Source organism: Xiphophorus hellerii, chromosome 20, assembly GCF_003331165.1.
Source record: "Xiphophorus hellerii strain 12219 chromosome 20, Xiphophorus_hellerii-4.1, whole genome shotgun sequence".
In the NCBI taxonomy this organism is placed as follows: Eukaryota; Metazoa; Chordata; class Actinopteri; order Cyprinodontiformes; family Poeciliidae; genus Xiphophorus; species Xiphophorus hellerii.
The window spans coordinates 10,596,090-10,740,268 of NC_045691.1; the positions used below are offsets into that span (position 1 = coordinate 10,596,090).

General features: G+C 36.8%; 1 protein-coding gene across 1 annotated transcript; it reads right to left on the reverse strand.

The window, feature by feature from the left end:
• Nucleotides 1-3,589: 3,589 nt before the first annotated feature.
• Nucleotides 3,590-109,947, reverse strand: LOC116710900 (TOX high mobility group box family member 2-like). Its single transcript, XM_032550194.1, is given in 11 exon segments — nucleotides 3,590-5,556; nucleotides 7,054-7,202; nucleotides 7,296-7,498; nucleotides 7,501-7,702; nucleotides 10,530-10,610; nucleotides 16,540-16,770; nucleotides 18,555-18,821; nucleotides 37,278-37,565; nucleotides 53,050-53,109; nucleotides 73,421-73,513; nucleotides 109,855-109,947. Coding segments are annotated over 11 exon segments (1,710 nt in total). The 3' UTR covers nucleotides 3,590-5,513.
• Nucleotides 109,948-144,179: the final 34,232 nt, after the last annotated feature.

Here is a 144,179-nt window from a genome sequence, read left to right on the forward strand (position 1 = left end):
AGGTGTGAGAAAAAGTGTGGCTTCTTTATTTTAGCTCTTAGTCAAAAGGTTTTCAGTGGGGATGAGGACACATGTCCCATAAAGCCGCCAGGCAAATATGAGGGGTCATGTGAGGAACGAGGGTGGGGGGACTCACTTCTGATTAAGAAGTTTATCTTTGTGTCACCATTGTTTTAATGCCCAGATCCACAACCTAGCAATCAACAAGAAATTCAAAAACATTGACTTTATTTACAGCTTGGTCTTCCTAGAGAGGAAACTGACATCATGGTATATAAACATCCTATAAAATATGTCACAAAAATAGCCAAACTCGGATATGTTTGGCTAACAATATTTGTACTGAGAAATCTTTGCACATGTTGCATCAGAAATCTGACTCTAAACACACACTTTATACAATCTTTGAACTCATCTTACACTGTTGATAGTTTGATATTGAGAAATTTAAATTTGGTTTAATGGAGTCATAGAGAGAAATTCTCCATCACCCGATGTTTCACAATGATTCACAATGATTCACATGGAGAATTATAAGCAGAGAAGAAAAAGAGCTAAGTTCTGACTGTTGCATGAAGGTGCAGCAACAAGTTTGTACGTTATTTGTTAGCTCTATCATTAAAACAGGAAATTGGTTTTGTTTGGCCACCGCATGTAGCAAATAATGGTTTTTCAAAGTTTACATTGCAGGTACCTTGGATTACGTCAATATCTACAAGTGTGAAACCACAGTGCTGCTTGCCACACGGCACGGCCCTGAAGATAGATTTGTTGTGTTCTGTTTGTTTGCTACATTATTTGGTGAATGTGCACAAGGACTGTAAAACTACTCCAATAAATAATTAATTACTGTTTGTTCTTTTAAAAAGGGGGTTTCCACCAATTCATTGTCATTATTTTTTTTTATCTCATAATCCTGTAATGATTATGATCAATTTGTTAATACCATTCAAAAAAGGTATTAATTGCAATCAGAGTGAATGCGTCTGGATCATTCAACGAGAAATTGATAAATTATGTGCTGTACAGTCAGCAGAAAAAAGAAACCTTAACTGATTCCGAAGACAAAGCGAAACTCGTTTTCTTGTCAAAACCGCCCACATTTCCTGCCGTTTGTTTCTCTGTTGCGCCATCAAAGTTGCAACTGGAAGATTTTGGGTGAATGCGACAGCTTCGGTGCATTTAGAGTTCACAACATGTAGTTGAGTTAGGTTTAACAATTTAAACACTGATCACCTAAAATCAACATTTATCTGCGCTAATAATAAAGTCTTGCAGATAATAGAAATACTACTCCTACTACTAACAGAAAATAGCTGGGTATGTCTTTTTCTCTTGTATAAATATTGCCCTGATGTTCGCAGTCAGTTTGTGATCTTAGGCTCAAGCGTATGCTCTGGCAGCCTGTTTTCAAGAAACAGGCTGCTTATTCTTGAAAATCCTCAAATGTGGTGAGCTTAAAACAATTCAAGAATAATGCAATAGCTTTCCTAATGATATAAAAGTATTTTTGCTTGATGCCAGTTATTGCCAACAAGGTTATAACAATAAAATCAATATAATGGCTACTTGTGTTTTTACATAGGGGCAATATGGGTTAGATATGTAACTACTTTCTCACAATATCTGAAATCATTTGAAAAATATGTTCTATTTTTTTTTCCTCTGGTCATATAAAATATAACATTTTCTTAAGTGATCTACAATATTGAGGTGTGTCAAAAACAATACAAATCCATATGGGATTTATTTTACTGCCCAGTGGATAGATATTGCATACATTAACTACACTTGTAATAGAAATGTCCAGGTTTGACCAGTCTAAATAATGTGTTTCTCCTACTCGATCTAATGTGGTGCTTTATGCAAGTTTTCCAGTTTTCAGAAATAGAAATAAAAGCTTCCATGAATCCCAAATTGTCGTAAATGACCTTTGCACCATGTACAGATGTTACATAGTGCAGTCTGAACCACACAGTTCAGGTTTAATGGGATATTTTACAGTTTAAACTAGGGACAAACCAATAGCAGTGCAGATACCTTAAAAACGGTGATAAAGTTCTTTAGTGCCAAATTGGAAGCTGAAAGTGAGAGTCAAACTTTAGTGTCATTAGCTAGTTAAAGTGTGTGTCAGCATTTTCCTACTGACATGCACATGCGCAACACAGTATGCACCCACTACCCACTGACTAGATATGCTAAAAAGGAATAGAAACCTGTTTAGAAAAACTGGCTGATGACATTTAACTTCTTTTAAGTGCTCATGGCACCCACAAGCTATGCACCCCTGAACACTTACATTTTCCATCAATATTAATTAAGACTAGTGACACAATGTTTTTGGCTCTTAATGCTGCTCTACACATTCATAAATGTGATAATAAATCCAAACCAGTGTGTAAAAAAATGTATGGACCTTGGATAGAAATGTGTTGCATGTGCTTTAGAATTAGTATTACACCTTCAGACAGATAACATGTTTTTATTATTGTAATCCACTAAATCAATCTACATAAAGTTATGTAAACTAAAATGGTCAGTGTTTGACAGGATCACATTGAAAACCACAACCATAAATTGCCCCTTTTTCACTACCGTTGGCCTCCCGACTTCAACTTGGGGATGAGGAATAGGATAAAAAGTGCTGACAAGAGTGTCAAAGTGATGCTGTCCCCTTTGCAGTATTTATGACAGAATGACTATAGACAATAAAAGTCTAATGGTAGAGTGTGCTCGATTTATATTTTTGTAAAATAAGGGAGATCTCATTGTCACAATACTGTTTTTGTAAGCACAAAGCTCAGGAACAGAGATTACGCTACGCAAGAAAACACACACTTAGTTTCATATAGGATGATATTCATTTATGTACACAAAAGGCACAGAGCCCAAGACTGTGTGGCTGCACCCAAACTCCCTCTTATCTGACACTGCATTAAGAATGTATGACTGTGATTTTCGTATAATGTGTGTCATATCACAAAGTGGCAGGTTTCCCAATTGTCCAATAATGATCTAGTTGCCAATTCAATGCCACCGTAGAAGAAAAGGCAGGCAGGCGTTAAATGAATAAACATTGAATGTGAGGATCGTGACAGTTTCATTTCAATCTCTTCTAGACTTCTTTCATGAAGTCTCTAAGAAGATGTGTTTGCAATTGGGGTAAAATCAGCACTTGGACGGTTGCCTGAGTTTGTATGCGCATTGGATTTTTTTTTCCCGTACTCTTTATCTCACACTAGACGCCTACGATGCACTACTTTCACAAGCAAAAGCAAAACGTCTCCTTGCATCTGCTCCTCTGTTCGTTGAGATAGTTTACTGGCAATATCCCTGCTGGCTGGTGCTCACTGTAGCCAGCCATGGTTAATTAGCTAATGCCACTGGGGCTAAATATAAATACGGGAAACAAAAACATGTGACCCCTCTAAAGTGTGGATATAAAGTGCAGAAGAGAGAGTTGGGGGTGTTTCTCTGCTTTTATGATAGCTATTATAAAGTCTTCAACAAAAGGTGTGATCGTCTAATTGGAGAAGACGACAGAAGATGAAAATATGTCCATGGGGAAATGAAATGACATGTGTCAAGCTCACTTTTTGAACTTTTTTCTTTATTATGCAGGTCTGAAATAAAAGAAGCATTATGACAGAAAGTGATGCTGCTGGCAAGGAAAGAAAAAGAAGGCAGCATCCAAAATATATAAAAAAAATAACTAAATAATCATCCTTGTGATCGTCATCATCATTATTTATCAAACCAAAGCAGAGAATAATAAAATAAGAATAAAAATACACCTCCATTGTAAGAAGCAAAATTGATCTCATTTCTTTTATAAATAAGAAAACCTGTCAAACAGCTGATGGGTAACTAGCAAAAAAAGGAACAATGTAGGAATAACCATTTCAAATATTTATCATTACTTGTTTTACAAATAATATAACTACAGTTGGCAGTTTTTTTTGTTTGTTTTGTATTTTTTTACACAACTTAAAATGTTATTGTGTTGCAGCGACTAGAACTGAAATTCTGCTACACAAAAAGATAAAAACGAGATGTCTTTGTCAGCAAAATGCATTTTCCGTTAATCACACAAGAGTTAAAAACACAACCAAACACGAACCAGAAACTTATAAAAATTACTTGTGATGTGTATGTTCACGTTGCAGGTCCCCCCGCCCTCCTGGGTGGTGAGGAGACAACATGGATACATTGGTCAGACAGCTAAACAAACGAAGGGAGGGGTGATTATTTTGAGGCATTAATCCCACCCCCTACTTTCCTATCTGAAACTTTACATCTCATTTTATCTCACAGCATTTCTTTTCCATCTCTGTGCTCTCTGTCTCTCACCTTGCTCTTTCTGTTTAATGGTCTGCAGGACATATATGTATATTCGGTCTGAATTTTGTCTGAATAAAACAACAACACACGAGTGAGCACAGATTTAATGCGAGAGTGAAAGTGTGAAATACTCCTCCGAAATCCAGCTGCACGGGATGGTTAAATTCACAGGAAAGACTCAAACACAGAGAGAGTCACACTTACTAGTCCTCTGGTCGCACACACTCATACCACGCCATGAATGGGGTACATTCTAACGTCCTGACGTACTCACACACATACATTAACATACATGTACTTTTAGAGGAACAAATCTATTTGGACTTTTAATTCCCAATTTGATTCCACAAAAGTGATATTTACAATCACACTGTGACAGCTCAGTAGACCTCTACAGGTCTTTATTAATAATAAAAAAGATTGCTTTGTTTTTCTGTCTCATTCCCCACCAAGCCTTTAATCTTCTGGCCCGTAAGCACAGCTACCATAACATCAAGGCCTATGCTCAACATACTAGGAGTTAATATTCTCTATGATACAGGGCTTACTAGGAAAAATGCAAAAAAAGAGAGAGAGAAACAAAATAGCCAGCAAGAAATAAATAAGACAGAAACACCAACAAAAGCAAAGAAAACTACAAAAATAGGGTGGAAAAAAGGAGGAACACTTATTTTTTTCTACTTAAAGCTGAATGGGATCCCTAAGGGGTCTTTTGATGGTGACACACAAGAGGAGCACTCCATAGCCCAGATCAGAGAGGGCTCAGACATATAACTGAGGAGGCATGGAGGAGGAGGACGAGAAGGAGGAGGATGAGGAAGAAGAAGAGGAGGAGGAAGAGAAGGAAAAGGGGGGAGGGATTTTATAAGTGCTTGGCAAATTTAAACAGCAAGAAGACTGTTAATACAATAAGTGGTACAGACAGTAGTCATCTAGTCAAAAAACTGGTCACAAACTCTAGAAACTGCAAGAAATAATAATTACATTAACAATGAAAAATAAACAGGTTGATGATAACAGTTTCAGGAATCTGAATGTGTTTGTGTGTGGCTGTATGTAAAGTGTACACATGATGTGAGAGGAAGGAGGTCGGGGCTGGGTGAGGAGAACAGAGCGGGATGAGAATAGACTCCTCGGTGTCGTCATTTGTCAGCAGAGGATAATCTTCAGTTTCAGGTGAGGTAGAGGGGCTTGTCCCTGCCTATCATGCTTCCACTGTAACACAAGAACAAAAAAAAGAAAAGAAATTAAACAAACAAAAATTTGCTGACTTTATTAACAAAAATAAAACATCAAAAGAATGTAAAAATACTTTTTGTCTTGTTATCATGGACTTGGTTGTTCTACTTTTAGCTTAAGTTTAAGCTTTTTAGAATTAAATAAAAAATCGGATTTCATGAGCATAAAAAAGTATGGATTTTAAATCTGCTATGAAGAAGCAGAGCTTCAATCTCTGTCAATATACAAATGCTGAGGTTATAAATATCTCTTTATATTAGTTTTTAGTTTTTCTTTTGTCTTAAAATCTTCACTTGGTCTTACAACTCTCAGCCCTTATACAATAAAATCCGAGGCCAACCTCAAACATGTTTGCAAATTGTATGCTTAATGTAAATCGTAATAAGTTACAATATCATTCATTTATTTCAGTAATTCAATTCAAAAAGTGAAACACGTCACACTTATACTGCAATCTGCTGGGTTTCCTTGGAGAGAAAACTTTTTAAACTAATTGAATCATGAGCTAAACTTAATGCACTGTTTGATAGCTAGGATCAATAAACCTAGTGATAGAAAGCTCAACAGGTGCTAGTACTTTTGGCAGTTAGAGAACAGGCTAAGTGTTGTTGGAAAGTAAAATCATCTCCATAAATCTTGTTAGAAGAGGAAAGCTGGAAGTCATCTTTTTTTTCCCTGGCAGATCTCAGGTTTCAAGACGGGACACAGGGAAACAACACTTGTAGCCAACGTCTTGGATGTGTCTGTGTGGTGGCTGCTAATGCTGACTGCTGTCCAAATCCTTGAATAGGGTTTGCTTCACAATCCTCAGCTTGGGGCTAGCCCTGATTGTTTGCACCTCCTTCTACAATACTTTTTCCTTCTTTCTATTAAAAAATTCTTCATCATCTTTTGTGAAGTTCCAGGTTCTTTGAGAATTTCACCTTTTTCACCTTATTCTCCTTGTGGAGAGTGTAAAGTCAGTTCCATGCATGTGTAGTTCAACTCCAGTCATTAGTTGTTGGAGGCTGAATTAGCACATTACCTACTTCTACAATCTACAAATTGCTCAAATATTTGATTCGGGTTTTTGTGTTGGAGGTCTCTTTTATTTGCTTTTATGGAACATTCTAATTTTCTGAAAAAACTAAACATTATGTTTTCATTAAGCTGTAAGCAATAGTTATGAAATTAAGAGAAATACACAAGTGAAATAAATCACTGTGTGTTATGAGTCTATATAATATGAAAGTTTTCATTTTTTGAGTTGAATTATTGTATTACATTTTCAATAATTTTCTTTTTTGTTGCAATGTATCTGTATTTTTAACAGACTTGGTTTTACAACTTGTCATATAGTTCAATAATCTGACACAAAACATGAATCAACTTAAGTATTTCTAATAAACGATGCTAAGCCATAGCATAAAACATGTCCGTGAAGTGGACCGTTGTAAGACTATAACTTTGATCAATTATTGCGTATACACTGACCTGCAGTGGTTGCCGCACTCCCGATTGCAGTATTCTCCATCCCACTCATGGGTCTGAGCCACTCCAGGACCGGGCCCAGAGCCAGGAGCTCCTGGTGACTGGGAACCCCCAATGCTCTTCTGGTACTCTGACTGGAGGTGGGAAAAACCCTAAAGGAGATAATTCACAAAAAATTAAGCAAAACCCCTGAGCAGAGATCTCATTACACTCATCATCAGATTTGTCTCAGTTTATTTCTGTACCTGCTGCCCTGGAGGTGGGGAGTGAAGAGAGGCCTGTAGCCCCATCTGGTGAGAGATGATTGGCTGGGACTGGACCTGCTGCATTCGGATGGGCTGGTTGAGGAGCGAGCTCTGGTGCAGGGAGAGCTGCTGGTGGGGGTGAAGCGGCGGGCTGATCTGGAAGGAGGAAGGTGGGGAGGCACTAATGCTGGGCAGCATTGGGATTGGCTGAGGGTCTGTGACAGAGTGTGGCGTGGGGCGTGGCCTGCATAGCTCTGCAGGTCGGTTAGAGGGAAGGCCCCGGGTCCCAGGTATGGCGATGACGGCTGTGGGGGAGGTGGCACACTGTACAGCGAGTTGGTTGGCATCATATGTGGAGAGGCCTGGCTCGTTTGGGCAGTTTTATTCTCCCCAGGGTCGTTATACGTCTAAAAGCAAAACAGGACAAACCAAAACACAGTAATTAATCTCATTGCAAAAGAATTTCACAGATTAATCAGACTTTATTTGATTAAACATAATTTGCTGTGGATACTGCTTTACAAATGTGTAACTACAAAGTTTATCCTCCTGACTATTTTGATGCTATCATTATATTTGCAATCTGTTATCATGACTTAGCGGCAGCTAAGTTAAGATACAAAAACTATTATATATGTATATTAGTGTGTGTGTAGCTGATGCAGAAACAAATGCCAAAAAAGCTGTGATGTAAACAGAATTTGCTCAGCTTTGTGCCAAGCTTCAAACAGATTAATGACTAAAACTGGGGATTCTTGATTTCCTTTATAAAAAGCTGGATTTAATTCTATAAGGATGTTTACCACTGTGTTACATCACAACATCTTTAAACAGGAGTGTTGTAAGCCATAAAGAATTTAAACTGTTAATCGTTTATTTGAAAAGAGCAGAGAAGAACTGAGAAAAGAAAAGAGGAGTACTTTTTTTAACATAGATTTCTTAAATCTTTGTCATTAAAGTGTTTAATGAGAAAATAAAACTGGCAAAAATCTGTTTCAGAAGATCATAATTTTGCAGTTAATAAAAAAATAAAATGGGAAATTGGGCACACAATACTGATTGGAGCATCCCTTCATTCAAGGGCATTTAATTAGTCTAATTTTAGTTTATTCATAAGATGCAAAGGAGATATCAACATGTAAACAGCAGAGGATAACACTGAGTTTCCTTTGTGTTTAGTTCAGCTACCTCTGCGTTATTCACCTTCCCTCAGTCTTTGTGTTTTGCTCTCCACAGCTGTTACAAATTTCTGGATTAGCTCACCTGTATCCAATACCCTTCTCCTTGCCTCATTATGTATAAGCTCACTGGTTTTCATTACTTGTTGCTGGTTCATTCTGTTATGCCGCCCAAGCTCCGTGTCCTGCTCTGCCTTTGATCCCCCCTGTAAGTTCTTTTGTTATCTCATTATTAAAACTCTACTTATTTCAGTCACCATCAGTCCCTGCGTTTGGGTCCTTCATTAATCACATAATGACATTTTTACCTTAAATTAAAGAGCTTAGAGTATGTTAACTTGTGTCCACTCTTGTTATTTCTTCATCTTCTATTTATTCATTAACTCCACCCACCCATCCGCCCACCACTGCATTCATCTACATCTATAAACATTCACTCAGCAGGTCTCTCAGTCTCCCTTTCTTTCCCTGGGGAAGATGCAGATGCATGTATGAAGCACAGGGATTCTTTCTCATTAACTGTCAGACTTACTAGAATGATGTGTGGTGGTCTGTTATTTAGTAATGGCTCCCATCCAGCCAGCCAAATCCCTCAAATAATCAATGGAACGATATGAAGGAGCAGATAAAGCAGGGGGACAGGAACATTTGCAGGGGTCAAGTGGAAAATGAAATAAGGAAGAAATGAGGTGAAGGGAGAAGGGGAAGAGTGAGATGATGGATTTGATTTGTTAGAGCTCATTTTTAAGTGGATAGTCAAAGAGGGTGTATTACAGTAGATGGAGTGGAGATGGTTTATGCTAAAAGACATTTTATCTTTTAAACTTTTTTTTATTTTAATTTTCAGACACAAGGGAAGGGCCAATGGTATTTAGAGGTGCAATCAAACTTTTTGTTCTTTTCTTCTTACATAAACTGACAAATGTCACAAAACAAAAGGGCAACAGGTGCACACACAGGATGTAAATCCTTCAAATGATCCTCCAATTACCTCCAATTCCACCCACCCCAATTCACTCTGAAAAGACTCCTTCATCTGTAATTAAAAAAAAAAAAAAGAGAGTCATTTTGAAGGATGAGGCTCAGTCCTGCTTTCAGATTGGCTCCTCCTGAACGAGAGAGCGAAGGTTTGCAGGTTTATTTTTGTCTGTCAGATTTTTTTTTCTTTTGACTCTCAAACTACCATCATATGGCATCAATCAAGCCTCTGCATAGGATACCCTGAATGTGTAATCGCACTAGAGACAAGAGATGAGAATAGTCTTTTGAGTAGAAAGTATGGCACAGTGAAGAGGCTGATGAATTAACTATTCATGCCTTAATCAAGGTGCTTGTTTTCTGCACATGAGCGTGAGAGGAAGTGTGGCGTCCCATTCGGGGGAGGAGGGCTAGAGAGGGCGAGGAGGAGGAGCTTGGCAAATGCTAATGTAATTTAGATCTCAATATGTAGAACAATGTGGGGACAGATATGAAATGAAGTTGGAACAGTGCTACAACTGCTTTTAAGCTTCATACATGAGCTCTCTCTTTTTGCACAAACATGATCAGTCAAAAAATGGTAATGGTCTGGACTTAAACTGCTTCAAAGAGAGGGCAGTGGATGTGAGCAAACCTCAGCCAACACATTAGCAGCCCACCGGGGAGGAACCAAGCACCAGGAGGACGGCAAATGACAGGTAATGTCCACTCCTGCTCTTACACATGCACGCTGATGAGCAGGCACGCAGACGTGCACTATTACTTTTTATTTCTCCCCAGGTTACAAATTGAGGTGTGTTTCAGGCCTAATTTTCCCTGTTTTCTTTGGAGCACACGCACAGCCTTTCTCTTTTACCTCCACTCATAAATACATTTACATATTGACATGATAACATTGAAACATGCATTGTTATTCAACTCAATCATAATGCATATATATGTCTACATGAAGACGTACTAAACCATCTTTGCTGTTAGTTGACCTTTTCTTTGGAATGAGAGAGGAATTCTGTCTAATTTATCATCCCTTATATTGCAGCTGACCCATGTATATCAAACATGTGACCCCCACTGTTACCTTGGAAACCAGACTGGCTCTGTAGGCGGCCAGGGCTTTCAGGTACTCCTTCTTAGCAGCCTCTGTTTTCCTCTTGTAGCTCTGCAGGAACAAACACAACAACAACAATGTTTGATTACAAGCCGATACTAAAGGTTGCAATGACCCTCCGTTTCACACTGACTGATGCGGATGAGATTCGGGGAGTCAGGGCTGAGATGGAAAAAAAAACAAAAAAACATTTCACATGCATTTGCCGCACAATTATCAGGTCAAGGAGATTTTTGCCCATCTGCATGATGCTGATGCATTCGAACCATTTGCTTCTTGAAAATCCAATTCAGCTCAAAATGAAATGTCAAGAAAGATTCTACACAATAACATGAAAATAGAAGTTAAACGAGGAGCGAAAGCCTGTTTGTCGCTCTGCACGCTTCTTTTTCAGTGTTCTTCTCTATTAAGGCTGTTGCTCATCTCTTAATCAGAGCTGATGTCGCAGCAAATCACTCAGATGTGAGAGAGAGAGAGAGAAAAAAAATAAAAGAACTCAAAACAGCTTTAGCAAAAAGGCAATCTTGAACTGTCTGAATGAACCTCAAATGATGCGTTGAGACAGGGAATTCAAGTTAATGTCATCACATGTCACTCACGGCCTGTGTGCAGCTGCTGCTGCCTTTTTCATGCAGCAAAAGAAAGTGTCAGAAAGTCCACCCTCAAATCAATAGAAAAGACTCAGATCTCAGCATTTTAATATGAAGGAGGGCACTCTTCTTTGCGTGAGTGAATGCAGCGGGTAATTACTGATCCTCTATGAGATACTGTCAGTGGCTACATGGGCAGGGTCATCTCTTCTCAGAGAGGTGGGGTAGAATAACCATTAAGCATTCATGGGTTGCCAAGTGAGCATAGGCTGGCAGCCGCTGACGCACGCACTCAATAAACAAACAAGCAAACAAGCAAGACAGCAAACAAAGCGGGATGAAGCCGGATACAATCTCTTGCTCAAACAGCTGATGTTTATCCTCTCACTCATCCATATTTACAATATTATCATTATTACCTTGATATACAGCAGCATCCAAAAGTATTAATTCCCCTGTTTTCACATTTTGTCATGTTACACCAACACCTTCCAGAGAACAGTTCAGTTGTAAGGAAATGAAGCGTAAACTATAGGCAGTAATCGAAAAGTCAGCCAAGAATCGCAAGCTAACTCTGGAGGGGTTGCAGAGATCCACAGCTTAGGTAAGAAAATCTGTTGATGGGAAAATATTTTGTTGTGTGCTTCACAATTGTAGCCTTGGTGGTAAGAAGAAGTCATGGTTGAAAGAAAGCTGTAAGAGTTCTTTTAAAGTTGCCATACGCAAATAAGCCACGTAGAAGCCATAGCAAAGCTGTGGACAAAGATGCTAAGGGGAGATCAAAAATGAACCTTTTGGCCTGCCTGCAAAATAATCATGCAAAGTAACACTGCCAATCAGAATTAATCAAATAATGAACATGGTGGTGGCAGTATTATGTTGATGTAATGGAAAAGAGCTAGAAGATAAAAAAAGGGAAAATTTTAGAATACACTCATTCATGGGTTCCAAAGGATATGAGTCTAGTGAAAGTTCACTTAGACATGTTGCACTGGTTTTACACAGCACTGAGCCTGGAGGGGAGGGAACTTCATACCACACTTCTGTTTTCTGTAAACTTCTGTAAACCATGTATCATTTTCCTTCCGCTTCACAGTTATGCACTAATTTGCGCTGTTTTATCAAGCAAAATCCTCATGCAATACATTAAAGTGTGTTGTAATGCAGCACAATGTAAAAAAAATTTCTGCAAGGCAATAAATGTCTATACATTATGCAGCAAGCATAGGAAAATACTGTCAATTTTCCTAAAGTTTTCAAAATCATTTCTTAAGTCACTCTTTGCATCTTATAGACTAAAAGTCTTTGCTTTTATTAACTCAAACTACTCCCAGCAGCCTTAATTTCAAATTAATTTAACACAGCTAATGATCTATGCAACGACAGATACTTTCAAGCAAATTACTATGCCTAAGGATGTCTAATTATTCCAAAGTGAGTGGATTCATTAGTGGTTGAAGCCGTCAAAGGCTGCAGGTCAGTATGAATTAAAAATAACAAAGCTGCAAGGAGGGATAGCATATGCCTCCAACGTAATCCCAGCACAGAGGTGTCCCATCTGAATTAGCCCCCTAATTGTACCTTAATGAATTGTTCTTGTTTGATAACCAGTTAATTACAGGAGACAATAACCCTGCGCCCTGCTGACACCGATGGGAATGATTACCCTGCGAACGTAAAACCAAATAATCGGTGAGAAACAGAAGTAAGGGTGGGGATGGTGGCAACCGAGGATAAAATGAAAGACATACTAAGTAGTAATGGATGAGAAATGTTAGAGGTGTAAAGAGGGGAGAGGAAAGAAAAACTAACATAATAAAAGTGTACAAAATCTGAGCCTAAACAAGGAGTTTAATATCCAAACATGCAGCTTAAATTAATTGACAGTCTGTTTTTGTTTTTTTGCTTTTTTTTTTGGTCTCTGACCTTTCAAAAGCACACAAATCCAAAACATGGACTCAATTAAATAAAGCTAAGGTTTCCCCTCACTCCTACGCAAATCCATTATCATTACCCCCCTTTTCACTGTTGTAAAAACTGAAAATTGATCTTAATCTCAAATAACAAAAACAAGAAAAGTGTTCTTTTATGTTTCTGGGGCAACATTAACATGTAGGCACCTTGAGGAATAACGCAGCCCAAATAACCCATTGATCTTACACTTTAAAGCACAGGTCATTGGAACCTGCATAACTAGAAAAAAATATAAAGAAAAAGAAAAAAAAAATGAACATAAACATGTCTTTGTTATGCTGTACTTTTGGATAACACAGGGGAAGTAGAAGAAACATAATGAAGATCAACAAACAGGATCACAAGCAAAAAGCAAATGATAACAGTGAAAAAGTGTTGATCTTGTCCAATTCAAAGGTCTAAAACGTGCTTCCTTTATTGCATTTATGTGAATTTTTGCTCCATGGTATGTTTGAGAAGCGCTATAGATAATTGGAAACAGGAGCTCTGATCTAGTTAAAACAAACCTGTGTGTAGGGGAAGGGTTGTGTTTACATTCTGGTGTTCCTGCAAGGCTCCAGAGGGTCTGACTGAGACATTAAAGAATACACCTCAACAGTGATGATGTGACGACCGCATGTTGGAAGGAAAAGCATAGTGGTGTGTATGTAAACAGATCAGGAACAGTTAACTATAAAATTGAAGCTGTATGTTGAAAATGTTTTCAGGAATGAGAAATTGGCATGAACAGCTTTCCTTACAGATGCAATTTACGAGAGTTACAGCAAAGAAGATATGTTTTTGTAGTTTTGGACCTTTGAGGAGACATTTTAAGGACTTTATTAAGTGTTATTCATACCCTTTGAATTTTTGGGGGGATTTTTTGCTACCATTAACTTCTGTACATTATTTGGCGTTCATTTGGTAGATGCACACAAACTAATGTTATATTGTAAATTGGAAGGAAAATGCTAGATCCTTTTCTTTATAATTGAAAACGTTAAAGACGGCAATGAAGCACTCAACACCCATGGAGGAGCTGCAGAGTTCATCTGCTCAGGTGTGAGAATCTGTCAACAGGGCATATGTTAATTTTGCTCTCCACAAATGTTGTGTTTACGAAAGAGCCGAAAAAAATCATTGTTAAAAAAAAAAGTCTAAAAAATTCATTTTGCAGGTTGCAACAAGACATGCAGAATACACAGCAACATATGGAAGAAGTCAATCTGCTCATAGGAAACCAAACCTGAATCTTTTAGCTTACAAGCAAAAATTGCAATGCTGCAATACGCATTGAACACACCATCTCAATGTGAAATATGGTAGTGGCAGCCTCATGCACATTGTTTTCTTCAGCAAAGATAAAAGCTCTCTGAATTGATAAAAATCTAATCGGGCTGAGGTTGAGATATTTTGCAGAGCTGTAGTTGTGATGAAATGTAGTTGTTAAACCGTTTTAGCTCATGGGAGCTGACAACATGCTCAACATACTTCTTACCTTTTTATTTGAAAATAAATTTAAAGTAATAACACATTGAAAGCATAATTTTCCATCCACTTCAGAATTACATGCTGCTTTTGTGTTGAACTATTTCATGAAGTTGTCAAGATAAATGACAGTGGTAGTCTATTGTATTAATTAAAGCAATCACGGGGTTATTGCCCAGACAGAGTGCTACATTTCATTCGATAATGAATCATTAACTCAAGTTAATTATGTGTCCTGTGAGTTGACACGTCTGATTAAACACGTGATGCAGAAATAAAGAAATTAGCTGTAGAGTGGCACGCTAAATGGGGCAATTTTGCTGCTGTACTACTAGTTTGTTAGTTGTGTTCCTGTTTTCCTGGTTCCACTGTGAAGGACAAATGCATGTGAAATGTGTAAGAAGGAAACAGAAAATTTAAACAGTGAAAAAAATCGCCAGAAGACAAAGGGTTAAGAAGCACAAACAATAACATTTCTGGAGCAGATGTCCTTGAGGGAAAACCAAGGACGAGGCAATTGCTAATCTTGTATTCCCAGCATGATCAAATCACCAGGCAACAGATATAAATAAAAGGACAGGAAATGAGGAATTCACATTCAAGAGTGTCAGCGGCGAAATGAAGATTCATGGTGAAGAGCCCCGGTGAAGGTGGCAAAAATTAACTACAAATAAAAGGGACAGCCGGCCTCCAAAGTCCGGCGTATAAAGCAGGTTCGGACGGGAAAGAAAAAGACACATGCTGGAGAGGGGCGCTGCAGAGAATGGGCTGCACTTTGTCATGGAGACAGGTGCTTTTATTTGACACCCAATAGGCTGTGCCTCTGACTGGATATTCTAAAAATATGAGTCTGCGCACGATCATCAGACTGTCTCATTTTCCGTTCATTTCACACTATCATTTGTTACCACAAAACACACAGAAACCTATTCAGCTCTGTTGGTCTGGAATGTTTGAATGAAATTGAAACTGTGCTCCATTGTGGGAATCAATAAACTGCAGTAAATGTTAAGGCGGTTTCATACGCACAGGTCGGGGTGTAATAAAACCAAATTTAGCTGATTACATCTACACCGCTGATGGCTAAAAACAATGTTTCACTTCCTTCAATAATCACATTTAATTCTGTACTGATTGTGAATGTGTAATCCAAAAGTAAACATATGAAACAAGAACTAAAAGCTTTTCAAACGTGATTGTAAATAAATAAATGTGTCACGTCTCGCTGTCATCGAAGCTGTTTTAATGCAAAGCTTATAAAATCTATTTAATCTGTACAAATGCTGTTTGTTTGTACTACTTCAAAACTACATTTTCTTGCGTAAGTTTATCACACAGCAAACAAATAAGAAGCTCAAAGACATGTTAATAAGGATGCTTATGAAGAAGAAAGAAAGTGTACCGTAAGCTTTGTAGTTCTCTTTGATTCAGTGATAGCAGTGACTGGTTAACAAGTAAAAAATTTATATTTTGTGGGAACAAGCTACAATGTTTATCTAATTTTATCTGCTAGATAAACCAGTGTTTTTGTTTCACCATATCTAAAAGTTCACTTTAAAGTTTTCACATTTTCAGTTTACAACTTACAACCACAAACTGTTGTATAGTTCAGTGAGATTTTATGTAAAAGATAAAATATGGCATAATTTTGAAGTGAAAGAAAATTTATACAAGTATTAAAATTTATTGCACAAAGAAAAATCTGAAATGATTAAACAGCTTTAAAAACAATCGAAAACCACAAAATTCATTGCCCTCCTACAATCCTACCAAGACAAGATGTGTGTATGAAGAGTGATGGTGTGTGGTGGAAAACTATCACTGAACATCATGTGGCCTGAACACACCACAGTATGAAATTCCGTGTGTGTGAAATGTGAAACAAGGCATCCAAAGCATTGTACCTTTGAATCATATTTACTCAACTGAACATGCGTGTTTTTGTGTACCTGTTTCTGCTCCTCTCCCAGTCCGTCCCACATGGAGGCGACTATCTTGGAAACATCTCCAAAGGTTGCGTTTGGATTCTGTCCTTTGATGGCTGCCTGGGTGTCTCTGAAGAACAAAGCGTAGGCTGACACAGGCTTGGTCGGCTCATTAGGGTCCTTCTTCTTCTTCTTCTTTTGGGGCTTGGGCTTGGGCTTCATCATCTCTGAAGATGGCCGTTTCTCACCCGTCATCTGGAAGACAATCAGTGCACACACAACACAGAAACGGCTTATTGATACTGAAGTTGGTTTTAGAATTTACATGTACAAAGAAAAGAAAAAAAAAACTTCACCAAATGAATAATTGTAAATGTGATGAATGCCTGTAACACTGGGTCCTGGTGAAGCGTGTAAACTTAATTAACTCTATAATTTGATTGCTCAGTTCAATAACCAACATTTGGATATTGCAGCAATGTTTCACTGACAGAAACACTTTCACAAGTTGACAGAAATTGTCTTTTTTCTCTCCTAGAGCACTTTGTCAGAAATATCATGTGCTAGTTGAATTTATCAGACCTTTTCAAATCTTTATTTTGCAGTTGCTCAGCAAGTCATAAATTCAGACTTTTCATGCCTGGGCTGAAGGGAATTTTAAATCGTCTGATGTATCTGCTCTGGCTTTGATGTGGTCTCAGAATGAATTGGAGAGAGCAAATGGAATTACTTACTGATAGAAGAGATGGTAATCATTTTTATTCACATGCGCCCTGTGAAGCCCGGCAGAGATGTATAGGCCTAGAAATATATTTTTTAAACCAAAGCATCCCCCATTTACTTATACTGTATCACTACGAACTGCCGGCTAAAAAGAGATGAATCTGAAACATTGATGAGGTGGCAAAGTCAGTTATATACTCATCTGCATTCCTCCTGATGAAAACTGAGCAGTAAAAATGGATTGTGGCCACGGTGCATAAACAGGATCAGGCTAACAAAGATCTGCTGTTGTTAAAAGACATTTCAACAAAAGCAGAATTTAGAGTCAGACTTTAAACCTGAACATGACTAAAGAAGCGGCAGAGATCTGAACTGGTAAGATGTGTATGATTTTCCGACAAAAATGTTATTCAAATACCAAAAAAAATAGGAAACCTCACTGAGTATTCAGTTCTTCATAGAGAAATGTTTATGCATTGATATTTAATCAATTTTACCTCTGAAAAAAAATATATATTCACAGATGATCAACACATTGTGCATTGTATTAATCTTTACAGAAAATATTTTCTAGCTGAGCAAAAAGTTAGAACACCCTACCATTTCATGGCTGTTCTAAAGATCTCAGCTTTGACTCAGTCAGGGACTTTCCATTTGTTATTTCTCAGCTAACTTCTACATCAGCTTGAATTTTCTGACAGAATGTTTTTAAGTTTTCCTCAAGCACCCTTTGATGCAAAGTAGAATAGCATGATGGTGAGATCGCCAGATCCTGCCGTTCCCAAACCATGACATATCCACCTCTATGCCTCACAGTTTGTGTGACTGTCTTTTCCTGGCATTCTGTGTTTGGCTTATGTAAAACATGTAACTTGTTCTGGTGTCTGTATAAGTAGATTTTATACTAATTTCGCCAAAAAAGCATGATTCCAGAAGTCTTGACTTTGGATGTTTTTTTGTTTTTTTGCTTGTTTTTTTTCTGGCAAATTTTAAATTGGTCTTGTTTTCCTTAGAGGGCAAAAGTTTCCGTGTTGCAACACCTCCTATAAAAGTTAAACTTGTGCACTCCCTTTTTGACTTATAAAGAGTGTGTTTTCAACATTCAAAAAACCAACCAAACGTGGCAAGACACTGAACTTAGTACTAAACTACCAAGCAATTACACACATTAGAGTGGTGTAATAATTTTAACTCCAGCACCAGCAAAATTATCAAAAACTCAAAAATAATTCTGAATTCCTCCAAAATGCTACTATGCTGGCCATTAAACCATATCAGACAAGTCCCTGCCTCTACTAAAGAAGCCACATCAGTACCTTTGAATGAGGATCTGTCTCCTCCTCCTGATTGGAGCTTGAAGGAGAGGGTGTGGCTGATTTACTCCCAGGAGGCGAGGGGGAACCATGAGGCAGTGCACTCCGGCTGACCTGAGGGTTTAGCTGAGACAGTGCGCTCATGGGGTTGGGCAGTATCGGAGGTGAGCTGTTTATCATGGGGTGGTTACGGGCAGGATCGTAATGAGCGCCGTCAGGGTGCTGGTGATGGTGTTGCTGTTGGTGGTGGTGCAAAGCCATCTCCTGCATCTGGGATGAGAGAAGAACACCAGCTTTACTATCTTCTCTGCTCAGAGCAATAAATGTTGCCAATTAGCCAAATGTGCAAATATTTTTAGGTGGAGATGACATTTTTGATGTGATATAGTCTGCATAATGTTTGGGAAAAAAAAAAAGAAACGCTCACGGGACTAATGTAGACTTGAACCCTTTAATATGTACTTGCACGTTCTAAAATTTAAAAACTTTTCCTTAAGGTTTCCTTATTTTGGGGGGCAAAATAATCTAGCACTGTCCAAGGGTCTGAAATGTTATTTTCTATGGGTCGTTGAATGAAACGGAATGCACTAATGAGTCACATAGTATCAAAGTAACTATTATCCTCTATAAAACAATTATCTAGTTTCAAGAAACACACAGAACAAATTCTTATTGAAACAGCATCACACACACCCATTAATGCTGAAGCTTCCTGCTAGACCAAAAAAACTAACTTATTTTTGATTTCTCACTCGACTTGTTGGTTTCTGTGCCTGTTTTCTATTATTTCGGTTCCTCACATTGCTTTATCTTACTGTTTTTGTGGCATCTACATTTGATCTTCAAAAGTTTGGTGTTTTGCATCAACATATCAAAGCGGTCAACCAAGGGTCTAAATCTAATTTGATATTAGGTCCAGTTAACACAGGAATGTTGTTAATTTGAGTTGTATGACATTCAATGAAAGATGTCAGAACTCTTTTTATAAGTAGTCAGGTAGTGTCAGCTTAGAAAGTCAAGCCAAAAGCCATGAGAAAATCCATTCCAAACCGTACAATTATACAGGTTGAAACTCACTTCAGGTAGACCTGTGGTGAGGCAGAATCACTGCTGAACTAGCTCTTTGTAAAGAAAACATTGGCCATCCTGCTAGTGGTGATGGTGGTGGAAAAGAAGACTTCCTTGCACTTAATATCGCAGCAATTTGTTAATGATTTGCAGCTGAAGCCTATCACCGCCATCTTGCTTGGAATGAGCTTCTTTACGTTCCTTTAAGTTTTATTCTGATTCCTCCTCTTTTTGAATCAGTTAATGATTATGTTTTAGAACATGTCAGAAGATTGTATTGAAAGAATCTTTTTTTTTTGTAGCGTTAAAGGGATCAAGAACTGAGCAGTTAGCATCTTTAGCTTGTTGACTGACATAATAACAGCCAAATCCCATCACTGAAAATATTTCTCAACAGTAAACAGAAATATTTCAGTGCTACTATAAGTTTTTGTTTCACCAAACTTAGCTTCTCTGGCAATAGTGCTTTCTTGGCAGTAGTTCTGTTTCAACTACTATAAACACTGGCTCTGTTCTACTGGTTCTATGTCAGTATTAACTTGAAACCAGTCCAGGAAAGAAACACATTTTTAAATATCCCAGGATATACAGTATGCCACAGGATATATGCCACAATAGATGTTCAGAGAGGTGCGCGATTTACAGGGTGGGCTCATGGAGACTAATACACACTTTAAATGTGAGTTGTTTTTGCTTTTGATTTGTAAAATTTATGACAATAAAACATTTAAACATCTACCTTCAATAATCATAAAAAGCAGACCTGCAGAAATATCACAATAACAATGCATGCCATTTCCCAATCCCAATGGACTGCTTAGATGAAATATTTGGTAGGGCATATTTTAAGTGCCATGAACGCTAATTCGTCCAGCAAGTAATATTCTAACCTGCTGGGTAGACTTCACTTGCCCTCAATCCTCACACTAGATATAAATACATTGTTATCTGGCCAAGATATTAAAGCTCAAAAGGACGGCTGGGACATTGTGATGAAGAAAAAATAATAAAAGCTTCAACATTTATTTTTTCTCAGTCGTAATTGATAATCAAGATCAGGATCAGCATATGCAGTAACAATATTATTAATAATAGATAGATATTATGATTTACATATGTATATATATTAACCATCTGCATGCACTGCAATCCTCTACCAAGAGTCAAAAACATTTTCTTTGTGATGTAATGATGCTGCTCCAAGCTACGTCTCTGGATGTGGAAAGTAAAAGCCATTCTGTAATAGGATCAGTAAAGAACAGGCTTTAGTACCAGCTTTGGTTAAATAACGTAACAACTTGGGTGGAAACACCTGACATTTTAGTAAAAGTTAAATGATGCTGAAACTACAAAAATTGGAAGTAAATAGAAGCATATATTAAAATATAGGTTTTCCAGTCTTTTAATGTCTAGTTTAAGCTATTCAGTTTCTTTTCTCACCACAATGAGTCACTCAGTGAATTGTATCCTAAGCGAATTGTGAATGTTATTCTATTTGACGACATATCCCTTAAAATGAAATGTAGTTTTTGAAGCCATTCTCTTTTACTTTCATTCCTGCTTATTTCCGATGACCTCTTGAGGGAATAAATGCAGCAGTTCTCAGACTTAATTGGTTATGAAGAAGGACTTCAGTTCCTGCAGCTGAAAACGAATTCTTGAGAAGCCAGAGCTTTCAGCACCTGGTGAAGCAATCACTGAGCCAATGATATTGATCAACAACCCTATCAGCCCCCTGTAGGTACATTATGCTCACCGTGTGCAGTGAAGTAAGAAAAAATTACTTAGTGCCATGTCAAACAACACCTTTTTCGCAATAACTCGAATCACAAATAGAAGCAAAAGTGGTGCTCACAGCTGGAGAGAGAGCCCTGCATGAAGAACACCCTGCAATAATTACAGAGTCAGGTTCTCGCAAAGTTCTGGTCTTAGCTATCTTTAATCTCCAATAATAACCAGATCAAAAGCTCTTCTTCAAGATTCATGCGGACATAACATGAGCACCGTGCAAAGGATGCTTTTAATGCAGGCATAAATGGGAATGTTTGGCAATTTACAGATCAGAAAGTGATGAGCTTGCATTTGTTAGATCTTTTAAACATTTATGAGTTAAATAATACATAACACATTAGTGCAGTGCTAAAAAGATCAAATTGAAAGGGCCTGAGCATATGAGGTCTTGATAAACACGAGCTGACGTTCAGAGATGAAGGCTTGGTTCTCTAATCATAATTGGTCCCAGAAGATTGCTAGAATAAAAATGGACTACAAAGTAATGTTGTGCACTTCTCTGGCCTGCTTTGAAAACTCATAATATTCACACTACATTAGATTCTGCATTTGCCTCAGCAGCTGCTCACAAAAGCCAGCCCTGAACAAAGACATTCCTTTTGCATTTCAAATAACCAAGCTGTAACCTCCCCCATCCACGGAAATCTCAGACTTCCAATCTAATCTAAAACATCATTACTACACTACTGAAAATGTGAGAAAATAGTGGTGGCAAAATAAGTTGTTCTAAAAACCAAGGAGAACGAAAGAAATGGATGGAAAAGAAGGAACACAATCTATTAATTTTTTATTTCCATGGACTTGGAAGGATTCTCCCTACCCAAGAAGTACTGAAAAAAAACAAACAAACAAACAAAAGAAAAAACAATTAATCAAACAAGAATGGCCTATCATTGCTGTGGCAGATGCATTTCCATAGCAACAGCCTCCTAGCAAAATTGTCACCCTTCAATCTGAGTCAGACCGTGTTTAATATAAACAAGAAAGAGACATGCAAAGCAGTTCAGGAAAAGGAGAGCAATGCTTTATGTTGAAAAAATTAGTATCTGGATACAAATATAAAAAACAACAATAAAAGATATATGGCACAATAAACAAAAATCTGTTATTTTTCTCTTGTGGATGCAATATCAGAAATTATTTTAACTAAATAAGAGACTTCATCTTTTACATTAAGTATAACTTTTCATTGATTTTATGTGTGTGGCTTCAGTTGTTGTGGTAAATTTGCATGTTTTGATTCCTATTTCATGAAGTCATTGCAATCTAAAAAATAAGTAAATAAGTTATTTCAACACAACTGCATAGCTATTTAAAAATATCGTAGTGTCAAAAACCAACTTTAAGTCATATTACTGAATTCTTGCCTCTTGCTCAAAGTACTGTCACCATAATAATTTACTTCTTATAATAATTCCAGTGTTACTTTTGCAGCTGAGTGCTTTAATTGGTGCTTTCACCTGTATGAGGAAGAAAAAGCAAGAGGTTATCACACAGTGGCAACAAACCTGGGCTAAATAAAACTGGCTGCAGACGGCTGTGCAAATATTATGAAAGAATCTGATAAAGGTTGCCGGTTGCCATAGGTACTGTATGCTAATTCCTAATGGTGTCTTTCAAATTGCAAGGTAAAAGTGCACAAAGAACAACTGTATTTAATTCGTCTTTGCTCTTTTTATTAACTGCTGGTAACATTACATCGAAAACAGGAGGGTAGCTGTGACTTCTAAATTGCAGCATTTTTAGCAAACAAAAAAATGATACTTATTTGACTAGGCAACATCCAAAATGCTGGATTCTTATCACTAGAAGTGAAGACAAGCAGACAAAGTTGTTATAAGGTTTTAAGGTAACTCAAGGTTTGGAGAAACTTAATTTTATTAATATACCAGAGTTTGGTATTTTCTCCTGTTATAGAGCTGATGGTGCTAGCAGTCAGCCAGCTGTGTATGTTAGCAAATAAAGACAAGCAATGAATTTATTCCAAATAATAGGGTATATTTTATGCTATTGCAAACATGTGACATTCACAAAATCCCAGTTTACATCCATCTTAGTGTACATGAGGCAGACTGATAAGTCATAATTGATGAGACAAACATCAGGAAGCCTGAAATAACGTAACTCTAGGTAAAAGAAGAAGAGGGTGTATATAAAAGTATATAAAGGTATATAAAATATCAGTAAGAAAATATCAGTATATAAAAGGGTGATTTGGAAACAATATCAACTTTCTAGTGGTCTGGTGGGAAAGTGTACAAGTTTATTACCGGAAAATATGATCTTGGATGCTGTGGATTTAATTATTTTCAGTTTGAGCTGTTTTAAATATTTAAAACCAGATAAGACAAGCTGGTGTTTATACTTACGTTTATTTCTTTCTTTTCTTTTTGTTTACATTTTTCTGTAAAGATAGATATTACCTCTTTTAAAATTGTCTGGTGCCTCCATGGTGTTTTAACTGACACTTAAAATTTTTCTACTTAGTACATGAGACAGGAATAGATTTTGAACCCTAGATGATCTGATCATTTAGTGGCCACTGCATTTTTTTGTTTTTTTAACAATAGGATTATGATATATTTGCTCTTAGAACAATTTATTGTAACATGTGTATTTTCATTTAATATTATTTATCAGAATCAATAAGAATGTGATATTTTCTTCTGGCCAATATCAGACACAATAATAAAAATAAAACCTAAAGTAGAGAAAAGTATGCGACAGACTGGCAACCTGTCCAGGGTGTACCCCGCTTCTATTGCTCTCAATAGCAATAGCAATAGTGCTATTGATGTCATGTTTATATATATATATTTATATATATATATATATATATATACACAGTATATATATAGATATATCTCTCTCTCTATATACAGTACAGACCAAAAGTTTGGACACAACTGTGTGTCCAAACGTTTGGTCTGTACTGTATATATATATATATATATATATACTGTATATATAGATACTGTATATATCTATATATATATCTATATCTATATAGATACTGTATCTATCTATCTATCTATCTATCTATCTATCTATCTATCTATATATATATATATATATAGATATATATACTGTATATATCTATCTATATCTATAGATATCTATCTATCTATCTATCTATATATATATATATATATATATATATATATATATATATATAGATAGATATATATCTATAGATATATATATATATGCCTTTCCAAAGTCAGAAATGGGACAATTGGGTTTTACTTTTGGTGACAGGCAGCCAGGAAAAGCCAAAGTGTGATGTAAAGCCAGGAAACTCGGTGTGAGCTTGTTCCTCTGCCTTCGTTACGCCTGTCATGTCTGTATTCACATCTTGTACATCATAGTCAAATGGGAGTCAAATAACAAAGGCTTTCCAATTATGTGTAGCACAATATGTGAGAGATGGAATATCACAAAGGCATTGTTCCCCCTCTGCTCCTGCTGACCCTACCTTCGAAATAGTTTCATGGCCACTCCAATTGAATGCACCATTTGATTTAGCTAAAGGGATTTGACCACCAGCACTGAGATGTAAGAAGAAAGGAAGAAAGTCCTATACACAGCTATAAGAAAGAAGGAGAATTATGCTCCACAGTTGAGCACAGCAACTGAACTCTGGGATTTACCTACTAATGTTATTATCCATTTACCATCACTTTGACAATGCAGATAAGAGTATGCAAATTTATTTCACTGGCATAATCACAAAACTAGTCCATTGTGCTATTGATTCTGTAAATCTTAATACAATAGATATAAAAAAAAAATGATTGAGTGCTTTAAAGATATGAAGAGAATTTACCATCGAATCTTAAGTTATAAATAAAAATATAAAAATGATGAAGCATTTTGTCCTCAGATGTTCTTTGATATTTGTCTAATTTGGTTTTCAAAGAGAAATCACCTGCTGACTCTTTTAATCAGCAGTATCAGAAATTTCCTCGTCCCGTCCTGCCCTGTTTGAATAAGCTGCACAGTGATCGATGCCTCTGTGACTCCAAAGACTTCCTCTCCTACTCACTGCTTGACTGGAGCCATCTTGTTTGGAGTGATGGCTCACTCACACAGGTTCACGGCTGCTATTGTAAAATCAGCCAGCGTTTAATTGAAACAAATGACTATAATAATAGAACATTATCCCTGCAGGCACCCGGCCATGACAGCTTTAATTAGAGGCGCGTTCGAGACTGATCCTTCAAAAGCACAGCCGGTGCGCAACAAGGTGGTAAACACGCCTTTAGGTTGGGAACAGACCCGGCTCCTTGCAGCCCTCAAAGCTACTTCTCATTTACCCCGAGGGCAAAGCACTAACAACTCTGTTCCTCAAAGAGCCTTCAAGCCTCCCACCTCTCCTTCCTCCTTCTCGCTTCCTTTCTGTGTCTCTTTCTCTCTCCTATCATGCGTGTCTTTGGTTTATCAAGCTTATGGATGCCCTGGAGGGTCATTTACACAAGCTGAGGAGAATTAATAAGAGAGTGGATTCATGAATCATACGCTGCTTATGTATGAAAGCTAAGGCAAAGCGCTGTGTCGGCCTTCTTGTGACATCAGACAGATGCTAAGTAAGGAGATATGATGAACAGTGGATGTCTGATGTTTCAAACAGAAAAATATAAGTGTATAAGTGATGTTGTTTTAAGCAAAGCACTGAATTTTTTTTTATTGTACACTATTTATTTGAACAGAGCTCTCTTTGTGTTGTCAAAACAAATTACTTTGATCATTTCAGTAACAATTTTATATAATATTCCAAGCCACATTTATAAGCCACATGTTTCTCTACTTTCTCTGCTCAGCTGAGATTACAAAATTATTCTAGATGGAAAACAGCAACAACTTAAATGTAAGCTACTCTAAAAGATAATAATTTGTAGAAATCACAAATTATTTGTAATTTGTAAAAATCACAAATGTACAAATTTTACTTTTAAAGGTTAGGACTACACAAAACAAAATTATTCAGATATCAAAATCACAATAATAAGATTCCAAAGTCAGTAAGCAAAATGATCTCAGAACATGAAGATGTTCCGTTCTACTTTTGGTTTAATACGTCTTTTATAACAGAAAACAAGCTGTTTTTGTCCAGAGAAGAGTTGGATAACCCACATAAATCTAAAACCTGGAACATATACATAGTGTACTATACGTACACTAGCACTTGAGTACTGTTCAGTACAAGTATTGCTAATAAATGAGATAACTAACTGAGCTGTGGTCATATTGACAAAATAGAACACTCAAAAGCCATCAGTGTTTTTTATAACAATGTTTTATATTTCTTACAACAGTTATAGCAAATATGTGTTATTAGTGAGTATCTTTAAATATATTCAGGTATCTGTAGATCTTTTAAAATCCCTCTGTTTTATGTTTGGTGAACAACAGTAGAATTATTATCCCAACTGTGAGTCAACTTTATTAAATTTTGCCAATATTTTACTTGCACTGACTGAAGTACTTGGCCTTATTAAAAATGTCAAACATGCCGTGCTCTATATAAAATAAGGAAACTCCTATATTGCAAAACATAAACTTAAGAGCTATTTTATGAATTAGATTTATTTAATAATTTTCTTCCATATTATTTTAGCCATTCAGATTAAATGACTGTTATTGTTACTGTTCAGGATTTATTCTAAAACGGAAAAGTGATATATCTCACACAAAAATAAAATAAAATAATCTATTTCAAATAGATCAGATAGAAAATTTAACCAGTTTAAACACAGGATTGAGTCTAAAAACAAAATTACGGGCGACAGTGTTATAATAGCACAGGAGGAATAATTTGAAGAAAGAAGTTGCTGTTTTTTGTGAGAACTGTGAGCCCCTTAAACATTTTTCAGAGTGAATCTTTGGCAGTGAAAAAAGCAGAGGTTGATTTGCAGATAGTAATGTCATGATGTCCCCCTTGGCACCATCCTCCATGTTCCTCATTACCAATAATGTGAGATAGAACCTCCTTTACTTTTATCCCCCCAGCCCCCTCCAATCCCTCCCACTATCACCCCTAGTTTTCTTTCTTGTTCCTCAGTTCCACCCCCTCTCTTTTTCTCTCTTGTGGTCCCTTTTTCTCCCCCTTTCTTGCTCCCTCTCCGCCCGGGTGTGTCTCTGAGCTCACCTCACAAAGCACAGCGTCAGAGAATCAGAGCCTTGGCTGACATGACATGTAGGAGATGGTTGTGAGGAGCGGCGGGGACACACACTCATGACAGCAGAAGGCAAGGCTCCTCCACTGCCACTAATGAGACTCCTGACTGCCGTGTCAAACACACGGTGTGTGCGTGCGTGTGTGTGCTCAGGGCACCAGGAAAAATGCAGAAGTAATGAACACAAAACAACAAAGAGCACACATATTTATGAAAAAGCACACAGTATTCTATATGCCATGCAATTAAAGGTCATGTCAAAGTAATATGTGTATGTAAAAAACACACTCACTGAGAATTTCACACATCTGACAGGGGCCATCTTCACCTTATCATCAAGATTTGAACTATTGTAGCAGCAAAATGCCAAATAAATCAACCACTGACTACTGTGACCATTAAAAGTACCAACCTGTAAGACAGACTTGTTTAATAGGTTTTCCTTGATTTATTTTTTTCTCCATATCTATAACAGCAACAGGAAACACTAAGATCACTTTCTAAGGTCTCAGAATAATTGCTGGTAACACAAAAAGTAGGCATGAAGTCATAATGGAACTTTTCTCTTTAATCTTGTGAAAATTTTGGCATAGTTTCTCACGCTTAAGACATCTTTAAACTACATTCTGTGCTCTTCTGCGATAAAACAACTGTGGTCCCCAAATTCAGCTCGCACTCTAAGCAAATAAACCAAGTGTCTTTTTAATCACCCTGCCTCAAGCCACTCCTGTGCACGTTAACCAACCAGAGTGGCGGCGTTGTTTTGAAGTGGTAGCTGGTGGCACAGCAGGAGGTGAGGCGGGGAGGGAGAGGCGTCCCAGAGCGAGACGACACAGCTCTCCTCCACCACTGTGGCTGAACACTCCTGCCACCAGAGGCAGAATAACCTGATGGATGACTGAGATGGGGCACGGTGCAATATGGACACGATTTCATGCCATGATAAATCTCAGCGGGGGTGCGTGGCTAAGTGTAATATAAAATTCCTTATCTTTGTATCAGCTTCTCATAACACTGTCTATCTACTGTGACTGGAGCTGTGTTTTCTTTAGCTTCTGTTCTCTGCTTGAATACCACTGTTGATTACATCTACTGTGGATAAAGTCACAGAAAAAAAAAAAAATGATAGCTCATATTTTACTCTTCTGCTTCAGAAATATGATTACAAAGTGCCACTTGGGAGATGCTACTCTTCGTATTTTGATCACGGTGAAAAGCGAGATTATAATAAAAGATTTTATTTGCAAAAAAACTGGTTCTCTTAAAAACGCCTCCAGAGTGAATGAAATGAAATAACATCACTTTTTTTATTTTTTAATTAACAGGCAGAAATTAAGTCACCTTATCCTTTGATAATATTAATGTTAATTGACCTTATCAAGGTGGAGAAAATAGACAAGTTGTCATTCAAGCATGCAATAAAAAATCCCTTTAAAATGGTGAAATTGGAAAGTAACCTCTACTTCTTTTAAAATATTTCTTAATATACAACTACAGTTTCATATCACATTGCCAGAGAAATAAGGCACTTTCTCCCAGGAGATGAGAAAAGAATTGAATTTTTCCTTATCGGTCATCTATTTTTCTGCAGAATGCTATTACTTGCTGCCTGCCGTTGCCAAGCAACAGGAAATATTAATAGGACCTTTTATTAGCTCGGCTTTACCCGTGGAGTACTAAAATGAGAAAGTGGAAAACATGAATGTGTTACATAAATCTTTGAACCTTTCAGGATTTGCACAAGTCTCTGTTTGTCCAGTGATTTATAGCGCTGATGGTTCATTTATGGGAGAGGGAGGTGTGAAATACCAAAATGGAACATTAACCTGAGGGACAATTTGAAAATAAACAATCACATAAAAAGTGGAGGGGGAAAAAAGGAAGGAAACCAGTTTAAAGAGAAACCATCCTCTCTCCTGGCTGATGATTTCAAGAGGCCATCAAACAAGCAAAAGGGATTTTTGTTCCACTAGAAGCATTGATCATTCAAAATCATCTACGCCCGAATAAACATTGGAATAAGTAATACAAGTCCCATTCTATCACTGGGCTTGTTGAACTGTGGTGAAAAGCGACAGACGTTCCATCAAGTTTTTTTTTTTTTTCAGACCCTTTAATCCCTTTTAAAAATGCCTGAAAATGAAGGTCTTTCAGAGGAGAAATAGGTTTTCTTCATCTGAATGGGGGGTACAGTGTAAGCTCCAAAGAGCAGAAAGTCTTAAAAGACTATTTTAAAGTTCATATTGGCAAGAACTGTAAACACATTTAACGGCAGGACTTTCAAAATGTCATATTTTATACAAAGTTAGAATTACAGAGATTTTCTTCTTCCTTGAAAGCATCGTTACTAAAGCATCTCCTTTTGTTCCAGGTTTACACAGAAAACCAGCAGGTGTACAGTCGGAGATAATACGCTAGCTAGGAGCATCCGTCGGCGAGCGAACACATTAAAACACACCTCTACTCTCTTATCATTTATTCATCCCAGCTTGTCTGTGACAAGTTCAGTTGACATTGCAGCTCATATTTCATTCACACAGGCTTGGGGAGCGAGCACCTGCCAGGAGCACTTAATACCTTGTGAGGAAAAACAAAAGCATGAGACAAAAACACAGGCTTCAGTCCAAGTTAACATGACAGTCGGGGTGGGATTACTACTTGATAATTAACCTCAGTAGCTGAGGATAGGGAGCTTGTTTGGAAATTATTACTCTAAAATGTTGTAACAAAAGAAATTAGGAGAATGGATTTGAATATGAATGCAGCCAGCAGCTCTTTAGCAATACACTGACCAATATTCTGCTAAATTTACATTTTATATTCAAGAAAAACTTGAGATGATGATGAGATAATACATTTGATGGAGCTAGGGTTGTTCATGCATATAGCTCTTTCTCCTCTTACTCTGCTATTATGCATAACATTACCTTCCTGATTATACATTCATCATCTGTTACATATTCAAAACATCACACTCAAGCCAGTCTGATGATGGCTCCTTCTGAATGAAGCACAAAAAACTTCATCAAAGATAATTTATTCCAGCTGCTAGCATTTTAAAACACCATATAGGCCTTTTCAGCTTAAATATATTTTAGGCACACAGGTGTGAGGCTCACATAGAACAAAGTTTTTCAGCCAATGAATAAACAGTTTTGCTTTCTGCAAGTTCAGGTGTATTTGAAAGTGACTACAATGTGGCCACTTTGCTCGTGAGTCCAAAAAATTATTCACCGGTAGCAACAGAGATGTGTATCTGTTCTGGGGCTGCATTGATAAGATCAATGCAACCTGAGCAAGGCTATTAAATTTCTAATGTGTTTTGGAACTTGTAGAAGCTATGACAGTCAGGGCATTAATGGAGAGAAGCAGGGAAAGGCTTTGCCAAGTGCAGTGGAGCATCAGAGAAAAAGGGCTCTCTCAAAGATATCAAGTTAGTCCAGGAGCAATTTCAGTCCACAACACAATAACTAGCAGAAATGACAATGAGCATTGAAAATGTACTCCTTACACAATTAGGAAAGTGGTTAATTATGTCTTTCATGTTGTGACTAGAGAAAAAAAAAAACACTTTCAATTAACTTCCTCTATGAATGAGTGGATTAAACCAAGAAAATCTATTTTTCCTAAGAACACTACAAGCACTAGAGGAACAGTTTAGCAGACATTGTGTCGAATATTTGTATAGATCTGACTAACTAATGGTTTCGTGCACTAACTAAAAGATAACAATAGCCAACTTGTTCTTATAAAGAAGTGACCAACAAAACCAACATTTTGAAGAAACTTAATGCATTAATTTGAAGTATAAACAAATTAATAAATAAATAAGCTTAATTTTATGTTGATGCAGATATTGCTGCTGATATAAACTATTTTCAGGTTTTCCCTTTTTTAATATTTTAATAAATTGTGTCTGAGTAACTGTTGGACATCAGTGATTGACAGCAACTATTTGAAAAAACAGTACCATAAACCATCTTCTTTTTCTCTTCTTGACTCTACTGAATTGGATTTAATGTTGCATTGAACTCTGGGGTCAAGTGTCACAAGTTCTTTGCAGTTGTTGCAGTTTTACATTTTTGTACTTTTGCATGTTTTCATGCATGCATTTTCTGCAGGTACTCCAGTTTTATTACACAATTGAAAACATACATGACAGGTTAATTGGCAACTTTCAGCCCTAAGGTTATTAGCCTTGTTAGTTTCTAAGATGAAGTGTGACTGATAACTGAGTCACTCTGCAAAGCTGAGTCGGATCAAGCAAATACAGAACACAGATGGATGAAATAAAATTAATTTATAGTTATATGATAATAAGGCTTAGACAAGAATTATGATTAAAGATAATTTGGGTGACAGGACCATTTATGCACTATAATGCATTTTTAGGTTGGATCGTTAGCTCTGACCCGTCAAGGCCTCTACAGTGGTAGGCTAATCAAAACAATAAAAAAACCTGCAAATGCAGCATGCTAATTCAGTGATGTGTCTACAATATTAAGAGTGGGTCGAAAATCTATAATTAGATAAATTCTACTTTGATTTTAGCTATAAAACAAGTCTGTAATGCTTAGTTTATGCCACTTGGTAAAAAATTGCCTAGCTATAGAAGCCCATCACACTGCATTCAGTTCTTAAATTAGCAGTAACTCCTTCTTCTGAGCAAGTACAGTATGTGATGACTTTAGAAATTAATAACCAACTCTGAGGAACTGCCTGATTCAACATTACATGCAGTGAGAATTCAACATCACAAGCCTATCTTTGCTGATGGTAATATATAACATAACATTTTCTTAGGAAACCATGGCAATTAAAATTGTACTTTGTCCAACTCTACAAAATTTAACTGAGTTTGGTGCCGGCCTGATTTATTTAACATATAGTGCTCTTGTTTGATGATTGTGTTTTGCAAATTTAACTGAACTGATGCCAACACATCTGAAACAGACCAACATAAAACCATATTTCAGTTAAACATCCCCATTAGCCCTTCAGCAGACATAATCTTGTCTGGGATTCTGTCTGCTATTGTCTAATGACTTTGCTTCCGGAGGCAACAGATGATTGGTTGGTGCTTCAGTGCAGTCTGCCACTATCTAGATAGTGAATCACAAATAAGTGGACAAAAGCATCAGTGTGGGTGAATTTGAAGAATCCAACAGAGTGATCTGAAAGACAGATAACAACCTGTTGTTTTTAAGTTCTTCTTTGGGAAGCTATTTGTCTCCACACAGATTATTTACCTCTATATCAGAGAAGGCTCAAATATGGTTAGTTAATAGTACCTCACTTTCAGCTTACTAAACTTAAGAGGACTAACATATTCAATCAAACCACACAATAAAATTAAAAAGAAAGTATGGAGAAAAAGACTAAAAATGTCTTAAGAAAAAGTATTTTGCTCCCCAGTAAATGACTACTCAAGGTGTAGCTTTAGTTGTGCTAGGTTTTCTTTTAACTGTTTTCAAGGTCTTTTTTATTTAAGGAGTGGTTTTCACAGAGCTAAAAAAAAGTCCCTAAAATAATGTTATAAAATGAATCATCCATCCATCCATCAATTCATCCTTGACAAGCTTAGAAATGTTTCAGAATCATCTTGCAGCTCTAAAATTCCTGTTTTACTTCTGTCAATATGGTTTATCTTTGCCATGTTTTTGTAAATGCATCGAAACTAATGGGAACAAATTGTGTCTTTGTATCAGTCTGCCAGTAACAAAGCACCCAAAAAATAACCAATCAAGCAAAGCCACTTATCAATTCTTACCAAAAGCCCTGTGATTATGATCAACCACTGCAAAATGCTACTTTGTCTGAATCCTTGGGTTTATACAATCAGGCTATTTATTAAATGTTTATATTGTTGCACTTGTATTGGAGTACTTTCAAATATCTGCATACTACAATCCAAATGGAGCCACATTTAGAAAAAAAAACAGCAGCTTTCAGCTTTTCGTTGAGATCGAATAACCTCATTTCACTCAACTGAATTATCTCTAAAATATCTAATAATGAAATCCAGGAGGTACAGAAAATTGGAGCTATATGCTCATTTTGAATAAGAGTTACCTTTTTTATTCTTCTTTACAATTTGTACTTGCTTTTCTAGCCACAATCTCAACCACCCCCACCCAATCCCACCGTGTCACCCCCAACCTCTCCTCTCCTCATCTAACTCTATTGCACTCTTTTCATTGCCCAGCTCACGTATTGAATCTGCTTGATGAAAACAGATCTCACTGCAGCACCACAATAGAATGGCTGATGCAGGAAAGATGAACCCTAATGGATTTTTTTTTCAATGTGCTCAAGATTGAATATAAGGCCTGACCTCCAGATGTAGTGGATCCATTTCAACGGCAGAGATATTGTTTATAGTGAAGACAAAGAAATGTATAAATAAACATACTTGGACACTCGCATAAAAGTACAATGTCAACACAAGAAGCAGATATTTTGCATGGTGTACTTTTATGCAACCTAAACAGGCAAAAAAAATTTAAATTAACCAACACTATTTATCCGCCCATGTCAAGTGAGGAATTCATAATGATACCATCTCATGTTTGAACTGCAGAGTTTGCTTAATTACTCTGTTCAACAGAGTGTGACAAGGTGAGGCACCAATTTAATAGACACTCGGTTCTCAGCACAAATGAAACTCCGCTACGGTTTGGTAGTTTTTGCCAGACAGAGTATTTGATTTAGAGAGAGTTTGCTTTATATGCTCCTTTTTTCAGGGTGAAGTTGAAGCAGGGCACTAAAAGGATCGCTATGCCTCTTTTAGAGAAAGTTGAAATGAAAAGATTTTTTTTAAGTTTACTTTATGAATGCATAAAAATGTTTTCTGAAGTCAGTTTGCAAGTAGGATACGTCCCAAATTTCAGACGACAAACTGAACGGTGCTCTGTGAGATGTACTCTGAAGCTTTTTGAGGATGTTTTTTTTTCCACCAACCTTGGTTCACAAATCTCTGAGCAATTTGCAAACCAGCTCCATCTATACTGTGATTAAATTACATACAGGATCTCTGTCAAATAATTTAGGGCTGAAACGATTCCTCAGGTGATTCGAGTACCTCGATTTTTAAAATTCCTCAGGGAAAATTTATCTGCCTCAAAGCTTCATTAAATTATATTTTATTATTTAGCGCACCATGTTCCAGCCGGGTTATTACTTGCGTTGCACAGTGCTCTCACTTCCGCCTAAGTTGTTGATGAAAGCTAAGTGTTAGCAGCATAAGGTCCAATTTTCAAGTTCGGCCTGGGAGGATTTTAATGATCGGTGATGTCCAGGTCTTTGTCGTTTTTCGGGGGACCAATAAGCATCCTTAAAATGACTGGCGCGATGCCTGGAGTACGGTAGTCTTTTCTCCTCCCGAAGCTGCTGCCTGGTGGCGGTTCAGAGCGAACAGCAGGGAAGAGCGTTGAAGGTGTATTTAAACAGGTGAGCAGAAAGACTGTACACTGCGGGCGGCCGCACATTAGGTAATTAACCTAAGCGTAGTTTTACGGACGAACCGGAAATTTTATTTAATATCATCCCAGTCTCAACAAATGGGTGGCGAAGCGCATCATGGCGGCACGTAGTTAGTAGACGTTTCTGTGTGTGACAAACAAAGGTGTCAAATCCCGTCGCTAACATGAACACAAAAGCTATAAATGACACGTCAAGGTGAGAGTTCATCTATTAAATTGACTGAAGATGAATGCATAAACAAAAAGCTGGAGTGTAGACATTTTTTAGTATTTGTGAGCCTGCCTCTTTATTATTAAATTGAATATAATTTCAGATTTTTGTAAACCTTTCTTCAGGTGAACTTAGAAAGGGCCAAATATACTGTTTTCTTTCATCTTAACAATTACCGTATGTGCTGCTTTGCTTTAGTCTCGCACTTGCAAATCTAAAAATGTACACTGTTTAGAAGAGGAAGGTGGCAGTTTCAGAACCTAATTTAAACTGGGCAAAGCATTCAGTCTTGTCTCCAAAATAATCTTTATATGATCCAGGGTTATCAAAACAGTACTCACAAGAAATAACCCTTGCAATTGGAGATTATTTGTTCAAATTTCTGTTCGATATGTTGTGCTCGCTGCACATTTGGAATCTCATGCATTTTTATCGTGCAGCCGTCTGTATTCAGCGCCATGAAAACCGAAGCGTGGTTCTTTCTAGCACAAACAAACACACACTGATGGTGGAGTGAAAGACTGGCCAATCAAGCAACGTCTCCTCAGTAAAGGTCATGACCAAAATGTGAAATGAATATAAAGATAGATGACAAGTGAAGCTAATACATCAGGGGGATATTCCTGCAATATATATAATGCATAAGATGTTTGCATTTGAAATCTTTATCAAGATCTATTTCAACTGCTGTTTACCCCTCTCCCCTCTGTTTGTGATGAACATGATACATCACACTTGACCTTGATATGCATCTGTGTATGTCTACAGTATACTGTATAAAACAGATACTCTTATCTGCTTCATAAACTTACAAAACACTCTGGGAATCTCTGATAATTGTAATGATAAAAACCAATGAGAAACAGCTATTATCCAAAATGCTTAGAGGAATTTATAAAAATTACAAAAAAGGCACAGCTGGCAGAAACTATTTCTGTGCCAGTTTATGATATTTCTGTCATTATCCAGTAAATTACAAAGGCATGCATTCCTTTACCTTAAGACTCCACATAAGAGGAATATTTTTTTTTATGTTAACATGGTTTACCATGTAATTTGTTTGGGATCTCAGTGCTGCAATCAATAAAAAAACATCAATGCCTTCTGCTTCCAAATGGATGTATTCAGATATGACACTGTCAAACTTAAGAGGAACAATTTTTAGTCAAACTCTTACATATTTGCTGCACAGTGACAAACAAAAGAATAATTTGAATAACTTGAACTTCAAATTCACCTTCAAACTCAACCATAAATCACATATTTAATGCTGCATCTACAACATAGGAATAAAGACAGCAGCATGTGCCTTTACATTTCATACTTAAACCTTCTACAGATTGTTGTACTGCTCTGATAGAAACCTGCTTCTTGCAGCAGTTCCCACAAAAGCAATTACGGTTTTGAGATGCTAATTTGCAGACGAGCATTTTTTTGTGTGTGTGTTTGGAGCTGAGGGAGTAATCAGCATGTATTCATGTTTGAAGGCTTGACAGATTGACCGATGCATGCCGTCGAGGCAGATATGATGCTGATGGATTTACCCACAATCCTTTTCTCCATGCATTACAGCTGACAAGGCAGCCCCTGAACAATCATCTGTTCCCTCCACTTGGCCTACGTCTACTTGTCTTGAAAATTACATTAACGTTTTTGGAACATGATCTGTTTCACTATAGAAATCATTCATCAACATCAATATCATTCAAACATTAATCATTACAAAACTTCACATGTTTTTGTTTGCTTTTAAATGTTGAAGGTGCTGGTGTTCTGTGAACTTCAGATTACAAAGAATAAAGTAAATGTACTTTAAATTTACTTTATTCTAAAGTAAATTTGCTTTTTACAAATAAAAGTTAATGAAGTTAAAAATTAGAGGGTTTTTTAAAAATTATTAAATAGGCTCAAACATCTGTAGGTAATACTCTTATCCAGCTTTGCACTGGATCCTACCAAAGCCCACTATTGGATGCAAAATCAAGGCAGTTTTACTCACCGAGGGCATTTGACTGGAGACAAGGTGGCTGTCCTGTGCCAACATGTTCGACATCATGAGCGTTGGCAGCTCAGTGTACGAGTATGGGTTGATGAGCCCATTGTGTGGCAGCGAATGACAGAGGTAGCCCGTAGAGTCATGCTCCATCAGGTGAAGAAGAGGTGGCTCGGGGTGGTTGGGTGGAGTGATTGGTGGGATCTCATAGTCTTCGTCCCCAGTCCCGTTTCCACTTGAGCTGCCACCTCCCCCGCCTCCTCCCCCGCCGCTGCCTGTCTGGCCTGTGTAGCTCTGATAGGATGGATAAACATAGCAAGAAATAGAAGGAGAAAACAATCATGTGATCAAGTAGAGTCATATGAAACTTAAGAGAAGATTTCAAATTTTCTAAAGCAAGAGATGGTCATCTGAGATATTTGATGGCTATCCCTATAACAGAAACATATGCCACATGGTAAAAAGTGGAAAATAAGTTATTAACCAAATGTGGTGTTGTAGTTGTTTCAAAGAGAGAAAAGACAACAAATATATATCCTTAAGACATATATCGTGATACATCAAGTATCGTAATACTGAATTATTTTAATTTACAAATTTAAGTTAGTGTTTTGTTTCCTGAAAAAAAATAAATAAAATAAAACAAATCTTTTCAACCAAACATCAAACATCTAATTTTAGATGCAAACATGGAGCGCCTGACCTTGGTGATAAAGAAAACCAATGCATGTGTTAGCTGCTGCTCAAACACTATAAGTCCAATCAGATCGGAGTCCTGCACAGAGCAGGAAGAAAAGAAAAATAGCAGGGAAATTCAACAGGGAATGAAAAGCAATTTTGTCTGAGACGATCCAACTTGACTCCCATTGTAATGACTGAGTCAAATTAATCATCACAAATAATATTCTGGTGTCAGCCATTCAAGGGGTTTTTAATAGAATTTTTATGATTCATGTCTAGCGGTATACATCAAACAGTCAGTTCTGCAACATTTCTGAAATCAATTCAATATCATCTTTGTGTAGGCTGTCATCCTCGGCAGCAGAGTGGTCATTTATCTCTCAAACAGATACTTTTGGAAAATAAGGACCATGAAGAGATAGGAAAAGGAGAGAGGATACAGGGTACATTTTTTCTTGTTTCACTCAATATTGTTTCAGAATGAATGGGGGAAAAACATATTTTTTGGCAAGTAGCATAAAAAATTTTAAAACTACAAAGAGGCTTCCTGGTTAGAATAAGGAAAGGGTAAAGTATAAACACATTCATGCATACCAGAAATGCAAACGGAACTGAGTCCTAATTTATCCTGTTTTGTTCTCTGTCTTTTTTGCATTTTGCATTCTGATATTCATTCCGTGTACAGTACCAAGACAAAGTATTTTTTTTCTCAGTTGGCAGTATGTCACACTTTCAGATCATCTGAGTAAATGCAAGTTCAGTTTTCAAATGAAAATTCTATATTTTTAAATGGAAAAATCTCCCTAAACTCACCCATCCCTATTCTACAGATCTCAGTTTAGTGTTTGTGAAATTAAAGTCAGCTTCCCAGAGAGTGCTTTTAATCGCAGGCAATAAATAATTGAATTCCAGTTAAACAAATATGCAAAGAATTTTGTTTTTACCCAAATGTTTCATAACACACACAAATAAAAAACATCAAGAATTTATTGTTCTTCCCTTAATCTGATTTACTTGGTCCTAAAATAGACTGAAACCAAGCTTCTATAAATTTACTGAACTGTCCTTTAAAGACAGATGTGTCTGTAAACCTTTGGGAATGCTGTTATTGTGTGGCCTAATGGACAAGAAAACAAACATTTCCTGAGATTCAATTCCCCTCATAATTGTTGGAAGGAAACTAAATTGTCTGCTGTAAACACTGTTTACAGCAGACACACACTGTCGTGTGTGTCCCCCTTTTAGCCATCGTTTACTCATATGTTCGCTGTGTGAGAGCACCAGGTAATCTAAAGGAAAATCATGTTGAGTCATCACAAAGCATGTTCATCAAACTGTTGTTTTTCCCTCATCCTTTATCAATAAATGGCAGAGGTCTGGAACGATATTTTCGGTGGGTCTCTTGTCTGCTGCATTTCATTGTGCAAACAGGATGAGGAGTGTTGATGTGTCATGTGTTACATCGCTGTGACGGTTCATCTAGTGCCCTTGATGATAAAATGTAAATACCAAGGACATTCCCAGTTGGATTGTGGCAAGATAAATTATTCATTATGCCACTGTTCAGAATAAAATTGCAAGCACAAAACTACATGTACAGCTTGGTTTGTGTATACTTTAGTCTTCTTTAAAAGTCAAATCCACACAAAGGCAATTCAAATAGTGTGTCACATGGCATGTTTTTGGAAACAAATGTTTTTCTTTCTTTTGATATTCCTCAGAGTTTAATTATAAAGCAAACACTTTGTCTAAAAGCGTCACTACACAGATTTTAATCCAACACAGAAACATCTTTTATTAACCTCATCTGCTCCTTGCAAGACACTATAGGGAACATTGTTTCCAACGCACAGTATGCTGTCTGCACAGCGAGAGAAACACAATCTGCAACGATTTAATTAAGACACAGATCTCTCGACTGTAAGTGTTGCATACCAGCACACCTTTCATTTCGAGAGAAACAGATGAATAGACAGTTGGTCTGGGACTGAGAGAGGAAAAAAACATTGATTGGGGAGCTTTCCAGCTTGTCTTTTACTTGGCACAGATCTCCAACTCCCTCTGTAACACTGCCTGAGTACTCAAGGCCTTCTGGAGATGATATTGACTGTGGCTAATGGCTCATTATCTCTATATTCTTCTTATTATTAGATTATTGTTGTGGTGCCTGTAGAAATCAGGATTTAGGACATCATCCAGTTCATATTAAATTGTATATCCATTACAGAAATGTTCCACTGTCAAATATAATTAATTTGCACAATAAAAAGATGAATGCCTTTTTATGGAAGTAAGAAACATAATCTTGGTCTGCTGTTGTTGCATTGTGAACTGTAAATATGAGGCAATAAACCAGTCTGACGGAAGACAAAATGATCAGTTATTTAAATCTCTTTTTTTCACTTTTGGGGGATTTTGATAGTAAAAAAATAACTTGCCAATATAGTACAGTAAAGCAGATTGCAATGAGTGACCTAGGTTTTTACCTTTGCAAAAGTAGTTAATGACTAGAGTCGTTGCTAGCCATTAGGGTGCACTAACCACAAATGCTTAGGGCACCCAGAACTTCTTCAAATTAAGTGGCATATTATTTTACATTAATGGAATTTAACACTGCTCAAAGTAAATCATTTTTGAAGCAGAACAGATATGACAGGATGAACGAAAGATAATTTCTCATGTTGCTTTTGTACTTCTCATTTTTCATGTTTTTCATTTTATCAGCAGAGTTCATTTTCTGAGCCCTCCTTCCATATGTTTGCTGTGTTGTCTATGTGGCTCATGGCACAAAACTATGACCTGTATCTAAAACCTGTAAAAAAAAAAAGGAGTTTCATTCATTAATGGCACTCTTCTTTATACTCTTTCATAAAGGCCAGATTAGTGGAATTCAGACAATTAGCTCTCCTGTTAATATGTCATCCCATCTGAACACGACTCCTCTACAGTAGAGATACCATGGGCTCCTCTAATACTCTTCTCATTTAGGCTGTCGATTTAGGTGGACACCAATGTTTTGGTAGACTTGCAATTGTGGCAGACTCTTCAAATTATTTTGTGAAGGATTGAGAAGTGATTTGTTGAGATGTCCAAAGCTGCTTTATCACCTAATCCTGCCGTAAAATTTTCCACAACATTAGATGTGGCCTATCTGGAGATTTTATGTTCTGTAGACTTCACAATATGGTTTATTCACTAATGTTCCCTAAAAACCTTTATTGGGGTATACTGCAACTGTATATATATTGAAAACAGATGACACAAAGGTGAACTCTATTCAGTAATGAATAGACTCGGAATAGCTGCACAGACATTTATTTAGGGATATCAGAGTAACTACACCCCTTTTTTCATATTTATATTTTTTAAACATCTTTGAAAACAATGCATTACTTTGTATTGCACTAAAATGTCAAAACTTGGTTCAATGTAGACAAGGTTTAAGGGTATGAATCCTTCTGTAACACAATGTATTTTAACTCAAGATTGGAACACTGAATGTTTTTATATAGTGGAAAATGAGTCAGCAAAAGAGTTTAAGAGCTCCATATTCACACCTGGTTCTTATTTTCTACAGAGAAAAAGAGCTTAGAGTTGTCCCAGGGGTAGAAAAGACAACTAGAAGGAATATGATGACAGATCTGTCTTACAACTAATGTGCACTTATCTGCCTATTGGAGTGCTTTGTCACACTGGTGATTTATGCCAGAAATCTCTCCCTCACAACACCACCATTTCCATCACCTTCGACACCCTTCGTTCCAACACTTTTCCATTTCCACTATGCAGCCCTCTGCACTCAGAGTAAAGACCTGTTATCTCATCTTCCCATGTGATTGTAAAGAAAACTGTTGATTTATGTTTGGAATGATTTATAAAAGCTTTCATCATTTTTATTCATTTCATTCATTCTTCTCAAGCAAGACTAAAGTTTACATTGGTGAATTATCCTGTTTACAACAGATCTTGTTTGCAAGACAAATAGTTGTTGTCTGACGACAAAGATCTTCAAATTTAAACAGCATGAGCTCTTTGCGTTTTGTTTTTGTTACTCCTTTTCTTCATCATCTCTCTCCTTATCTATCCATCTCTTCTGTCCATCATCTCAGGCTTAATTAAAGCCATAGCTCTTCCTCTACTACAATACCAAGTTAGAGGGTATCAACACACCATAGAGCCCAACAAATGGGAGGGGGAGAATGCCGAGGATCCAGTTGCAGCCATCCTACACCTCAATTTTTTCCTCTTTTCTCAGCTGGCCTAACACTGGCCAGTTTTTTCCCCTTTAAATCCAAACCAGTTTTGGTCCATGCACAGCATCTAGCCTGACCCCGATTACCCAACTGTCACCATACCTTCCTGTCAACAAATCTCACTCTCAAATAGCCAAATTGTATTACTTATCTGTCACTATTTTGCGGTATGAAAAAAGAGCACTGGTGAAAGGGATGTCCTGTGAAAATGTGCATTGGGAGAGAGAAAGGTGAAACAGAAAGGGAGATAGGTTGGTGGCATGTACTCATTCAAGAACATAAAGCCCAGCGGGAGTGAAAATATGGAGGGAATGGAGTGTGTAATTGCTGTCAAAAGCTGAAAATGGCCTCATTCACCCCCAGATACTCAGCTGATTACTAACTAATAATCATTAACTAAAACCAGCCTTTATAATTGCATGTACCTCCCTACCCCACCTTTCCTTTCATGTTTCCTTTCCTCGTTCTCCCCTGTGTATCCTATTCCCAGTACTCGTCTCACTTGTCAGTCGGGGTCAAGAGGTCATCTCCATCTGATCGTGTGTCAGAACAGATTACAATCAGAGCTTTTGTGCGATGTCATATTTCATTATGCATTTGACTCATCTCCCAGGTCCAAGGGTCAGTGTGATTTGATTGGATGACAGAAATGATATAATTTGTGTTTAACCCTAGGCTGTACGAGGTTCTGAGTGGTGTACTAATGCATTTTGCAAAGACGGGGCAGGCCCTCTCCACGAGCGACTAATTTGAAGTGGCACACCGCAGAGTTGAAGGAGAGCCAGAGCTGTTGCACAACATGCCGAGGTTATAAGGGAGGCTTTATCAAATAATAAACACAACCTCCCTCTTACTCCCTGCTTCACGCATGCTTTCTCTCTAAGTCTGCAAGTTGATGCAAATGACTAAATATTAGCTGCCTTCACTGACAAAACTCTTCCTTTTATTCCTGTTTTTTTTCTTTTTTCTCCACTTGGGTATATTGAAAATATGTCATAGGCTCTCTTTGCTCTTTTTGTCTTTTCGTTTGCCTCTCCTCCTCCCCCTCTTGCCAGTCGCACTTAATTCTGTCAGCTGCAACAACTGCACTCCTATCACGTTTTTAGAGCCAGATTAGGCTCTCCACCAAACTGATGTAAAAGTTTGTATGGACATTTAATGAGGCAGCGTGTCAACAGACAAGATTTCAGATTGTCGTGGTTGCGAGGACATGCAGATGCAGTGATATCAGTGACAATCATGATCTCCTCCAATGTGGTTGGGGGAGAAAGGTAAAAACATGGGTGCTCAGGTTTCCCAATAGTGATCCAGAGTCAGAGTGATGCCAATGCTGATACTGCTGAGTATGGTGGAGGAGGAGGAGGAGGAGGAGGAGGGGGTGAGCAGAGAGAGAGAGAGGAGAAGAGGGAGCAGAAAATAAGGGGGGAGAGGGGGGAAGAGACATATCCAACATTTCAAATGAGGACCATAATCAAACTTATTGCCTGACAGGGTGAATCTAGAATTACAGTGTTGCTTTGGCAGAAATAGAGTATTGTTTCTCCTCTGTCTCTTCCTGTTGGGAGCAGCCATGCCTTGTTAATGGGGGGAAGCCTTTTAAACCTTGCTCATTGCCTGTTCTGCAATGCTAAATAGCAACTACTGATATTGCTGATTTATGAGTTGACAGAAGTACAACAAGGCCAACAAACAGCAGCTGGTAAGCTCGACTGCACAGTTGTCGTTTGTCCGTGCCCCCCGTTAGAAATTACCATTAGTGTGTGGACAATTGTGCCACTGTGTGTGAATGACAAAAGTAATTATTGTTATAAGAAGAAGTAAATGGACAAAAACAGCAGAATAAAGAGTGGTGGATGAGTACCGACTGACTGTCACAATGTTCAAAATGACAAAGGGAGTGCTGATGGTGCAGTCATCCAAACAAACATGCATTATTCTGGTAATTGTTAGGATCCTGTCACCCTCAAATAACACTGCTGATAACTCTAGCCCAGGAGAAAACGGGTGTAAAAGAGCTTGTGGATGGAGAAAGTGGATCCAGTCTGTGCATTTATGGTGAATGTGTCTTTGTGCAATTACTTCTCAATGTTTTCGCTCTCATACCTACTTTTCTCAAATAAAATCCAGTTTTAAGATAGTGCATCCTGTGTGTGTATGGGCGTGTGTGGGCGTGTGTGTGTGTGTGTGGCTGTGATGTCAGCTCTTCTTGTGAGCCTGCTTCAGAGTCAATGAGGCTGTGTATCAGTGGCTGGCACAGCTGGTGGGAGCAGGAGACTAACATCTGGACCCTCGCACTCCTGGTGCCATTGTTAATAAGAGGCTGGTTGTGAGTGGAGGGGAACGGAGGAGACAGCTCTCGAGTGTCAATGAACATCCCTGTCTCTTACTGGTTCTGTGCTGCAACTTGCACTTCATGTGTCACAATAAAGGTTCCACACTGAGCCCGGAACAGAGATGTGGAACATTTAAAATATCTGGATAAAGGTGTTTTTCTTTTTTTTTTTGCAAACCATGCAGTGACGTTCATTAGGTCATTTAGGAATTTATCTCGACAAATTTATTTAAAGATCTCTAGCATTTTTTCCAATATAATTTTTGTTTTGCTTTTGGTTTTAGTAACATTTAGTACTGAAACAGTTTGTATGATAATTGTATAATAACAAACAAACTTTTCCAACTTGCAAAATCACCTGATGCTATCTGAATAGGTGAAAATAAGTTTAAATACTTGCTCAAGTAACAGTAATTGAAATGTTTTGGAAATTATGGTAATAATCTGTGTAAAGGATTTGGGTCTGTATGATAGAAAAATGTGTTATGATAATCTCAGGCCATTCGAGTTGTAATCTTCCAATCAGGTGTGAGATGGCATGTTTTTTTTATTCTTGTAACAGTGTGCACAAAAATGCTACAAAATCAAATCCTTTTTATAACTTTGCTCTGCATATTTTTACCAGACAGAACTAACAAATTTCTTTGTTATTAGATGTTTTTTGAACATTTTAATATTAATGCATGAGAAGGAGTGTATTAAAAGATGGAACATCATATTTTTTCTATCCAGAGTTCAGATACTAAACAAAGGTTCTCTACCACCATATTCTTTTTAACGTACATACAGATATACAGTCACTTGAGAAAGTATTCACACCTCTTTGTAGTGAAGCCTCTAGAAAGTCTGGTGCAATCAATTACCTTGAGAAGTCGCATGTTTAGTGAAATGTGTGTAATCTAAGTATCACATGATCTGTCAGTATTTATACAACTGTTTTGAAAGGCCCCGGAGGCTCCAACACACCCACTAGCCAAACGATACCATGACAACCAAGGAAACCTCCAAACAAGTCAGAGACAAAGTTATTTAAAAGTACAAATGGGGAAATGTGTAAATACACTGGAATGGCCCAGTCAAAGCCTAGACCTCAATCCAATTTAGAATCTGTGGTTAGACTTGAAGATTGTTGTTCAGCAACTGAAACCATTTAACTTGAAGGAGATGAAACAATTTTGCCTTGAGAAATGGACAAAATCTCAGTGTCAAGACATGACAAGATCATAGAAACTCATCCAAAGTGGCTTGCAGCTGTAATTGCTGCAAAAAGTGGTTCTACACTGTACTGAATTAGAGGGGTGGACAGTTATGCACACCAAAGTTTTCTGTTATTTCATCCTATCTGTTGTTTGCTTTACAATAGAAAGAAAATTAAATGTTCAAAGTTGTAGGCATATTCTGTAAGTGAACACTAAAATAATCCCTTTTATGAACATCAAACAAGTGGGTATAGGGGCTATATAAAATGCACTATGTACATGTACTTCTCTTTTTGTAAATGAAAATAACTGAAGATTTGCCTTACTTCCCCTGTTGCATTTAAGCTAGAAGCAAGTCTAAGACAGTTATTGTTTAACTCTGATATTTCAGCATTTAATTGTTCAATCTTTTCATTGTATTCACACTAATTAAACTTTGATATAAATAATTAAATTCAAAATCTGCACACCATTGCTGTCATCATTAATGTGTTAGCACTCTCATTCAAAGAAAACCCCCATGCCAATGTTGGCTGTCTTGGAAACATGGGAGCATGTGGTATTTTTACTAAGGTGTAGAATTAAATAGATGTCTAACTCCTATGAGGTACATCACACCTCACCTTCTCTACATGGTGGGCTGCTTTAATACCAAGTTCTAAATATTTTTTTAACGTGTAAAACAGTACAATTTATTGGCTCCAAGCCCCAACACCTCTGCTTCATGCTGTTCAACTATTTTATTAGGGGAATTTATATAACCTAATTTGAATTGGATCAAAACTGAGAAAATAAATCAACATGAATTGTTAAGTCTGTGTAGTTTTCACACCTTAAAAATACTGTATTAAAATTAAATAAACATTGTGTGGCCAAGTGTAATGCTCTAATACCCTCTAGGTTGTTTTTTCCACTGCAATTAAGGAAAAACTATTCAAGACAAACTTAGGAGGGTTTGCTTTTCCAAAGAAATTGAAACCATCTGATGCAGTGAATTGGCTCAATATAACGTGTGCAGTATATTTTATCTCTTTTATGAAACTCTGGCATTCAGTCTGGAAAAGAGTGAAAGGTTGGTCTCTCGTCATTTTATGGAAAGGGTCAAAAAGCTTCCACAAACACATTAAGGGGCCATTAGTTTTATCTGTTCACCTCAGGCAACAAGGGGTAGAGACGGCAAAGCTAACCTTACACAAATATACATACCTACATTTATTTACACACTGCTCTATTGGGGGAGTGTTCCAATAAGGACACTTTTAAACAGGGTAGAAGCATTTAAGATGAAGAGTTTCCAAATGGCTGTTAAAATGCAACGGTGGAAAGAGCTTTCCATCATTCTGCTGCTGCGACAAATATGCTAGCACATCTTTTTGCTTTGTCTCTGCTCAACGCTTCGTCAGCGAACAGGCTATAGAAATATTCTGGCAGGCTGCTCTTTGTTTTCATTTTCACAAAAGATGTAGTGCGGGAGTGAAAGAAGGCGGAAAGAGGGGGGAGCGAGGTAACGGAGGAGGAAGGTAAAGGGATGTTGATGGAGGTTGGAGGAACATGTAGGAAAATAAATGGAAGGATTAAAGTGGGGGGGGGAGATTGTGAACAGAGGTTAAAGGGAGGTGTGGAAGAAAGGATGGAGGATGACTGAAAGTTTGGAGTGACGAATATGAAGAGAGGGCAAGTGGAAGGGGATAGGGGTGGAGTTTACCATTCCAGTACCTCCTATAATGTAAAACACCACAAGGAAGCTGTAAATCAGACTAATGTGACTAAGCTGTAATTCAGACCAGCAGGGCCATGGCGTGAGCGCAGGGGCCCTCGAACGGCAGGAGTTTACAAAATGCCAGCGCTCTGCTTTAATCAGCGTAACAGTCAAAAGATACTGTCTCCTCCAATCAGCTGGCTTCCTGTCAGTCACACCCGACCAATCAGGCTTCATCGAGCTCCCAAACCTGCTAGCTGAACTTTGGGCCGTGGCCAAACGAGAGAATTACTCATCCAAACAGGAAAGGTGGAATGGCTCTTTAATTCAGAGCACAGAGGGAGGAGGTGATAGATTTGTCAAAAGGTTAAACATAAAAGACTCTGAGATCATGTTCTACAACAGCTCATCAAAAACATATGAGAGATGAGAGATGCCAGGGAGTGCAGGACATAATTAAATTCATAAAAACAGAATTTCAAGACGGTGGGCACATGAACAATGTGATATATCAGTTCAAATCTGCTAGCAAGAGGTTTCACACTACTAAATCTGTCAGTAATGGCAAGATGAACAGAATCAGTAGCCCAGTCTTTCACCTTGAGTCAGAAATCTAATTATAATCAGGTGTTTGCTTCATTTTAAAAAACAAAACTTTCCACCAATTGTTCTACTTCTCTCACAAGCTGTAAAAAACCTTTTCAGATGGAATTACAACTCACAAGTGCCATAATCTTTTCCTCAAACGACTTCCAAAAAATGTCCAGATGAAGCACAAATATTGTTTTTAAAATTGGTGGATAGAAAATGCCTCATCATACAGACCTTTTATCATTTTATGCAAAGAGATAAAAGAGCAATGCATTATCTCAGAAGTGAGAGAAAAATGTAAATGTACTCCACTTTGTCACTTCTTATCCAGCGGGCTGCTTTAACTGAGCAATCCATAATATTTCAGCTTTGATGATCATAAAATGGCCACGGCCCAATGATCCTGTGGAGCTGGATTTGACTCTGGAAGTGTTGTAGTATGACTGTATTGACTGGGCTGCACGCACTCACACACCCACCACAAACACACTGTGCATGTTAAAACCACATGCAGCGTCTTGGCAGCAAAGACACTAAGCAGCAGCCAATCAATAAAACCTTGTTACGCTAATTGCGAGATCATAATCTCCGTTTCTACTTCTGCTGAATATCCAAACAGTCACTCCATTAGTCGAATTATTCCCCTATGCAGTTTCTCCGTCTCTACCATCCCCCCACCCCATCTCCTGGTTTCCACCATTCGTTTCTCCCTCTTTTTTTCTGTGGCATATTTCTCTCAAACAGCAGTTCTGCTAAATTAATTCATAAGTCAGGGAGAACGACATCAAAAGAGAGCATTGTCAAGGTAAAGTGCTGATGAAGTTTCTTTTGCTGCACTGTGGAGGTATGAGAAGGCATCTCCACAGTGCACATCTTTGATCGTAGCGATGTGTGCTATTCTGCTTAAAACCAGCAGCAGGAATTTATATTGCTGTCAAAAAGTGTTTGCTCCCTTACAAATGTATTTGCCTTGTCGTCACACTTAAATGTTTCACATCATCAAACAAGTTTTATAATCAGACAAAGATAACCTGAGCAAATATATTTATTTCTTTTTTTTTGCCATTTAAAGGGGAACTTGTTTGCATTAGATGTTTGTCTTGCTGCACAATCCATGTGTGCTTGAACTTAGGGTCACAGACAAAAAGCTAAGCATTTTCTGCTGAATTTTCTGTTGGAGTGAAATTCATGGTTACATCAGTTATGAAAATGCAAAGCAGCCCCACATCATCACACTACTGCTATCACCACGTTTGACTGTAGGTGTAATTTTTGTGTCCCAAAATGTTACTTATATAACTTTTAAGAAGTCTCACAATGAATCCACAGATTTTTTTGCTCTGTTTCTTACTGTTAAACCATGAACCCTAACCTTAATTGAGGCAAGTGAGACGTGAAACAACTTATATGTTGCTCTAAGTTCTTTTGTGAATTACTGGATGAGGTGTCAATAGACACCTCACCTCATCATAGACAAGTTTACTACTGTTCCAAATTTCTCCATTTGTGGTTAATGTATTTCAAAATGGTTCTCTTGAGCCTGAAAGCAATAGAAATGGCTTTGTAATATTTTCCAGAGAGATGGATGTTAAAGAATTTGCTTGTCATGCATTGTGGAATTTAAGTGTCTTTTTCATTCTGAGTCCGGCAGTAAAGTGTGCACAGGAAAAATCAGCTTTATTAACCCAGATTGTCTGTGTCTAGTACTACAAATTTCTTGACAATCTGATCAAAAGAGCGAAAATATATGAAATCTGTAAGGTATTGATCTATTTTCTGTTGTTTTAATTTCATCATAACAGAGGAAATCGGCACTAGACCTTCTAATCGCTGGTTACTAGCTTTGCAATGCTGCTTCGGCTGGTTAGTCAGTTACCACAGGGGCAGACAAAGAGCTTGTTGATGCCAAGAACAGGGTTCGCGGTCTTGTCATTGAATCAGTAACACTTTGTCACTCTAATAAGGCAGGGGCGGTGGGGGGGTTAGAAAATGAAACAATACAGAGGACTACAGAGTCAGAAAACGATGCTCATGGGAACATCGATATGACAATAGCACTGACCCCATTTTCCTGTTACTCATCAGCAGATCATACCCATCTAAGCGTTATTTCATGTGGTTTCTTCAGTAAATTCACCCAACAGCACCAAGCTTATAACCTATATCAAGTCATTTTATGTATAGAAAGAGCTTTATAACAGGTGAGTGACATTAAAGAGAACAATTGCATGTAGCAACGTAAGCTAGATACAGACAAGCACTTTCATAAAGTTTCAGAGCAGAACCACTGACCCAAATACATTTAAATGCAATGGGCGGTATGAGAAAGAAATGGAGATATAGAGAGGGAAGAAGCCAAAGAGAGGGAGTCAGAAATGATGGTGGAAAAAAAGATACAAAAAAGTAAAGAGAGATAATAAAGCAGTGAGCAGAGAAAAATCAGCTTTAGGCAATATGATTTGTTTTCATTCAAGAATGAATATATTGAGAATAATGTGGCAACAGTGTGGATTTGTTAAAAAAAATCCACTTTGAAATAAAAATCAGCCCTGCAGCATTTGTGTCTCTTTGTCTTCAACACCAAAAGTACATTTTATCTCAAAACTAGCTAAAAATATGAGCATATACTTCTTAATATATTTTTGATTTGGCAAACCCCCAGGCATTTAAAAATGATAACCTGACCTAATATACTTTTCAATCAACTTGAAAGGTTTGTATTAAGAGAAACAGACACCAATCACATCAGTCATATGGATGCCCTGTCCTTCATTTAATATAAGATATGAAAGCGTTTTAATTTGCATTGTGGTGGGTGAAGACACTGTGAAGACATTTTTTTCTCTAATTGAAACTTAATTATCAGGCATTCTGTTCAACATACAAGTACATTTTTTGTACTATTATTGAACAATTACTTAAGGTGACCACATTTTTTATTTATTTTTACATAATTATCTCCAAAATTCTTTGCAGTGGGGTGAAGCAAACACAGACCGGATTATCCAGTGACATAAGCAAGCTTTGGAAATTATTTAGGTCTCTATAATATTCCCTGGCCACCATACAAGATTTAGATATTTATTTCACTTTTTAATTCAGATTATATTAAAGATATTGTGGTGACTCTAACTTGTGAAGACATACGAGTGCAAAAGAAGGGTGGGCTCCTCTAAAATAAATTTTGCTTTGGGCTTTGCACCATTAAGTTTTTTTGCTTTCATGACGATTTCCAGAATATTCATTTGTGTTTTTACTCCTTCTTGCATTATTTGACAATTCAAAGTAAAGCTTTTTGACATACGTGTCATGAAAATATGTTGCAAAGCATAACATTGCAGACATGCTGTGGCACATTCTGGTTTAAGGACAGAAACAAGTTGAACACTACTCTATTCTCTTACAACACAGCAAATTGAATATTTACAAGTAACTGTACAAGAAATATATATATATATATATATATTTACCTTTTCAACAAAATTTACAGAATAACAGCACTGAGTGGTAGTTGTGGAATTTGGATTTATTAGTTCTCTGTCACTTTCAGTATGCAAATAAACATTCCTAGGGTTTTTATTTTGTTCGAAAGTTTAAACTACTTTGGTAACATCATTATAGCAAAGAAGGAGGAGCTCAGTGATTATTTTTGTATTTTCCTGGGTTTTGTTGTAAGAGATTGTGCATCCACCCTTAAGGCCTCCCTGATTTGAGCTGTCAGACGGAAGAAGAGGCTAAACTTGGTGAAGCAGAGAAAAGAGCAAGGCACATGTCAAATACGAGAAGATCTTGAGTAAACAAAGTATAACACGGACCAAAACAAAATCGTCTCTCATCCCATCACAGCCTTTCCTGTTGTTTCACTCTCCGTCTTTTTCTCTCTTGCCACTATAAACATTAAATGTCAGTTTTCCCAAATGTTCTATTCGGGCCATTCCACATTATTAATAAAAAGCTACTTTTAATCAGGTAATCAGGAATCTAATGAGATGAAATATAATGGGTGGTAAGCGGTAACTTTTTCATGCTTTCGTAGAAAAGTCAGTCATCTACTTGGAAAGGGCCAAAAATAAATGGAAATCATTTTAGCAGACACATGTTCTTAAAGTCATGAAAGTGAATTCATAGTCAGAAAACCAGACAGAATTAGCATTGTTGTATGTCACTCTGGGTTGCGAGCCAAACAAAAGCATTCAGACATTCACAAAAATTGAAGAAGCATAACAGAAACACAACCACTGTGGTCTACAGGTTGACTTCTAATAATTGCAATTGACAGGGACAAATTCTCTGCTTCCCTGTGTTTGTCAGATGGGCTTACTCCCAAACTCCACAAATCCTCCTGTCCAAACACAACCATATGGTTTCCCAGCTGTTCATGACCAGCTGTGCTACAGTATTTCTGGAAATGTTGCCACGTCCTGTTGCACTCCCCCTCCATTCCAACTCACTAAATCTCCTGCAATGAGGCCAGAACAATTTCCATGCTGGCTTGTGAATCAAAGTAAAAAATAGGGTGAGGATAATTGAAAGACAGGAAAAATAGAGAATTTACATTATTATATTTTTTCTTAGTAAGAATTCTGTGAAAGTTCCTTTTGTTTGAAAAGCAGTGATGAGTATGAAGCAATAAAATATATGCATTTATCTAAATGTTTACATTCTTCAAAATCATATGTATTGATGTGTTTCAACCAAAATTTTGGCTACTCCTTGCTTCATTTGACCTATGACATGAGATAAGTTAAAATTCTTAGGAGCATTAGTTACATGTTTATAATATGAGAGCCAGACAATAAATGTTATTCCCCACCTACTTACTAATTGGTGAAGATGGAACATCTTTTACTTGACACCATGTTGAGTTTTTTCCAACATGTTCTTAAAGGTACCTAAATATTTATCTAAAAACTTCATCTTACTATGAAGTTGTGGGGTTTTTTTAATCACAAGATGATTCAAAATAGGAAATTTGTTCAAATTGATTATCAGGTTAAGTAGGAGTAAAGCAATATAAACTCACGTGGTTTGGAGGGAGGAACTCGTGGTTGTTTTCATTCATGTACATGTTTTCACCATCAAACTGAAAGAGAAAGAAAAAAATTGTTCAAGAACATAAATTTCAGTCAGTCACTGGAAATACTAAACACTGTAACACCACAGCCTAATGTCTGCAAGTCCTCAGCTTATAGACCCCAATGCTCTGGTGGATGTCAATAATTACAGTTCATTAGAGCCATGTATAATTAGGCCCTGCCAACGCTTGTGTAACTCACACTCTTCGTCTCTGCTTGCCCACAGCTTGAGTGTGTGCATTTCTGCATAAATACTTGCACACCTAACTGCTGTGATTCCCAGGGTGTCACAAGGCAACAAAGGGCCAGTGGAGTGATAATCACAACAGTGAAAGCTCAACGCTCACTGCTGCAGCATGTCGAGTCAGTGAGTCAGAAACTCGGTCAGTCACCTATTCTTGTAAGGGAGTTCCATATTAAATCATGAAAATTTATGGTGTGCTTCTTTTGCTGCCATATTAGCATTTAGCAGATATAAGCATCCCTACATGCTTATTGACAATTAAACTAGTAAGAAGTAAAGATTGTATTTTTTACATCCAGCATCATATTTGCATCATCATTGCTACCATATGGACTTCCGGATATGCACTACCTCAGCGGCAGACTCTGCAGACTCATTGAGTGACTTATGGGCAACGCTTATGTAAAGTATGTAAATAGCATTTGACAAGAAGGTCAGTCAGGTCGTTGACCCAGATACTGACGGTTTGTGATACCAGGCAGTCTGCTAGAACTTCTGGGAACCTTCTTTTCCTTTTAGACAAATGTTTAAAATAACCTCTGAACAGTAGGAGGGCGGGTTATTTTTTCCTAAAATTCTGCATTTGTAACATAGTACTGCAAATGTATTAAATTTAAACCAAACATAAGTAAAATATTCCAATGCATATTAGTTGTACACTACACAAATCTGGTCTCAATAGAAGGCTGTCAAATGGTAAATTATTGTTGATACAAATATATCACAAATCAAGTAGGGGAAATAGCAAATGTGTGTGAAGGGTATGCTCCAGGCAGATAAAAACAAAGCAAAACGTTTGGCCAATTTTCAAAATACCACCACACCGTTCCTTCTGTAAAACATGGTGGTGACAGCATCATGGTATGGGGATGATTCCCTTCAAAAGGGACAGGAAATGGAAAGACAGATTGAGATACATACAGGACAATCCAGTTAAAATTAAGAAATAACATTTTTTAAAGGCTGCACATGATTTGATAATGGTTTGGAGGTTCACTGTTCAGCAACATAGTTATTAAAACATCATCCAGAACTATGAGGGAGTGGTTTAGATAAAACATATTTATGTGTTAGAATCAGTAGCAAGACATCTACAGCTGTCTCCCTAAAGAACCGCAGTAAGAAGTGGTTATGTAAAGTATTGACTCAGGAGGCTGCTAAATGCAAATACCCACCACAACTTTCATCAATTTATTAAAAAAAGTGAAACCCACATATTGTTTTATCCCACACTATAATTATGCACTACTTTATGTTGGCCTTACGCATAAAATGTCTTAAAATAATCTGACAATCTAAGAATAATCCCAAAATTCACTGTATGTATTTATTAAGGATGGAAACTGTTAAATTATTCAGCTTGTCACCATAATTATAATACATGAAATTAATCAATTTATCCAATCCATGACACAGATGATAGCTAGGCACAAACTGTTGCTTCTGCCAGCCATTCCAAACAGCTACCCAGCTGATGAGATGCCATGCAGACTCAAAGAGGTGAGAAATGTCAGAGAAAAAAAGACAGTGTAGTTGTCTATTTCAAATCTTAGCAATTCCAAACTTAGGAATCCTATAATAGATGACAATCTGAGAAAGGCAATAATATATTCTTAATGATGAACTATTATTTAAGTGGGAGGTGAAGTAGGTAAAGACAGTGCAGGTATAAGGGGGGATGAGGAGGGAGAGAACAAATAATAGAGTTAGCAGAGATCATGAATAAGAGAAACCAAGGAGGGGAGGAAAACGGCTGTAACAGCAGCAGTGACGATAGAGCCTGTGGTTGTTCGAGCTGTAGAGTGATTAACACTGGGGTCAGAGCCAGAGACCGCAGCTTGAAAGAAACAGCCATTTAAACGCACACACACGCACACACACGTTCGGAGACCTTTCCTGCCTCTCCTTCTGATACTGTTTGGTTGTAGCCCTTTATGAGAAAACAAAACACACCTCAAGACAGCTTGTAGAGGCTGAGATGAATGGTGCTACTGCAGGGTAAAATAACTGGATAGATATGTGCCTTCAGGAAGACATTTGTCAAGCTTTGTGCATGGACAGAAAACACAGGAAGGACATCTTTTATGTACAATTACCTTCATGTAATAAATGAACATGCAAAAATTTTCATGGGTAAAATATTATTTTTTTCTGCATTGTCTTCATTTCTTAATTTGTCTTGCATTTTTATGTCTACTTTGAAAATGACACAATCCCAACAGCTTCAGTAAAAATGGCAATTACTGTTAAAATGATGCATTTCAAAGCACAACATTGTCATTCAACCTCTGATGGAGCTGTTACTTTGAGGGGAGTGATTTCTGTTTAACAGCACTATTAGTTACTAGAAAGACTAATCATTGTATTCTTCTATGGAAATGAAAATTACTGTCTTTATGACTCCTGGCAAATGATTTTACATAATGTCCTAATCTGAAAAATATGTTGGTGTCTTAGAAAAAGGTTATTTTCACACCTGTGAACCAGATCTCGATTGGCAAAATAGGCTAGGCATGAAGCAATTAAACAGGGTGTCAAAGTTTAATCTGGTTTGCAGCGGTGCTTCTGCAGCACAAAGGGAGGGAGTCACAGAGGAGAAGACTAGTTAGAATAACAAACAGCTTTTATATCAAGGGGAAAGGTAAAAATTATTATTTTCTGCCTATATGTGGTTCAAAAAAGGTTCAATTAATCTAAATGTTCTTTGCACATGCTGTGAAGGGGATGTAAGAGGTGATCTGAGTTAGGGATAGCCAACACCAACCTTAAAATGTCATCACAATATTTTTTATGGTATTTACTTTAATTGTGATAAAAGAGACAATGGAATCCAGCACAGATTTTTTGGGTCAACAAATCTCTAACAGTGTGCAGTTTTGGCAGAAGAGGGCAGTTTGGTCCTTAGGGGCCAATGTCCTGTATGCTTTAGATGTGTCCCATTCCAACACATCTGAATCAAATGACTGACTTGTCTCCTTGATTCTTCAAGTTCTTTAGAACCAATTCATATCGATCATAAAGGGAAATTAGTAAAACATGCAGTATACTGCTTTTTGATAACTGGATAGCTGTCAAGTGAAGAAGTAAATGTCACTAACATTGTGATGCAATTAAAATCATCAATCATACTTTGAAATGTAAACAACTATTCTTGTAGGCTGAAAGGTGGAAGAGTTGTTCCCACTGTTGTCTTGCAGCACAAAGGTTTATCGTCCATGCCTGCTTATCCTGGATGGATAGCAGGTTTCAGATGAAATAGCACCAACGTCACCCAATGCAGGTAGAGGGAAGGAAGTTAATGCAGAATACTTATTTCCGTTGATCCAGCATCAAAATGCCTAACGTCTGTGTCCTTTAACCGTTCTAATAGAGAAAGATAAACGTTATTTTCGTGATTCGAAGGTAGTTGGTCACAAGGGAGTTAATTTAACAAAAAACTTACCGAAAAAGAGGAGAAAAGTGGATCAACAATCTACAGCTAAAAACAGGCGGTGTGAAAACTTGCAGCGACCACCTTCTAACAGGTAACGATTGCATCGTTTAAATTGTATTTTCAGATATTTTATTGGACAGTTACTTAGAAAGACAAGCATTCATATATATAAGTTAAGATTATGTTTACGCCCTAGCTTGGTTGTCTTCAGAGTGCTGTAGTTAGCAGCCGCTAACTCAGTGCTGAGTCCCAGACAAAAAATATAAAGTTTATTCAGTGGGACTTCCATACTAAAACAAAAAAGGTAAATAAATTACAACCTACCAGCCAATACAGTCACAGTGAGCTGTGACTATTCCCCCATGCCTGGCCATGAACTAAATATAGTTCACGAATATATTCGTGGCCAGACAGAACATGAGGGTTTATGTAGATCGCTGCTAATGGTTGACCTAAATTGAACCTGAATCCAGCGTCCTACAACGACTCAACATTAACATACAACTCCAGCATGAATTTGGGTTTACAGAAGCTAAATAAATCATTTACCGGGAGATCCAAGCTCATAGAAATAACATGGGTTAGTTTGTTGTTAGCGATAGCATTGGTATCATAGACTAATTACTTAAAATAGCACAACTCACTACTCACCCGGTAGAAACAAGTCGACAGCCATTTAATGCTTCTTTTGATCCTAAATGGTTGACCCAACCTGAAACTAAATGATTGTATTCTCCAGGCTTTTGAAAACTTTCTTCTCGCTCGTCCTCTAGTATGAGGTCTGTAGCACCAGATAGATAGTTATGTCGATCACCTCGATGCTGGGTAAATCCTCAAGATTATATGAGAAGTATTTTTTACCGAGATAATACGAATCATATCCTAAATATAAGAATATTTTTTTCAAAATGCCTCGTCCGTTTCAGCCTATTTAGGGCATTAGCTACTCATTGTGATCAATTTTGCTTTGTTTTGAACCGGAGAAATCCACTTCCGGACCTCCATCTGAATTTCGGGCGTCAACCAGGTCTGCAACCCAGCAATAGACGATTGATGGCTGAATGCCCCCTGTGATTATGCCCCTTATCAAACTGACAATAGAAAACAAGCTTTAGCGATCCTAATAGGGTATGTTAATATAATCAAACAGAGGCTATTGTTAGTATTGCAGGATGACTAATTGTCCAACTCCAGTGTTGGATTCACTCCTCCCATTCCACTAGGGGGCTCTGTAGTTGCTTTGCATTGGTGCGGGAGGGGAGATGAAACAAGAGAAGAAACTTACGGTAGGCCAGTAATGCACTGAGACTGCCGTTAGCTGAAGCTAACAAGCTGAATCTACCATAAAATAACATCCTACTGGCCTTCATGAGTGTTGCCCAACGTGGTGAGTTATTAATGCTGTAAGCTGTGGGGAGATGAGTTTTTGTTATCTGTTCTAAGCGTGAGCTTGGTGAATTTGCTAGAGCTAATTAGCCAAATGCTAGCTGTGTTTGCTGCACTGTGATAGTTGAATGCCGATGTTTATTATATTACGAAGTGTTCTAAGAGTAAACTTTGCCTTTTAACCGGTTAGTCAAGTCTAGCCTAGCTCCTAAATCTATGTTTAAGTTTGTGTTTATTGAATATTGCAATACTAAGTATTGATGTTTGTTATTACTTTATTTACAGTTTAACCGGTCGGCGTGTCCGTGTAAAAGCACTCGGCAATAAAATTAAAAACAACAACGGCTATCTTATGTTCTTTGTAACATCCAGTTTAAAGGATGTTAGAAAATTCACATCTACAGTTAAATGGAAGTAAAAGTTAGATCATTTAAAGTTAAAAGATGTGTATGTGAACAGCACGAAGACCCCACAAATTCCCATCATTAAGACAACATTGACAAAAGAGGTGTCAATTTGCCATCCTCTGTACACGGTGAAGAATGATGGCATTATGGTACGGATACATTTCTCTTGCTAAACTCTTGTATTTACTACATAAAGTGATCATTGACTACTTTTAATACATTAACATACCTGAAGATATCATGTTGCCTAAATGCCCCTGAAATGGGTACTACATGATGACAATGACCCCAAGCGCATCTGTAAGCAAGCAGCATATTGGCTCCAAACAAACAAGACTGGCCAGTTAAATCACCAGCCTTTGATCCAGAATAAGACGTACAAGGGTAAGGCAAAACCAAGAGAAGCAGAAGAATCATGCAATATTGTCCAATCATCCTGGACAGGAAAACAAGTTAGTTACGTAAAAAATACTTTTTATTTATAAAAGTGACAGACTGCAGCTTTAAAGTGATCAGGAATCTAAACGCTGCTGTCAGGTTTCCGGTCAACGTCATGTTGACATGAAGTTAGTCAACTTCATGTAAAACAGATGAGAAGAAGTTCTCAGAACGAGTGGTTATCCAGAAATGACTAGCTCGGTGATTCACAGGAAAAGTAAATCTTTAATCATCGTATGTTTATACAGCTAATTTATTCCTTGTTCATCTTTTTTTTTTCGGAGTGTCAATTTTTTTTTTCATGTTTTGGAAAAAAACTGGTATTTGAATGCATTTAAAAATAAAAAATAAAACTTGTATAGATTTTGATTTTTGCTCAGCATTATTTATTCACAGTCTGATTACTTTACCCTTTCTTTGTTAGCTAGCAATCTGCTGGAAAATAAACCAACACAGTAAACAGATGTTTTACAATTATTAGTTGTCTCAACCTATAAGAGAAGCTGATTAATAGGTTCACTAAAGTTTTATATTCTATGTAAACAAAAACTGGATTGTTTTTTTAATAAATGAACTTTATTCAAGTGTACAGTCCCAAGGCATACTTCTCTTGAATTTCTACATGGTTTTATCTATTACTGATATTGCTAACATCTGATCCAGAATTCTCATGTAAACCTGTTGGGGTCATTTAATAACATGGGAAACAACTAAATTATAAAGAGATATGTGATGGAAAGACATTTTAGGGCATTAATTAGAAAAAAAAATGTTAAAATAGGGGAAGAGTAAAAAATTAAAAGTCTATTTTCTGTTAATATGTAGCTCTTTCACCCCAAGTTCAGTGTGAGTATTTAGGCAGACCTATGACATAAAAAAGAAAGGTTCATAAGAGAAAAGAAAGCATGTTGTGTCTCTCCATGTTTGCCTTCCTGAGGGTTTGAGGTCATTAATCATGGTCAAATCTACAGCAAAACAATTGAGCAAAGGAAAACAGAGATGGGGGAGGGGTGAAGTTGGTGGACGTGGAGGCGGAGTAGGTGAGAAGGGGTGAGATGAAGGAGAGTGAAAGACAGCGAGGAGTTTTGAAATAGATTGCAGCCTGGAAACAAAAAGGTGGAAAGAAGGTCTGAGGAGCTGATGAAGTTGACACCAGACAGGTTTAATGTGGCAAAAGCCCAAATAGAGAGAGGTAGAAATTTAGTAAAGGGAGAACAGGAGCAACAAAATGAAGTCAAAGAACTGCTACAAATATCTTTCCGTCAAGCCAAGCCAGTGTCAGTTTGATACAGGAAGTACACAGAGTCACTGAGGTTATAGAACAGTTGACTAGATCATATCAGATATATAGAGCTCTCCATGCTTTAGCTGAGACTCACACTTTCAGATTATTATGCCTTTATCCATTCACTGAAAAATTCTCAGTGAACTCAAACCAATCTGAGAAGTATTTTGGAAATGACCTTTTGTTTTCAAAATATGCTCCACTGGGTGATTTTTTTTTCTACTCAGTGCACAGGAAACATTTGAAATCGGTTTAAATTCCTAATGTAAGTCACCTGGATATACAAGTGTAGCATGCATCTTTTATGTCAATAGTTTAATATTTAAAATAAAATAATAAAACATTGTTATATATTAGCTCTTCTAATTATGCCAATAATATTGTCACTATTTTAGATAAGGTAATGATCTATTTATCTTCCAATTTTACCCTTATTGTCTGGTCTGAGTGATGTAGTGAGTTATTGTTGTTTCAACATTGAATCAGGAGAACAATATTTTATCTTTCCCTGTACTTTATATTAATGCCTGAAAAGACAAAGTTCCACATGACTTGTCTTTGATAATATTCAAAAATTCAGCTTGGTTATGAACAAGTGGATGTGCTTGTACAAACAACATTTATATTATAATCATTGATGGAAACCTTGAGTTAGTGAAGCAAGCCAAACCACAATATAATCACCACTGTTTATTAATTGAAAAAATCATATTGTAATGAAATGCTACCTTTCATTTCTAAACCACTTTTAAATTAAACTAAAACTTTGTTAGAGTGACACCCTTGTCCACTAAACAATACTTTGTCCAAGTACTCACATGTCTATCCAAAAAGTACATTTTGGACAGCAGTGGCTTTCCTCTTATAAGGTCATCGTTGTTGTGCATAGCATAGTTGCAATACTTGTGTTATATAATGTCTAAAGCATGTGCTGTGGATTTTAAACTTCTACCGTTGAAAATTCTTTAGAAAAAACACAATCCTCCCCGACCTCCAATTGTAATCTTTAATGTCTAATTTCAAATAAAGATGAACTGGTTTTGGCATATTTTTACTGCTCTCAGACTTTTTCCAACAAAAAAAGCAATTAGTTTCATACATGTTGCCTTGTTTGTTCAATTGGCCTTCCTTTGCTTCCATTTTTAAGTCTAATGAAGTTTTATCGTATAATGCTGAGCAGTGTATATAATTTTAAAGAGAAGCAACACTAACCATGTATATTAGGGATTTTTTTCTTTTTTGGTTGTGTACTAAGTGTTCTCTGCATTTTTGTGACTGTGTGTTCAAAGGACTGACTTTACAAAACCAAATATTTTCCCTATATTTATGAGCCTGGAATGAATCCCAAAACAATTAAATTCAAAAACCCATGACATGAACATAAAATGGGAGCATAACTCAAAACATTTTAAACCCCCACAGACTGTCTTGATTATTTAACATTCCTTCCTTAAAATGTTGTACCCTGACAACTTGCTGTAGGACCTCTGTGTATGTGCTGACTAAATTCCACTTAATTTGATCAGATAAAACTATACTGGAAATGTTTTTATTGGCATGCTAAATTTGTTTTGTATGAATGTGTCATTTTATCAAGAAACTAAATAAAATAAAAAAAAATGCAACTTATTTTATGCATCTTTTGAACCAATACAAAAAAAAAAATGAAAATACTTGGTGTTTACTGGATATCACTGCTCCTCTTTAATCTGTGGAGGCGCAGAACCAATACAAAAAAATGCAACTTATTTTATGCATCTTTTGAACCAATACAAAAAAAAATGAAAATACATGGTGTTTACTGGATATCACTGCTCCTCTTTAATCTGTGGAGGCTTAATGTTGGAACTCACCTGGATGAATATGCCATCTCTAGAGTAGATTGGATGGGTTGGGTTAATGCCTAATTGACTCAGAAAAGTCATATTCATATCAATTTTTGACCAAATCTATGATCTTACAGACCACACGTTTGCTTTGCATTCTGTGCTGTAGTGCTAACAGTACTGATTTGGAGAAGAGGATTTTCTCATAAGGTTGATGTGAATCCAGCTGTTTTTTGCTATATGAACTGACTACCAAATCACAGCGGCTAGGGATGTTTCAGATTTAAAGAAAGATGAGGCAGGAGAGGCGTGGAGAGGAGGACTTAAATCTCCTCCTCAAATCTTTTTCATGGTAGCAGCCCACCCCTCCCTGGCTTTTTCAGCCCACCGTAACTAATCGCATGTCAGTCAATGTGGCGATGGAAAGAGGCAGCAGTCAAAATACCTGTGTCAGGACTGTGGTCATTAGAGCATTCAATGACTCATAGACAGGCACACAGACAGAGAGAGACAAACACGCATACACACGGCAACAGACTGAAGCAAAGGACAGAGAGAGTGGGGGATGGTTAGCAATAAAGCAGATATGGTTTGCATGAGGGCATAAATTTGCTCCTGCATATGTAGTCTCCCTTTATGTGTTGCTAATATGCATACATGTTTGCATACTATATAACTACAGCTTGAGAATATGTTAAAGGATCTGGATTTGTACATATTTCATTCTGGCCAATGTGTCTCTGTCATGCATCCTGAATAATAACACTCACATACACACACACACACACAATGCACTGATTCCAGTGTGATAAAGATAACAAAGTTAGACCTTCCATAATGTTTATTTTCCCATAACAGACCAAGTCTGCCACGCCCGGTCAAATAACTCCATGCAGATGAAATATGGTCTTCATTACCTTTAAACCTCAACACAGAAACTAGCGAGGGGAAACAGAATTGCCCTTCTTTCTCGACTGAAAGAGCACAAAATGAATTGGAGCAGCTATGATTTCTTTTTGCATCGCCATGACAAATGTACCAAAATGGAGTGAGCGAGGAAAAAAGAGAACGATAGTGACACATGAAAGAGACACAAAAGGGCATAGAAGACAAAGAACTAGAATTTTATATGCATATATATATATATATATATATATATATATATATGTGTGTGTGTGTGTGTGTGTAAGCTAAATTTGTGCTTGACTTTAAGATCCACAATGAGAAGAAATGAATTAAGGTGTTTAGTTGAGGATCATGTTAAACCACGCAACGGAATGAGTCCCAAAGGAAGTCTGTTCCCTCTCTGGCTTATGATGGGCTTAATTGCATCTATCAGGTTCTAGATATAACATTAATCTTGGGTTTATTGGCCAGCTTTATGGTCCTGTCAATCATGCTGAGGGACTTTAAGAGGGAGACCGCTCTTCCAAACAGCACCTTAAAATAATGCATGCCAGATTACAAAGCAACAATGGTAGCGAAGGGTGAGAGGTAAATGGGAAAACATGCACATATATTTTAAAAAATGTATATCAGCAAGCTGAAAGAACATTGTGTCTGTGAGTGACTCAGTGATTCTGAGTTGTTTTGATTTGATGCTGGACTATCATTTTGCTTTTTTTAATGCATGGTTCATTGGGCTAAAGGCACACACACTTCCCCCACCTCTGACCCCCAAAGCTCTTGGTAGGTGTAGGATTTCAGATGGCCACATAATCGCACCATTGTGCCCCTGTAAACACAATGAAAACAAAGCTCACACATTGCTGACATTCAACTCTGCTCACTCTGCCTAACCTTGACTTACAGCGCAGCTCAGGTGGAACATAGATATGGATATTGAAACAACACATAGCATATGACAAGTAAGACAGCAAAGCATTTTTTAATAAATCAACATGGACAAAAAATGTAAGAATATTTTAAATAAAGCTTATCGTTAGAAGCAAATGAAATCTGTCCCGTACCTGACTTTTCTTTAGGTTGTGGTCCCTCCTGATTACTTAAACCAGCACACTTCTCATCACATGTGGGCCTGAAAACTCTGTCTGGTCGTTCCATTAAATCTATTAAATCCACTTGCATTATAGCATAGTGCTTATAGCGCACAATAGGAGCCTTTCAAGGGCAGTCCCCGAGGAAGCCAACAAAGAGGTCTCTCTTTTAGAGACAAGTAAACTAATTCATAAAAAGCCAAACATTCTTTTTTTTCTGTAAGTGTGTGTACCTACTCCAACATACTCACAATTTATAATTTTACAGAGCAAAAGATTGTTGGTGGAAATAGAGAGATACTTTGCTACAACTATATAGCAGTAGTCATTAGTGTTACACACACACACTCACCACATACATAAAGTAGAACTAAAGTATTTTCCTTAATTATACTTGCAATAAAATACCAAAACATCCAAGCACCAGACATCCATCAATGTTTTTTTCTTATGGTTAACTGAAATTGTCCAATTCTTTCAAAATGTGAGGATTGACAGTCCCCATTGGACATAGGCCAAAACTGTATATATACTGTATATATATATATATATATATATATATATATATATATATATATATATATATATATATATATATATGAAGCATTTTCAGAAGTCATAGAACTGGTTCAATAGGATCAGAAACTTCAGCACTTTGTCTTCACTCAAAATAAAGTTCACTTTAATGTTCTTAAAGTAATCTTGTCAAAATTATTCATGAAAAACGTTTTTCAAGAAATACAGAATATTTCAAACAAAATTGCATTCTTGATTTTATCTATTCAAATCTCAATCATTGTCTTGGTTCATCCTACTGAAGTGGAGGAAAGCTTTCAAGCTTCGTGGTCTGTTTTCACTACAAAAACCCAACCTGGTAAGCATAAGTACAGTAATTTGAAAGAACACGATTCTTCACCAGAAGAAATAGAAAAAAGAATCTCTCTTTCTGCATTTGAAAACTCAACATGTATTTAAATCTAAATGCAGCAACCAAGCGCTGTCTTCGTCTGTCAGTGGGCCTCGAAATAATTTGCTGTTCTTTCATTCGCTGCCATGCTGACTTCACATCCAGCCTCTGCCACTAGCGTTCAGGCAGAATTTTCTATTACCAATCTAATTGCACATTCCACCCTGACAAGAGCTCATTAAACCTTAATTATACACATGTTGTTTTCTACAAACATCTCCATTTGGGTCTCTCTGCCTTGTAATTGTTCAGCAGGGACAAGCAGTTGAGATTTTTTGCAGACTGAGACTGGAAAAAGAGAGTTAGAGAGGAAAGGAGTGAGAGAAAGAAGCAAGAAAAAAATACCAGAGAGAAAGAGAGGAGTGTCTGGAAGTAGGTCATACCTCTCCATAAACAAGGCATGGTTTCTAAAATAATATACCCATCCAGTGGAAGTAATGCCAAACAACTGAGTGAATGTGGAGCTCATGTAATATTTACAGAGCACTAATACATAGATGGCAGGTCTTTTTCTCAGCCCCTCCACCCTCCAGCCTCACCGTCCTATTCCAAAGTCAGAGGTTTTTCTTCTTGTTTTTCATCTGCTTTTGCCATTTGAATTTCAGAGAAAGACAACTAAACTCATACATCAAGCAGGGAGGGGTGCTGGTAAGTGTTAAGATGTTGAGTTTCCCTTCTCACTTGTTTGCCGCCCCTCTGCACCAACCACTGCTGCCCCACACTGTTTCCTCCACATTGGCTATGGCTCTGATGTTTTACACATATTTGTTACATTTTAGAGAGAGGAGAGTGTAGGTCTTAATCCAGACACTTTGCAGCATGGGCATTGGTATAATACGGTGTGGAAGCTGTGATTTAAAAAAAATAATTCTTTAAACTCCAGCAGGTGCTGGGAGGACAGCAACTAGTGTTCTCCATGGGTTCAGACTGTTCGCATTCAGCCTGAGTATTTCTACAAGTAGTAAAGACTTTGTCAATATTGTTGGAGATAAAAATTAAAAGGATTTGCATTAAACTAAAAAGCTAAATGTGCATCAGTTCGAACAGAGTGACTTCACTTCTTATATTATAATACTTCAAAAATTGACTATGACCCAGGAAAACACTATGGAGTTGTGAACCAAAGACCATGCAGGCACCTCATTTGTCGAGCTGTTCTAATCAGGGCTTTTCTTAGCCGGCACCAACTTCTAGTTTTATTTGAGGTTTGATTCAAAAAGAGAGGTAGTGGTTTTAAATTTGAAAGACAATAAAGAAAAATAAAATATATGCTCATTTATGAAGCAAGGGGTGGAGTGGAATATCCCAGTGCAGATAACAAGCAACAGGCAGGCTATTGAAAATATATTTTTTAATTAAAAATTAGGAAAATCAAAAACTTAAGCCCAGGAAATAATTAATTAATTAATAACAGCAGGAACACAAGATGTTGGCAGCAACAGGAGAATCTGGCCAAGACCTGACTACCTGAGATAGGTTTAGGACAGAGAAATGATTAGTAAACAAGGAACATGTGATTAATTAGTAACCAGGGGCATCTGTGAGGAAAGGCAAATCGATGAAGCTGAACTCGGGAATTGAGCTGAACTGAGGGAGTAGAAAAGCAGAAACACAAGAAGTAATTCAAATTCAACTCAAAATGTGACAAAGAATCACAAAAAAAGGAACACCAGGAGAACAAAGACTTCAAGTAAAAATAAATGTTCAAAATAAAACATAAACTTAGGTGTAGAGAGAACTGGAACTGAAGATTGTAGCTCGGTAAAGAGCTTACAAACATATCTAACACCACAGAGCAGAACAAAAACACAAAGAATCCAAAAAACATGAAATTAACTAAATTTGGAAAACAAGAGACAACCTAACAAAAAAACCTTCAAAGTTTATGATGATTTATGCATAAAGGAAAATCCCTGAGCTTTAGCTCATTTTATTAAACTTCAAAACGTTTTGTGAAATTCTGCTGGTACCTGTGAAACCTGTCATGTCTCCTGCTCCTTTACCTCGCTTTTATGCAGCAACTATTCATTAATGACTGTGGAAATGAACTTGTCTCTTTAGGCATTCCATCTTTTTAAGTTTCCAAATTCTAAATTTCCAATTTACAGATTCAAGATTAATCATAATCAATGACTGCATGGCTTAAACCCACTGGTACCTTCTAAAGTTTAAGGTGGTGACAATGTCCCTAGTTTGGCAGATTTTACATAGAGCTTATTAGAAACAAGAAATATATATTCTGAATCTGAAATTTGTCTATGTAAAAAATATTATGTAGTAAGAAAGTGTAGCAATTCTTGAAATTTCAACATGCAGCCAATGCCATGATCACAAAATGGTGTTTATTAAAAGTAGCACTTTGAGCCTCTAGTTTGTGCTTTCAGTCATGGCAATGTGCTGTTTTGTTAACACTCCATAATTTGCTTCTCTTTTTCTCTCACTTTGCAAAGATTAGTGTCACTCTAAGACACATAAAGCCAAGCTTTTAGTTAGAAAAGAAGAGTTTACCAAATTTTAAATGTGCTAGTTGGTACATTATTAAAGTCGGTTGCATCAAAACAGATCCCTGGGGTGATGGCTATTGTCTAGATAATAATAATAATAATAATAATAATAGTAATATTATTATTATTATTATGTCTGGCAATACTTGGCTTTATTTATTTAGAGTTCAAATAGCTTGTGATAACAAATAAAACACTTTTTGTTAAACAATGTTATATCTGCAAAGATCCCATTACAGTTCACTAGTTACTGGTGAATTGTTTGCTGTGTTTTCAATAGTGTGAAAATATATCTTTCCAAACACAAAGTTTAAATCTTCTGTAATCATTTAAAATCTGCAGCCAAATAAATCTTTTCTAAAAGTCAGATTTCTCTGCAGAATTTACATCCATCACAGCTAAAAACTCAGATGCGTATATCAGCTTTTGGTGGCATGAAATGAGATGTCATTGCAAAAACTGCACCATGTCACTGCCACTTAACAGCCAAAAAGAAATAAATGTCCACGCTGAGTATCTCAGTCATCACTATGGACCTTCTCAGCCTGTCACTGTTGACACATACTGCATGCATCATTGATACCCATCCAGCAGCTGGAAATAAATAGGCTGCTGTCAGATCCTCCCTGCTCCGAAACATGTAATATTACAATTATTAATATTATTTTTATACAATGCACAGTTGTCTTCTCAAATTTCTTTCCAGTGGGCTGGTTAAAATATTCCAGTTTTAGCACAGATGCAGTCAACATCAGTCAATTCCCACTAACATCAAACACAATAGCTCTGCAGAATGATGTGAGTCATGTTAGGATAAACAAACAGGACATATTAAACAAGAAAATTAGTTGCTCTTAATACTCCTCCATATTAAATCAGGAAAACACTAATTAGAACAACCTGCGCCTGATCCTGACTGATTCACCCCTGCTCTCAGGCTCTTTTTGTCAGTGTGTGTTTGTGTCTGTCACATTCTTCTCCTGCTGCCGCCTTAATAGGCACTGTCTTAGATATCGTTACAGAATAGCGCTCATGCAATATTAATATCACACCAAAATATGGAAGCTCAAGCCCCCTCTCTGACTCTGACTCCCTACATAATTGACTATGCAAGGCTCCAAATCAGCTTGGAGAAAGAGAAAAAGACATGTAGAGAGACAAAGGAGCATGGAGAGAGAGAGAGATGTAAAAAAAAGAAAAAGTTCTGAAACAATGCTGTCATCTTTGTGTTCCAGCAGATTCTGAACCTTCACCCTTCTGTGCTACAGTCAAGGGAGGAGAACTAAACAACAGGAACAGCTAGAGAAGCAGTTCAAACAATTTGGTTTCCTACAAAGAATTCACAATCAGGTAAAGTAAAACCCTCCCTCCCCCATCAAGCATGTTTAATAATTAGTTTCATCACCTCAGACCCCCATTGCATCATCTGGAGTTTAAACCAACTTTGTGTTCAGACTTTACCATTTAAAACTCTTGTTTCTGTGATTAAGAAAGATTCCAAACACTTGCACATACCATATATGGTGCTATGATACCTTCCTAACTCTGCAGAGTTGAAATACTTTTAAACAGTAGATTGTTTTTATTGTATTCAAATCAATGTGCTCTGTATCTACAGTGCCCAAGAAGTGTGAACATCCCTTGATGTGTCACCAGCTACACAAATTGCAACCACTTTCCACAATGTATTTATTTAATTACTATGACAATTTAAAGCAATGTAGAACAAAATTCCAAACTGTAATGGAAAATATGCAGTATGTGTTTTACTTTTTTTTTTTTTTTTTTGCAAATGAAAACCTAAGAGAAAGAATGCTGAGTGATGCCCTGAACACACCATGGCAGAGGCAGCATCATGCTGTGGGAATGCACTTCTACTGGAAAGTCAAAATGAGATTTTCAAAGTCAATGAGATCCACAAAAGACTTAAGATTCCTGAAGTGGTTTAACTTCCAACAGGACAACGTCCCAGTCATACAGCCAGAGATACAATGGGGGGATTTATAGCCACACACATTTATTTGTTAAAATTACTCAATCAAAGTTCAGGTCTTAATATTTGACGAGGCCTAAAAAAAATCCAAATCTACCCAAATTTCAATTACTTTGCAAAGAAAAATGCGCAAACATTTATGTCATTATTTCAAAAATATTAGTCTGTTGTGCTTGGACTTACAGATTTTTGCATTATAATACCAATATTTCATAGACTAAGAAAAAGTTTAAAGAGCAAAAAATCACTAAATGTAGTAGATGTTTTTTACTTAATAAAACTATTATAACAGGCTTGTTAAACAGTCAAGACTCCGCAGTTGAATTCTTATCAGTCATGCTGCTGGTAACTTGGTAATTGTAGTTTTAAAATTATGCTTTTGAAACTGTAAATACGTCCAAACAATGGATTTTATCTTTTTTATAAGCAAAATAAAGGTTTAGAAGTCACTGAAGCAGGTAGGGCAGACCCAAAGTTGCTCTCCTGGATCCGGCAGTCAGACACCTTTACTCTTCCTCTGGGATCTCATTTAAAGAAATTTAAACAGGAATAGTTTGACAGAAACTTCACTTTTAAAGTCTTGAAACACCTTCATACGTGGTAACTGACCCATAACTAGTAAACATTGTGCACAAAGTATTGCACACTTATTAGTCTGAAATGTTTCTATTCTGATAAAGAATTTAATCCAAAGCCACTCATACAGCAGAACAACTCCCTTTCTGCACGGATCACAGCAGAGCCGTGGAGATCATGGCCTCTGGGCTGAACATTTTAGAAAGTAAACTATAGACACTTAGCGCTGTAATAGATGTTAAAAGAGAGAAAAGCAAAGGTTGCGGGGGCAGAACCGGAGGTTGGGGGGTTTTGGGTTATATGGAGGTGGGCAGTGCACCTTGACAGGAAACACAGAGGTGAAAAGCAGGAGTTAGAGGTTAGTTTGACAGAGAGAGAAGAAGTGGTGTTGGTGGTGAGGGGGGTAAGTGGGGAGTTAGCTACTGCGGAAGTGCCAAGCCCACTTTTAACTGAACTGAATGTAGTGACTGGTGGAGATGAAGTGAAGGGAGGGGGCACAGAGATAGAAATCAGGGAAAATAAAAGGGGTGTGCAGGGGGGGAGAAGGAAGAAAAGGAAGGGTGAGGAGGGTGGTGTGGGGTGAAGGGGGGCAGGGACCTACTGCACCTTGACACTTGCTCTTACCGCAGCACCTGATAAGTGCAATGGAAAAACGTCTGGTTTCCTCCTGCATGTTAAGTGGTTTATATTCTCCTCCTCTCCATACAGCCCTGTAGCTACAGTGTGCTACTGTACAGACTCTTACACACAGGTAATAACAGACAAAAGGAAATGACAGATAACCAAAGGGGGGTGTGAGGAAGAAAATAGCACACATTGTCTCCTTTTGCAAATCTGCACAAAAGATGTAATCTTTAAGTTCTGAACTGTAAAGCAGACAATTTAGACGCGTTTGTTGCCTTGCACAAATGTTTTTTGTTTTTTCTTAACCAATAAGTTGATTTCACAAACAGCTCCTACATTCAGTTTTAGATGCAGTATAATTTGCACAAGAGAGTATCAGACCAGGGTAGATTTATATCTTCACTGCCTCACGCATGCCCTGACAAGGAGCTCATTCCCATGATTTGTAAGTAGGTCTCTTCACTGAAAAGCATTAACAATATTCACTTTAGATAACATATGATTCCAGCCCCTGTGAGAGGGTGGCTTTCTTAGAAATGCTTTGTTAGCAATCTCTCTCTCTCTCTCTCTTGATAAATGATTTAGGACATGTGGCCAGAGACATCAATATAATCTTGGTTGTAATTAAAGGTGCACACCAACAATATTATATTGCTTTATTTTAACTTTGCCTGTCTTCTCCCTCTCTCTCTCTCTCTCTCTCTCTTTCTCTCTCTCTCTCATACTCCCTCCCCCCTTGACTCACCCACTCTTCCTCTTGCTGAGCCCTGGAGCACCCAGGAGATAATTCAAAAAGCACTTGCATGGAGTGAAACATGAAAAAACGGAGGAAATTAAATTCTCTCTTTTTGCTCTATTGTTCTTTCATTTTCTCTCCTTTGTTACATAAATGCATAAAAGCAAGGCGAGCTAGATTCTAATTATGATTTTTTACAATGCTAAAAGATTTTTTTTTACATATTTAAAAGAAGTGAAAGAGAGGTTTCACAAACAAAGTAGGCTGACTACTGCAGCACTTTGTCAAAGTCAAAGAGTTGCAAGTGCAGCAACTTCAATAAACTTAATCATTTTTTCTAGTATCCTTGTGAACACTTATGTATTAGAATAACTGAAAATGAGACGTTGATGTTCAAATAGTGCTGTTATAACACAAATACTTTGCAAAACACCAGAAATTATGAAAAAATAACTATGCTTTGTCTACATTCACCTCTCCTTAGAATTTGCGCCACAAACAGGTTTGAGGTAACAGAAATTTATTCAGAAAACTCTTCCATCCTTTTACATTGTGAGTGATGGTAATTAAAAGCAATTCATCATCTACCGAAAAAGGTCTTTTTTGAAATGTTACAACACAAACTGTACGGAAACTATGTTACAAAATATATGAAATTAATTAGACACTAGTTATGAAGTGGTAACATGACACAGAGAAGACCATTCAGGGGGAATGTGAGCATAGTAACAAGGACTATCCTGCTGCAAGATAAGGAATATCCAAGTATCCAAAGCCTTAAGTAGTCATTCCCCTTGGACATTTTTAACCAACCACAAACTTTTTGGGGCTTTATGTGAGAAACCAACTCTAAGTAGTACATAATTGTGTAATTGTTTTTTTATGCAAAAAGAAATATGGCATGTATTCCATTTCCAGCCCTTCTCAGTCAATACTTTGTAAAACCACATCTTGTTTAAATTACAGCTGTCATTTTGGGGTATGTCTCTTCCAGATTCTCCAGACTGATTTTTTTAACCAATTATTTTGTGCAAAAGAAAAGAGAAACAAAACTTAAGAGTAGACAGCAATGTTCAAGTTTTGATTGTGCCATTTTGGGCTTTGTTCTAAACCATTCGAGTTCAGTTGTAGCTCTGGTTTTATGTTTAGGGTAATTATCCTGTAAATCCCTACTCCTGTCACAAAGGTCTTTTTTTAGCCTTCACATTTTTATTACAGGATTTCCATGTATTTTGCTCACTCAATCTTCTCACCAACTCTGATCAACTTACTTGTCTCTAGCAAAGAAAATCCCTGTTTGACAATGCTTGAAAATTGATGCTTCACAGATGCTTTTTGTTCAGTCTGTGTGAGCTTCTTATCCAGAAAAGAAGAATGGCCTAAATTGTATGTCTCTATATATGCCTGGAGGTCAGAGACATGTAAAGACTTGTCGCTATAATTGCAGCAAAAGGTGGTTCTACAAAGTATTGGCTCTGGGTAGTTGAGAATTTTATGTGTATAAAATCTATAATTTTCCTTACAATTCATAAGTATGCACTACTTTGTATTGGTCTCTCGCATCAAATTCCACTATATTTAATTTTGTGCGCGTAACATAGCAAAATATGAAAAGTTTTTGCAAAGTCCTGTTTGGATGTTTTCCACTTTGCTGCAATAATTTGCTCTTTGCTGGCTGGTATTTAAATACTGGTGATTCAGACACTTCCCATCTAAGAGCAATATTTCCAAATTAAAACTTTCAACACTTTTATTCACACTTTTTAAACCCAGCACACCCTTTTAAATTGCTAGGACCATTGTGCTGCATTAGGTGATATTTATGTTAACATGAGACCAATGGGTGGAGAGGGTGCAGAGGTGTGGTGGAGGGGTGGGTTGGGGTGAGAAAGATGAATCATACCCCAGTAGAGGGCAGCCTCTTGCCATCAGGGTTTGGGCGCATGGGCAGGGAACTGTAGAGCCTCACACCTCTGTCTGCAGCAGCGTATCTGTTCTGTAGAAGCAGAAAAAGAACAATTTTAGTAAATTTTCTGAATTTTTAAGCAGAATCTAAAAAATGATTATTAAACTATTTTTATTTACAAAGTCAGTTTTCTTTCTTTTTTTTTTATCAAACTAGGTATGATGAAATCTCACAGCTATTAGTTGTTTATGAAGAGTTTGCTTCTTAGATTTTCACCAAGTCCAAAAGCCTCCACATTGGCTACATGCTAAATCCACTCAGATCATGGCGATCTCCATACATAATAACTGCATACGTTTAGCCCATGCAGTGGCACTAATTTCACTAAGCTGTTGTGTTTTTGGTAGCTGGGCTCCACTATGTTTTCTATATATTTCACAACCCATAATTAGAGTGAAGGGGGTTTTAGTTCTCCTGGCTCCTCCCTGCACTTCCACATGTGGAGTTTCTGCCATAAAACTCAGCCTAAAGAATTGGGGCAAAAGGCCCTCTCTTGTTTTAAAGCAAATGATTTTGAAAAAAAAAAAAAATAGAAAAGGACAAAAAACAATGTTTCCTGCTAGGAAAAGATGTGGTTAGCTCAGCGGGGTTGACAGCGAGGACCACAGCCACAGCGTGAGCACCTCCCAGGATTCACTTCAAATCTCACCTCCTTTATCACGTTTCTTTGTCATTATCTCGCTCCTCACTTCCCTCTCAAATATGAGCACCTCACTGCACCTCCGAGACTCCTTGATATTCTGTTATTCTCACATTATCTTCACTCCTTCTCAACTGCTTTCACCTGATTTGCAGTACATCAGTGTCCTTTTATGTACGTTAATTGACAAAAATTAGATGTTTCTTTTCCTCTCAGGGGACAGTTTTAGCTTCTGTTTGCTGCTTGGTTAAAACAAACACTGAAAAGGTGTTTTCCGCTGCTGATCAAAACAAATTGGGAAATAATGTGCACAAACAAAAAACAGGTAATCAATTTAGAACAATGTTTTCATTTTTATTTTAAGTCATACATGCATCACTTCTGCTCTCCCCTTTTTAAAAGATTCACCTCACTTCACATAACACATCCAGTTTTGGGGCACAAAAACCAAAAGAAACTGAACACATTTGCATATTTCAAATAAATGAAACATGTTCACATATTTTAACAGCTAAGTGAGACAAACAGCTTTGAGCTGGCTGTTTTGACCTTGCCTTTCACTTCTGATCAATCACGTGACACGCTTAAGCACCTCTACTGTGCAAAAGAAAGTATGACAGGATACAGCTTTTAAAGTAAAATGACAAAAAAACCACAGATGTAGATAGTGTCTAAAGTGTCTAATGTAAAACAACTACCACAAAGCCACACAGTAATGTATGTAAAGGGTCTGGTAACACACCATGTATGAAAGAAGTTCATAACACAGCCAGTAAGATTATAATGTATAGTGCATAATTACTATTCTCTGCACATTAGTTAACTGACTTCAGTTTAGAATAAAAAAAAGTTGCATACATTTTTTCTAAGTATCTTTAGATTTGTGAAATAGTTAGGGCCAGGCCTTTTTAAATTTTAATTTAATGTAATTCTAATTATTTATTTGTGAATTTATTCATTATGTTTAATTGAAAATGTTTTTGTAATAGTTCCTTTGTTAAGTGATGACTATAAGTTAGCTGAATTCTGAAAAAATAAAACTTTATTGGCCCACTCCATCATTGCCCTATGTAGGTTATAACACAAAGGGCATGCATTGTGCCCTATTTTTGATTTCCTATGTTCATTATGAAATGAAAAACACATGAGTAAGCAGCAGTGATATGGGTTGCATAATGATGACACAGCATTATTAAATACAACCCTGCAAGGTTCCTACAAGCAATTAAGTAAAGGTAGTAAAGCTGTTTTTTGAACTAATGGCTGTTTTCCCTGAACGTATTATTAGTCTTATGTTGAAACTAAAAAATTCAAAGTATCTGATGCACATTTAAAGCTTTGAACAAGGTATATTGTAGCCGATCTCTTGGCTTCCCTGTTTCTTTTTGGAGCCTTGTTAGTTACCTTGTCAGAAACGACTAAATGAACGCCTCACAGAATAGCCACTTTAACCAACAGAGGCCACAGTGAGTGAATGTTTGATATTTTTCCAGTGTGCCAGCCTAATCTAGCCCTGTGGCATGCTGCATTACAGGGCTAATAACAGCTGTCTGTGGCCTGGAGGAGACACAAGCAGGCCTGGCTGTGCTAACTGGCCCTGACAGACTCATTAGGAGTCCTGGCAACCAGAACAGCAATGGCCAAACTCCCTTACATTTCCTCACTGGCTCACTAGAGTTCACAAGTGCAAGAAGCACTGTTTGGAACACTTGTTCTCTGACGCTTTCTTTTGTCTTTGAGGCCTCACTTCAGTGGCTCTCGCCCCGTGCCACCTCTCTTTCAGTTTTTTGGCTGACTTTTTTCCTGCTTCTGTAATAATTCTGCCAAACCGCGGCTCTAAGTCGTTTGCCATCTTCACTTGACTTCATGCTCCGTCTAACCCCTCTTTCTTTTCTTAGGCTAGCGCACCCCCACTATGGCTCTAACTAAAATAGAGTAGCTCTGAGAGTTCACTTGTTGCTCTAAGTGTAGAAGTAAATTTGTACATGAATAAATAACTGACCTGCTTTTCTGACAAGCATTAGTGATCTGTGACAGGAAGATGCAGCACCACACCAGGAAGGTGCGGGCATCCTCTGAACTTTGTGTTACATACTGTAACTGGGCCTGTATGAGACGATGAGGGACTTCCCCAGGCAGACGGTGAAAGCAAACAATCGTCCTCCGACCCGGCGGAGGCCGAGTCAATCAGACAATAAACACAAGGAGCCAATCAGAGTTGTCTGAACACAGAGGCTGTTAACAATGGAGGGAGGGATACACATTGCTGCCAGACCCCAGCCATGTGACAATATTTTATGGCTTAGCAAGTTTACATGACAGCAATTATTCTGATGCACAGAATTAATTCATCAAAATGAAAGATGAAAGATTTTAATTTTGTATATAAAAAAATTATCTTTCTTTTGTTTATGCAAAAAGATGAAAGATTTCTAATAAATTATTTATCCAAGAGTTTATTTTGCGTGGCCATATTTCAAACATATTGTTTTCATGACTCTATCAATATAAATGAGTAAATAATGGCTTTGTTTGCCTTAGGTTTTTCAGGTATTTATTTATTTTTTTACTTTTACTGTAAAACTGTCTTCATATTAAGTTTCCAAGCAACATATGTTGTTTAGATGTAGACATGTACAGAGAAATCAGCTGATAACTACAATCATTTTATTTTTAGCTCATCAGAAAGTGAACATTTTCTTTTGCCCATCAGTGAACTCAACAAACCAAATAGCTACAGTTGCAGGGACCACTACGCTACTTAGTGTGAAATCTTTACAGTAAAGATGACTCAAAGTTAGAAAAAAGTAATTCTCAGTTAAGTGTTTAAGAATGATGCCAGAGAAAACACAGAAATGTGTGAAACTATTTTAAAGGAAGACATAGTTTGTAGAACACTTCCATGGTTCATTGGTTATTGTTCTTAATAGGAAATAAGAATTGTCACAAATTGGTATAAGCAGTTTTTGTAAATCTTCAGCTTTACAAAAACTGAAGACTGGAAATTGTACACAAAGTTTTGATCAGTCCATCTTCATGTGGGTGTTAGATAACTTAAAAATGTTTTTATTCCATCACCTTTCCACAAAAAATATTTATACAGCCACCCAAAAAGAAAAGCTCTTTTCTCTAACAAACCATAATTACTTTAACAGCAAATTTTCCTTGAATCAACTGCTTGCTAAAAGCACATAGGGTGGTGCCATACATTTTCTCAATAAAAATCAAGATGGGCTCTGCCTTTTTATATGCTGGGCTGTTAGGGCACTGTAAAGCCAAAAGGCGCAGCTGTGGGGTTATAGTTACCTGCTGTAATGCTAGCTGTTGCATGTTATATTATTTACACAGATCTGGTCTTAATGGAACACATGTGCGACTGAGGCCAACATTCTTCCCAGATTAGCTGAAAGGCTGCACTCATCACACGCTGGCAATGAGAGGAATGCAGGTTCCAGACAGAGTTATAGGGAAACACTATGACCACCATATAGCACTCATCGGTGGCATATGATGCTCTCAATGTATCCACACACAGTGAATGCACACCAAATATGTATGTACCGTAGACATTCTAAGAATGGTATTTCTACCTGAACTGTACAATGCCTGCATAATAACATTAAATATTACACACAGAAATAAAAGTTATTTTACTTGTTACTGCCTCTACACATGCTCTTGCTAAGAGATCTGCAGATATTAAGTAATGAGCTCAGCATCACAAACATGCATCAGTCGATATTCTAGCTGTGTGGTCCCACAGTCAATAACAGACTGTGAATCACTTTTTCAGTGGTCTATACAAACTTATAGTTGCTTTAATCAAAGGGGTGCAGATGCATACTGCTACATTGGTTTACATATTGCATTCTGATGAATCACTACTCCTTACATATTTAGTAATAAGTGTGATATAGTTTAATCTGACGAGAAATGATGCATGATATTCTAATATGCTTTGCATCTAGGGGTATTTACATCTGACTGAATAATTATATTCCAGAAAAGATGTATAGACATCAGGATTCAGAAGGTTGTATTTACACCTAAATCCTAGTAGAACGTCCTTTGATACTTTTTAGGCTTCTGTGTTTTATGTAACCAACTCTTCTTTACAGAGTGTTAGGGGGGATTTACACACACTGTTTGATGTTAATTTTCCTACACTATCTCTGCTAATCTCTGTGGATTAGAGCCTCTAGAATGTGAAGTGCAAAAATGCTGCTTGTTTCAAAGGGATATTTTGAATTATGCCAGAAAAATGAACTATTGAAAAATTATGACTCAAGCTTCTAACACAGAAATATAAAAATGCTCGTATTTTTAAGCAACATGTATAAGATCACAACAACTACTTTTTGGACATATAAAATGTATTAAAAATAATGATGTATGTTGTCTGTCATTCAGATTCAATGAAGTGCTTTACTTCAAAGAACTGCTGCACTGTGGAAAACACATCTCTTTATGCGTGAAAGAGATGTCAACTGTGGCCAAAGCAGCTCAAGCGTAACCAGAACATGAAGCCAGGGGCCACCTGCCTCGGGCCAATACTGACACTTAAACTACTGGTCATACTGCTGGAAATATCCAACAAACATCAGTATTATACATTCTATTTATAGCAAGATCTAGTATTTCAGCAACTTTAATCCACCTGCAGACAAGTCAGTACACATGCACACATTTTTGGTAAGTAATTATATAATAACCATTTCATCTGAAATTGAATTGTATTCATCTTTGCTCTGCTGTTACATAAACCTTTCTCTTGTCTTCTTTTGTTTGCTTGTATTTTCGGATCCTCTGATCCTCCTAACTCCACCCTTCCTCTTGTTGCTGTATCTTGTGTTTACATTTCTCCAATAGTTTCTCTTCCATTAGTCAACACAGATCCCAGGTTACAGGGGGGTACAAAGCTGCAGATTTTCCACACTTCCATCAACCATCAAAACAGTGATATTTTAGTAATAGCAGTTTATCTGATAACAAAAACAGGATGATTTTACCTAAAAGGAAACTGTTGAGTAAACTGAACATAAAGTACTGTATTTTTTTATGATATTCGCTGTCCTTACTTTTTGACTTAGTGTTTTTTCTCAAACTTTCATAACACTGTGTTGCTTTTGGTTCAGGCCAAGAATTTTTCTTATGCTTCTTTCTGACTTGGATTCATGTCTCCAGTCGCACTGCTTGGTGACAGATTCGGTATCTCCTGAACAACAATGCAAAGCTTGACTGCATGTGGTGGAAAGCAGGTGTGATAGAAAATTCAACAGTGCTTTTTAAAATGTACCAAAACATTATGCGGTCCACAGATAGTGGGATATATTTTACATCTCCACAGAGAAATGCTGAATAGAAGCCAGGAATTTATTCATCTTTTTTCTTTTCTTTTTTTAAATTGAAATTAAAGTAATTTGGTTTCATCTACATCAGTAAAGCTGAACGCAAGAGAAAAACTCAAAAGACCTTTCTCTAGAGTCCAGCCTTTGGCAAGGATAATATGAATTAAAATAACTCCTGATGGTAGAAATGTGTTTGCTCTCTGTTCAGTCACCTTCTCTCTTTTGCAGACACACACCTGCCCTTTGCATTAAGTTTGACACAAAACCAGGAAAGATGGAGTGCATTAATAAGGTACAGTCAGTGCCCTTGTTTTGCCCGACACACAGAAGGAGAAGAAACTTTTCATTTTCTTTTATCTCCCTCTATCATTTTAAGCCCCTCATCTTTACAAGCTTGTTTTCTGAAGACCAAACAAATATGGCAGAACAATACAACTTGTACCAACAGCTGACAAGCAGAGGCTCCTCTTGTGTTCTGGCAAGATATAGTCTGTTACAAGCTGAAAGCAGATGGTTGAGGAAAGCTTTAACTAAGAGAAAAAACTGAGGATTTTGTGTTTCTTTTTTTATGTCATTAGCCATACATGGAAAGTCAAGGACACAAAAATAAGATGGACCGCCCCCCACCCCCCAAAATTAATCAGTGTCATTGAGGAGAGTGAAACTAACCGATGTTACCTTTTTGTGCAAGGGGAAATCTATGGGAGTTAGTGTAATGATAATAAAAATAATACTAAATTCTTATAACATAACTGTTATTGATCTGAGAAAAGAAGCTGAATTTATTGCAGGATAACAATGATGATTTGATGGAACTGTTGCAGGCCTTTATCAAAAGGCAGAGGTCAAATAGTCTTGGATTTATCATCAGTGGAGTCATTGTTAAATATCTCAGTTTGTTTGTCATTCTTGCAATTCCTTTGATTGGCTATCCAAGAACTCAACATTTTATTTCATACTGCAAACCTGGCAGAAATAACGATTATAACTCCTAAATCTTTAATGTTTTTCTTGAAATCATGACAAATTTTATTGGTGTGTTTTTTATTTATTATTGGAGTGAAACACCATGATTATGTTTTTGCATTTATTCTTACAGACAACATGCAAATGAGAGAAACCTGGGGAACTAATGCGTTGCTTTAAACAGAATTATCTTTGACATTTTAAGTCCCAGAAATAAAGGGTCTTCCTTAATAAATACAAATTTTTATGAAACAGTTGTTTCTCTGATTGCAAATGTGTCTTATTTTAATAAATATAAACAGCAGGTTCCAGATATAATCAGTATCTTTACAGCAAACAAAGCTAGTTCCCTTTGCAGGCATAACTAAAGATTCAACTACATAGTGAGAAAGATGGAGAAATACAGTCCTAAAAAGCCATTACAGAAAGGGGGTGCAATGGAGGAGAAGGAGGCCAGAAAAGAGGAAAAGATAGAGAGATAAAGAGAAAGAGTTGAGAGTTGATATGCTGACTACAGGCAGTTGATTTGGTTTCAGAGAGCATTGTTACGGTGCTTTGAATTAATGCCTCCCAAAGAGTCCAATTGTGATTCTTGGGTTGTGCTGACAGAATATTTGACAGCCGAGGGTGAGCTGCTGATCTCAGCCGAATCCTCTGTTCTCACTGTGTGCATGTGTGCCTGCTTACACATCCATACACCTGCACATGTCCAGATGCATGTGTATGACAGAAAACCAATCAACAAGAAAATTTAATGGTAATGTAAAAAATGATCAGCTAAGGTTTAACTCACAGAGAGATGCAAATTACCTGAGTATGTAAGGACGGATTTTCGTAGCACGTTCACTAAATCATGATGGAAAAGTTTGACCAGCAGTTTTCCCTGTTTTGTGTGTCTTCCTCTCCCTGTAGGAAACAAGTTACCCCTCTGGGTTGCTGAATAAACAATAAAAAAGAAATAAACAAGCCTGATGCTTTGTTACAGTGTATGGAGGAAAAGAGAAACTCTATCAAAAATAAACCTGCACAATGCAATGGACTGTAAAGGTTTATAACATGTATTATACATGCCTATGGTAATATATAAAATAGTAATTCCCACATTGGCCATTGATGGCACTGTTGTGCCTCTGTATCTACATCCATTTTTTTAATCCCACAGCGTTGTTATTCAAGTGATCGTGCATGGTACTAAAAAGCACTTAGTGAATGTTTTTCCAGTGCTTTCGTACCCCATAACCTGTTACATGCAGACAAATATGATGACAAGTTCTGAGCATATTATTTCCTTTAAAAGGATTTCATAAACAGCCAGATGTAGAAAAATGTAATAGTGTAAATAACTGCCCTTACATTTTGTCATTATTGTAAAAAAAATAATTAGACTTAATTTTGGCACCTGGAAGATTTGGACATGCATTCTTTGAAACTGATGCTAGTCATTGTTTTTTTGAATGTTAGACAATGACATCAGCTATGTAATGCTTGAATAACAGAAGAAATCTTAGCAGTCTTGCAATTGCTTATTAAAATGGCCATGAAATACTGCAACAAAACATAAAGGAATACTGATTGGTTTGCTGATATTTTACTGTCACAGTTTTTACAAAATCTAAAAGAATCAAAAAATTACCAGAACAGGAGGCCACACTCACTAACACTTTATCTGTTTTTGTTCTTTAGCTTTGTGAAACAGCGGCAATAGCCGTTTAAAGTAGTAGTCAATTTATGATCAATACAGTAAGTTGATGTAAAGGTAAGTTTGTGTTGCTGTGCTCATATACTATGAAGTAAGAAAAGTGTCTCATTTGTAAATTGGGTCGACCAGAAAACCTCATTTGATTGTCTGTGGGTTTTGCTGATTTATGATGGTTATTGGCCATAAAAATATTTTGCTACTGGTCTTCATTATTTTTACACTTTTGAAATCTCAGCCACAGAGCTAAATGCCTGCTGGGTGTTATTTATGATTTGAGATCAGATAAGAAATCACCCTGGAAAGTAAATCTTACCCTGAAAGGTCTTAAAGTTTCATACTTGTCTACATCAGCACTGAAAACTACATGATGACACACATCACATGTAATGTGTCCATGATAAATAACTATTTAATTTGTTTTTATAGCCAGATATGTTCCCCTTTTTACTTTTTGTGTTTTCATTGATGTACTGCTAGTTTAGAATTATTGCAGTCAGGATGTAGTATGTGCACTATGCCGTGGCATTTGGTGCATAATGGTGATCTGGGCGATCCCCTTTGTGCAATTCCCCCAAGCCATTTGCACCCAGAATGGCCAACTGCCAGGTCTCTACTCAAACATAAATAACACATTACTGTAGTAAATAATTTGTTTAAGTAAATTAGTTTCTTTAGATGATTAAAAAACATTTAGAAATCAAAGTGATTTATATAACTTTATGTTCCTTTTTGACTTGTACAGAAAGATTAGCTTCAACTGCAGTTTACCTTAAACTTGATCTCGAAACCATCAGTTATGCTGTTCAACTTTGTTGATTTTCCACTGAATGTCTGTATGTTGTCTTTGACTACCCTGGCCACTCAATAACTGCAAATGCTCCGAAGAAAGGAAACAATAGCTCTGAGAACTTATCATTATTTGTATTATTTTATTCAAACTTAGTTTAAATTGGTAATCTATCGAACGGGACACTGCTAAGACTTAACAGGTACTCATGGCATTGCTCATTAGAGGAATCTCAAGTGAAAACATAGGTCCGTCTTGAATACTAATGAAACAAAAACACTTATGGGCCTTTTGTCTGGCTTTGTAATGATGACTTTAAAATACAGGTTAATTATAAATGTACATAATTAGAAAAACAAATTGCATTTGCAGTTAAATCTTAAAAACAAAACATAGAAGGAAAAAAAGAAATACATAAAAAATCTTTGGAAAATTGGTCTTAACATTCCGCTTAACAGCTTTCTTTTAGGCTTGGAACTTAAAGACATAAAGACTGATACAGTTAAAGTGATCAGTCTTTGCTCTGTAAAAGTGCAAGAAAAAACAATATTTAAGACAGAATTAAACACAATCATCAGACTGCTTCAATCAGCGTAGAGAGAAATTAATCAGCGTTATTATAATCATCTTGATGATTTTCAGTAAAATTGTGATTTTTTTTTAAGCATCTTTAATGTATCTAATGTCTGTTTTTCCTGCATTTATAAATACTGTATTTTAGACTGCAATCCTTAAATCACCCCTAGTTTAGATTTAGCTGATTACTAGCGATCAGTGGGCGTTTTGTCTGGAAGATGTCAAGAGGGAACTTGATGCTTCAATCAAACTCAGAACTCGAGACTTTTCACCACAAGGAAAGTCCAAGTATATATCAGGTAACAGAAAATGACCCAAGTTTTGATTTTAGGTGTGTCACACTGATGACAAAGTATGAAAAACCTATTGTGACATCAGTGCCAGGTGACTCATAGTTATAGTTTATATTAAGCTCACCTCTTTTCTCCCCTATGAAATGTTTCTTCTGTTAATTTTAGAACTTTCCTCACCACAATATCTGGTGAAGTGTGATGCTGAAGAAATCATATTAATCTTTAAATATAGGTTCACAGGATCCCATGGAGAAATATAAGACATTTTTATAAGCCTTGCTGTAATCTTGAGAAATATTTTATATTCCTATTGCTGAAAAAAAAGAAACTAAATCCAGACAATACCTGAAATAAACTGGATAAGCAAAAAAGAAAGAAGAGAAGCAGATATGAGACTCAAAACCAGCTCAAGAGTAAAATTGTGATGCAGGTGTTGATTTTGTGGATGAGTACTTCTCATCCAGCTGCTTCTCGCTAGGCCTCTTCTTCTTCTTCGTTTACCTCTGCTTATCCATTCACAGCCCCTCTCCACCTTACTGTCTCTCTTCCTCTGCCTTTACATATTTCTCTCAATCTTGAGAGCTGTGGCTCACCCTAATTAGAAATTCCCCCTCCGACCAACTGAAATTGAATTGCCCATCATTTGCATAATGATAGCTTACTGGGCTGACGGCCGATTTACCATGAGATGAAATGTAGCAATCACTTAAGAGAGTGACCATGGGGGAGTGCGGGTAAAAGGGGCACATGAGGAGAAAAGGAGAAGAGTGAGAAAGTAGGGATGAAATGAGATCGCCAAGAAAGAGAAAGGAAAGGAAAAGCAAAGAGGAAGAATGGTAGAAATTTGACAGGTATTTAGGTTATTGTCTCCCACAGCAGCAATGCTGGAGGGAGTCAGTGTCCTCAATTTGAAAGCAAGGTGACACAACAAGGACACTTACTGTCATGATGTTTGCCTTTAAAATCCAAATTTTTACTCTAAATGATCATATTCCACACAGAAATATAATTGTTAAAGTCTTTCTTTAGCTTTCCCTTTTATCTAATGTTTTAGTTCAGGCTCTCCCTGAAGATTTTACCTGCCAAAGCTGGGATTAAAGTAAAGCATATTTTTAAGTATATATTTAAAAAAATAAAATGTTCACATAGTACAAAGGGATAGTTCAGATTTTCCTCAAGTGGGGTCTCTGCTAGTTATTAGTAGTCAGTGTCACACTTACGTTATAAAGTTCGATTTGGAGAAACAGAGATAAGTTCTTATTACAGAGTTAATCTGAAAGCTAAACAAAGAGCTAATATCATATAATTTTAATTTCATAAACTGGTAGACTATCATCAAATTTGCATTAGATGGTTATTTACTGAGAAGGCTGTGTTGTTTTAGTCTTTGGTCCATTTCTAATAATGCTCCATGTAAAATGCATTATGATTTAACTATTCCATCTTGTTTAAAAAGTAATGCTTGTCTAAAAATGAATCGAGTGCTGCTACATACTCTGACATTTTAGTTTACAGGCATGTTTACAGGCCATGAATGTTTCACGTGAAACACATTCTCCAAATATCTACTGGCTAATAGTTTTGTTCATAAATAATAACTGTTTGATCCAAATGTAAAAAAAAATAATAATAATCTTTACAAGATACTATTTGTTTTAACTATCATAAAAAAGAAAAAAAACTAAACAGAGATGGTTTATTGTCCTTGAGGAACTCAGTGACGTTGAATATGGAAATCAAAGTGTGAACGCAAGTATGAATTGGTGACTGTGACTTGTAACATAGATATTTTGAGTAATGACTAAAAAAGTACTTCATGACTGTCTAATCATTTATAATAAAGCATATGTGTTTTAGGATTGGTCCTGATCTGAAAAAGTTTTTTTTTTGCTGTTTCATTAATTTAGCTGTGCTCTATTCTTAGCTTCTTGAGCAGAGGTTGGTGAACGCTGACTTTCCTCCTACACATCAGGAACTCCCATCCCGCCCTCAGTTTATAAGAAGTGGCCACATTGTCAACTGTGTACTTGACAATGAATGCCACATCTGATGAACCACTGCGTCCCCAGGTACAAATTACTGTAATCAATGATATGATAATCATCTTGTTCGCTTCCCTCCTTCAGGCCATCAATCTCACGTTCCACTACATGCCTGAAAATTTGATTTGTAAAAAATCCTGATAAATGTTGTGTCAGTGATGTCATGTAACTGTGTTCAAATTCAATAAAGCAGCATGATCAGTGTGCTAAAGTGACAGTGAGGAAGCACAGGCTTAGCTCTCAATACTTTAACTTTTTACTGAGGGCCCTGTTTATAGAATTTGCTTATTCATTTGAATAAGTGGGCCATATTTTTCTGTAAGAATCAGAGCGATCATGTTGGAAGCTCTGCCTCCAGTCTGATAAGGCCACTGTTTATTGTCTAACTTCCACTCTCTAACCTGAAGAACCTCACACTCACAGACACGGTACTTTCCACTACTTTGCCATTACTTCAGCATGTGCATAAGTTTGTGAGGGTGCGGGGGGGGGTGTCTCATGCATAAATGTGTGTCTGCGTGACAAAGCCCTCGTGCATGCTGTGGTCCCTGCATTTCATCACGAGTCCTGACCTAATTAAAATGTCCTGTCAATGCTAAATACCTGACAAGTCATCGCAAAACTTGCACAAACACAGACACACACCGAGCGGCGCTCGCATCACTCATTGCCTCAATTATTTATTCAATTCTTCAATCTCCTCTTCCTCTGTCCATCTCTGCATAAGTGTTCTGTGATCACATGTCGCATGTCGAAGTCAGTTGCCCAGACAGGACGGAGTTAAGTCCCTTATCTCTCCTCCCCAGAAGAAATTCCTACTAGAGGCCTCGCTCTGCTGGTTTCCTGCCTTCTTGCCCAATGCCCTATTTTTACTCATTGGGGCTCTAGAATACCAGGGGCAGCTTTTTCCTTGTCACTAACATATTTCCTGCCATTCTCAGCCTGACATTTCGCCCCTCTGCACGCTTCACTCAGATCGTTCCCCCCTCTTTATGGGTCATAACCTTTCAGTCGGGGACCGTTCATATTCAAATGTACCTGCCGACACCGGAGCTGCTGAGAGCGCTGAGATCACTGGGGTTGGACTTTTTTTTTAAAGAAAAAATCCTGTTCACTGGTTTTTAACATCAGCTTTCAGAAGGTGTTAATTTCAGATCTCTATGCGAGCTGCCAGAGACAATCAGTTCCACTCTTTTTGTTGCTGTCAGGCCAACTAAAGCATGTGATGATTCATGCAGAAGACGAATATTACGTAGCTCTTTTTCTTTGCTTTGGATTATTTTTAATTTTAAAGGTTCTGATTCTACAGAACATTGCCTTTAATAGTTTTCGCATCCCCTGAACTTCAAAGTATTAGTTTTTTAAGTGTTTTTATGTCTATTAATCCTAAAAACTGGTTTCATCCCCATTTACTCCCATAACCCTAAGCACAAAGAGTGCAACAAGTTGTCTTCAGAAATTACCTAAACAAAGAAAAATTAACCTGAGTAATTTATTCCAGTGATAAAAACATGTGTTCTGTGAAAGCCTTGGATGTTTGCTAGAGAACATTTGTGAAGAAAAGTAAGAAGAAAGCATGTTGCAATTTATCACAACCCCTTTAGAGCAAACAGCAAACAAACTTTGAAGAAGTTCTTCTGATCAGATGAAGCCAAAACTTAACTTTTTCACCATACATTTTTATAAGCCTGAAAATAACATCTATGTTAGCAAAAATGGTGACAGCTGATCTTCTTTGCTTCCCAATGTAACATCATTCAAATACACTACAGTCTGTGGTTGTAAGGTGACAAAATGTGAAACTTTCCAAAAGGTATGAATACCTTAACAAGGTACTCTAACATCTGGCATCACCACAATCCTTACAGGCTGATTCAGATTGTGAAAGCTATAAAATCAAGTCAAATAAACTGTAAGCAACTTAAGAAACTAAATAAGCTCACATGATCCATTTAAGTTATTTCAGAATGTGAAGTCAGAGAATTTAGATAAGAAGAGCAAATGTAAGCTCAGAGAATGCAAAGGAAGACATAATATCGGTGACAGGCTCTTACAGGAGCTTTCATCCTATTCATACTCCAACATGGTCAAAGACAGATGGATCAATGCTTGGTAAAAACCACAAATGGCACATAAAGTGAACACACTTAGCTACAGAGTTTCTTTCTCATCAAGGTCTGAATTCGCCTTTGAATGGAGTTCAGCTCTCAATAGAAAACATTCAGGCTGCTACAGAGGAGAAAAAAAGGTACATTGTCTAATTTCCAAGGCTGCTTCTCAACAAAAAAGTGATATTGACTTTCAAGATGAAAACACATTGAATTCTCATTCATATGTACAGTAATAAATGTGCTGATTTTCATTCTGCTGAGTGTGATATCATGAATATGAGACGATGGACACCTGTGCTTGCTTCACACTTCATAGTGTACTGCTTTAGTTTTTTTTTTGTCCTATTACTGAGTACGTTTGTGAATATCAATATTATTTTCCTGTAGGGGGTAAATTGCATTGAATAGTTGCCAGGCTGCAGGAAGAGAGAGACTGCTCAGTTGACTAAAAGAGCTATTCTCCATTTTATCTCTCAATCAGTGTACTTGTGTGAGTGTGTGCCTGAACGCTGTCCTGCGGCCGTGTGTGTCCCTGTACGAGCAAACGTGGGCTTCATTTTGACGAGAAGCAGATCGAGTTGGAGCTTGCTGCGTGACCAAAGCCATGAAGAAGAGAAAAAAAAGTTCACAATATGCAGACTGATGCAGCCAGACTTCAGCAGGATGCAAGAACTGTAATCAAACCATAAATCATAAATCACTGGGGTTACAACCCACTTCTCCCTTTGGTTGGCTTGTCTTATTGCTTACCATCCCTGATAGCCTTAGTGATACATCAACACAGATTTCTATAGACACAAGGTTCTCAAACAGTGGCAAAACTATAATTGTTGATACTCGGATTGCTTTGACCCGCAGTTAGAAGAAATTTGATGTTAAAATGTATACATGGTAAATAAAAAAATATATATTGAACTGTGATATAGGACCAACAAGCCTCTGTCATAAACAAGCCAAATGATTAGCTTAAGCAAAACAGGAGTTTGACTTTAAACAGGAACTACTTAAAAATTATTGGAGAGTATTTTAAGACTCCAACTTTAAATTGAAGCAGATAACAGGGTAAAAAAAGTGTTAGCGACTGTTTAAATTAAAAACACAGATCAGGAAATAACATCATACTCAACTTAAAGATGTTCTTGTAGCTGGTAAGAAAACCAGTGGGATATGCTAAAAGCCATATACAATAACTCAGTTAGCAAAATAAGCTAACAATAGTGCATTTCTTTGCATTTTATTTAATCAAATTCACAAAAAGCAAAGAGTCAAACCTAAAAAACGTTAGACGCACTTGGATTAGAATATCTCACACCAATTACAGATTAAAACACATTATAATTCATGAAACATTTAATCACTTTTGATTTGTTTTATTTTGGGGATGACAATATTATGTATTGTCTCATTTTATGATCTGAATGTGTCACCAATTTACCTACTCGTAATAGATAAATATTCATATTGAGGCATTTTATATTCAGGAGTTCATTAGATTTTATTTATTTATTTTCGTTGTAATTTTCAGATCAATGTTTTTACTGGAGCCAAACAAGAAATCTAAAAGAACAGAGCAATGTCTATTTGCTTTTGTCCAGTACTCACAATGACAGGCAGTCCATATTTGCCAGGACTAGGACTTTCATAGTGAGCCACCTGGTGTGCTATAATATCGAGAGAACAGTGGTGTCATTGTGAAGTAGCTGTGTGATATCAAGTAGAGTGACCCATTTAGAGCCCTGCTACAGAGCTGACATGCAACTGTTATGCCCAGGACATCTGGAAGACCAGTGAAGCTCAGCCTACTGAAATCCAGAGAGAGGGGGGAAAAAAGCACCTGACATGGTCATGGATGTTTCGCACACTCACCTATAAGTCCTATTTAGAGGAAAGGGCTGTAAAGTGGCACTGATACTGCTGAGGATCTGTTACAGTGCACGGTGAGTAATTTGGAAATGATCCAAGCGTTATCTAAAGCTCTTCTGGTCATCTTGAGCAGAATTTAAAGGACAGGAATCAGCTCAGCAACAAAATGTGTAGCAAGAGATTTTTATTGAGATTAAATTGTTTCATCTCATTGTTTAAAGTGCAATTTCTTTCTAAGTAGCTGCTAAAAACAACCATGCCTTGCAATGTTCAAAAGGAGAGTCTGCATGTTTTGCAAAATAACTGAAGTAGGAGAAACCAACCGCTTGAGGTAAAAGAAGAAAAAACAAAATAAAAGAAGAAATGCTGTTTATTGTGCACAATGGTGTCAAAAGCGACTTAGAGATGTGTCCAATGTAGCTGCAGGTTTGCACACTGTATAAGGAATACATGAATGCATAATCAGAGGCCAAAATGAGCCAAGCAAAGCACACTGAGCAAATCCCTCAAGGGAGAGGAAATTATTTAGAGTAGACGAGGACACAACTCATAATAATATTTGGAACGAAAACTTTTTTCCCTTTTTTATAATATAAAATCCTTGCTTTGACTGCAAAATCATAACAACTCTACACCAAGAAAGCATGCTTTAAAGAGATAATGGGGATTTTAAACTCAAAGCCTTGCTTTCATATCATGGCCTGAAGTAATTTAACAGCAAATCTGCCTTCCTGTTCTGTTTAGGACATTTCAAGCTCGCACGTGAGCATGCACCAAGACAAAATCTGTGAATGTGTGACCTGAAATCAGATATGAACAAAACGATGGCTAAATTTAAGCCTTTGTATTCACTACAGCTTGCACAATACTGAAAGACTTTTTGCAGCTCAGACAATAATTCTGTATCTGGAGGTAATTCATTCTCGTATCAAGAGGCTTTTGGCAGCAAAGATTGAATCATCAGCCCTTGTTTCATTTTCCATGTAATTAAATCAGCTATTGAAAAAACACAATGCAAGCTGGCATGTGATTTAGGGAAAATTAGCATTTTTAATCACAGTACATTACTTTAATAACTCAATAAATCTGAGGCAGCTGGAGCATCTGAGAATGTTGTCACAGCTACTTAGTTCTGCATTTGCGACTAATACAGGCTGATGAGAATCACAATGAGAGAGTGAAAGTGTCAGAGAAAGGGAGGAAAGAAGGAAAGCGAGTCAGAGAGGAGGAGAACCCATGGAGATGGAAACAAAAGCATGCCAGGTGAAAAACATGGCTTAGCTGAGGCAGGAAGGAAGACATAACTGAACCATGTTTGGCACAGAAAGAGGTGGGGGCTTGGCACTTGTCTCCCCTCTTCCAGCTAATAACAGTTAATCCCCAATTAGCTCATCCATCACCTCTGTCATACATGAGACCTGCTTACCCCTTGTGTTGCTTTGTTGCTCTGCTTTGTTTGTGCAGCTTAGCGATGACTGTTGTCAGGGACACAAAACAAGTCTGAGTAACTACAGAAAATCTCATTTAATTATACAGGATTTCAAGAGACAAGGATAAGTACAGCAAAATGCAATTAAAGTGCAAACATCTCCACATTTTAAAGCCAGTTTATAAAGTGGTAAACCAGAGCAGGAAGAAGCGGAGTCCTGTAAGAGAGAGCAAAACGAGAAAAAAACAACAACTATAAAGTGTGGAAAACTGGACTTGCTTTAAAGTTGGGCAGAACGATGGTTTACTGTTTATGTTCTCCAGTCTACATTTTAACCACACCACTCTTTTAACCCTTGTAGGACTACCATTATAAAAGTCCGCATGAGCATCTTTTTACATTTTTGGATGCTGCAGAGTCATTATTAGGAGCACTCCAATGTTCTTTACATCTATAAAATCCTTATAAGTCCTCCTTTCCAAGTTTGTATGCCATTTATCAATAATAACTGATTAAAAATAGAAAATTTGCAAAACAATAACAAGAACTCCATCCGTTTATAATTTTTTTGACATATTTTTGTAAATATGAAGAGTTTCCTAACTTTATTTACCAAAGTTCCCAATACAAAAAAGTTGCACACAAGCCTTCTAAACCAAACACAATTTATTTGGAGTTTTTTCAAAGCTTCGTTTCAAAGTTACAGCCAATTTTCTAAAAACAATAAAACGAGGGAAAATAAAAAAAATGCTTTTATCAGTGCAATCAGAAAAAAGAAGTGCAGAAGATACATTGCACATTGTACATCAACAATAAAATACAAACATTTAAATGAAAGTGTGTCAGTCTTTGTGTATTCACATGAGTGAATACACAAATTGAGTAAGTCCAATATATGCATACATTTCATTAGCTGTGACATCAGTCCAACGAAATTTTTTTCCAGCAGCTAAATTTTTGGCTGCATTTTTGTTAGTGTTTTCACATAATGTCTTTATGGTAGCCTGGTCAAAAAATAATTTGAATAGCTCTGAAGGTGACGGAATCTCAGTATTGGAAAGGGGCAGCTGAACACCTGGTGTCCTCTTTGGACGGAAATGGAGTGGGGGGGTGCAGCAAATGATCAGTCTCCTTCTCTGTTTTCCACTTGACTTGAGTGTCCACATGAGTTTCTGACCTTTTGCCTCTCCTTTTACTAGCTGGACCCTCCCGACTTCTTTTTCTTCCTCTACTTGCACCTGCCACCACACCGTTATTGTCCTCTTCATCATCCTCATTCAGATCGCCATCTTTCTCCTCCACGATATTGCCAGTACTTCACACAGACGTAACATTACAGATTAGTTAGAGTTTTCAATCACACGTTCTGTGTTACGTAAAAAAAAAATAAAAAAATAAAAAATAATATATTTTTTACATATATATATATATGAGCGAAAAAGAGCCCACTTACATATCATGAAGTTTATCGATCCCTTCGATGAAGTCCTCTTCCTCATCAGTGTCTGCAGTATCAGGGTCTGAAGAATACCTCTCCTCATTTTGGCCATCTTGAGCGGTGACGAGCTCCAAGACTTCGGACGCAGAGTAAAATCTTCTTACTCCGTGTCTTTCCATAATTTTTTTTTTTTTGGGTGTTTGCCTTGCAAGAGCAGAGCCAAATAGCACGTGCAGGAAACGGAAATGACTTTCATGAAATCTCACCTGAAGTCATGTGACATTTCATGAAATCTCGTAGTATTTCATTCTGTCAACGTCAGAACAACACAGGAAGTGATTGGCCAGACCCGAGCTGATCTACAAATATAGGGATGGATGCCACATCATGTTTGTGGACCCATCCTTTTTACTATAAATCTGTGAACTCGTCTGCGCGCGCACAGCAACTCGGGGGGGATGTTTAGGGTCGGAAAAGGAAGCGCAATTCTTACAGTTTAATATGCAAAAAAAAAAATTGCTCTACCTTACGTGGTTCGAATTCTACCGGCATTTGAAAAATATGTATGCATCTCAGATCGCCGGCGATCTGGTAGCCCGAATCGGGTTAATTAAGAAGTTCCTGAGTCATCCAAAACATAGACTATTTTTAGGTCATTTAACAGAGTGCAGTATACATTAAGCATTTATCAACGTGTAACTATAAATGATATTGATCTCCACTGCATGCTGGACTTGATGCTGCTGATTTTATCCGATGATCAGGTCAAATACACCGAGTTTCTCACAGGAACAGTTCCTTACAAAAACATTCAGAATTCATGTTACAACCACAAGCTTGAATGTGTCAACACACACTGACATGTAATTAATGAATTACTAAACAACTTAATGTTATTTTTAGTTGTTTTTTGTGCTAATTAAAATCAGAAAAGTATGGTGGCAGATGTGTTTTGAGTCAATAGTTTGTTAAACATTATTGGCTACAAACGCAGCTCCTAGTCTTGCTTAAGTGCTTTATGCCTCTACCAGTTTTGCATATATAGAAACCAAATTTCTTTGGGCATTCATAGTTGCAGAGTAGCTCAAATTTAGTCAGACAGGATGGTGAGTAGATGTGAACAGCTAACAAATTTTATTACATACACATGCACTTTGACTCTCCCATTCTAACAAATGGATATCTCCTGGGTAAAAGCATGGATTTGTGACTCTGACTGTTTGTTTAGGGCAGTTGTTCAACAGAAAGGTGTCTCTTTATCCAAAACTCAAGTCTCCCTGCCTAGAACATATTTGCCATTTATTTAGCTCCATCAATCTTCACATTAACCCCGACCAGTTACTTCTCCCTGCTGAATATAAGCCTCCCCATAGCATGATGCTGTAATAACAGGTTTCATGGGGGCAGTGCATTTAAAGATGAGCAGTGTTAGTGTTCCCCCTAACATTCCATTCTACACAAGTTTCAATTTTGGTCTCATCTGTCCAGAGTCATTTCTTCTACACAGTTGGTTTCTACTTCACTTGTCACAACCTGCAAATGAGACTTTGTCCCTTTTTTTCCTCCATAATAACTTTCTTCTTGCTACTCTTCTAGAAAGTATCTTTGTAACACATTTAATTGTGGAAAATAATGTAGTTATGATGATATTGTACAGGGTGACATGATTAGGAAATTAAACGTATATTTCTTACCCTTTTCTAATACTTAATCAGATAATTTTGATAAATTTAACAATTAAGACTATATGAAACAAGAAAAACTTTATATCTGACATGCTTAATGAAGCATATTACCTTTAACTATTGTTTGACATGAGTAGAAAACTTTTAATCATTTATCTTAACTGATGACAGCACAAGTTTTATTGATTAATTAGCTGGAGTCCAGTTGGTGAAACATCACCTCACCTTGATTTGACTCTGGCTTATAAACTGTTGGTGATCATCCAATCTTCCTCTTCCCTCTTGCTACACCCAGTTATTTTGGCGTCTATCTTTAGTTTAGTTCCCCCTGTAGTTACATAAGACATTTATTTTTAGGCATAAATCACGGGTGACCTCCCTCTTTTCTCCAAACTTCAGCCAGGTTGTTAATATAAGCATTCAGTAAAGCACACAAACTATTTCAGTTGCAGATCTCTTAATGATAATAGCATATACCTAACTGCATAACCAGCTTAGATGACTAAGCGGCTTATAATGATCTATCTTGACAAAAAGAAATATGTTATTTATTGTGTGATCAAGAAATTAACTTTGGTGTCACTTCGGGACAATGTTCCCTTTAATCTAGTGACGATAACAGTAATTGCCAGCAGGTGCATGATTACAAATGAAAGTGAGAGCTGGTAACATGACAGCACGTGCATGCTTGTCAAGGGTGTTTATCCGCATGTGCAAATTGTGGTATACATCAACTTTATTTGCTTTTATCTCTACTTTAAGGTTTGCAGAATTGCTCAATTTCTATCTTTCAGTCTTTCTTTCTGACAAAGATTTATCACGCTATCTCTTCACCTCCTCTTCCCTTTTGACACTCTCTTGCATTTTTGTAGCTGCTTGCACAATTACAGAGCTGCAACTGAAAACACACATTGTTTGAATGCTTAACCGTGAATCTCCTGAGTATGGATTAACACCTAAATGGTGGACTGGAAAACAACATTTAAAGACATTATAATTTGAATGCTTATTTGAATTTACTAATTAATAACTTATGGTGCCACCTCACATTTTTGTGGTTCTTGCTTCTGTCAATGTAGGCCCAATAAGAAGGCTTGTTTGCACTAATACACTGGATTAAGCCTCTACCAGTCATCTGTACAACATGAGAACACACATGCAGGCTGGAGCGACCGCAAACCCACAAACAGTCATTAGCACTGCAGTTGTAGACCCAACTAATTAGCTCATCATCATCTCAGCACCTCTCTGCCTCGCCTCATGGATCTGGTTTCAAAGATTTCCTAAAGAGTCATAACACTATGAGTTAAACATTATGAGACTGGACTTGCAGGCATATTTCAACTGAGTCTTAGGAGGAAGAGGTGGTGAAACACAAAATTTGCCGTTTCTTATATCGATTGCTTTAGTACCCCTAAAACAGCCCCATAAGAGTTGATTTGACAGGACACGTACAAGAAAAAGCTATTATGACGCCAGGAAACACCGGTTAACTGTAGTAAGCATGGTGCCGCTGGACAGCTCGATCCATTTGCAGGTCCAGCAATGATAGAATAGAGGCAGCTGGATTGGTCTGATACCACCCAAGAAACACAAAACAAACATAACATTTATGGGGCTTTTTAGATCTATCAGTTCCTTAGTCTCCCTGGTTATTTGATTTTTGAGACTCACTTACATATGTCAGGCAAAACGGAGCTTAATTCAATGCAAAAGCCACAAAACAATTTAGTGGAAACTTAAACAGAATACTTAAATTTTTCAGGATGTTTTTTTGAAAAGTTTCAAGAAGTTCTAAAAGAATTTTGCTTGAAACCCTCAAAAGTTTGTTTCTGTTGATCATTATCCTCCTGTCACAATATCAACTGTCACATACATGATTTAATCACCAGACAAACCAGGCTCCTTGAATATTCTTCATATGTCCAAAAATATCATACAGCATGCATTCTTCTGCCTAAGAATCAATGCAACAACTGATTGGATGCAATAGTAATAACCCATCTATACCATTACTTAACCCTATATAACACTATGTAAATCCTCTGCCTGTGCTGGCGAAGACTCGCTCACCTCAAAAATGGCGGATACTTCAAACTAGACAAGAGACGAACAACATAACCGACTTTCTGGAAAAAATTAGCTCATAATAGGAACGCTATGAAACGCTGAACTTTCATCGTCATTTGAGTCTTAGAATGTCTGAAAAAAAATTTGAACTAGACGATGTCAAGTCAAAAGTAACATCTATAATCCATGCACGAATTTCACATTCTTTATTCCAATACATTGACACTATTTAAAGCTGTGACCTACATGCCAAATTTTCTTGTGTTAAGACATTCACGTTTTCTTCAATATGCCAACACATATAGCCACATAACTAAGAACAGTTTTACAAAAGTAAAAAAAATATTTTTGCATTATTAGTACTAGTCAAAAGTTTGTATTGGTATAAAATTCCTTGTTGAAAAACAAATAGTATTCTTAAATAAATCTAGTGTGTTTCATTTAAAGCTCGGTTGTAATTTTTGTCAGAACATTGACTCTTCCCTGTTAGTAACAATACTTGGGTACATGTGTTCTTTTTTCCTGTATAAACTGGTTACTGTGAGATGCAACAGAGCAGATTTTAAAAAGATACACACTGTAAGATGACTATAACTCCTGCTGCAGTTTAATACACAAAAAGGGTGGAACAACTGGAGGTTTGCATGTGACTGCATATAAATATTATTATACAGTCAGAATCACCAGCACAGTCTCTTAGTTTGTAATATGGCAAATCCAGCAAAATGACAGAGAAGCCAATCTACAGTTTATAACTCAACCACACATCGATAATAGAAAAAATAGATTACAGTAAATCCATGGTTCAAAAGCTACATACCTTTGAAATGTCAGAGGGGAAACCACAGCGGATAACTCATCTCAAAACTCATTTCAGCTGCACAATGCAAGCTGTATTACAAATATTCAACAGTCTACTATTCCCCGCAGGTATTTTTTAGCAAAACACTATACATTTTCATTTGAGATGAGAGGGAAAAAATGCTTTTTTTTTAACTGGCAAGCAGCCAAAGCAATTTAATTACATTCCAAATGGGCACGCAATCTTCGCACAGCAACCAGCTCCTCTTGTATTTCTCAAACTTCAACAGCCCCCCTTGACTTTCTCTGAGTAATTGGAATCTTCCACTCTTCCACCCTTGTCATTATGCAGAGCAGCAGAAAGTACAAAAAAAACAAAAACAAAAAAGAAGGAACAAGGAGATCTGGCAATCACAGTTAGAGGCTTAAGGCAGTTTGTAACTTCATCAGCATATCTTGATTCAGTTTCTCTAAAGTCAATTAAAATACTATTAGATGATGTGTACCTGGAAAGGCAAGTTTTCTCTGAAAAAAGAAACCACCACTGATTAGCTACCACTAAAATGAGCAAAGCTGTTAGAAAGGTTACCACTTTCTTCTTCAAATTCATTCTTCCTTCTGCAAAGAAAAACTAATTAATTCACCACAAACAAACTGCAATGCATCTGCACTTGAAAGATATGAAACATTGCAAAGACGTTTGTGGTGCAAAGAAGGTTCAAATTTACCATGAAAACATAACTCCACATAACATTTAAATAAAATAAAAAAACATTCATAAATAATTCTATTTAAAATTTTTATTAAATATTTTTTCAATGTGCAATTTATATCCCAGTTTAAAATGAAACATAAAAAGATGCTTTTTACAACCTTTTTTCTTTTTTTTGATGCAAAAACACTTTGCAATCTCAGAGGAGCCCTCCCATTTACCCGCTGGGTTAATTATGGTATGGATGGGAAAATAAATTACCTATCCATGACTGACAGTATGTTTGGATGTCTGTTTACAGTTCAGCCCAGAATGAAAGTTCTGACATGACAAAAATTCCAAGCAAAAGTTCAAATCTATCATATGATCTTGTTTGCCTCACAGAGGTCTAATAAATATCTTTGATGTTCCAAAGCCTGAAGAAAATTAAGAAAAGGCAAATTAACATCCAGTTTAGGAGATAATAAACATAAAATGGCTTAAAACATAAATATATATCACTGTTCATATGCTCTTACACGGCCTGCTGCTCAGCGCTGCTCTCTTTCACTGTCACTGAAACAGTCTGAGAGCCATGCCACATGCCAATGCCTTTGTGTGGAAGATTAAGTGAAACCAGGAGTGCCAGCAATGCTGTGTTTGCACAGCGAAGCCGCTCAAATTCAGCTGCACCCATATATCACATACCAGTCAGCATACCAAAGGCCTAGAAAGACAGCTACTGTGGTATGAATATTTGCAATATCAAGTGTAATATCAATAATATGCAAATAAATAAATAAAAAATTAAAATTAAAAAAATCAAAGTGCAGTTAAATGCATAGAGAGGCACTTCTTCTTGTCATCACTTACATGGGAATAGAATTCTTGGAAAGTAAAACTCAGCTACAGTGAGGATATTGCGAACAAAGCCCAAATGTGCCAGAGGTAGTTTACAAGACTGAGGCAAAGAGGGGCCTAAGGGGACTGTGGGTTTGTAGTGATAGGGAGGGGAGTCTCACATACACACTTACACACACGCACACGCACTTTGCTAAGGGCACAGAAACAAACAACAGAGGACCAATCCGTGGTGACCCAACCAGCAAACTTAACTCCCTGTACAACCTTGAACTAACTCAGTTATGGCATATTTACAAGAAAAACATCTGGAGAAAAAGCCAAGCTTATGCAAAAAAGAAAAAAAAAACATAAAACAGAGGTAAATCGGAAGAAAACTGCTCTCTTTTCTTAAAAGCAGTCTGACGAAACCTTAAAGCCCAAAAGTGATTCCGAATTAATCAATTACACTTTCAATGAAAGGGTAATTACTGAACATCAAACTTTAAGGTACAGTAATCTGTGGGCTGCGCTGTTGCTGCTGCACAACACGATAACATTTCTGTGGTCTATGTGCTCACATGTGCACTTGTGTTTATTTATGGTAAAGTAGTGCAGGCATGTTTGCATCTGCATGCAAAACAGTGTGTGTGTCTACCTGCGAGGGGGCATGTGCATTGGAGAGTATAAACTCAGTGGTCCTGCAGTCTTTGAATGTGGATCTGAACCAGCCGTCTCTAGAGCTGTTTGCACAGGACATGCCTCAGGAAGTTAAGACAACTGCTCATGTTTGCCCTGGCTCGCGGGCCTTTCATAATACACTCAACAGCTGCAATCTTTAACATTGCTTTTGTAAATGTTTCCTCTGCAACCTGTTTTAAATTACAGCTTTTTCGGCGTGCCTAACAGAAGGATTAATGTGCTCACAAATTAACAGGTTGCAACGTTGCAGCTCCAGTACTGCCTTGCAGAAGTATCTATATCTCTGTTTTTCCCATGTTGTCACATTACAACCGCAAACTTCGACCCATTCTTGGGAACTTTTGCTCATTGACCAATAGATGGGAATGCAAAATTGCAAACTGAAAAAAGCTACAAGGTTTACACATTTGTTCATGACAAAAAATGTGGAAAGTCTGTCATGTTTATGGAGTTAACCCTTTTGACTCATTTACCCCTAAATAAAACCCGGTGCAATCATCCATCAATTTTCTACTCCCATTTAATCCTTCAATATTGCTGCCTGGTTCCAGTGGTCAATGGGAAGCAGGTGGGGTGCAGGCTAGACATGTCACACAGAGACACGCTGGACAAACAATCACTTACACACACACAAACTAAAGGTAACATTGTGTTTGGACTGTGGTGGTAAGGCAGACTACATAGAAAGATATCACTGGTACAAGTGATGCAAACTCCATGCTGAAATACCGATAGGTGGGATTTGAACAAAGACACTTCTTGCTGCAATGTAACAATTACGAACTGTCTCTAAAAGACACTTAGAGAATAGAGCTAATTTGCAGACATGATGGTCCATCCAAACATAAAGGCCAGAAGAGCAAAGCCTTAATTAGAGAAAAAGCGAATGTTAACTTTGGAGGTGCTGCAGAGATCTGCACCTCACGTCAAAGAATCTGGAGACAAGATCAAAATTATTATATAATTTACTATTATGAGAGCACTTCATAAATTATAACACTGATGAATTAGTGGCAGAATCTGAATCACTGAAAGAAAACCAAAAGGCTTGTTTGAGTGATGTAGGGGTTACTGGGCACATGTGAACGAAGGTACTTTGGTCAGAGGATTAAATAAATTTAAGCCTTTTGACCTACACGCATATGCTGTGTGAAAACAAATTCACAATATCTTATAAGAAAAAAATGTTACTCAATTCAGACTTTAGATTCTGTGACAAGTGTTAAATTAATGTTTATTTATCTTTAATTCATTCAAATTGAGCAAAATCCTAAATAAATACATGGTTTGTGTTGTAAAAAAGTTCAAAGTGTATTAAAACTTTTTCAAGGCAATGAGAGTATACTCTACAGTTCTAATGTTTGTGCATCATTATATATAAATCATTTTCAAATAGTTGAGTCCTTAACCAGGCCTTGCTAATGTTCTCACAAATCCTGTCTCTTACATGCCGTCAAAAGCTAATTTCTTAAGAGCACAACCTGTCAACAACCTGACCTGTCAAGGTTTTCAAAAATCCCTTTAGAAACGCCTCTCTTCCACTGATTTTTTTCTTTGCCAAAGCTTGTTCTAGATTGAACCTTTACTCAAAAAATAACAAAATAAAAATACAAAGTAGTCCAGACACGTAAAATATCACCCATACGTTTCTCAAGGAGATGAACCAAGGAAAAAATGTTGGATAAAGTGTTTCCTCTTTGCACAAATACAAACTATTGAAGTGTAAAAAGATAAGCTCCATCTGTGCTTATTTGAAATGTTAATTTAGTTTTCTCATGCACTGGTTCTGTTAATTTATGTAGCAAAGCTGGCTTTACACACAGATCTACCAAGGCCAATAACAGCATTCATAATCTCCAGCATCAAGCACAATCACTTTGTGGTCTACTTGTTTATGAATGACACCAAGCAATTATTCTGATGAAGATCAGTTTTCTTTCTTGCTTGGGGACTGCAGCTGAAAATGGTTTGTCTTTGCTGCCTCCATGTTGGCATGCTGATACCTTAATTATAAAATAACAGTAGCAATAAAATGTTACTGTATGATGATTAGGAACATGCAGTTAACAGTTAGGCTTCTAAAACTGTTGCAAAAAGAGTGAAGTGCGCACTTCCTGACCTACAGACTAAACCGCACGCACGTGGATGCAGCTAAATGTCAGCAACAACAATATATAAAGCTGCACAACACAATGTAAAAGTAGTTTGAAAATTAATAACAACATTGACTACTTGTGAAAACTGAGACAATTACCAATAAATCTTTGCATGTTGAACATGCTGATTTCATAAGATGCATGCTGGACTATTATATTTTGTTCACATGCACGATAGAAATAATAATATTAACCCTCTGTGCATAACAAAATATTAGTTTATCTGACAAGCCATCAGGTCGACAAGAAGTGAATCAATGCTTGTATTTTTTCATATTTCAGTAGTGATGGAAAGCAGATGAATCTGCTCTGAAACGCTACTGTAGCAGTGAGAAAAAATACAGTCAGTATTCCCTTTTCATCAGCAGACACAGTGCAGAGCAGTGCAGAAAAATGGTTAAATAAATCAGATAAAGCAGATATTTCTCTCTCTCTCCATCTCTTGCTCTCTCGCTTTTTTTCTCTCCCTTGCTCTCATACACATACACACACATTCTTCAGTGAAATCCATCAATCAGCATTTCATGCAGTTTGGGTTTGAACCACACCAAATGCACTAAAACAATAAACGCCTGTCTTTCAAGTTGCTATCTGGACTGGAACACATCTGGTGGCAATGCTCATTTTGGTTTCCACATTGCTGTATGACATTACAGACTCAATGGCAGAATGAAAAATAAAGTACCCCTAAAAATCTTTTTTTTTTTTTTAGTTTCCCTCTGGCGTCTACCCCTTTGCCTTCTTTTTCTCGCTATCTTAATGCACACACCAGATCTACTTCCCCCTCTCGGCTCTAACCAACTAACCTCTCAAACACTATTCCCCCGGCCCATCCCCCAACCAATCAAGAAGTGAATATAAAACAGCACAAGGAAACTGGGCTGCATGAGGGAGGTGGTAGAGGAGAAGGCAGACAGACAGGAGAGAGAAGACGGCAAGTCAAGGCGAATGCTGCTGAGGAACCACTGGCCTCCTGAGGTGAGGACAGTTTAAACAGCCTTGGCTCGCTGGACTCGACCTCACACAAATCACAAGTGTGTGAAACACACACCCAACATCCAGCTGAGCAGCCAGGAGCCAAAAGCCGATAGTAACATTTGGGCTTCAAGGAGCTGTGATGAAAATTAGGGTTAATGTGATTTAATGAGGGGCGTGAGCCGGGCCGAGGTTGGACTGCTTCAACTCTTGATCAATGTCAAATTTGGAATTACTCTGACACCTTGTGATGTGGTGATGCTCCACTGTGGCTTACAGTTTGCTGTGCTCTCTGCAAAGCCTGGGAACCTGCAATAATTTTCAGTCTAAAAAAAGACTGACAATTTCTGGTAAATAACAGTCACGTGACAGATTATAGTGTGAAAACAGAGATGACTGTCACAGCTGCAATACATCACACCCTCTCTGCTAGAAACAGTTTTAAAAATGTATTGTCATAATTTAATTCTTGGTATCTCATTTAACAAGACATCAACAAAAATAAATTGTCTCTAAGGACTTTGGTGATTAAATTGCAAACCAAGGAGGGTAAACCATAGACTCTATTTTCAGTCATTTTGTGACTTATGACCCTCCACCTTTACCAGCTCTGAGCCATTGAGTCTGGTCTCGATAGTAAGGCGCAGAGCAAAGTGATGGGACTGCAGCAGAGCATAGCTTGTTACTTTCACTGTAAACTGCATGGTAAACTCAAGTCCACGGCCATTAATTCTTGTTATGAACAACAGAATCAATCACTACTTTTTCTCTAAGCTGATATTTGTCAGCAAAATGTCACAGCTGCAGATGGAAATGGCAACATTTGGTCTATTTTTATGCACAGGTATTGACGAACATTTATGAACATAGTCTCCGGCACATAGTTGAAACCTTGAGACCACCTCTAAAAATGATTATTACTGCCAATTTTAATATATTAGGTTATTTCACAGACCAAATAAACCTTAATATTACTACTACTGTAAAAGCAAACATAGACAATCCTCCTTATTTCCGCTCTTGGGCATACAGCCACTCAGCACCAAGGAAGATGAACGGCACTCCTGGGTTGGTTCTTTTGCAACACCAGCTAATAATGTGTCAAGTAGCATTGTACCTAGGTATTTTAGCTTCCCGAGATACATTTTCCATAAATGTTTTTAAAAAATCCCTGAATAGTGAAATTTTCCATTAATAATTTGGAGTTACATTCCTCAGAAAAATCAGCAAATTAATCTATGAGTATTATTAGCCTTTTTTTTAGCCAGCTGTCCAGCAGTATGCAGCAAGAAATGGGGGAGGGGCATGCCTGAATCACTCTGCTCTATACATCCAAAGAACACTCCTGCTTTCTCTAGAATCTCATTAGAAGGACTGGATAATATAGGAAGAATGTCAGAAGAGTTTAGCAGTAATAAAACTGCAACTTTTAAAAACTTTAATGTACTACTAACTGGCCTACGCCTTGTTGCAGCTGCAAAATGAAAACAGATGTGGCAACATTTGGAATTATTTCTACATGTAACAATGTAGTGCAAGAAACATAAACTAAAAGGCATGTTTTGCATGATTTCAGTGAATAATCTCTGACATCTTTAACTCCATTATGTATTTAAGAATAAATTTCAACTCAAAGAAATTTGACCACTTTTACTGTAATGGTTTGTAACAAAAAACCCACAAGCTCCACTCCACCAGAGAACAGCACTGTAGCTACTTATCATTAACTCAGAGACACAATCAGCCCTGGGCGATCCAGCTTCCCTGCATAACCTTTTGACATTGCTGCTGGGAAGGTAAATGAGAGAAAGAAGTTAGACACTGAGAGGGGATGAAGTGAGGAGACTTGATTATGAGTTGTGCCAGAAAGTGGTATGATGAAAAAAAGTAAGAGAACAAAAATAAGATGATTGTTACACTGGTATAGTTATTTTTACGAAGAGAAAATGTCTATTTTATGTCTCCACTCTAGGTTATTTGTTCTGAGTTAACTGTCTGGAACTGGATAAGAACAATAAACTCAGAGAGTCCCCAGTTCCAGCCACTTGGGTTGCATTTGGTGTGCAGTGGAGGCATGCATGGGTTAACATTTCCAGAGTGAGAACAGCGGGGATACTGCAGCTCGGACTGGCCAGTCAGCAGAATGTTATGAATGGGCACAATGAAAAAAAAACCCAAAGTCCATGTTGTCGACCCAAGAATGCTTGCCTCCATGTAATTAACTCCTCTCTGTGTACAGAATGAGGTACTACAGAAATAACTTATTTTTTCTGTGTCTATTACGATCATGTTTCTGAGAGAGAGAGAAACAAAATCACATTCTCAGAATTTAATATGGATTTTTTTTTCTTATTTTTTGCCTGGCCATACTTTGAAGTATCCCATGACTAATACAATGATTTGGACAGCATTTGAAATGGAACAAACCACTTTGGAAGGGGTTTTACGTGCGCTGCTTTTGAATGGACACACATCAGCAGATTGTTTCTGTTCTGATGAAAAAGCAAAATGTTAAATCTATAGATGAGTGTTAAAACTCATTTGTTGCATTTCAGCAATGATGTACAGTGCTGAAAATAAACACACTGATGTGGTCCTTCAAATAAAAACTCAAGCAAAGGTATATAAATAACATAAAGTAAGTTGGAACAGATGGCTGCTATGCAAAGAAAAACATCTGCAACCCATTGGATTATAAACCTACAGAATAACTACAGTGTAATTACATGAGAGGCTCTCTCTTGGGCACTGTGCAATTAGAGTGGAGAGGGACGAGGAGAAAGTGGAACATCTACAGCAATCTATCTAACTTCATTTCACCAGAGTGATTCTGCCCGAGGGTATGCACAAGTCATAATGCATTTGACAAATAGTCTCCCGCTAAAAACAGGCATTTGCGAAGAAGTGGCCTTCAGCGCTGGTATACACAGCTGAGTGTGTGCTGAGCAAACAAGCCTCCCACTCAGTGAGGGAAAAGATACAGAGAGGCTTCAAAAAGATTAGGAGAAATCTTGGGTGAAAAGTAAAGATGACTCATGGTTGATTGTGCAAGTGCAGGACAATGCGAGCAGGATAGAGTTGAGAAGAGCAACAGAGCCGTTGGGCTCCTAGCCATACACAAATCGATTCTCTTCTCATGTGTCTTTTTTTGCATTGCTTTGAACAGTGAATGCATAGGTTGTTTGTATGAGAAGAGAAAAGACTTGATCTCTCCATGATTGTATTATCTTTTTATATAAATACTTGTATATTGACAAAGTATTACTTTCTTTCCCTGCAACAATTTCAGATATAAAATTAACTGACATCAGAGATACACCAATTAATTGCACAAAGGCTGAAATAAGCCATTTTTTCTTAATAAAGTTCTATTTTACTAATTTGAATGGTAACAAAGCAAAGCACTGTCATCGCCTCAGGGCGTGACATCAACCAAGAGCATAAAGATTAGGTACATAAATACTCTGATGGGTAAATGAGGAACATATTGCAGTTCCTTAATTTTCTATTGAATTCAAAACTACTACCTCTCTGAGGGAACTGCAGCACTTTTCCTATTTTCTATGTTGTAGTTCTTATATTATTATTAATATTGGTATAAGCAGCTCAGGCAAAACAAAAAAACCTTAAAAAACATCTGCCAATTCAACATTTTTAGCACAGAATATAGTTGGCTATTTTCTCCATCCTTATTTATTTGAAGAAACTAGGTTAACCAACTGAAAGAAAAATCCACTTACTGCAACTCAACATGATACCTTTGATGGAAGTAAAATGTATTGCAAGGCTGTGTTTTTTAATGGGTGGCTTCATTTTTGTGATTGTTTAACGTCCAATTGTGAGCAGAGCCTTATTCAAAATTCACTGCACATTTTGCATTTGTGGTGCTCAATCATTATGTCAGAGTGATCCATACTCCTGGCACACATCAATCAACCATCAGCTTGAATGCGGCCAATCAGCTCAAACTGGTTTCAGCTTTCTTTACATTTCTTTACATTTCTATAACTCCTTCAACACTCAAAAACAGTACATGAACATATATATATACTTCTATGCAGCAAACAACTCAAGTCTTCCACAAAATGATTTTATGCAACAAGAAACAGGAAGTGACTGTGTTTTGATACATGGATTATTTCAGTTAGTACAATGCACACTTCCTGATTTGTGCCTTGACATACTGGGCTATTATTGGTTTTTACACCTTCCATGAAGATGTAAAATATGATCCATCAGTGAACAAATAGTTGTAATGTAGCAAAACATACAATAAAAACACATTTTTATAACCATCACAAGCCTGCTTGTAGCTGAGGTATGCTTAACAAGAGAGTAGCTCTAAAAATAAATTCACCACATAAGTGAAAAAAAAGTTCCTGCATCATTTTATAAGTTATGTGTAATAACAAGAGTACAGTTGCAATAATGTGCTACTTTACATCTTAGTCACAGGTGTTGCCTTAGTCATGACAGTGCTATATGTCTTTCTGTGGGCTCTGTTCTTGCTGTATAATAACAACCAGGACAGTTCACTATGTTAAAAGTATAAATCTTGTTAAATAGCACCAGGCTTCACTGAAAACATAAATATACAGTATCTGGCAAAATAATGAACACCTATTAATAACTTTCCACAAGTTATAAACACAAACTTTAATATATGTTGCAGTAAATTTTGTTGCATTAGACCACAAACTGGAAGGGAACTTATACACTGTTTTCCAAATTTTGTGAACATATAAGAAATGTCAGGAAATGCAAATGACATTTGGATTATAAAACAATATTCCAAGCTTTGAGCTTCTAAAAATCACACAACCAAAACATGGAATGAGTAAAGCATAGCTGAAACGTAGCAAAGCATAGATCACCATCTATACTGGCAGGAAGTGCAAGGAGAGCAATAATCAGACAATGGTGACTCAGGAGGTGTTGGAGAGATCAACAAGCTCAGAAAGGAGAATTTGTTCACAGGTCAACTATCTATCAAATTCAGCCACTATGGATGAGTGACAAGACTGTCAAATTGTTAAAAGTCAAACTTTTTCACTTCTGTAATTTGATAAATGCAATGTATCTGACAGAGCATTTTCTAAAAACAATAATATTAATAATAATCTGCTACATACAGATGAATTTGTATATAGCAAAAAGCTTCTTTTTTTAATGGAAAACTCAGTTTTTGAAGAAGAACTTATATGGATTATCACCCTGAACATACTATCCACCCTGTCACACAAGTTGGATGACAACATCACACTTTGAGGTGCTTTTCTCCAGCAGGGACAAGAAAGCTAGTGAGAGTTGATGGAAAGGTAAATAAAGCCAAGTAAACGTCAATCCAGGAGGAAAACCTGTTATATGGCACAGATTTTCCTGTGAGTGGGTCATAGTTTTATCTTTGAGCAGGACCAGGACCTTAAACATGCAGTCAGTCCCTCAATAGCCTGGCCTAGATCCAACTCTAAAACAGAATTCATGCCAAAGCTTGAAGACTAATATTCGCAAAGTAAATACAAAAACAGGCCACACTTTTCAGATTTTTTTTTTTTTTTAAACAGAAAATTATACATATAATTTTCATTCCCTCACCAGTGTAAACTATAATATGGTGGTCTATCACATACAATTCCAATAAAATACACTTTTCTAGTTGCTAGGTCACAAAACGTGAAACGGTTCCACAAGTATTGACACTTTGCAAGTCACTGTATAACTGCTGCTAGACTTTGCATAACCACTTTAAGAGCATGTCTTCCACATTTACTCGGATAAACCTGCCTGAATGTTGAAATTTAAAAATAAGTCAAATGTTCATTCAGGTAACAAGTATTAAAATACATTTTTGATGTTTTATCCCAGTGAAGGGTAGGTTTATATTGCTATTTAATGACTGAGGCTGGCATTATAGATGGTAAGGAAGTGTCAGTAATCCACTCATAATAGTTTGTAAAGTAATCAAAAACCTCTTCACCATGAGTGTTTGTGTGTGGATGACAGAATGCAACTGTATGTATCCAGGCAGGTGACCGTGTGTATGAACAGGGGAGATTAACAATCCAAATATTGCACTGTGCTATAATGTTTCACATGTATCACCTTGTCGTCAGCAAATGTTAACGGCCTGCTGACTTCCCCACAGGTCCTAGGGCAAGCAAATTCTTATGAATGGCTATGGATATCTCTCCCCAGAATACATTTTAATAGCTGTTTGCACAAGTTTTACCTTGACCACAAAATTGAAGGAGCCTTTAAGTGACTTTTACTTCTCGGTTTGGTGTGCATGTATGTTTGTCTTTCGTATGGATAATACTTAGCAAATTATTTAGTTTCACAAACTATACAATCAGAAAAATTCAGAAAAGGACCTAGGAAAAATTAATGTAACTTTTTAATAGAGGAAAAAATCTTTTTTCTTGAGCTTAAGTTGAATATCTTGTGTAAAACCTGTTTATTTTGAGACGTTTTGAAATTGTTGACAACATAAATACAAAAGCTTGATTTAAAAGGAAAATATTGATGTAAAAATCTCAGTGTTGGCCGCTTAAATTGGGTCGTCTCTTTAAAAAAATTAACCACTGCTCTTTTGTTTTTCTGCTAAAGTTCTAATAATCATATGCAAGAATGTGCTAATAGATTTCAGCTTAAAAAGCCGTGCAGCTGTAACCTTGGGTCATTTCGTACGGCTCAGATGCAAAAAAAATACCACGTTTCGAAATGTTGGTAACTGTTTATTACTGTGCGCAAATCATTGCCATCTGCGAACTCGTTCGTGGCAGATATGAGTATAATTTACGCAACTGAGTGAGATAATTTATAATCATTCAGGGAAGTTTTCAAGCTAAATAATATCCGTTAAAGCGCAATCTCACACACATCCAATGTTTTGTTCAGTTTGATCAGAGAAGCAGTGCCCGAAAGAGAGCGGTGCGCTCCAACTCTGCTTCCATGGCACAACAGTGATATACTAAAGACGACATTAAAACAAACTCCAGATGAAGAAAAATGCATGAGCGCGATCTCAGAGCAGGTGTCAATGACAGCAAATATGAAATGGAAAAAAAAAAAGTTTAATAAAAGCTTGCTGCAGCTGCGGATTCATGGCATGTTTATCCCCAGGGAAACAAAAGTGCAGCGCAAGCCCAACCTCAATGCCCAGTGCCTTATTACACAGCCATGTGTGACCAATGCACGTTTGCGCGCTTGCACTTGAAATTGACACATCTCAGTCGACTTTAGTAGAGTTAATTGTTTACCTTGTTGGAATGATAATAGTCCAGCCCGGAGTCAGTCGGTAACGTACATGAACCCACGCTGGAAGGGGGAGCTGGATAAAATCTTACGTCCATCTCAAAGAGCGCAAAACTGACGGCATGAAAGCGTAGCTCCAAAGGAAAAAAAAAACTGCAATGTCTCTCTCTCCTGCACACTCTCAAACACACCCCCACACACGCCGTCTCTCACCCTTCTGTGTTGTGTGTCAAACCGGGCAAAAAGTACGACAAGTGGAAGAAAAAGGATTCTCTCCAGACGTTCAGTTTCTATATCCGTTCTACAGATACTTCAGCACTATATGGACATTCAGCACAATGATGCTGCACGATATCTAACATCCCTATAAAGTTCACTTAGGGAGACGGAGGAATTGATGGGAGCGTCGCCGCCACGGTGGTCTCAGAAACTAAGAAGCAGGACAGTTAGTGAAGTTGTTGGAGCCGAACCGAGCCGGGTGGTGCTGCAGGTACAGATGCAGGAATGAAATTGTCAGCGGTCGCTCCCAAAGCGCCCGTTCTCCCTTCCAGCTTTCCAGACGCTCTGAAGCTTCGTCATGTGGGAGCGCTCTAATGCTCTTTACGCATCCATGCGTTCCCTTCCACTCAACTGCTACTCGGCTGCGACCTCTATCGGTCAGAGGGGGGAAGAAATATAATGAGCATGAGCGGATTGATTGAATGTTTAGGATGGACAAAAAAATTGGCTTTCAATTTCTAGGATGGGACAATGTTTGCTAAGTCCTGGAAAAAGCTATCTTAATGTAATTTAAAGCTGGTCTCAGTCTAAACAGACTGATTTAAAGACTTTTACTCAGCTTCTTCCATGCTGAATAATTGACTCTAAAATGTCTTTATCACCTGTACTCCGATAGTTACTTAAATCTAAAAGGCAAACGATGAAAATTTGCTTAGATGAAGCTAATGTTATGAAGCTGAATATTTCTACTTTAATGTGTCCCCATTATCCAGCAGTTTAAAAATTACAATCTTACAATAGCTTTACTTGGGCTTGTTTTTCTTTTTGCCATGCAAAAGAATTCACATCCCTTTCACATTCTGACTTTTTAAACCTAATCGTCAGTGTATTTTATTAGGTTCTTATGCAATATACCAACATAGAGTTGTGCATTATTATTACGTAAAACAAATTTTGTCATCATCTGTGGCCATCTTCCCTTCTAAAGAAAAGTACACCCCCTTGCCACTGCCACTACCATGTTTCACCATACAGATGTGTTCAATTAAGTTCAGTGTTAGTTTACAGCAAAAGATAGTCTTTTACATATAGGCCAAGAATTTCAAATTGTTGAAATTCATCTCAACCCATGATGAACCTCATGTTTCCAGAATGTCTCTGTTTAAACCACGAGTGCTGCAGAATGCAAGTAAAGACACAAGGGACCAAATGTTGCATTTTAAACCAAACCAGTTGTGATACAAACATGTGTAGTGACGTACACGAAAAGGACCAATCATGTATTTTTGCTTATATATATTACAAAGGTAAGCTTAAATAGACATTCATAACAATAAAATTACATATTTATTAAAAAGCATGACCCTTTAAAAATAGAAAAAAAATTCCCAATAGAAAAACATTATGTATATTTCCAAACCAAAATATTAAAATGTGTTATGCAGTCGTTTCAAAATCTATTATGTTACATGTTCATATTTTGTTTACCACAAATAGAGAACACGAGGCTCTTGCAAAGCTCTGTTTGATACATTGTTTTAAACATTTTTGCCTTACAGCTATTTTGTAAATGTTCCTTATGCTTGTTCTTTTGTTGTATGTATGTATGACAGCAGGCAGCAGAATGCATGCTGAGAAGAGACGCGATAGCTTAGATAATATGCTTTGCAACTCTGCTTCAATTTTGACCCTTGCGCACACAATCACATTTACACACCTGGATGATTACAAAACACACTCACACAGCGGCCAGCACAACAGGAAGTGCACACAGAACAATGTCCAACCAGAGTTGCAGAAAGGTATTGAAAGGAAAAATATAACCTCACTCCCAGAGAAAAGTGTCTCACACTGGGTTTAAGAATAGGTTGGTGTTATTTACTCAGTCATTTTTGTCTTTAAAGTGTTTTTGCACAGCAGAGCTACATGTTAGTTACACACTCATGACAAAATTTGTGTGTGTGGCGGTGGGCGTGGGCGTGTGCATGTGGGGGTGCATTAAGGTGTGTAGGGGTGTGCGTTTTTCTCTTCCTCTGCTTTTGGTCCATGCTTTGGCTTTGGCTCTGTGTGATAGTGTGTATGTGTTAACCAAACTGCCATTGTCATCCCAGTGGGCGACTCGTTGGCCCCCTCAGGACTCAGCCTCGGTGGATGTTGCTATTACACGGCGTGGTGGCTTTGGCCTTGGGATGTGAACCTGCTTTAATGCAAAGCACAGATGGGTTGCACCATAGGCTTGCTGTTGTGGTCCACCATCAGCTGCCAGTTCAGGCTGTTGTACCTCCAAGCTCATAAGGTTAACCATCACAAGGACACTGATTTCTTCTCTCTCTTTTTTTGCCTATGATTCGCTGTTTGAGTGACTCTTTACTGTCTGTCACTTTCTGTCACAGTGTCACTTGTCCAACCAACCTCCCTCTCTTCCTCTTTCTCATTCTGTGTTACTGCAGAAGATACAGTACACAGGGGTATTTGGCACATGTAGACTTGTGGCTTCATTGGAAAGGAATGTGTTTAGTTTTGTGGAGTTTTGAACACTGGCCAGTGACAGAAGAAATTGTGCCATGTCGAAAGAAAATTGTGGATCAAAAACTTACAAATAAAAGAGCCCTAGTTACAGGGAAAAGGATACAGTCAGCAGCAAGAAGATGATACACAGATGCAATGACTTATTAGACAACAGTACAGTTATCATGGCTATAGAAAGAATATGACAGGCAGAGTCTATAGTCTGTAAGTCTATAGAAAATTTTCCAATGTCTTATGCAAGTTATATTATTTAGAGTTCTCTCAATGAATACTATCATCTGTTCAAAGTTATTAGAGGAAAAACTGTTTTCATTGTAATGGAAAGCGTCTCTGCTATGTCATTAGAAAAGAAATGGAAACTATGCAGCATTATTTCCTGTTAACTGTTATTACTCTGTCACTAATTAGATGATGCCAGCAAGAGCTGACTTTATAAGAAACTTTATATTACTTTACCCTAAAATATGATTTTCATGTGTAGAGAAATTATGATTAATGGGAATTGCACACAGAGTAAGAATAGATAAAAGCATATTTATTTTTACAAAAGCAAATTATTCTTTTGAGAAGCAACCACTCTTTGAATTCAAGATTGTGTGTCTTCAACAAAACTTACATTTACTCATACACCAAGTACAAGCGTTCCTGTTTCCTGTTCTGTCATTACAGCACAAATGTGTTAATTTTCCCCTCACAGACTTAAATTTATATTTTTTTAAACCAGAAAGTCTGTTGTTGAAAGGTTATGAAATAGAAATCTGTCAAAGATAATAAAGTGATATAAAACTTGAACAATCTGATTATTAAAAAAAAAACTATCTTGTAAAAATATATTTATACAGTTTTTATTTGAAATATCCTAATTGTCATTACAGCAAACAAATCCTTCTGACCAGGGTTTTTTTTGATTGTTTCCATTTTCACAGAGTTGCCTTTGAGGAGCTCCTGCCATTTAAGTTTGAAAGGTATCATCAATATACAATAGCATATAAATATTTTCAAATATTTCTTTGAACGTTTTCACTTTTCATCTTAGAATAGAATAGAATAGAATTCAACTTTATTGTCATTGCACTGTCACAAGTACAAGCAACGAAATTGCTGCAACCACAAATTTAAATTGATTTTACTAGGTTCCTTGGGATAAAACAACACAAAGTTTTGCATGTGAAGTGAAAATAAGTGGCATTGGTATTCCCCTTTATTCTGATACCTCTAAATAAAATCCACAATTGCCAGTTACCCAATTAGTAAATTGAGTCCAACTGTGTGTAATTTAGGTTGTTCTGTGAATCCCCCAACAATTTGTTGGAAAACATTAGTAAACAAAAAGTATTATAAAGACCAAGAAACACATCAGACAGGCCAGGGGCAAAGTTTAAAGCAGATTTAGGTCATGAAATGATCCCAAGCTTTGAACATCTCAGGGAATGCTACTCAATCCATATTCCAAAAATGAAAAGAGTATAGCAAAGCTAACAAACCATGGCCTCCATCTAAAATGGGGATTGAAAGCAATAATCAGAAAATCAGCCAAGAGGCCGTGCTAAATCAGGCAGCTGTGTGGAAGAGTAGCAAGAAAACTAGGAAAAATATTGATGAAAGAAAGTGTCAAGAAGTGATGTTTACAGTTTGCCAGAAACCATAGAGGGAACGCTGCAAAGTTTTCTGCTCACATGAGAAATACTGTGTGGTGAAAAATAAAAAAATTAACTGAAAAACATCATCCCCATTATAAAACAAGTAGGCTGCATCATGTTAGGGAGATGCTTTATGTTTTTTCTGTAGATAGTGGGATGTTGGTCTGAGATAATAGAAAGAGATATGGAGCTATGTACTGAGAAATTCTCCTACAGCATACTGACCCTAAAGTCACAGCATATGTTAGGATAGCCCAGTTGAGGCACTGGTTGGCTAGAGTGTGTGCATCATGTACAGAGGCTGCAGTGCTCGATGCTGTTGTCCAGGGCTTGATTCCGATCTTGGGCCATTTGCTGCTGGTCTTCCCTTTCGCTATCCTCACTAGTTTCTGTCCATTTACTGCTCAATAAAGGCCACTTGGAACTTAAAAAAAAGCTTCTAAATATCCCCCTGTTAAAATCCAGAACTAAATCTAAATAAGAATCTGACATGGGAATTTCTGTCTCTAGATGTGCAAAGCAAGACATCCAAAAAGACTTTCAGGTTTAATTGCAACAAAAGCAGCTTCTACAAAGGATTAACTCAGGGAGCTGAATACAGATCCATAGGGTATTTTAGGGTTTTATTTGTAAGAATAGATAAATATTAATATATCCCTATAAGTTACATTGAAGTTTAAAGTTGTGACTTTGCAAAATATGAAAGTCCCCAACAAGCTCTCCCTTCTGGTCTCACTAAGTTATTTCTATTTATCTGAATTTTTATTTACAACAAAGCCCCCAAAATTACCACTCATGCAGCAGCAACGTACCTCAGTGATGACTGATTTTCCATATAAACTCAGTAAAATTACAAACATAAAGAACCTTGGTTAATTTATGATCTACAATATCTCAGGGAACAAATAGAGCTTAGTCTGGGAGTAGTCATTAACAGGGAAAAGGGGACCTATTTGTCACCAGCAATAAAATTGCAGGAAAGGTACTGGAACAATAATCGAAAAAGAAACAAAGTGACAATCTGTTTAAAACAGGAAGCACAGGTTCAGTGTGCTGTGAACCCATTAGCCCACCCCACTCTCATTCTAATAGTTGTGCTGTTTTTGGGATTGCGACTAACCTGAAAAACCAGATCGTTTGACACACCAAACCATCTGGGAAGTCATCTGCAGAAACAGCTTAAAAAAATGAAGAGATTTTTTAGAAAAATTCTTGGCAGGTGATTGGATGAACCATCTGTGCAGCATCCATACTAGCTAGGACAGTTGGTAACTCAAAGTCTTTCAGAAAAAATTCTTCTTCAAAATGATCAAAAATATGAAAAAGAAAAAGAGATGCATCCATATCAGTGAAGCTTTCTACTATAAACTGAATTCATCCATACTTCAGAGGTTTTGATTCCCTCCTCCTTTGTATGAAGAAGAGCACATTAGGTTACTCTCTCATCTGTAACAAATAAGCAACAAATGAGTTATGCAAGTGCTATTTAATGTCACTATAATAAGAGCTTCAGTTCCCTGCTAGTTATGGGAAGTGAAGCTGTCAAGGTGTGGTTTTGTCAAAAATACAAGATGTTTGTTGTTGAGCACTTTAAATAAAATATTAATGTTTAAAAAAACTCAAAGCTCTCAGTTTTATAAAATCCCACCAGGACTTTCATGAATCAACTTCTCTCTTTTCAAACAAGGTCAGTATTGTCTATTTTTGTTTTATACCTTTTGGAATATAAATTTTAAGCCGTATTTCTTTATTTTGTTTAGCATTCTCTTTGGTAATGCAACTACATTGCCTTGATCCACAGATAGTTATTCCATATAAGGCTGTCCTGAGCACTACAAACATAGAACTGATGGTAAACAGGAAATAGTTCAATAGGTCCACTTGAGCAGAGAGATGACTCATTAATGACCTGAATTTAAACAAAAAAAGCACACCGTGTTTTTCATGTTGCACAGAAGAAACCTGTTTGTAGGAAAAATAATAAAAATAATAAAACACTCGGAAACAGTTTATGCTAAAATAAGATTCACCCTGCTTTGATTTGTGTCATTTGTGTTCTGTGGATCACTTTGTTAAAGAGAAGCCTGTGAACAGGCTTTTTAAATGCCTCTATGGATGACTTTGCCTTTGACTTTGCCTCTCATACAATGAATTTCACTTTATACCAATTTAGGCTGCATCAGAGTGGTGCAGAGGTGATTAATTTTCCACTTTCACATTTCCACTCAGCTCCAGCAACATGAATATAAGCCCATCCAGGTCGGTAATTTGGCTTTTTTCTCCATAACCATGTACGTAAAATGATGTCTGTTTATCTTTTCCAAACTACGCAGGTACGATCATAAACAGAGGATGGCAAAATTAATTTAAATAGGCCACAACTGTCAGGACAAACAACACAAATGATGACATGAGGGGCTAGTGAGATAGTATTCTGGGTATCAAGGTACCATTATTGCTCCAGATCCGACCACCTACGTCTCAGTACATTTGTGTTGTTTCAATCTTCCTTGCTTTTCATCATAGATAAAACTAAAAGACAGTTGTGCAAAGTGACATTTCTGTATTTTCTTCATTTCAAAAGTCAGGTAGAGTTCTTGTCAGATGTGTACATACTCTCATTATTGATAGGAATTAAATTGGGTCTACTAGTAATGGATTAAAATGGTTCTTTTCACAGGGTAGATTGATAGATTGCTTCAAGAAGTAACAATTACAACATTTATTGTGAATTTGTATAATCCACACAAGAAAAAAATTAATCGTAAATGCTCAAACATATACATCCTACCCCAAAATCATTTAAATAAATGATGCTGCGAAAGTTGTACCTTGACCCCACACTTCTAAATGCACACATGGCCTGTCTTCTTGTTAGAATGTGTGGAGTTTATTTTTTGGTTTCCTAGCAGAGACCTGGCCTTTGACCATCATTCACATTTTTTCCTAAGGTTGAGGTTAAGGCTTTCAGAGCAGCTTTAATAAAACCTTCCAAAACTGGCTTTGATCTGGGTTTGGAATCATTGTGTGGCTGGAATATACAGACACAGTTGTCATAGTCTTAAAGATCCTGAAACAACAGTACCACAGTCAACAGTGAAGCAGTTTAGTATTGACCAAGAAAAAAAAACTGCTTCAAAATCATTCTTGATGCTTGTCTGAAATCTGCAGATGCCAACATGGACAAACGTAATGCTTTCTGAAGAAAGGCTTCATGGTTAGATGAGTAAAAGGTTGACTTATTTGGGTTCAGAAACTGGAGCGATGTTTGGAGATGAAAAAGCTGCAATATGTAACTTTTACAATGTCTCTGTGTCGTGACTCGATAATATGAGACAGATAATTTGTGAAAAGATTGAGGTCCTCCACCTCCTCGCAGTGCTCCTATTGCTATCTGCAGAAATACATTGCTCCCATTCAAAAACAACCAATCAGAGCCAGGAGGTAGGTCTTAGCACTGTCAGTAATGCTCATGTATGCTCTGCTCAATGTTCTAATGGCGGAGAAACAACTTACCATTTCAGAAAAACTGTTTATCTGCCGTCATTGGTGGCCATGCTTACTAACCTGAGCATTCATGGCAGACTCCATTTTGAGGAACTATCTGTAGACAAGCAGAGAGCAATGGGTACCGTGTGAGCAGAGTGTACACAAGCATGATCAACAGTGCTAAGAAAACTCCTCTGATTGGTTCTGACCAAACAGAATGACAAATGACAGTAGGACCACAAAGAGGAGACAGAGGAGCTTGAGTTTTTTCTTTTTTTTTACAGATTATCTGTTGCATGCCATACTGTCACAACATGTCAGCAGTTTTAATCAAGTTGCAAAAAACATATTTTCTGTAAAAGTTATATACTACAGCATTAAGGAAAGGCCTTTAAAGCTAATAACACTGTACTAGCTGTCATGCAAGGTGGTGGTAGAATCATGTTGAGAGTTTTTTGGGAGTCAGTGGCGGTGGTGGATTCATTGTACAAGTGGATGGAACAGTGAAGAAGGCAGCTAACTCTTCTTGAAATTGATCATGATTCGGTTTCACTTCAAATCTACTGCTTGACTGGAAGTGTTACAACACAAGGACACAAAGCAGTTTCAACTGTTTTGAAAATGAAGTGACCATGGCTAAAGTTGAGTCCTTGCCAGAAAATCAACTAATTTCAACAAACTCTGACTGGTATAAATACTGTATATGCCAAAATCCTGTTGAAGTCTACCAAAGCAGGTATCTAAGGTGCAAGTTTTTGGGGGACGTAGGGCATTTATCATGTAGATTTGGGAAAATCTATAGCAAAATTCAAACTTATGCCCTGCATTATTTATATAAAAGCTATTTGAGCTACATGTTGCTTCAATGGTCTACACTGAAAGGAACAAAATGTAGTATGAAATTACTGTTGATTATTCGATGTATGCCTGCTTCTGTCATGAACTGTATGAGTAACACTTCAAATGGCTAACAATAAGAGAGTTACCAGACAGGTGCGAAAATAAACTTTATGGTTGTTCCAAAATAACAACAATTGTGTAACTAAAAACACTTTGCAGAATTTGCAGTTCTGTTCATTAAAGCCCAGTTTAGTCTTGTATTAAACCCTGTGTGAATAAATTGTGTGTGAAAGAGTCTGTGAGGCTGTGGCAGGCACACCACAAAGGGCTTTTTACTGTTGAACCTTTGCTAACCTTTTCTGGCAACTGACATTCAATAATGAGACTATGTTGTCTCTTGTTCCTTTGGACAATCGTCCATTGAAACAAATGTCATTCATGGACTATGTTCCACCCTCTGCATGACCCTTTTCCATATTTGTGATTAGCTGAAGTTGATTTTCTCTAAATGAAAACCAACCACATTCATTATTTATTGTTGATTTTGAATGTATTTTTCTTAGACTATAAAGCATATGTTGCCAATGATCCTGCTAAATATAAACGTTGTGTTTTATGGTATATATTGCTTATGTGACATGTATTTCAACAAAATCCCACTCTTTGTAATTTGAATCTAACATTCTAACGCAACCAAATATAAAGCAGTGGACATTTTGTGTTTCACTGTTACAAAACAATCCAACTTCTCCTGTTTTAGAGTACTTTTAATTACAGAAATGGTAATTTTAACTCATGTTTTTCAAATCCATTACGCCTTCATTTTTCCATACCTCTCTTGAATAAACCCTCCTCTTTATCATCCTCTCATTCCCCGACCTTCTACTTATGTTGCACATGAGAAATAAGAGGGGGGATGGGGCTGAAGATGAATGAAACAGAGAGTGGGGAATGAAAGGGAGTTGGAGGGGAAAAAGAGAAGAGAGCAAGATTGGGGAAAAAATGCCCTTTGACTGGATTTAAAAAGTCTGTGGCATTTCATTTTCAGAGAGAGGGGAGCTTCATCTCCTTCAGATCCTTTAAGGGCCAACCTAATTGATTAATGTTTCCATCTCATTGCAAAATGAAGGGGAGGGGAAGGCGACTTAACTGGAGCCTTTCACAATCTAAAGTCTTAAAACAGAACCAACACAAAGACAGACGATGACAGAATGAAAGACAAAGTGATGAAATAAAGTCTAAAATTCCAGTGCATGAGTAAAATATGTTGAAGGTCAAAATTGCCACAAGAGTACTCTCAACATAGAGGAAGAGTGTCATGTTTGAACCACCATACAACATGATCTTTTTGTAATTAAATAACTCATTCATTGTGGCAAATAATGCATGTGGTTTCATAAAAATGCTGTATGTGTTTCAGCTCCTCTCATGGCATACAGGCAATTACTGGATTTAACAATTAAATTTAAGAAAATCTACCATTTAGCATTTCTGTTCATATTCATAACTTGATAATTTAATGCTTTGAAGAGGTGATGCACTTCCTGATAAGGAAAAAGTATCACATTTTCCACTTAATGACACAGACCTATGCCAATTTTAAGCTTTTCCTACTTATGACCTGAGGTTGGAGGAACAGAAAGATGATTGCAGTGAAACATAATTCATGGAAATTCATGGGAATTCACAGTCACCTAAAATTATGGAGTTGTGCACATGCAGTTGCAACCTGATCAACCTGGTGAGAACAAAATTCTCTGAATTTTCTCACTGAAAATGTAATGTGATTACTTGCCCTTTTTACATGTTTCTGACAGCAGCATGAAAATATTTAGATATCGTTGAGCCCGTGAGCGTTTTCCAGTCACAAAACAAAACCAGCGGAGAGAAGCCAAAACAGTAGTGACCTTTCCCCAACATGGTATATTAAATATGAAAGGTCAGCTCAGATTGTGGGGGAGGGTAGCAGTGGAGTCTTGCACTGAGCAGACACAGACAAAATACTGTAATATCTACCAGGCAAATCCCAGTGGTTTCCTTCAGAGGTCATTTCAATGTGAAGGGAAAAAGGCAAAAACAGAAGTCAGAGAAACACACTTCAGCAATGTTTCTTGTCTGCTCTTGAATTTGAGATCTGCACTCCACACTGCAATACAGTAGACTGGCTATTTTCATAAACCCTTAATAATCCCTCCACTCTTCTTGCATGCCTGTGCTAACATCTGTTCCACTTTTGGAGTCAGAAATATTGTAATTTAATATAATTTGTGGTTATTTGTTAACCGTAAAATGCAACCTCTGCAATAATGGCCATAAAAATGATTTCCATTCACTGTAATTAACGCCCTGTCATATAATTCACGTCCTCTGAAAAGAGAGTCGGCTATTTAACTGCCAATCCCTCCATTCAATGTTGGAACGCAAAACAAAACAAAATTATCACTTTTTTATGATTGTAGATGCCTTTTCAATCAGAATTAAAGTCATTTACAAGAGGGAGACATCTGTGTCCTCATCAATGTAGTATTTAAAATGGATAGCACATAGAGAATGTATATTTAGATGTAAATCAGTCAAGTTAAGTTTTTCTTAATTTAGATTTAGCATCTGTTTTAAAAACACTGGTTTCACTACAAGGGCTTTGATCCAAATCCAGAAAATGTGTTCAACAAGAGAGAGAAGAGTATAAAAACACCTTGAAATTTACACACAGGGGTAAATACAGATATGCTGCCAGTTGTGCAATTTAGCGTGACTTATGGTTTATGTCCATCACTTGAGATGAATAGTACATTTTGAATGTAATAAAATGGGTAATATTATTGACACAATATATTGGCACAGGATAACACTTCAGCTAATTACATGTGGAAAGGTACTTAACCATAAAATACCTTGCAAAATGCAAGGTGGCTTGACAAAGTATAGAATCAGAGAATGCAAATGCCTACCACACATTAAAAAATTTATTCACATTTTGAGATTATGTATTTCTTCTTTTCATTTTACAGTTAAATCATGTTTTTTGTAATAAAATAAATAATACATTTTGACAAAATGTGAAAATGTAATGGTGTGTGAATATTTTGCAAGGTGCTGTAAATACTGAACATGGTCTACTGAAAGGAAATGCTAAATGCATAGCTCCAAAAAAAGATCAAAGCAGTTCAGTTACTCTGTGGAACCCCTTCTGCTGTGACCTAGTTTCTTAAGGTCAGATTAAGCCTACCCTGTAAATGAAAATAATTTATTACAAATGCTAAATTGACTGCATTTACTGTAGGTCTTTTTTGTCAGTACAGAGTTTAATATTTTGAAGCTTATTTTGGAATTGTTGCAAAGTGAAAAGTTTCAAGAAGTTGTAATGCTTCCCAATAACACTAATAACTGTCAAATACTTCATATAACAAACTATAAACTGTTGCTAATGAGTAGCAGCTCATCCTGTTAAAGCTGCTTTTCATAGCAAATGCCTACTTTTGAGAAGCTGGGTGATTCAAAAGTGCATTTTTTTGTGTCTGTTCTCATGACAGTATAATCACGATTTTAACATAAATCACATACACATCATCGAAACTTGTTAAACACCATTTAATCACTAAACCACAAACTGGTTTCATGTGGGTTTTGCAATAAAACAGTGTTACATATTTTGTAATATCTTTGAGTTATAAAAACCATCAGATATGATTTCTTTATAGAGGCATATTCATATGTCAAGGACAAATGATGTTCTGGAACAGTTATTGTGATTGTCTATAATTGTCTACAACAAGCAAATAACCCAATTGGTTCCAACTTTTAATTTGTCAGACTTTGATTCAAATTAAATTTTACCAAGAATTTGAAAAGATAAGAAAGATCTGGGTAGGAGAAAGAATAGACAGACTTTACAAATAATAATTATTTTGGCATTCAGTGATGATCAGAAAGGTTTGTTAGCTCATGCTCAAAAATGTATCGGCCATCTGGAGAGTTTAGATTTGTTGCCTAGCCGACCTGTGACTCAGGCAGCGAGCCAGTTTGATATAACATGATATTTAAAATACCATACTGCGTCCTGATTTGACGAACAGCATTTGAAAGCTTTATGGAAGTAAAATATTAGACACAGATTGAAAGGGAAAAATTGTCACAAAATAATGTGTTTAAATGATGGATAAAACAAGAGAGACAGAGATGGAGTAGAAGTGTCAATTCTGAATCAAGTGTTCCTCTATTACTACCATTACTGGAGCATTATGGTTAAACTTTACAAGAAATGGATAGTTCAGATATTTTGAAGAAATTTTATTTGCTGTTGTTATGTTATGTGCTGCAGCGAGTAAAATTAAATCTGATGCTACACTTCAAGCCATATTTGCTCCAGTATCCAAAAATTGTTTTTACATGAGTCCAGTTGTGGAAACATTGAATTCACATAGCAGCCATTAGACATCATGGCCTGTCAAGTGAAAGTATTTTTTTTTTTCGTTTTCTTTTTGGATAAAATTTTTCAGATGTGTTAAGTATTTCTTTTTCTTTTCACATTGATTGTTCACATAATGGAGCTAACCATCTGTTGACTAACTGAATTGGCCAATATTAACTTAGTTGGGCAAGGTTTCTCGATGTGTTTTTCTAGAAATTTTCCTGCATTCAGCCCTCCTGTTAGTAGCTGGGAGTCCTTGAGAAGAAACATAACAGGGAGTTTGATCATCCAATCAGTAATGGACTTTAATTAGCATGAGAGCTGTCATATTAGCTAAACAAGGTAATAAATTAATGGATGCTTTTTCTGAAGTAGACCAAATTTGTTTCAAAATGTATTGCTATACTCTAAAAAGTGTATTTAGGCAGTAGTTCATGTTATGGACTAATTTACATTAATCACACTAAATTATTTTTGTTTAGTAATATCAACTTACTTTTTATGTTGAATTAATTTTTAACTTAAAGGAACTTTTTACTTTGACTTTATTTGAAATAATTAAGTATTCTAGGTCTGATGTCACAATGCAAGCTTCAGTAGTGACAGATCCTGTACTGACTGAGGTGCTGTGCTGATAGGGGTAGAGCACAACCAACATATGGAGGTCTGAGTCCTTGACACGGCCATTGTAGGTAAAATTTTTGGCCTGATAACATTTGCAGCATGTCTTCTTCCACCCACTTTCCTGTTTAAATGCTCTCAAATAAATGTTGCCTGAGCCAAAATAATCTTTAAAAAGATTACTTCTTTTTTTTACTTCTTTATTTGAAGTAAACTAAATGATTTGAGAAAGACTGACTTAAATTTGTTAAGACATATGAATAAATTAAGTTGGATAAATTCAATTGACTTACTTATTACCAACTGAAGCAATTCAATTACGTTGGTTCAACTATTTTCATATTTCAGTGTATAGTCATGTTCTTTCATGAATGAGGCTGTGTTCCTGTACAAGTGTTATTTTGATTTTTCCATTGAATGAAACACAGCAGTCATATTTATAGTTTAACAGCTTTCATATAAAAAACCCAGTATTTTATGTAACAGTTATTTTTGGAATTGTTTTCAAGGCTTTTTAAACTTCTAAATGAATAAAATAAAAATAATTTAAGAGTGACAGAAGAAATTGTATAGCAGAGTAATATAAAACCTATCCATTTGTATTTTTTTATTTTTTGTAAATGGACAATACATATTAATGAACAGAATATAAATATGCAAGATTGTAGCCAGGGCTAATCTCCATCTCTAGTCCTTATGTCTTCAAGTTGACTGAGTGGTCTCAGCTGCAGAATCAACAGAATATCACTAGTGTTGAAATCAACATTTTTTTTTAAACTATTATAGGGATAGAAAACTTATTTCCTAAAATAAATATTGATTTGGAAAGATCAATGACACTTCTTACCAAATGTTGAATGTCCTTTGATAATACAAGGTGGATATAACCACACATTCTAATCACCGTTTCTCAAGCTTTCTAACGTTATTTTTACAAAACTCAATTTTATGAGGCAAAGTTATACAGAAGTTTAATTTTAATGTGTTTTGACACATCTACAAGTTACTTTTGTTCTATTCATTAAATCTCATCTTGCGGTTCCATTAGTCAAAAATGATTCTCTATAGATAAAATACTTTTTTTGCTGCCTTTGTGGAATTGAAAACATTAATTATGAACATCTGAAGAACCTGAATAATCTTCATTTTCATCTCTCTGTATCTCACTTGTGACAGGAAGCATTTGCAACTGCAGCACATCACTTTAATTGTGGAGAAACCAGCGCCTTAGCAATACTAATCTCATGCAATATAATCAAGGGCACTTTCTCACTGATTTTCTGAAAGCAGTTCCCAACAGCACAAAAGATGTATCTTGGATTTTAGATAAGTGGAAAGAGGAGAGGATCTACAGATTTATACCATCTTGTAAAGTTACATAAGCCACTCTAGGCTCATGACATACTTAAATAAGCAAGGTTATGTAACAGCTCTATAACTGCACTTTACAATTGAGTTGCAAAGCAAGTTAGGTACGAGCACAGGAATTTACAAGTGAAGCAAAACATTGTACCAGATTCCTGCTTTTGTTCTCTGTGTGCATTAAGCAGTGTTTTCACATAAAAATAAAGCTACAGCTGTAAAGTATTCTCCCTCACCCCCCTACTGCTGGTGACTCACAGGAAGTTAAAGGGAAAAGTGAAAAATAAGTCAGAGCTGAACCAACACAAAGCGTGCATGTGCATTGGGACACATACAGACAATGCCCTGAGCATAAAAGAGGGACACAGATATCACTGCCTTTGCTGTGTACCCATCTATTAAAAGCAGAGGGTTACAGAGGGTGTGGTCGTGAGAGACAGAAGTTATTTATCACAGTTCCATGGTACTGCGGCCCCTTATAAATTCAGAGCAGTGCCTGCTATGAGTAAACCCTTTCATAGACTCATTAATATTTGACAAAAAGCATGGCTTTTTTATTAGATGCACAATTTTACCATTTCTTTTCCCTGGCCTGATGTGAGCCTATTGCCACAGTGCATTACATGGTTTTGCTCTTATCTTACTCGGTTCAGTCATATAAATTCATGGATCTCATTTTCCTCCTTCAGCATGATTGGCATCTACAAAAAGGAAGTGTTTTTCTCATCTCCACAGTCAAAAGTGTTTTGTCCGCCTTTATTGTTACAGTATTTACAAGCATGTCTAATTTGTTTTAACCTCATTTTCATTTGTATTGCTGTGCAGTGTTTGAGATTTTATTTTTCCATCAAAGTTCATGGAAAAGTAAAACCAAAAACAACAGAATCAAATCAACAGAATATTTTTACAAAATGCACAATAGCACAGTTGGTAGCACTGTCACCATGCAGCAAGAAAGTCTTGGGTTCATATCCAGGGTTTCAGTCTTTCTGTATGAAATTTGCTTGGAGTTTCTCCCCGTGCACGTATGGGTTCCTTCGGAGTTTCCTGACTTCCTCCCACAGTCCAAAAGCGTCACTCTTAGGTTGATTGTTTACTTTAAATTGCACAAGACTGACTGGTATGAGAAATACAAGGCAAATCAAGATGGTCTCAAATAAACTACTTTAAAACATCACAGTTTAGAAGCGTATTTTTGCTTCTCTCCTTTCCCTTTCAGTTAAGTTGCGCAGTTTTTACTGCCACACCTCTCTGATCTCCAAAGTCTGACTTTTTTTTGTTTTTTTTGCTTTATGTGTCAAGAACATTTTGTTGTGACAGTTTCACCAAACACCTTTTTTATAGACACCCCACCCAAAAATAACTAAACTGTCTCTGGAGAGAAATCAATAGATGCTGTTTTGTTTGTGTCAGTATCACATTTGGTTTTGAAAGTGTTGTGATACCACATTGTTTGCTAGAGGGGAAGTACAGAGGGTGGGTGGATAGGCCAAGAAAAGACTAGAATTTCACTTTGAAAACTTCTGATAATTTTTTTGTTAAATGACCTTGGTTACGTTTAAAACCCACATATGGAAATTTGAACGTTTTTGAAGTCTTAGGTTTTGTTATCTTGCAACCTTACCCAGTTTTTGTAAGGTGGTGTAAACATTCCTGTGAGTGGGAAATGACATATGTAGACATACAGTTAAAACTAAATGTTAACATACAGTTTTAATGCCTTACATACTTTAGGATTTCAAAAGAATTCAGACTAGATAATTACTAGAATGAAAGAGATTTATTTGGAATTTTTTTACTACTTTGAATGCACAATTTTACATTTATTTTCATACTGTTTGATAAAATTACCTTCAAATCTGTATGAGTTGGGTGACAAGCTTTTTGAAATATTTTCTTAGAGTTTTTGGTCCACTCCTCAGGACTGAATTTGTTTACTTGAATTATCTTTTCACTTTGCTTCTGAGTGAATAGATTTCACTCAAAAACAATTCAGATGTCATCAAAGAAATCTCATAATGAAACATGAGTTCAGAATAAATAAACTTGACCGATGAGAAAGAAGCAATGGTGACAGTTTGTCCACTGGCCATTACAGTTGTTTTGTCTTCTGTGTTTTTGATTCCCCTCCGTTTTTCCATAACCTCACTTTCTGATGGTCAACACATTGAACAGGCTGTGTGCTTGTTTCTCCTCGGAGAACACTCCACACTCTCTGATATCAGGTCAAGACAATGCTTAAAATCCGACGTCCATTTGAGATGACTAGATCACTCTTTAACACACCACCTACAGCAGAAAGATCTCATGAGATTATTTATAGAGGCATCATGATAATCAGAGCATCCTTAATATTGCCAAAAAGGGAAGATTGGGTCAAAAATTAACATTTTCATCTTGCTGTTTCAGCCAGACTGTAGAGGCATTTCAGTCCATTGGCATAATTGTCACAAAGTCTTTTGTGTGTGTTCTTGGACTGACATACACAACACATACCAAAATAATCTCAATTGCCTCTTCCCAGAGGGTCAAAACAGTTTGAATAGCTATTGTTTTTCCTCTTAATCAATAAATTATTATTTGAAAACTGCTTTTTGTGTTAACTCAGTTTGTCTTTATTGAATTTAGTTTGAGCTAAATATTTTCTATTTTAGGTCAATAGTGATTGACCTAAAAAACCTATTCATCTATATATATATATATATATATATATATATATATATATATATATATATATATATACTTTTTAAGGATACTTCTTGGCAAATATAATAAAATATTAATTTAAACACCATAGATGTGTCAATATTTTCAATGCAATTTGCACTCATAATGATGCACTATATAAATATTGAACTATCTTCACAAACTCACTATTAAATGTGCATCATGATAGTATTTGCTACTTTTCAGATTTTTTGCAAACTTGAGTACATACTCTATTAATTCCATGCATTTGTAATAGCAGATTACTAACATAAGAATATGGGCATAATTAAAATCTATATGATAATTAATTCACTGACATAAAGGATCCAAGACAATCAGGATAAACCTGATTAAAATAATAAGCAGGCCACCACATTTTTAAACCACAAAATGTGATGGAAGATACTTCCATAACATTGTAAACTAACAATGACAAAAAGGTTCTAAGATGATCAATTATAAAATAAAAGTTTCACTCCCAAAACATTGCTAAATCATTTCTCATGAGCAAAAGCATTTTCTCAGTGGTGAACAAAGCAACTCAAAATCAAACTCATGCTCATATCTCGCCCTCAAAAGGCTCACTGTAACAGTTGCTTTCAGTCTATTATTCCTATCCATAATGTGCACAGGTGCAGCCTAATTCAATTGGAAGATCCTGCCGTGGCTGTACACAAATAACTTGTCTCCATGTTACCAGTAAAGCTGTTGTCATGGAGATGACAAGGCTTACATAAGCTCAAATGTATTTATGTACAAAACAAGTGTATTGTCTTCTTTGTGCTCATTTCATTATTTCATGTTTATACCCACATAGTTTAAATGTAAATTGATTTTTTTGCCTGTCTTTTTCAGACATGCACAGCAGAAAGCATTGTATTGTTTTCAAAATGGTTAGCAAGGTATTAAGTATCTGCTCTCAGGCAGAGACATTTTATGCCATCTGCAAAAGTTGATAACGGTCGTCTGCATTTCCCCTTCGGTATCACTTTCATCTGTATCACTGTGACTTGCTGAGCTACAGCTTTGATATTAAAAGCTCAGATGTCTGGTTTCATAAAAAACAATGAGATGATTAGAAACCTTACCTTTCAGCCAGATATGCACCAGTAATGGAAAAAGCCTTTAGGAGCAAGGGGGCGGTTTCTTCATTCACCTAACCTTTACCCTCCCGTCTGCTTCTGGATCCAGCGCCTAGCAGCTTTCAGCACAGGATTAAACAGTTATTGAAAGAGAAGTGGCTTGATTGACAAGTGAAGGTTTCCTCCCTTGTCAGAAGGACCTCTCTTTCTGCCTCACCCTTCTCTTCCTAGCACTCACCATTCACACTGTAGCATGACTTGAACAACTTCTGAATTCTTTCTGCTGTGAAATACAAGTAAAACTTCGAGAGCCCAACAATTCACACCGGCTGTCTAAAATGACTATTGTTCATGAAAAGTGGGAGAAAATTCATAAATAAACTATCAGTAATGTGTTATGCTCTTCCTTTGCCATTTCTGTGCCTTGACACAAGGCTTATTTCACCGTGACCGTGTCCGGCCTGCGTCAGTGCAGTCTGTAGCAGTCACTCAGCTTAAATGAGGGAATTTTCAGCCTTAGTAAGACATGTAGGAGTGTGTACTTACTGTACATTTATTTTAAGCCTTTAACTGTATTCAGCAGAGAATGAATGCTGGTGGTGAGTATCAAAACTACTTCAAACAAAAAGTTTGAACCAGCTCTGTTCAGTTATGATTTTCTTTGGAGAGCCCCTACAATCACATACACAGCACTTTGTTTTGAAGTCAGATTGAGCAACATTAAATGAAGGTTCAAAACCAATTATTTTAACAGCTTAATAAATAAATCAGTTGAAGAATCCTTCAAAAGTCAATTTGAACTTTGTATGATCTTCCTACCTGTTTTGCCATCTCTATTTCAAAAAAAGACCAAAACAACATCTTTCTACTTCTCCAAATTAACATTTATTTAGCATCTACCATAAAACGTCTGGCCTGTCCTTGTGGTATCCTGGATGTAATTGTCTTCCTTGTTACCTTTATGAAAGAAACCCTGCTATTTCAGAATAAATTCTATCCTACTTTTTTCCAAACTAACATCTTTGAAGTTGTTAATTGAGTAATTCATGCCTAATCTCCATATTAGAGAACAACATGTTCTGTCTACCTATGTAAGTATATATGTATCTACTAATAATGTATTTACTAAAACATGATACAGACATTCTAAAATAGTCAATACTTGGTTGCTTGTTCCTCATTTTTTCATTATTGGCCTGACATGAAACTGCTCAGCTGCAATCTGTCAGTTGCTGAGACGCTGAAGCGGACTGCTGTTGCCCCATCTGCATTTTTGGGTTACATGTAAAAGTGGCTCATTCAAATCATGTTTCCAAATTCTAAAAAGGCTTTCTCCACATGTTTTTGAAATAAGAAACCTATTAAGCAACAATGGAAAAAGTTAGCATATATTAATAACATTTGTACGGTGACTCTGGGAATTTTTCTAGTAACAGAACTTAAAATTAACTACAATATTTATAAAATGTTAAAAAAGTCAACTGTAACCTCAAATGTAACCTGCTGTTAGAGGAATTGACTTCCTCCAATACCAGCTTCACTTTATAAAATCTCTATAATTTTTAGTCGCATCTAATACCTTCTGGCAGTATGGGCACATGCTTTTCAAATAAAATATGCATCCATAATGTCATCAAGGTCTTACAAATTGTGGTTAAGAAGTCAATTTATTCGAGTCCTTTTCATGTCTGAAAAAAATATAATTGAATTTTGAAAGTTTAACTGATTTCTGTTTATTTTATTCTTTAAATACTTAAGCTAGAAAATACTCCACTGCAGAATTGCATTTAAACAGTCAACATTCTCCATCATAGGAACCATCATTCAAAATATGCCCAGTGAAATAAAACTCATTAGAGACTATGAAACCTTTACCTCTAAAGCATTGGCTATAATTAAGCAAGATTTTACCCACCTTTAACACTTATGCCTCTTTTAATGGAGTCAGATTTTTCAGGCTCAGATGAATGCACTGGTGTGCATTTGCACATTGAATTATTCATGTGATATTGGTCCTTTACTGCTAAAAGTTTCCTAATGTTATACTGTTTTTATGTTTTTATGGCTAGATTCCCCCATCAGGAACTGGAGTAGCAAATTAGAAAATTTGGTATATACTCTGTGTGCAGAACATGTGTACTTAAAATTCACTGTATAACTCCTTAGTTTCTGATAAATAAAGTACAAAATAATAGCAATAATTCTGCCACGTTTAAAGCTGGGCTGTCTTCCTATTGCTGCACTGCCCCCCATCAGTGACCTAATACAAGCGCTCCGTATTTCAAAAATTCCTGAATTTCTAAAATAAAATTAATAAAATAAGAGTAAATGTTACACTGGGAATGTTATGTATTTAATCCATTTATTTTGCATAATTTGTTTATACCGTGTTTTGAACTTCTTTAGTTTTTGTTTCCCTCTGTAAATTCCTCAGGATACCAAGATGTTTTTGAAACATCTTGGTATCCTACTTTTCCTTGAAATTTTGAAAACATTTAAGGATTAACATTTTGATTTATGATTCTTTTAACATGTTTTAAACTGTGTGCTTGAGTTATGGGGTATTATGATGTTTATGTTTTTATTGAAATTTTGTATTCATTTTAACATTGCGGTGAGCCTTTTCTTTGGTTTCCGAGTTGCTTTCTCCTCCTTTTACAAAGTTTTGTTATCCTATTGGCCACACAAACAGATGAAACATAAAAGGTAATAAAATCCTTCGTATTCTGAAGTAATAAGTTACGTTGACTTGACAAAGGCTCTGCCAAAGATATTTTGTAGGAAAACGGAGGAAAAGAGATGAGATAAAATGTCAAATCTGATGTGTTCACGTGCAATGCAAGCTTTGCAGGCATAAATTAAGATGCAGTTATGTTTCAGCATGTCAAGTCCTGCTTTTCTTAAAACGTGACAGTTTAAAATAAAGAGAAAAATGGTTCAAAAAGAAAGTAATGGTCATCTTAAAGGCTCTGTCAGATAGTGGAGAGAAGCAGACTTTCTATCAATAGGAATGGACAAAGTGTTAGAACATAAATTTTAGAACTGGACTTGTCTTCCTGTCTTTCTTAGCCATTTAGACGCACCTGTCCACAGTCAGAGCCTGTTAGAAGATTTACTGTTGGTCGGGGAATTTGTTGCTGAGCGATGCATCAGGCGTTGTCATATAAAATCTAAGCACTTTCCCCTGACTAATTTAATCACAGACTTTTATGGAGGCATCAGCTAACACAGAGAAAGGCAGAGTGAAAGACTATAATTGGCGTTCTTTCATTAAAAGTAATATATGGAATATGTGGTATAATTACACCAGTTGGGTAATGGCCTATGAACGACTGAAATTCTAACATGTGGTGATGGGTTTGATGCATGTTCATCACGGGGGAATTTGCACCGTATTGACACGTGACTTTCCTTGGGTGGTATGTCAGTTGTGCTTGTCAGACATTAAGTTGTGTGGTTTTCATAACCTCCCGACTCATTGTGACCATCCAACAAGGTGAAATGACTGAAAACCTGGTCTTCCCAATAAATGAAACTTAGCAGAAATAGTCAATTATGAGTAATTTGTGTGGGTGATGTCTAAGTTAAACTCTACCATCATTAAAGGGCTTTTGAACAGTCTGGAAACCCTCTTATGCAATTGAGCCGGTTAAATAGAAACTGCTTTTTCCTTTGCAGTTTGTTGGCTGCTTTCATTTCACCATCTGCTTGACAAGAGATGTGACAGATTTTTTTTTCTATTGTGTCCTACTTCAAACATTAAAGACTCAACAAGAGAGATGTGCAAGTAACATTGCTAACTGTCATTCTCAGAAATGTTATGCTCCATATTACAAGCTGCAATTTTAATGAAGGAAAACTAATTTAAAGAATCACAACAAATGATAGCACACATAACTCATAATGATAATCATCATACATGTTAAAATGAATATAGTCTTAATTTTAATTTATATTTTGATCTTTTATTTTTAAAACATAGGCTGTGGGTTGTTATTGGGGTTAAACATATCACTTCAGGTTATTATTACTTTTATCTCCCATAAATGCACACATTCTAACACTTCTTTCTTGGCATCATCTGCCTAATTTATTTTGAAACTACAGTTACTTCTTCATGACATATTGCACATTAAATAGTAAGTGTGTGTTTATGCAGATACAAAAATAATTATTTGCTGTAAACCTGGCAGTTTCCGGATGGCATGGAAGCTGACAATTTGCAGGCAACATACTTACCATACCCTGGGCCTTTCCAAACACATCAACCCTCTCATTTCTCAGTTTCCTTGTTTAACCAATAAGAAAAATATGCTTCTTTGTAAAATTTAAGTGTGTAGGCGTGTTGGCGTGCATGGAGGTGTATGTGTATGTGTATCTGATACAGTGTAAGGACCATTTTCCTTATACTGGACCGACTGCTCTTTATGGGGCAAAATAAATGGAAGTCAATGCAAAGAAATATATACTGTGTGTGTTTTTTGCTTGTAGAGGGTACTGCAAGGATGCAACCAGTATAGAAGCAACACTAAGCAAACTGGAGGCAAAATAACTGAGGACAAAAAAGGGGCAAAAGAAAAATTAAGAGCAGGGGTACCCAAGTTCAACCCTTGAGAGTTGCTATATTGTACCTTTCCCATCTCCAAAAACATCTGCATCAAATGGCTTAATGTCCTCATATGCAATTCCCTGATTGCTTTAAGCCTGATAGCAATCCAGTCAATTGATGCTGATGTCCTGAAGACAGGATACACCAAAATGTCGACACAAAAGCTCTCAAGGACTTGACTTGAATATCCCTCAATTATTCAAGTCAAGGAACTAGAGGGATATAGAACTAGCAGAATATTAGAAAATACAACAGATCATGATGCCATTCCTCAACACCGAATGTCTTCAAAAAGGTCATTTTAAATGTTCAAAATATGACTTGTTAACTTTTAATTAACACAAAACCTCTTACAGATTATATTGAGTGTATCACCAGTAATAAAAAAAATAGTTTTATAACAAAGGTCGGATTTTCTCAATTTGTAGATTAAATATGCTGCTGTGATCTAACGTCATACAGAAAGGCAAAAACCAAAGAATACTGTTGATATGTACACTCAAATTTTCCATCATCTTCTTCGTCATAAAATGTTACTTGAAACAAGATGCAAGCTGTGAGAGGGTTTGTATTTGTGTTACTGGGACAGAGAAGGGGCGAACATGAGAAAGAGAACAAAACTGAGGAGGACGACGTTCCACAAACCACCAACAAACGCAATGTGACAAGATGGTTACTTTTTCCCTCTGCTGTGACAGTTAATTCTGGACAAGGAAAAATGTCAAAAATGTTTAGCTGCGCTTGAGCGAAGTTAATTACAGAGCCTAAGGCAACTCAAACTAGGGCTGTTAATGGCCCTGACTCACAGATAAAGCTCCATTTACCAAAACTGTTTTAAAGCTACTAATCTGATTTACTTAGAATCAAATGTTTTGGCAGCAGCTGTTAGATTTTTACTGTTAGGTTTAGACTCACATCACATAGCTGTCTAACTTTATTTTACCTGTTTTCAAGTGTTTTTATAATGTTTTCTCACTCAATGTTGCACTTTGAGCATGCATGAGAGACACAACTGTATTTGTGCAAGAAACTATAGTCTCAGCTCCAGTTTGACATTCATGCTCCAAACTGCCACCCTTTGACATTTAGACCCTCTGACCACCTACAAAACAGTCACTTTCTTTCTTTGTCTTTGCTTCTGCATCTACCACTCGGTGTCTTTTTCTCTTTCCTTCCTCTGAGGTCAGCAAACCACACTGTTAGTGTTTTCAATCCGCTCTTACACGTCTTTGTGGTTGCTTCATTTCCTTCCAACAGGTCTCTCTAGTGCTGTTGCACTGACACGCAAAAGCCTATAAAGAATCAAGACATTAGGGGCCTAAGCAAAGACAAGTCAGTCCTAGAGATCATGACCCCAGAGGTGGCCATTGAAATGAGCAATAGTAGAAAACTCAGTAAATTACCAGGGTGATGTTCCACTCACTGTAATTATGTTATCTGTAGCTTGAACTTGTGAAGCAAAATTAGTCAGCCAAATTTTTTGCTGACACATCTGCTGAATTATTGTATTTTTCTTTCTTACGGATGTGATAATAACAGATTTGATATGAGATATTGAGGAAAAACGCTGGAGATTAGGAAAAAAATGGATACTCATGATTTTGTCTTCCAAATTTTAAAACAATTTAATATCTTGTTTGTATATTTTTAGTGTGAATATGAAGATACTTAAAGGTGGAGTACAGAACTTTTATATAAAATATCCTTTTTATACATTTGTTAAAACTGTCACCATGTTGTGTATGTTATGACACAATCTGTGAAAAGACTAATATTTTCCTCCTCCTTTCAGAACTACTATTGGCGTCTGAAAAATGCACAGGTCCCGACTAAAGACAACCAATCAGAGCCAGGAGGAGTGTCTTAGCACTGTCTAGCAGTCTCGTGCTCAACATGTGATATCCGCTATCATCAGTGGCCATGCCAACTACCTTGAGCATTCATGACAGGCTGTGCTAGGTGAAGACATGGAGCCTTTATAAGTTATTTTTATTTTTCACCTTGACCAATAAGCATTCAAAGAGAAAATCTCAAACAATATATGTCTGTTTAAACCTAAAACTTGATTTGCTTTGGAAGCTTTTCCAACATGGCACCTTTTCCATGTGCCATTTTGTTTCTGGGCGTTGGTGGATGGCATTTTTACTTTATATCTTCAGAACATTGCAGCCACAGTCTGGCAGCCACAGTCAACTATATTCATACACTTGCGGTGCACATTTGCTTTTTGAATGAATATGGCTGTCAGCCTTGTAAATACCATAACAAAAGAACACACTCCTTTGCATTGTGTTTCACTTTGCTTCAGCATCACGCGCTCACCACCCCTTGACTAATTTTGTGTTTGAATCAAAAACAAAAGCTTTTTGAATCTCCTCACAGGCCCGTGGTGGCTTTACAGCACATCTAACTATGCTAATTTGCTCTTGCATGATTATTTTGACCAATTAGAATCAGAAAAAGAGGAGTTAGCGAGGTGTTAAAGATTAATTAGTCACAAAAATGTTTATTAGTCTCCAAATTTAATCTAACAGAATACAATGAGATTACTGGGACAAATTAGTTATGTGTAGCATTCCTAATCATCTTGGCTGCAGAGGGAGTAATGACTGTCACCACTTACAATGTGCTATATCCACTTACACTGCTGTACTTCACAGTTAGAAAACACCCTTCCTTATCATTCGTCCTCATAAATGGAGCTGTAACTCAAATATTATTTTCCTTATTGATGAGCTAAAATCATACAAATCATATACAAATGAATTCCTTCAAATTATACTTTTCATAATTTAAAATAACAAAACAACATCAACAATACCTGCACCAGAATCTTATAGTGAATTAGCTGTGACAGCAGTTTTACTTCTGCTGCGCTGCACTAGTAATTAAAATATTGCATTGCACTGATTTGCATTATGTGAGCAGTGTGGGAAACTGCATCTTTCAGGGTAGTTGATTGCACTGGTGATAAAAAGGGAAAAAAAAGAGTGTGTTACAGCACTAAAGAGCATGTGGGTGTTTTCTCACATTTTGTAGAATCATGCAGTAAAATAACACTAGGAGTGGTTTCATGCTGAGCAAAATCTGGATCCATAAAGCACAATAATTAGCCACAAAAAAGGTGAGTGCAGATGAAAGCATTGCAAATTACATATCTTATTTTGGCAAGGAAAAAACTTTAGATCTTTGTTATCAATCTCCTTATTGACAAAATAAAGAGCTAAAGTTTTGTTGCTTTGTTCCAAAGAACACACCCTTGGCATGCATGTCTCATAAAAAAAGTGGAGGTGAAACATGAAACTTGCAGAAGTCACACATCATTGTTTTTTTCACATAACAGTCTAAGAAGGTAACAGTTTTATCAATAGAAAAGTTAGATGGTTTTTACCCATAAACCTTTCCTATATGTTGATCTGTTTGTTACTGCTTGCCCTACTATATAGGAAAATGCACAAGCATATTTAGAAGAAAATTGGTTTGCATGTTGACAGTAGTGTGAGACAGAAACACTGCTTTCCACAAAAAAAGAAAAAAAAAAGTTTGTTGTTAGAGTATTGTAGTTTGAAAAGATAATAGGATTTTTGCTTCTTTATGGATACTGCTAGCCTGGTAAAAAACAGTTTTACACTCATCTGAGGCCATTTGTTCTAATGTGTGACAATGGTGTCATGAGACCTGAGTTCTAAAATGTCCACTGTACAGTAGTACAGTGGATATAGTGTCCCAGTTCGACACTATGAAGCTTCCCAAAAATTGCCTGCTTTTCTGTTTGCTTCCATTTTTCAATCTAAACATTCCATGTTTAGATTTTGTAGGCTTATGGAAAAGCAGACTGATTGATTCTCAACCAAACTGGTTTTCAAACAAAAGTCTGGTGAGTGTTGAAATGAAGGAAATGAAAGAAAACTAAACCATTCACAACACTGTAAGAAAACTTTCCAGGGAGAAAATTCAATACAACACATTATTATTTTACTCAGCATAATTTAGTTTAATTGTATAACACCATTTCACAACAAAAATATCAAAATACCTTTCAAGACTAATTTAACCAGCTAATAGAAATCAAGCACTATCCAATTATATGGACAAATTCATATTCAGTTACCAAATATGGGTAGTAACTAGCTAGAGTTAGCCACTAGCATTTGTTTACTAGCATTCATTTGAGTATATATAGTACATATTTTTAAAACATACTTTAAGGAGTAGTTGCATGGGATTTTTTACTTCTGCTTGATCAATGTCATTTTGAAGTAATGCTCTTACTTGTTTAGAGAAGAATAGCAGGTACGTTTTAACCACAAGTGTACAAAACAGACTGAGCTTACAATTTATGAAAGAGATTTTTGTTTGTATTCAAGATCCATTGTTCTAATGTTATTTTCTATCTGATGAGCCTGCAGAGTCATTTGGCGGTCAAGTAAATATGTAGTTCAAAGTACTTTCTTTGTTCTGACACAATTCTTACCTTAAGTATTGGGTACAAAAGCTTTACATTATAAAAAAATTTAATTTGGAAATGTTTCTTTCTTCAGCCCAAATTTGTTATTTTGTGATGTTGTTATTAATCATCTTATCTTGAATGTGAACAAAATAAACAAGATGATTGTAGATTTCAAAAGAAACAGGGTTAGGACAAATCCTATTTTCATCACAGGAAAAGAAGCGGCAGTGGTTGAGGAACACAGATACCTCGGTGTTCATTTGGACAAGAGACCGGACTGGAGACTCAACAGCTAAGCCATATGCAAATTGGATTTAAGTGTCATAAAGATTACATTTTTTGTTGTGCTATTAAATTTATAGATGGTATTGTGTTTCAGGGCTCTTTGAATCACTATAATTAATTTCAGAGAGCTGGGTTGATTAGTTTGTCTGGTGAGCTCAATTAAAGAAAATCTACTTAAGAAGGATGTTCCACATTATTAAGCAGGCCACAGGTTTCAAACAATATGGGAAAGAGAAAGGATCTTTCTGCTGACGAAACTCATCAGATAGTGTAGTGCCATATGACGAGGTATGAAAACATTAGATATTTAATGAAAACTGAAGTGGTATTGTACTGTGAAGAGATTTGTGGCAGATTCAGAACAAAGATGGGTTTGTACAGATAAAGGCATAATGAGAAAAGTTTCTGTTAGACAAATTAATCAGATTAAGAGAGCAGCTGTTAAAATGCCCTTACAAAGCAGCAAACAGTTATTTGAAGCTGCTGTTGCCTCTGGAACCTCAAGGTGGAGGATCCTCCAGAGGCTTGAACCTACTATTCGGCCACCCCTAACCAGAGCTCACAAGCAGAAACGGTCGCAGTGGGCCCTGTCGTACATGAAGATTAATTTTCAAACAGACTTGTCCACTGATGACTGCTGTGCAACCCTGGATGGTCCAGAAGGGTGCAGTAGTGGACTGGTGGTGGATGGCCACCACATCCCAACACGGTTGTGACGTCAGCAAGGAGGTGGTGGAGTCATTTTTTGGGCCGAAATCATGGGGAGAGAGCTGGTCGGCCCCTTCAGAGTTCCTGAGGGTGTGAAAATGACCTCAGCAAAGTATATGGACTTTCTGACTGATCACTTTCTTTCATGGTTCAAAAGGAAGAGCCATACCTTCTATAGCAAAATCATCTTCATGCATGACAATGCACCATCTCATGCTGTAAGGAATACCACTGTATCATTTGCTGCTATGGGCATTAAAGGGGAGAAACTCATGGTGTGGTCACCATCCTCCTCTGACCTCAACCCTATTAAGAACCTTTGGAGTTTCCTCAAGCAGAAGATCTGAGGGTAAAATGCAGTTCATATCAAAACAGCAGCTCTGCAAAGAAAGTCAAGCAGAAACTATCCACAAACTCACAAGTTCAATGGATGCAAGAATTGTGCAGGTGATATCAAAGAAGGGGTCCTATGTTAACATGTAACTTGGTCTGTTAAGATGTTTTTGATTGAAATAGCTTTTGAATATAGTATATATGACCATTTAATGCTGCACATTCAAAGAATGACCGTTTGCAGTTCTTTATAATCCATAAAATGTTTAGAAAATCTGCTGTGCATAATAATTTGGAACAGTGCATTTTGAGTTTTTTTATTTTTGAAAAAATTATTGTTCTCATGGGGATCTTTGTTCAGTAAAATTTGTTTTATACTGTAATAGTTCATGACTGACCCTCATTTGCATTGACTATTTAAGAAAATCTGAGAAAATATCACTTGCATAATAATTTGGAACATGGTGTACACGAAGGGACAAACAGGCTGTACAGTACATCTTGTTGAAGCTTAGGTCCTTCAGCAAAATATTGCTGAAGGACCTATTGCTGAAGGACCTATATTGCTGAAGACCTATAGGTCCTTCAGCAATATTTTGCTGAAGGACCTATAGGTCTTCTATAAGTCTGTTGTTGAGAGTGTGATCTTTTCTTCCATCATTTGCTGGGTTAGCAGCATCAGAACCAGTGATTTAAAACAGCTAAACAACTTGATAAAGAAGGCCTGTTCAGTTCTTTGGGTTACTCTGGAACCTCTAAAGGTTATGGTGCAAATAAAACTTTTTAATTAAATCAAGAAAATTGTGGACAACCTTGAGCATCCTCTTCATGACACTGTCATACAACAACAGTGTTGTTGTAGAGGCTTCAGCAGATTCGTTGCAATACAGACCACTGCAATACAGACCACTGGAGTAGGTCCTTCATGCCCACAGTCTTCAACGTCTACAACTCTTTGAAGAACCTTGAATAATAAGAGTTACAACATATCATTTCCCTTTGGGATCAATAAAGTATTTTTGAATTGAATTTATAAACATTAACAGAGGCCAAACAATAACAAAATCAATATGCTAACTGGTGAATTATATTATTTTCAACATATGCATTTGACTAGACAAAACATAATATATAAACAAGTTCTTAGCTCAGAATCTTAGCTCAGAATTTTTAAGTGCTGAACTCTGAAAACGAATCACTTCATCTTAACCAGGCCAAAATGTACTCAGATTTGGCTGTTGTTGAGAATGAATTGGCATAATATTGGTGGGTGATAATATAGATCTAATGATGCATGTTGTCATTGTTCTTTCTACATTTTATGATGAAAAACTTGCACAAATGTTTAAGCATTACAAAATTGTACAAAATCCATTTCTTTGTTCAAATAGAACAGCAAAATGCTCTGGGAAAATGTGGCAAATAACTGCTTTTGAACATCTCCCAGTCTATTTGTAAATCTACTCGTGGCACACAGATCCCATAGCAGAAGCAACTTATTCTAATCAAAGAGAAATACAGGTACAGCTCACTCACAAATCATTGAAAACATTCTGATTCCTTTTCAGTTTTTGTAACTTGTACAAAATTTCTTTCAGCAGAAATGATATAGAACAGCAATAATGTCCAGCACTAATTTAATACCTCATTACCATAAGCTTGCTGCAATGCATGCATAATAAATAGTTGTATCTTTTACATGGCTCAGGCATATGGTTGGGAGACTGGATTCTCTTCAAACTGCACCAAATTTGCATGATAGGATGTGAGAGTTGGATGGATTTGGGGATTATATGAAACACAGTTTTCATTTTCAGTTCATTGTACTTAGAAGAGGTATCACATTTACACAGATGGCAAGGAATTTGGAAATGCACATCCTCTATGATTCTCAAAATGTGCAGGAGAAGAAAAAAAGCCACTTCAAAGACTTTATACTCTTTACTGTTTTTTTTTCATGCTCTGCTCTGCTCTCTAACACTTTTTTAATGGGCTACAGCTTTGTGCAGCTTAAATGGGGCAGATCATTATTGTTATTAATCTTTAAACCACATGGTCACAGCTTCATGATATGTTTTCATGTTCCTGAAGCCTTCCAGAACAGTCATGCTGTTTATTATCTTTAGATTTTTGGAAGGTCAGCTTGAGGAAGATATGTATTACTGCACAGATGACTGGCAATGCCTTCTCATTGCATAGCCTCTGTTTTGGTGCTTGAAGAAAACGTATACGTTTTATTGCCAAGATGGGTTACAAAAATTTTTGGATGTTATGTGCTTGTATATATAAATGTATATATGCAGTTCTTACAAAAATTAATTTATATTACATCCTAAGCAGTCTCATTTAATGGGATACTTTTCAAAATGCTGCTCACATTTTAAATCATCTTGCAAGAGGCTTTGAAAAGATAGCAATAATATTTCATTAGAGCAAGCAAAGGAAAACTCGATTAGCTCAGAGTCTCTTCACATAGATTTTATCTCAAGTCTTGAAGAGCATGATCTTTGGGTTGCCCCAGATTTTAGTTTCATGTTTAAAGACTCACACAATTATGAGCGCTAACCTCCCTCACTTCTGCTGTCAATTTGAATTTGTGTTTTTCCTTCTAAAATCTGATTCAAGTTTTGACCAGTACAAACACCAATGGCCAGCGAATGTTGATTTACAGTGATGTCAGGATCTGGGGAGCAGTTTTTTTTGTTCAAATGTAATTAAAGACAGATTTTTTTTGTTATTACCTCTTGCAAGATACCTTTGTAATTTCAAATCTTGTGTATGAATAATTTTGAGCCTAACTGTAACGCTGTATGAAATATCTTAATGACTTTCTCACTATTTCTTTCATGAAATTGCAGATGTAGAATATAACTGCAAGTAGCTTGTGCTGAGTGTTTAGCAGGCTAGAAGGCTACTAATAACCTTACTAAATAAACTCATTCTCAAATGTAACCTAATTAAAACAACTACCTGAAATATACCATGGTACACAAGTTAACTATCTTACCATTTCATATGTGAAAGGTTTAGAGATGTCTGATTAGGTTGTCAAATGGTTCCAAATGTCTAACTGTGAGGAATGAAGAAGCTCCCTAGTCTCTTCACTAACCCTAGAAACTGGGTCACAGCTTAAACAAAACAATTGGATAAAAATCCCCTTCAGTTTTAAAGTATACTGATATCAAGTTCAATGATATTTTATTTGACTCTACACTGTAAAAAAAAACGGCCTCATTTTACGGTAAAAAACTGGCAGCTGAGTTGCCAGAAGTTTACCGTCTTTATACGGTAAAAGTCTGGCAACCAAAACTGCCATTTTTTTACCGTATTTCTAAAATACGGTAAAATTCTGGCAACCAAAGCTGCCATTTTTTTACCGTATTTCTAAAATACGGTAAAATTCTGGCAACCACAGCTGCCAGTTTCTTACCGTATTTGCTAAATGCAGGATTTCACCGTATTTTTGAAATACGGTAAAATTCTGGCAACCACAGCTGCCAGTTTTTCACCGTATGTTGTAAATGCAGGATTTTACCGTATTTTTAATATACGGTAAAATTCTGGCAACCACAGCTGCCAGTTTTTTACCGTATGTTGTAAATGCAGGATTCTACCGTATTTTTAAAATACGGTAAAATACCGTACTTCCTAAAATATTTTAAAAAAAATAAAATGTGGTTTTGCCGTAGTAAATACGGTCATGCTGACTGAGGCATAATATCTACATGAGTGAAAAACACATCCAGACTGTATGATATATTGACATTTTATTGTAAACCCTCCCCCCCAAAAAAAACTTATGGTAAATTACTGGTCTCTGTTCCTACCAGAATTTTACCATACAAATTATAGTACAACAACCAAGGAAGTGTAACTTGTCAAGCATTTCTATACAGAAAGTTATAAAGAAAATAATTTCTAATTAAACAAAAATACAGATTACGAGTAATCCACTTAAAGAAACAATTTCTATTTAAAAAGTCAAGTTAAAAAAAGAACTGATTCTATTTTATGTCCAGTTTCCTCACGGTATTACTGAGATCTGGAAAACAAAAACAAAACAAACAGTATGTGTCCACATAAGAGATAACATATTGTAGAAGACAAAATGGTGATAAAAGGATTCTTGTTCTGGGTTGAGAGTCACAAGTCGCTGAGATCAGACGTTGCTCAGGATGGTTGTAGTCTTCCCAGTCACAGGTTGAAATTGAGACTCGCATGTTGTCAATCGGGTGTTTCCTCTCTGCTGGAAAACAAAAAGAAAAAGTTAGAAAGATGCACTACATGAACATCTTATTCGCTTAAATGTTTGTTTCACCTTTGTTGACTTGCATATGGACACAGGTACTTCAACCAGGTGGTGTGATCATTTCTGACTGAAAATTCAGTAGTTAAACCTTTGTTTGTTGTCAACAGGTGTGATCCTCTGGTCTGCAACCAGACAAAATACACAAACTAAAAACAAATATAACTGTTTTAGGCAATTTATGAAATAGATACTCACCATTTATCTGAGTCTCATGAAGGCCAATAGGTTGTCTTCAACCATTTATGTAAGTTACATTTCCTGCAAGCTAGCAGAAACAAAGCTGTAAATGTGAACACTTTTCATACAGGCAAACAAATTGATACAGCTGAGACAATTTATGCTAGGTTAGTTTTTCTCAGTCACTTTTGGTGCATTTCTCGAGTCATTGTTGGCATTTACAAAACAGTAAGCGCATTTCTCAAAACAATTTGTAGAAACAGGAAAAATAGCATTTGTTTGCTTTCAAAATCCTTAGTTCAGCTCTTAAAATCCTGTCTGTTAACATATCAGTGACTCAAAATAATAAGTTATAGTCTCTCTATGTACAGATAAGACAGTCAAATCGATTAGTCATGAGAAGAGACTACAAAAGGATCATTTACGCCAGTGTTTCTCAACCCTGGTCCTCAACGCCCCCCTGCTCTGCATGTTTTAGATGTGCCTCTACTCCAGAACAGCTGATTCAAATGATTGGATGACAATCAAGTACTGCAGAAGCTTGTTAATCATCCAGA